This window comes from Antennarius striatus, chromosome 3 (genome assembly GCF_040054535.1).
Source record: "Antennarius striatus isolate MH-2024 chromosome 3, ASM4005453v1, whole genome shotgun sequence".
Lineage (NCBI taxonomy): Eukaryota > Metazoa > Chordata > Actinopteri > Lophiiformes > Antennariidae > Antennarius > Antennarius striatus.
The window spans coordinates 4016163-4120000 of record NC_090778.1 but is presented as its reverse complement, the minus strand read 5'-3'; the positions used below and the strand labels follow the sequence as shown (position 1 = coordinate 4120000).

General features: G+C 39.1%; 3 protein-coding genes across 3 annotated transcripts in view; 2 read left to right on the top strand and 1 right to left on the bottom strand.

Annotated features, from left to right (window-relative positions):
- noxa1 (NADPH oxidase activator 1) overlaps positions 1 to 5561 on the top strand; it is a 14702-nt gene extending 9141 nt beyond the window's left edge. The window contains exons 12-16 of the mRNA XM_068310955.1: positions 1917 to 2023; positions 2971 to 3131; positions 3537 to 3645; positions 4940 to 5063; positions 5196 to 5561. Coding sequence (XP_068167056.1) covers positions 1917 to 2023; positions 2971 to 3131; positions 3537 to 3645; positions 4940 to 5063; positions 5196 to 5302 — 608 coding nt within the window. The 3' untranslated portion in view covers positions 5303 to 5561. The remainder of the gene's footprint in view (positions 1 to 1916; positions 2024 to 2970; positions 3132 to 3536; positions 3646 to 4939; positions 5064 to 5195) is intronic.
- A 9297-nt stretch (positions 5562 to 14858) lies between these two features.
- LOC137592650 (whirlin-like) lies at positions 14859 to 78998 on the top strand. The gene is made up of 12 exons (XM_068310954.1): positions 14859 to 15663; positions 41340 to 41516; positions 43344 to 43469; positions 53469 to 53740; positions 54858 to 54894; positions 62815 to 63000; positions 64087 to 64269; positions 69793 to 69867; positions 70997 to 71669; positions 73105 to 73271; positions 74167 to 74295; positions 78628 to 78998. Exons 1-12 carry the CDS (start codon positions 14950 to 14952, stop codon positions 78802 to 78804), a joined length of 2916 nt encoding a protein of 971 aa, XP_068167055.1. The 5' UTR covers positions 14859 to 14949; the 3' UTR covers positions 78805 to 78998.
- An 8602-nt stretch (positions 78999 to 87600) lies between these two features.
- On the bottom strand, positions 87601 to 101965 carry stxbp1b (syntaxin binding protein 1b). The gene is made up of 20 exons (XM_068310354.1): positions 101861 to 101965; positions 98654 to 98703; positions 98382 to 98463; positions 97571 to 97647; positions 97247 to 97325; positions 96943 to 97046; positions 95453 to 95601; positions 94696 to 94780; positions 93888 to 94018; positions 93113 to 93220; positions 92952 to 93012; positions 92507 to 92572; positions 92304 to 92384; positions 91871 to 92009; positions 91572 to 91681; positions 90995 to 91096; positions 90376 to 90461; positions 90094 to 90248; positions 89725 to 89868; positions 87601 to 88378 (listed from the first exon to the last, which is right to left on the bottom strand). The coding sequence occupies exons 1-19, from the start codon at positions 101895 to 101897 to the stop codon at positions 89759 to 89761; spliced, it is 1812 nt and encodes a 603-aa protein (XP_068166455.1). The 5' UTR covers positions 101898 to 101965; the 3' UTR covers positions 87601 to 88378; positions 89725 to 89758.
- Between the last annotated feature and the right edge of the window lie 1873 nt (positions 101966 to 103838).

The window sequence follows — 103838 nt, the reverse complement described above, 5'->3', positions numbered from 1 at the left end:
ATGTATTTCTATACATACATTATATAAGGTATGCTGTCTGGCACTGCCTTTTCATCTTTGTACTAAATGACTCTCTCTGTTTTTGCCAGTGAAGGATTTTGTGCCAAAAGCATGACAGACTAGCAGGTCAAGAGTCTCAAAAGGTTTAATCGGACAGGCAAGGTTCAGGTACCGGGTAATCAGTCCAACAGGGCAGACGAATCAGGCAAACGACGGGCGAACAGGCAGAATCCGGAAACCAGGCAGGGTTGGGCATGAAGCAGTCGAAAACCAGGCAGACAGATCCGACGAGGGGTAGGCAACAGGCAGGGTCCAGAGAACAGGCAGGATCTGAAAAGACATGATATATTAGAATAAACAAAAACCTGCAAAATAAGGTAGGGTGCCTAATGGTCCGGAGACATGACAATCAGTAGTAGTTCTCTTTAAGAAGTGTAGTCAGAATTCAGTCCAGCAGACTGGTGGTCGGTTTAGCAGAGGACATTAGGGAATTTGCTGAAAACACTCCATAATATTGCTGCTTTTAACTGATTCCCCTGCTATGAGATTATCAGATGGCCGTGTGTGTCGGATCTCATTCCTAAGTCTTATTATTTTATTTTGAAAGAACTGAAGAATGGTAGGGTAAAAAAACCCGAACACTGTTGTGTTTCTTAATCAGCCTGGCTACAGTGCTAAAAACAAACCCAGGGTTGTCTTTATTTTCCTCTACTAGTTTTTCTACTTCCACAGAGAGCCTTCTTGTATGTTAGAAAACCATCTTTCCAGGTTACATAGGCTACGTTAGTTTTTGTTGTGCGACAACTTCTCTCCAGTCTGCGGGGAGCGTTGTTTAAGCTTGTGAGATAAGGAATGAAACCGTGGAGCTGACCTTTTCTGTTTTTTCACTTTCATTTTTGACGGAGCTATGTCATCTAAAGCTGTTTTTAGTAGGTCTGTCACACAATTTGTGAGACATTCAATATTTGACCTAGTGCTAGAGTAACGGTCAAGGGAACACACTGACTGACACCAGGGCTGAGGAGATTTTTTCTTTAAATTTAGCTATAATGCTATCAGGAAGCTTTAATTGGGTGGTCTAACGCTGGTTAGCGCAAAGTCAAAGGTAACTAGGTAACAAGGATATCGTTTTGAGGGAAAATGGTGAGATGTTCTATATCTACACCATAGGTGAGGATAAGGTCTAGGGTGTGGATGTACTTTATGGGTACCCATAAACCTGTGAGAATCCTAAAGAGTCTAGTATAACCTTAAAACCAACACAGAAACTATCATTCACGATGTCAAAGTAAACACCGAAATCTCCTATTATAACTTTATCTTTGGTCCCAGCCAAACTGAATAAAAATTCAGAAAATTCTACCAGACAAGAAGGATTTGGTCCAGGAAAATGATGTACAATTACTAATTCAATAGAATCAACTAATTTATTTGAGGAATGTAATACATTGAAAAATAAGAAAAAAAATCATTTAATTTTCCTGTCATGACTTTGTCTGGATAAACACAATGCAAATTACGTTACTGTAGTTAATAAAGGTCATTTGTCTGGATTTAGTATTTCATTTCTGTAGGTCTGAGGGACAGACACAGTCTTTATGGGGTATACATTAGTTAAACTAATGATGGGCCGCTGCTTCAGGGTGCAGCCAGGTGGGCGAACTCTGGGAGGTGAACTGACACCTCCCTCTAACAGCTCACACTGCATATTTTGGCCCACTCGGGTCTCGAGCTGGCGACTTTTGGTCCCCAGCCCAAGACTTAGTGGACTGAGCTGCTACCGGCCCAATCAAAGTTGGGATGTTGTCCAGGGAGAACTCTGGTCCTGCTATGGACCAACCTCAGAGGGAATTGTCTAACCATGACTATTAAGCTGATGGTGCTCAGACTGTACCTGTGATGTTTCTACCTTGCAGGACGTTCACCTGCACAAAGCCCACCTCCATCCTACACCTTGGCTACCCGCCTGCCACTGACAGAGCCAGAGCCTCCCAAGTACAGAGCCAACACACCCACCTATGAGGTAATACCTCATACACACCTGTGTTAGTTAGCTGAAAAAAATCACATTTCAGTTTCATCCTTGGACTGACAAACACAAACACACTGACACACACACATACAAACACACACACTCCTCTTTCAGTCTGATCTAAATATAGGATAGCGTGTGGAGGACGTGCTTTGTAAGATTGAACCTTGTAACTTAGCTGGGGGAACAATGATGTGTCCCGATTAAGTCATCGTGACACGTCAGGGATTTGAACATTTTTGTGTGTGTCGACACACCACAGCACCCTGACAAATATTCATGTTAAAAATAGATAAATCAAAAACTGAACCTTCCTCAGATTTCAACTGCTGAAGTAGTTAGTATTTATTTAGAATTTTACTCTTGGCCTGTTTAATTTCTATTTTTATACATGCCTAATACCAATATTAATACAAAATATCTTACAATGGTTTGCATATTCAGAACAGAGACAGGAAAACTAACTTTCAAATGCATTGCCCTGACCACAGACAGATTTAAAACTGCAGGAAGTCATTACACTGAGGATAATTTAAGTAAAAGATCGAGGAAATATTCCTCTTGATTAGTGTTCTTGCTTTTAAGATCAAAATTTTTCTTATCTTTTTAATTGATATTGCACATAACACTTTAAATTTATTCATTCGTAACGTGAAAGAAAGGAGAAGGAGTGAGAGACAGGGACCCACATGAGTTTGACCATAATAACAACAACAGTTATCATGATATAAAGTTTTTAGTTTGTAGTCTTTATATGTTCCACAATAACAGAATTCATATTAACAACATCAATACTATAAATAGTGATACTACTAAAAATAACAATAATGCCAATGGGTTAGGGTTAACTGGCAAACCAGAAGTAGACCCAATCAGGGCACAGTAAAACATCAGCATTTTAATCGATTATCTGTACATGCCTTGCTCCATGTTCCCAGGCTGCTGCAGTTGCACAAGGGGCAGGGGCCAACTCTGTGGTGGTGAAAGTTCACTACACTTACACTGTGGCTCTGTCCGTCCCCATGGACACGACATACAAAAAATTAAAGGAACAAATCGCTGTGAAATTGGGCCAACCAGCCACTCATCTGCGCCTCAGGTAACCAGGCCTGCCAACCCACTTCTGTCTCCTCGAATTTAAGTAATCCTTTATTTCTAAAAATATGCTTCTCTTCTTCTATTTCACACTGTGGGTCTGAGTAGCAAAGCTTGCAGCTCCACACGAGTGGAGTTTATGAAAGCAGGATAAGATTGACACATCATCATCATGAGATTACACTACATAACATGACTGGAACTCATATAGATGTCAAAATTAAAATAGTAGCTGATTATAAAAAATAATATTCTCAGCTTCGCTATAATGGTGGTATTGATCATTATGATTATCAGCTTTGAAATAAAAATCATTATTTCCAAACATCATGCTCCCCACGATGTTCTCCATTTTCCATCTGTTCCCCTGTTACACCTTCTTTTCACCTTTGCTCTTTCACTTTATCAGATATAAACAGCACGGCTCCCGGGCACTGATACCTATGGGTGGGGATGATGAACCAGGCTTCACAGTGCAAGAGGTGGCTGAGGCTGGCAGAGCCACCCTGTGGTGCAGGGTAGGCATTCAAAGTTACTCCTCACACATGTACATCAGTAAGAAGGTAGCATGGATGGTCTGGGGGTCAAACACACCCTAGAACTCTATTTTCTCGATGAAAAGCAGCAGTAATTTTTGTTTGTTTGTTAATGTAGCACTGTTTAGAGATGGGGGCATCCATCCATTAACTCTGATAAAACCCACTGTTGACTGGTGGTGCCATTCAGCTGAATAAGCAGATATGAGAGGTGGTTCCAGAATCAATTCTGGAAACCTAGGACATTTAATTTCAAACAGTCCACTCCCCCATATAAATACTAAATCCAGTGCAGCATACGGATCATTTCTATGTAGTGTTCTAGGGGGTGTTTCTATGCAGCCTGTTACATAAAAAAACACTCCCTAGACCACTTATATACCACTTCTCCTCAGAATGAAGAAAGATGAAATTTTATCAAAAACAATGCTCATTTTTTTATTTCTACATAATTAATACTGTATGGTTGGTTTTTATAATAAGTGTCAGCAACGTCATTTCCCACATCTGAAAGCAAAGGTGATCTGGTGTCAATGTTCCGCCATGCTCTGCTTGCACCTGCCCTGTGACTGTTGCCCACGTGTCAGCGATGTAGTGATGCATTGGTGTTAAAACACACTCTGCTTAACATGAAAATGCATCAAAGTAGCACAGCAGCCATTTGCAATGGTTAGAAAAAGACATGTACTCACAAACATGCAAATTGCATTTATTAAATGGATGATTCATAATGGAGTTATATGCTGATGGTAACATTAATATTACATGTTGGAGTCTCATTTATTTGTTTAACTGAAATCCTTGAAAGCTGAAATTTAAAGCAGCTGGACTTCTGTTTGGAGTTTAAAGATGTTTCATGTCTCATCTAACTGGATGATTTCATATTTAAAATCTTTTGAGGTCACTGACACAGCAGTCATTAACATCACACTTCAACTGTTGAGACAGAAGTACAATTATCAGTCAGTGGTGTGTTTGGCTAATGGGGCATCATGTGAGTCATCAGCAGTATTGTTACTTTATTTGACTCGAGGTGTGAATGTCTGTGAAACTTTCTGGAGAAGGATACTAAAACTTATCTGCATGTGGGTTGGAAGGAAGTGGCGTAGAAACTGTACTCCCATTTGACATTAGAATTTTTAAAATTCATTTACTACCTGCAGAAAATGATAATGAATGATAATGAATAATTATCATGAATCCTCCATGAATATTTTTGTTTTGCGTTGGGTGTTTTTTTTTTTTGTAACAAATTCATTTCAATTTGACACAACAGACAGAAGATTCTCTGATCGACCGCCCCATCCTCTACCAGATGGTGGCGCTGTATGACTACAACGCTGAGGGTCCAGAGGACCTGGAGTTCAATGAGGGGGACACCATTGACATCCTGGGAGAAGGTGAGGTCCATCATATTTAGCACATGCTGAATGTACTATAGACACAAACAAGTCTCCAGGCTTTCTTTTGAAAGTGACCTCTGTCCAGTCTGTCAGTGCCCCTTCATGATTTTCTCCCACATGCGTTTGTAGTTAATGAAGAGTGGCTGGAAGGACACTGTGCAGGGAATGTTGGCATTTTCCCCAGCTGCTTTGCCTACGGGGAGAACAACGACGACGGCAAGAGTTATGAGTTCTAAGTCTAAGCTTTAGAACAATCATGAGCCGACAGTGCACTCACTAATGACTATTGTCATTTTTTAAATATTTTATTCTTATATCACATCGTAATCTGTAAACCTGTTCTTTTTCTCCTTGTTTCTTACCTCAATGTACTTTTATTGTTATTATTATTATTATTATTGTTATTATTATTATTAATATTACGTTCCTGATGTGCCAAATGATCCTGGTTTGACAACTTTTAATTGTGGTGCGATGTCTGATGCATTTTTCCAATGAATAAACTGGAACTTTTCAATGGATTTCAGTTTGTTTTAATGAATGGATAATAAAAGTAGTGGATTAATCAGAGGAAGTGTGTCATTAGTTATTAGTAAATGTATTATATATGGTAATTATTGCAACATTTTAAATTTCACAGTTTGGGATAAATAAAGTATGTGTAACCATCTAAAATAATTTTCACATACTGGCTATAAAATGCATTATTTATGAAATTTGATGGTTTTTATAGAAATCCAAGTTGATTTCAATATTTGCTGTTTTACATGAAAACACTCAACTTTAACAAATTTTCACAGCTAAATATAAATGGGCTGAAGTGAATTGAACTGATTTTAGACATATGCTATAAATATGATATACCTGACTGAACTAACTGGAACGGAGAACGTCATGAGGCTAAACCAGTAGAATTAAAATAGGAATGACCCACTGTAAAACTGAGCCTGAGACCAAGTTGTGATGGAGTAAAGACGAGGGGGCAAAACCAAACCGGAAGACAAGACCGCAGCAGTGCAGAGAGGCACCACCCCCCTCAGTACACAAACACCTCAGGGTCACCTCGCAGGACGAAATCATGAATGATACTACAAGCAAACCTTGGTTTTCAAACGCTTTAGACATTGAACAAATCAGAATTCGACTAAAAAATTTTGAATTTTTTTGTCTTAGAAGTCGAACAAAATTTGGAAGTTAAACGTGAAACAAACACCTTATTCTTCCCGCCAAGAGCAAGAAAATGCGAGAAAAGTCGAGAGAACACATGACGGTAATGTACTTTTTATGTTATTTTACTGTATTCAATAATTTTTCACTTAATTTGCGTTCCATTGCCTATGGTACGAGTTACGGTACCGTAAACTTATGTCCAAAAGACGACAGTAACTCGTACCTTATGCTCACCTGATTACATCCATGTTTTTTTTTTCTTTCCTTCTTTGCTAACTTCCTGTTATAATGTACTAATTTACATATTGTATTTCCCTTTGTTTCTTGGTGTTTAATGTTTTTGAGTGTTTAGTGTTTTTTAAATTTCATCTAATGAAAAATTGTAAAATGTTCTAAATGTTCTAAATGTTAAATGTGATTGGAGTTCGTATTTTTTAAAATCTTCTTCTGAGGCACTTTAGTGCTTCATCTAATGTAAAATTGCAAAATGTTTGAATGTGATTAAAGTGTTTTTGCAAAAATAAAAAAAAATAAAAAAATCTTTCTTTCTTTCTTTCTTTCTTTCTTTCTTTCTTTCTTTCTTTCTTTCTTTCTCGTGTTTGCTTCTTTCTTTGACATTTCTTTGATACGTTTCATTGCTGTACAATTTGATATATAAATGACATTATGACATAACATGTTGAAAAAAGGTAGTTTTCTACCATGTTGGAACGGATTAAGATTATTTACATTATTTGTAATGGGAAAACTGTACTTTGAATTTGAACAAATCGCTATTCGAACAGCCTTCCGGAGCGAATTGTGGTCAGAAACCGAGGTTTGCCTGTATATCTGATAAGGTGCATACATTCCGCAGAGAAGGAGCGCAGCCTCCTAAACAGTGTGGGGGGAAAAAGGAAGTGAGCAAAGACATGATCGAACATATGACCTCATCCAGAGGAATGAAAAGGAAAAATTTACATTTTTGTGGATTAGAATGGAAACTCCTCTGGCCCTGAAATCAAACTTAAAATGAAAATACATCTGAGCCCAAAGGGGTTTTTTTTCTAAGTTGGTCCTCAACACGCAGGTGAGTCTCGTGAAGAAAAACTACATCTTCTCTCAATTGTTTGAAGTGAAAAAACACTCTGGGTCTCTTCACAGGGCTATTCATTCCTTTCACATTCCAGCTCAAGGATAAATCAACTTTAACATGATTGCCCAGTATCTACCCCTCCCTCCCCTCTCCCAGTACCTAAATCTCTCTCCACAATCGGGGGGGGAATTGCAGGAAAAATCATCTTATGATTCCGATAACAGAAACAAACAAATCTCTTCTAATCAAAGAGGAATAGAAAATACACATCATCCAGTACTTTTAACTACGATATCTTATCAAAGAAAACACACTCGTGATAAACCGATCAGAAACACTAAAGCCAAATACAAAACAGAGCCAACAGAGCCCAATCACCTCTGTAACCCTTATTCTCATTAGACATAACAAAAACTCATTGGCAGACAGCAAAATTCATCTAATGCATTCACAACAACCACAGATAATCAGAAACATGTGGAGGTTAATTAGGTCCAAGATCTATGTCTAACAAAAATGAAATGGACATGTAAGAAAACGAACTGCTGATAAGTTCTAACGTGCTAAAACCATAAGCTAAACACCATCAATGGCTAATAAAAGAAGCGGACTTCACATAAACAAGATATTTTGTCTCATTTTTAGAAAAGCCTAGCCTTACATCATCATCAGGGAAATTGAGTGTTATACCAGCTCTGTGCATCCATGGGTGATTTGAAGTGGGACTTGTCATTGTCATGTTCAATATAAAGTTGGGCAGGAAAACACAGAAAGAAGCACACAAGTATGTGTTTCCGTCTGACTGATGACAGTAGAAGAAGAAGCTCTTATTGGTCATTATACAATTGCACAATGAAAATGTAAGGTTGGTGTGAATATAATGCTTCCTTGGACATGTGATTTTCTGATAATTGGGAAAACTGGAGCACCAGGAGAAAACCCATTCAGACATGGAGAGAACATGCAAACTCTACACAGAAAGGCCATTTTGAAAATGCTTGGGTTTGAACCCATGACCTTCTTACTGTGAGGCAACAATGACAACCACCATGTTCTTGTGCCACCAGATATGTACGCACTTATAGGGGTGAATACAGACAGTAAGACAAATTTTTAAAAGTCATAATTTTCATGATGTTTGCTGAATTTGAAGACATGCAGGCAGATGTGTCAACAACTGCTGGTGCTGACTGATGTGGTGTGGGGATGCTAATAGTACAGTGTTGGTGTATAATCTCATTCATACAGGTCATGGTAGTCCTTGAAGTTTGAATCTAAAGCAACTGGAATTCTACTTAAGGTTTGTGCCCTCATTAGCTGTAACAACTCACATTAGTTCATTTGCATCCGAGTCAACCTTTAAGGAGTTGTAAAATGAAAAGACTAAGTGTTATAATGATGTAATGATATAATGTTCATATTGTATAGCGGTCCAGTGAAACACTGGTATCATGGTACAATGTTATAATGGTCAAACAGTCTAGTAGTATAATGGTACAGTGTGATAATGGTCCAGTGGTATAAATGGTGTAGTAATCCATTAGTATAGTGTTCCATTAATATAATAATACAGTGGTCCAGTTTCATAATAGTGTAGTAATCCATTAATGGAGTATAACAGTATGGTGGTCCAGTGGTGTAACTGTCGTATGTTAGAATGGTATAGTGATGTAGTGGTCCAGGGATATAAAAGTACAGTGTTATAATGGTCCAGAAATATAATGATATAGCAGTCTAGTGGTATACTTGTCCAGTGGTTAGAGCAGTCATATCACAGTGGGGTCTTCCTGTGTTAATTTTGTATTTCCTCTCTTGTCTGTCTGTTTGCCTCCTCTCACAGTCTATAAACATTTAATATAAATATTTGAAATTATTCAAAAATGGAAAAGAAGCATGACTGTTTAGAATATACTCTGCCTCTTCCACCTTCCACCACCTTCCACCTACCATCTCTCTATGGTTTTGGCTGTAGACTAAAGATAGCAGTCTCAATGGCTGCATGTTACGTATACATATGTACCCTCGGAACCGTGGGAAGTTCAATGGTTCAGGCATTAATTACCAGCGAGGGAAATGTCAGATGCTTTTAACTGTCATCATAAATGGTGGCTGTAAAAAGCTGTATGTTAGAAGCACCGAAGCCTCTGAGAGTTTTATTCTAATGGATTATGAAACAGAGGCGTCTAATTACGGCACAGCTCACCAATGTACAAAGTCCTCCGAGAACAGTGGGCGTTTTATTCACTTTACATACAGAGTGAAAGCAGTCAGTCAACAAATTGCTGTTGTCTCTACAGAATACCTGGATCCACTGCATTGTTCGTCCTCAAAAAAATATGCACTTCAAAAGGAAAGACCACATTTTGTAAACAGTATAGTACATAATATACAGTGGAAAGAAAAGGTACGTGAACCTCTTGGAATTACATGGTTAATCCATCATAAAATGTGATGTGATCTTCATCTAAGTGTACTAACAAATAGAAGGTGGCTAAAAAAACAACATTTTAAAAATCTGACTTTTAGTTCTGGTACGTAAATGTTATATTATCTTCTTAAGTAACTGCAAATAGGCTATAAATTCATAGTAATATCTAATTAATGCAGAATTTTAATGTTATTTTTATATACACTTTTATTCCACCCTGTAATTTAGGTCAGACTTGTCACTCAAAAACAAGAAACTGGGATTGGAGTTTCAATTGTCTTTAAACAAATCTTAATATAATGACGTATGACGTCACTCAAATTGTGAATTTAAAGAACAAAAAGTTGAAACTCCTTTAAACCTCAGATGCTGAGCAAAAAAAGTTGGAAAAGAATATGTCCTCCTTGGAGAAGGGTGAGTAATATTTTCACAAAATTTAGTATTTATATTTTAAAATAATTGTACTGTCTTTATTATAAGGCAATGTTCAGACCACCTGCCATCCCTCTCCCTGTAGACGATGTGTTTCCTCCTGGGGTTTCTTTTTATAATTGTTGTGTTTTTATATCGAGTCACGAATGGACGGATGAGAAGACCGGCAGGGGGATCAGTTGGGGAGGCGGTGAGAATTTAAACTCTCAGAGGGAGTGGATTAATGTGGTCTCAAGATAAAACCTCACTCACCCACTCCACTTAAATCCGAACCAAACCCTGTAATCTAACACGGCTCTGTTTGATCCCACTATCCCTTTAAGAATGAGACGTTCCACTAAATCTAGGAGGTCGGTGGGCATTTTTTTCTGGGGCTTATAAAAAGTTCAAGGTGTTTAGGGGATGAAATGTTACCCAAAATGCTCATAGAGAGAAGAAAAACCTGTTTACTGAGTACTGGGTGCACATAAACCTACTTGCCCGTCTTCTGCTTTTTTCCCCCCGATGCATTGCAATACATTTTATTATTCTGTCCATGGATTTTAATTTCTTCAGGTATTACCAACGCAGAATTACCTTCAAAGATATTTAAGAGAATGGCACTTTGAGTTTAACCTGGAGGCCTTCTTAATAAAGACAAAGCTTAAAGTTTCTTTTTATGGACAATATGTCTCATATAATATACAGAAAATTCAATATCCTTATACTGTGTAAGGTAATATGGCCAGTAGATAAAACCAAATGGAAATGTCCCCTGCTTATTGATCCCCAGCTTGTTTGCAAACAGAAAATATATTCAGATTAAAGTTTGAATATGAAACAATAAGAAAAGTCTTGGGTTGACAGTTTCTTGGTAATTGTCATGTCATACTGAGTTGAGAGTGAATACATTGAAAACAAATTTTGCACTTCTTTATCACTGGGTAAACACTGGTCACTTGGACTTACAGCACACTCCTGTCTTCAAGAGGTACCACTTCATCGGCTATTGAGTGTTGAACTTGCAGAAAAATGCAAATAAGAAATAACAAATTACACATATGATAGAAGGTGACAGAAAACATGACAAAGAGTTATCATTAAAAAAGACGAGGCAAAGACCACAGACCAATGGGTGAAAATGAGCTACTGGTGTGCTGGTATAACTTGGTTGGGTGCAGACACAACATTTAACACTCAGTCCCATTTAAAGCCATTTATATTTCAAATCCACATTCTAGTTTACATTCTTTGTTTCTAATTTAAGTTCTCTTATTTCAGATGACTAATGTTCTATTAGATCTATTTGAATTTATATCTATTGTTTTAGTTTGAAGGTTAAGTAGTCATTAAAGACACTGCAGTAATACAACATTAGCATTGCTAAATGTGTACAATCAGATTGGTATCCAATCATCAGTTGAAGGAAATACCAGTTATGTCGAGCTGAATATGTAAAAATTGATAAAAGTTGAACCTTTACAAATTAATTTAACCCTTTAATCTGCAGGCAGATTTTATGAGAAAACTGAGGTCTTTTTTCACGGAATTCCTCCGCTCTGAGATTTTTATCAAACAGTAGGCAAAACAGAAAGCAGCATTTCTTCTCGGTGAGTACTCTAGTTACTTAAACCTCTGGATCTGTTTGGGAACCAAACAGATCCAGAGAACCAAACTTTTTTGTGAACCAAACAAATCTTGTGGATACTGAGAAGCATTAAATGTTTTTGACCTTTGTCCTTCTTCTATAAATCAGAATAAGCACTGCTGAATTAAACTGAATTAAATTTGGACTCTCCTGTCATGCTTTGGGGTCCTCTCCACTAGCTTTGTGATACAGAGACTCTTCTCTCTCTCTCTTCTTCTATTAATAATACCCTATTTATTATAAAATAGTAAATAGCGTTTCATATTTGCAATGCAAAACACATACCACCCAAGGAATACAACAATGTACTCTGAATGGATTTTTGTCACCTAATCAATGATTGTTTTGCCGCTATAACAATCCTAACTTCACTACCTGTTTTTCTCAGCTGGTTCTGGCTGCAAACAAATATTTGTGACAAATATCAGGGTTTCAGGGTAATTTTTATGTCAACCAAACACCAGTGTTAACCCAGTCCAAAGATTTATCTCACTAATTTTTAACACATCTGATATGTATCTCTGGTTGTCTCTGGTTCTATTTCTGGTGGAAAGATAAAACTGGAATCGTTGACTAAGTAAATGCTAAAACATCTCCCCAGAGCAGCCTGCAGGTCAAATGCATTCTATTTTAGCCTTCTAAATAGCATTTTTTGGTAAGAAACTTTTTATACCATCAAGGTGTCGGTTGTAAGAGATGATGAAACAACTCAAATTCTTCCACTCAGCGATGCCTGTCTGTCCTCTCCCCTGTTCATGTTATCCCTCCTTGTCTCCTTCTGGTTTCCTCATTAAGTCACAGAGGTGCAGCACTTCCCTAAAAACATGCACTGACCTCATTAAAAGTTGAAAAAGAAAGTTTCTTAATGCTCGTAAAATATGCTGTACAAAAGTCATGTAAGACAGTGAAAAAGCCTTGTTAACTCTAAGTTCAATGAGTTAATTACATGGTGATGAGGTGGGTTTTTAAAATTTATGGATAAAATATCATGGAATCTTATTCTTTTAATTGCTTAGTGGTGTTTTCCTCCTGCCTGAATCATCCAGTGTTCATGGCTCAGATGGAACAATACCAGCTGGATGTTCTCAGGTGATGGCACGCATCCATCAAGTTTAACAAGTTGCTGTCACAGCGGCGAGATGAAGAGCTCCTTCCCAACACAGATAGTTCTGCAGAACGAGATTGCTTGGATATCAAAAGTTGTTCACGTAAATCAATCCACTGGACTGTGAGAAAGTTCCTTGAAAACGTTTCACCTCTCATCCAAGGGGTTTCTTCAGTTCAGACATGGATGAATGAGAACCTACATTGATTGTTCGGATGTGCAGATAGATAGATAGATAGATAGATAGATAGATAGATAGATAGATAGATAGATAGATAGATAGATAGATAGATAGATAGATAGATAGATAGATAGATAGATAGATAGATAGATAGATAGATAGATAGATAGATAGATAGATAGATAGATAGATAGATAGATAGATAGATAGATAGATAGATAGATAGATAGATATGCTTTATTTATCCCAAACTGGGAAATTCAAGTGTTACAGTAGCTTTCACACACAGTAAGTATAAGAACAAACAGAAACTGGGAAAAATATACATTGAAGAAAATTCAGACATGGGGAAGGGGAATAATGATAATAATAATATTAAAAATATTAAGAATATTAACAACAATAATAATACTAATGGTAATCCCCAGGCATGGCAGGCATCAAGTTATAAATCAGTGTGGCACTCAGACACAGGACCTAATGAAAGCCATATCTAAAACCTCAGACTGGTGGAATTCTGTCTGATATTTTAGAGCTGTTATATAGAGAGATGATATGCATTTTTTCCAATTATAATCTATGATAATTATTGTACTACTACATATCTATTGTGAAGTGATTGCGTACTCTTCCTCGTCTAACACACCACAGGTGTGGGAGGTAGGTTATTGGGTTAGTATGTTTAATATGAATTTTATTCACAGCTTTACGCTTTCCTGTTTAATATTCTCTATAATGGAAACATTTTAAAGCATACAGCAGACAATAGAGTGCAGTACTTTGTCTGCGTTGTGCCATCCCTGAAGTACCGGCCTGATGTTGTCGCAGTATTTCATGTAATTTAAATGAGAATTGTTCAGATGGAAGGAAATCTTTCCTGTCATGAGTGGGAAGGCCATTCTCGCTCCTAGACATAGAAAGTTAAAAATAGCCTCAAGGTTCCTGTTATGACGAGGCGTCTCAAGGATGCATTTGCTTTAATGCAGCTTGATCAGCTTAAAGGCTAACAGGAGAACACCTACTGGCATCTGCATCCACAATTCATCCTGCAGAAACACGTGTTCATGCGCTCCAGGCGCAGTTCAGTCGGAGTATCCAGAGAATTATTTATCCAGGAATTTCAAAGAAATGATCACGAACATGGGGATTGGCTCTTTAATTGGTTTATTTGTTGTTTGTAGTCTTTCCATTCTTTATTTTATTCTAAAATGTAGGCTATGACATCAGCGAATCGATTGCCAAAAATAGTTATTTAAATTAGTGTTAGTAGAGTTGTTTCTAAGCAACACACAAACACAAATACGCGTTCACGCGCACACACACACACACACACACACACACACACACACACACACACACACACACACACACACACACACCTGCGTCATTTCCTATAATCAGAATGTCTGAGAAACGCAGCTCCGCGCTCCCTGCCAGTTTGCGCGAAGGTTTTTGGTCGGACAACACCGACGACCCAAAGTTAATATTTTGTTGATTTGTCACAACAACAAAAAATGTAATAATTTGTCACGAAAAAAGTGGTTCTGTCAGGTTTACAGTATTACACCGGAGACTGAGTCAGCGTAAAGCTTCTGTTGCGCATCATCCAAGAGAGAGAGAGAGAGAGAGAGGGAGAGAGAGAGAGCGGGACCCAAACAACATTGGTCGGTGTGAGAGGAGTGTGTGAAACGTGTTCTTTTGGACTGACACACACACACACACACACACACACACACACACACACACACACACACCAGCGCGGGGTCACCTGTTGAAGATGGAAGACACACAGTGAGTGGATTCCGCGTCCTCCCGACAGATGCCCGATCCGTCCTCGACGCGCCGCATCCCCGCTATGTTGTAGGATGAGCGCTGACCTGCAGCGCGTTCCGCTCAATCCGTTGGTAACCCCCCCCGGATCAGGTGGCCGTGCGCTCTCGGCAAACGTCCGGCGACTCCACAACGCTCTCAATCTGCTTCTCAGCAATCTGGAGAGAGAACACTTCATCCACTGTCTCAACGTGTACCACGCCAAGCGCAATGTCTTCGATCTGGTTCAAACTCTCAAAGTGATTCTCAACACCCCCGGCAAACGACAGCTGCTGCCGATGCTGCGCCTGGTCATCCCCAGGTCCGACCAGCTGCTGTTCGACCAGTACACGTCCGAAGGACTCTACCTGAAGACCGACCTGCTGTCCAGTAACGGAAGCGCGGAGGGTTTTGGAGACGAGGGGGACTCAACTCTACGGGAATATGTCAGTTCCATCCACGATCAGACCCTGACTGCGGTCTCCACGGATGACTTCAGCGCTGCTGCAGCAGAGCTGTCGGCCGGCGTGGGTCAGCAGTTCTTAGATGGTCATTTTGGAGAAGTGCGTCAAGTCACCCTGAAGCGCACCAGGAGCCACGAGGGTCTGGGTTTCAGCATCCGAGGGGGGTCAGAGCACGGAGTGGGGATCTACGTGTCCTTAGTGGAGCCAGACTCGTCGGCCGAGAGAGAAGGACTGAGGGTGGGGGACCAGATAGTGACCGTCAACCACTCGATATTTGATAATGTCACTCACATGGAGGCAGTGAAGGTAGGACTTTAGACATGCGTGTGCCTGGATTTGTGCATTTTGTGTGCATGTCATTGAAAAATCCGAACAATTTGTGTGAGTGTGTGTGTGTGTGTGTGTGCGTGCGTGCGTGCGTGTGTGTGTGTGTGCTACTGCAATATGTGACAATGTTCCTCCAAGGGGCTCCCAGGCCTGCAGGAAGCTGCCTGTAGTCTACATGTATTTCCTTTTTAGAATTTCTTCCACACCACTTGAATGAGTGTAATGCTCTGTTCTACTGGTGCGGCGAACCACAATGAACTCAAAAGTTCCCAAACAGATGGCATACAGACCCCCTATATCTTGAAAGTTAACCAAATGTCACAGAAATTTGTGGGGTGACTTGGCTTGAACCAGGAGAAAATCCAGATGCTGTGTATTCATATGCTTCTTTCTTCTTCTTTCTTATGTCCCCAAATCCACCCTCTTGAGAAGTAATCTGTTCAGTAGTGTTGGTGTAATCCTGTCAACAAACAAACAAGTAAACAGTGAAAAGTTAATCTCCGGATTAAGTGGTTGAAGAAGGATGGATGCATGGATGGATGGATGGATGGATGGAAGTTAATCTTCACTGAAGTAATCTGATGCTTGTTGATGTTGATCTAGAATCAGGGGTCTGTAACCTGCGGCTCCGGAGCCGCATGCGGCTCTTTAGTGCCTCCCTTGCGGCTCCCTGGACCTTAATCACAAAATAAAAAAATAATACTTAACAGAAAAAAATAGATATTCTACTTATAGCTAAAAATCTTTAAAAAAAATAAAACTTGTTGTAAATTTCCTACGCTTTATTACATTATCATAGTTATCGTGTTGTTTAAAAATTTAGTCAGGCTCCTTTTAGTACAGCTCAGATGCACTGTGTGGTCCTAGGCAGTTGTTTCCCTGGCTTTAGAAAGCAGTGGTGATTGGTTGGCAGCACAGTGGGCGGGTGGTGAGTGATGTGACATGAATCCTGACCAATCGGGTGAGACTCCCGATATCTCTGGCCACCTGAGGGCAGGTCTACTCGGGTCTACTCATTGCCATCAGCAGCTGCTCTACCACTCTGTCCTGGGGGGCTGCCAGACCGCGTCAGGTTGGGAGAGAGAGTCACAAGGATTCCACATTCTATTTAATAAAGGAAGCAGCGCTGCGGCCATTCGGCATACATATATTCATACAGATTAGACGGGAATTGAAAGTCACGCTAATCGTGTTAGCCGTGCTAATTGCACTAGCCACGCTAATCGTGCTAGCTGTGCTAGTGAGGCTGGTCGTGTTAGCCTCCCTAATCATGCTAGCTGCGCTAGTGAGGCTGGTCTGGTCTGGTCACGTGAATCGCTCCAGCCATGCCGGCTGCTAATCGACTGTTAATAATAGCGATGTGAATACTGTAGTTATTATCATTAATCCAGAAAAGTGTGTTCCTGTTTGGGTTTGTTCAGCCTTATTATGTGTAATATTACGTATGTATGGACTGTTCTTCTGGTAGCGGGTGAAATCGGGACCAGAGAAGCGCCGGTGAACTACAAAACAGAGTTGTTCATGAAATTATGGTCTGTCATGCTGCAAGTTACTGATTAAATGCCAGAAATCAGCTGTTCCCTGTGTTACCCTCAGTTACCGCTGAGGATAAGGTGGTTCCAACACACACACTGTCCCCCCTATAATATCTCCAATAGGTGGTGAATACACGAAGGACTCATTAAAATAATGACAACAAAACATAACACAGAAAGTTAGACCTGCTTCTCTCTGCAAAGACAGTGAAGGAAAGAAGACACAACATCACCAGTCAGACAATCTAGGACATTAATTCAACTCCTGCATTATCAATTAAACGTGAGGAGTCATGTGATGTGATCGCTAGTGAACAGACAGGCTGTTGTGCAGGTATGTAAACATGGAAAATAATGCATGCATGGAAAATAATGAATCTCATTATGCATTAACTATGACTAGTTAATCAATTTGATAGTAGGCTAATGTAGCTAATATAGACACTTAGACCTTGTGTTGCCTTCATATAAAGCGTATAATTTTTTGCGGCTCCCGACAGGTTTAATTTTAGTTTTTTTGGTTCAATTTGGCTCTTTGAACCTTTAAGGTTGCCGACCCCTGATGTAGATCCTGTGGTGAAACAACATTCAGTCGATTTTAACACGTTTTCAGAATGAATGTATCATAAAGAAGCAGTAAACACTGATATGTGGCTGAAATGACACTGAGTCAGAATGGATCCAACAAATCTTGTATTTCTGTATTGATTGTTTTCTTTGCTTTCACTTGCTTTCACCTTCATGAATACAAATGTTATGATTTGCTCATGTGTATTAGCAGAGACTGTGTTTGCAGACACAAAGAGCTGCGTGTTAATTTTAATTGTAATTTGGGTCTCAGAACTGCTGCATCTTGGTGGAGGTATATTGTGATCCATGTCACAGACCCCCAGGGGTCTATGATGAAATGTCTTCTTTGTGAACAACATGATCTATTTATTCAAAGATTTGACACTGCATATGCAGATAATAGGGCTTAAACAAATACTAGATTACAAACAATGTCTCACATTCTGAATCAGAAAACATTTTTGTCAGAAAAAAGCGAAACGTTCTGCATTACTAGTAGATTGCTAGGTATTAGGGATGAGCGACTATATCACTATCTGCAGCTGTAACAACCATGTAAATTATCTGTATCCGTATCTGTACTCGGAATGGGCATGGCTTAAACTGGAAGTGGGTGTGGTTTGACCAGAAATGGGTGGGGCTTAAATCAGTACATTATTTGAAGTCTGAAATTGATGTGGCTTGATCAGAAGTTGCTATATTTATTGTTTATTTTAAAACTATTTACAGAATAGCCTCAAAATTGAGATTCAAATCAATATTTTTGATCACAAAAGTAAGAGAACTATTTACAGAAGAAGTTTTTTTATGAACTCAGAACATGAATATTCTTAAGTGTATGAATGAATATTTACAGAATAGCCTCAGAATTGAGATTCAGTTTTGACTGTATTGTCTATTTTCCCGGCTAAGCTGGGTATTCTGCTCCCTAACATCACTTTCTAGCTCTTTCTGGGAGGCCCAGAGGAGTTTTGTGGAGGAATTATATTTTTCAGAAAGTGCTGGGGTCTCTACATTACTAGGAAAACCTTGTCTTTTTACAGAAGCAATGTCTCTGCTAAGAACTCCTCTCCTTACTTCTGAGACTGAGCTCAGACACCCTGTGGATGAGTGTCATTTCACCTGTTTGTATTCGCCATTGCCTTCTTTCAGTAACCACCCAGAGGCCATGACCAAAGCTGAGAGTTGTAAAGCATTATTGTCTTAAAATTGACTGGCAGTGCCAATTTTGATATTAACTAAATATTTGGCCTCACCAATCAAACATGACATTTAAGATTTAGATTTACGATTTAGGGTTAGAAGAGGAAATAACTCACAATGCTGTGAGTTATTTCACTTTAGGTCACCTGCCAGTTTTCCTGTGGCCTGTTCATTATGACAGTATCACATTGCTTTATTCCTGCATGAAAATTCAAATATTGCCCTCATAACATACTTGTATAAATTATGAGTCAGTTATTAAAGCCCCACTGTTTTGGCTGTTCAATTATTGTATTACTTGTACAGTACTCCTGCATTTTGAATTTATGCAGGTATTTGTTGTGACCTTGCAAATTTAAAATACACAAAATAATATTTTTATTTGTTGACTAATGGCTCAGCACAAAAACATAAAAACAGTAATCAATGAGAAAAAGGCCTTTCATTGCCTTCAAAAGTTTCAAATTATACAAAATATTCCACTAAACATCACTGATTAACATAGTAAGTGCAGCACCATTATGGCAAAATCCTCTGATTAGAAAATCAACATTTTCTATCATAAGCCCCATTTAAAGTCTTGGGGTTTTTTTTATTTTTTGTATGCAGATTAAATTAATGAGGTAAAACACTTTGCTGGAAAAATTTTGCTGAATCTACAAAAATCTATACACAGTACTCAAACATAATTGTAATTCATCATTCATGATTCTCCTGAAAACTGTGCTGCTTCACTATTAGATAACATTAACATTCAGGCAGATGTAGGCGTAGCTGATATTTCTTATCCCTGCAACAGGCCTGGGTTCTCTTCTCATCACTGGTCCACAACCGCAATCTCATCAAGTGCTGAGTAATTCATTACAGCTTTCAAGCTGCTTAGACTTAAACTGTGAATGATGACATACCCTCCAGTAAAAAAAGCTAAAAATAGGCCTCAGACTATATTCTACTGCCATACACTTATTTTTAGGCATATCACTAATTTGTGCACTGACAACCTGGATTGTATAGTACTGAAAATAAAAAAGGTGGAAGAGCATGTTCATATCTCAAAAACCACGTAGCTCACTTTTTTGCATCTGTTGGAGCACTTGTTCTAACTAATCTTTTGTTTGTACTGTAATTTTAAAAATATAAATCCTACAATCATTTACATATGAAACCTTTTTTTTGTTCTACATGTGATAAAAATGTAAGATTTTATGATATTACTGTGTGTCTTACCAAACATGGCTGTCACCTGCGTCACTCAGAGGAATCCACTGGGTACATGATTTATAACATCAATGGCATGGAGCTTCAGCCAGGTACTAAATTCTATCAAACTGTACTATTGCAGTACTACAAAGACCAGAGTGATAAAGTGTTGTGTGCTCGCTCATAGAAGATGTATATGCTCTGATTTCACTTTGATCAAACAGTTTGTCATTTTATATAAAAGTGAAACTGCACTGATCAGAGAATTAATCAGAGAGCGCTCTAATCTCTGAAGACATACATGCAAAATCCTGCACAATAAAAATAACATCAGATCCATTACAAACTGTATCCTCTGTTCAAGTTTACAAGGCTACCAAGAAGGATTCAAACCAAGACAGGCAACAGCTATTGGAGGATGTATATTTTAATGTCCTCCTCATGTATTCCCAACTACCTGAAGTTTATAGAATTCACTTTCTACAAAAAATACAGGAAACAGATAAAGAAATGGTTTATTTGGCCCACCAGATTAGGAGGGCAAATCTGGGATTACAAATAGTGAAATGTGTATTATATGTTTTTATTTCTTGTTGTAGTGGTGATGGTGACTTAGACTGTAAAATAATTCTGACAGGTGGCGTCTCTCACTGCTCTGCCATTTTGGATAACAGGCAGGTGGACGGGGTCCTTGGGGTCATCAGTTTGTAGGGTAGGGTGTTGTTCTCCTCTAATAGTGGCAAAATTATGAAGAACAACACAATTATATATTAACCAATGCAGTCGTTGTTATGATAAGAATGCCTTTGGTGCTGCTGTTTCAAAAGGGATTACAGACACGAGAACACCTCCCCCAACTCTTCCTGTTGTGCTGCTTTTAGAAAGTTTGTATTGAGCGGACTCCAACTCTTCTTCTTCCTCTTATTCCCACAGAAATATTATGTGAAAGTGTGAAAAGCTTTAGGGAAGAAGGATGCCAAACAAACGATGAGACAAATATCTCAAGGCATCAAAATAAATGTTTTCCTGAATTGCAACATTTTAAAATATTGCATGTCTTCTCAAGCTTTTTGAATGACCTTGAAGGTGCGAGGCTCACATCCCAGTTCTTACAAAGAGCTGAGTAATTTATTACAGCTTTTAATGAGGCTACTAACATTTAAAGGCCCGTTGCACCGTGGCTTCCTCTCGTGTGAAGAGTGACTTAAAAGCTGTTTACCAGTAGGGTAGTAAAGGCCATGAGGGGAGCTGCAGACACAGCGGATCTCATCGGTGAAGACATTTAGTCCAGCATGACTGTCTAAAGCAGGGGTGTCAAACTCATTTTAACCCAGGGCCACATCAGCATAATGACTGCCCTCCAAGGGCCAGATAAACTAATAAATGTCACTAAGTGTAACTTAATGCCATGTAAAATAAATGTAACAACTCCTTAATGTTAAATCACACTGAATTTTTTACTTAGTCAAGTTATAAACAGTTACACAGAAAAAAAATGTTTGCTTGTTGCTCTGTTGTAACGTAAATTGTTATAGTCAGGTTATGAAACCCACAGAACTACATCAGTGAAGAATAAACTATCCTAGTGAATGAACATCAAACATAAGTTAGGACATTAACTTTGTTCAAAATGTTTTTGTCTGTTAAAATGGGCTTGATTACTGCATTGTGGGAAATCTGATCAAAGCACGCTACCTATTTATCTTTAGACATTCTGACCTTTTATGCTCTCGCGGGCCACATAAAATGATGTGGTGGGCCACATTTGGCCCTCGCGCCTTGAGTTAGATACATGTGCTTTAAAGTGTTTTAAAAACATAAAAACAACACGAGCTGATTTGCCCTGAACACAACAGAAACTAGACACCGAGCCTCTGTCAATTCCACTGAGTTTTCCTCCATCAGAAGTCCAAGTTTCCTCTATGTAGCCTTCTTTTTAATGCCGTCATTGAAACACCTTTCTTTTCAACATACCGGTAAAAAGCAAAAGGAGCTCACGTCCATATAAGTCTGCAGTTAAGGGACCTGTAGGTACGGATCGGGTTTAGAAGTACAGTTTTTGGGCATGTGTTAGCCATGCTCAAATTAAAAAACTAACAAACAAAAAAAGAAAAACTTCAATCAAACAATTTTTTAAATAGTTTTTAAAATTACTAATAGTTGTCTTAGTTGTTGGTTTTTGCTGCAATACATAACTTCTGTCAAAACAATAAATTATAGATTACAATCAATTTACTGTATATTAATGGCATGCGGACAGAAGGAAGGCAGCAAACCTTTTACTTTTTGGACAGCATTCTCACAATGTGTCCATTCGCAAACTAGAGCCAACGAAGTTCTGGATGAATACATTTTCAGCAGTGCTGATACTAAAAATGATACTAAACAATATTGTGATAATAAAGTTCAATAAATGCAGCTACATCACATTTTTATGACAAGCAACTATGAGTTTATAAAAACAGGTCAATCTGGGCCAGTCATTCTGTCACTTTTTCCTCTTGACAACTGGATGAGAATATAAACTTGCGGTTTATGATTTGCCTTAGTCCCACATACAAAACATGCACTGATATGTAAAACCGACCGTTACGCAAGCTTCTTTTATGAGTTTGCACACTGACATCCTCCTCAGCACAGAACTCACTCGTAAGGAGACAGACCTTCTAACTTGTTGCTATTTTAGCACCAGCATGCAAATAAGCAGACCTTCCATAAAACTACCGCAGGGAACATAATTATAAACAAGTCCCTGGACACCTCAAAGTGAATACAAGACACCAACACCTACTTTATTCCAGGGGAATTACTTGAAAATGTACCAGCATGAATCATTCTGTTGTGAATGAAGAGCGAATCACAGATCTGCCTCCTGCATCATAACGCACAGCCTCCTAAAAGGAGCTACATGTACCAACATGTCATGTTCTCTTATAATAACAATGCACAATACATCCTCTTGGGGAATCAATGTTATACATCTTAAAACCTATCATGCAGATTACTAGTGTAGTTCACCAGGAACAAAGCACAGGCAAAGGTAAAAATTCCATTACCGCGTAACACAAGGGGGTCCATAAACCCCCTCACATATACAGTAGGTGCTTGATAGCTATCATTCATCATGGATGACAGCTCCAGGATCACAACAGTATTTGACTATCTAAAGGCCTGTCTTAGTAAATCAGACGCTAAATACAAAACAGCTGTAAACAAAAACTCAATCCAATTGTGTAACATAATTTTTCTGAGTAATCCTGGCCTGAATATCTACTCTGGAGCCTCTTTCTGGAAGGGAACTGAAAACATTTTCATTACAATACAACTGAAAACATACAGAATCCATCCAGTGGAAGCCGTGCATTGCTTGTGAATCCACATTGTTAAACATCCTACAGTATTTTGACTCAGCGCTGTACCACTGATCTCAGACTAGCTTCTTGTTGGTCAATGGTGTGGTGACTTCCTGCTGCTTCAAGACTGCAACGCACCAACAGAGACTATATCTGAAACAGGCGGTTGTGTCCATGCTGTGGTGTGTATTAAACTACATGTGGTAAAAAAAAAAAGAGAATCCACATTCCACTGTCTGCTGATACCCTACTTTACCCACCTGGTCAGGGTCGCCTGATGTTCAGACCCTAAATTCTCTGTTTCCCTTTTGTCACCTGTCACCTTGACTTGACTTGTCACACTTTTCTACACTCCTTGTACACACCTGTCTAACCTCAGCCTGTTTGTCTTGTTCATGTCTTCCTTGTCTCTCTCACAGTCTTCTCTCCTTCGCTGCTGAGATTTGTGAATATTTTCAGAAACTCTGTCAGAATATTAATCACAGAAACCGACCACAGAGAAATGTGTGTCAACTAAATCTACCTTGCTGTACAGAACTTAAATTGTCCTTTATGCCCCACAGACTGAGCATTTATTTCACTCTATTTCTGCAGTACTGTGCAGTTCCAAGGCTCACAGTGGGCTGTGTATCCGGATGAACTAAAACTGAATGGGAAAGGTGCCCTGAAGACAGGCCAACAGAATATAAGCCTAGAAAGTTGTTGTTGTTTTTTTAAAAGCACATTTCTTACAGAAATGAAATTTGCAGATTCACCACACTTATGCAACCAAGTAGAAAAGATTCACAGAAAACATGAATGCAGGATATAGCCGATGTCACAACATTGATGTCACCAAGTTATTGATGATTAAAAAACAACCTCTAAAGAGAACAGTTTTGATAAAATCCACCTCCAGTTTTTCATCTTCCTTTCCAAATCCAACATTGTTCTAGTTCTCATCCACTACATTCTGGTCTCCCAGATAAAATCCATTCATTTAAACCCATTTTTTTTAATTTTAGTTTAATTTTAATCCCTCGTTACTCGCAGTTAATGTGTTCCAGGAGTACACGCGAAAAAAATTTAGTCTTGGAAGCAGAGAAAAACAGCTTCTCTGCGAGAACAGAACGGACAGTTTTCTGACACACTGTATATGAATTTAAATTCAAAATAAAACTATTCACGGCCACAGCGTCATGTAAAATCCTCCATTGGAGATCTCCAACCTACTTTGTTAATGGTGGCTTGTAGGAAGACTCCTATGAAGGGCTTACACCCGGCGCCAGACTAAGGAGAACCCTCTATGGTGTGTCAACCCAATCTTTAAGTTTATCATTGTTTAAAATCTTTACCATCAGTTTATACAATGTTTTTTCCATTACTGTCAATGAGGCTGATCGAGTCTGACACGGAGTCGTTAGAGCAAACAGACAAACTCTGTGGAGAAGGGATTGGAATCGTCTGAGTTTAAAAGTCCTGTCCAATAATAAATATAAAGAAAGAAAGAAATCCCCTCATTAGTTCAAATAATTTACATAATAATCATGTTTTTATCAATCAAAACTGTCAAAGGTTTTAAGTTAAATTAATAGAATAGTAAAAAGGTCGCTATTAACAAGCAGAAAGCAGTATGAAAAATGTCTGAGGTTTGCTCAGTGTTTCCTCTTGGCAGCTCATTATTCACAGAGCTCAATCAAACATGAGGGAAGCATTTATAAATGACATTTAAAAACAAAAGAAAAACAGAAAGTTCAGTAAGAAATGGTTTCTGGTCTTAGTCATTATGTCTGTCACCCCCCACCCATACCGTCTTCCTGTGTGTGCAGTGCTGTACGTGGATGTAGTCTCTGCACAGACATACAGACTTATTTTCTTCACACCCGGCGCCATTTTACTCTTTAAAATGTTGTGTAGTTAATATTTTGGAGACCCAATTGAAAGGACCAAAAAAATAAAATGCAGTAATATGTCACAAGTTGCCTCAAAGACATTGAAGGATATACAAGTGCAGCAGAAACAGCAAATGGTCAAATGAAGCTTCATAGAAAGTGGCTCAGGTTAGGGTGCACATTAATCAGCAGCTTAATGATGCACTCCACTCTTAAGTCATTAGACATGACTTTTCACTACACAGAACATTACCTGCTTTATAATGATGAAATACTCCCTGGAATATTGATGATAAATTTATTTTAAAGTGAAGGTTGCTCACAAGCTTCAGCTTTGGTTAATGACTTTTAGTTTATACCTTCCATACACGTTTTTACTTCTGCCATGATCAACTCAGCAAAAACTACCTACATTTATATATTAAATTAATTGAATTAAAAGAATAACTCAGTTTTTTTTTTAATCTCTGTAATGTGATTTGTTAAATTTGATGAAGAAGAAATAAGGAATTCCTGGATCGTATCCTGATCAGAATCTTCACAACTATTCATTGGGTTTAGCCCTCGGCCACGGCTCAGGTCCTACACAAAATGTTGTAGAACTTGTTTTATGATTTTGACAAACAACTAAACCAACAAACAAAGTAAACAACACTTTAAGAGCATAAAGCTCAAGTTAGTCTGCTCAGTCTTTATGTAGACCACAAAAGAATACAAAGAGATTGTTTTTGAGCCATATCCTACCTCTTTTATTTTGAAAACCGTTATAACTCTTTAAGTTTTGTTCATAAACATAAAAATAAACCAACTACCATCATGGTAGAAAAAACGTGCAAACCTATGGAGAATGTCTTTTTAAAAGGAAACTTGGCAACAAACATGCATGATTGGTGCTCTGCAGTATGCAGAGTGCTTTACTCCAATGCTCTGTTGATCACATCACTTGAATAATCATGCACTGCCTAATGAGATTTGTTGTCACTGTTTAGAAGAGGAGTTTGTCAGACTGTTGTTCTAGCACAGACACAATTAAACACAGGAGCTGGGCTAAATGGATCCCGTCTTGATAATCTAGTTGTGGCACTCAGACATTCTGGCAAACATTTCGGTATAATGGCATAAATGTTCGTCTGATTTAATCCTCATTATGTCATGTCTCCCCCCACAGCTCTGACTAACAGACAGGTGTGTCTTGGTTGATTTCCATGAGGTGTGGAGCTGTGGGGATGTTTTGTAAGAGATGCTGGGGGAGGCGGAACAAGGGGATTAGAGCATTAATGAAGTATTAGAAACCATCCAGTCAGTCACCCACATAGTGATTATGAATACAGCTCTCCATGGGAAGTACTGCACAAAAACACAAGGACAACCTGACCTTATGTTTTGAAAACAGCTTTAAAGAACTGTGTGTGTATTTGTGTGTTCTCCCTGAAGGTTACACCTCATATACTCTCTACCTGTTGTGGAGAAGACCTACAACTGAGGCCATTTCGTAATTAGGGCAGACTCTTTAAAGGACTTGATGACAGGTGGTGGGACGCCAGACGACGCAGATAGTGTTTTCTGTGGAAACAATAGTTTTCTGTTTGGCCATTATTTATTTGCACATGCTATTACAGGTTGTATTATTATGAAAACTGCTGTTTAATTGGCCAGGCTGATGGCTAGTTTCCATTCTGACATAAGTTAAGGTTACATGTCCAATCTATACACCTCTTAACCGAAATCTCACATAAAGTGTTTTAATGCAAAATAAAAGATTTGAGGTTTATGGGGTTTTTTTTACATTAAAAAAATCTAGTTTTGAGATTGCACAGGATTATAAATGATCTCAGGTACAATAAGCATATGAATAAGAAAAAACCCCACATCTGTACAATGTTTTGTGTACGATTTATGTGACGCAGTTACCCTCCTGTCAGTACCCAGACACTGATTGTACTTTGCAGATTATTATTAAATAAATCTTACCTCACCAACAAAGCAGGAAAAAAAAGATCAACTAAATGGTATAAAATTAATTCAGGGGTCTTCAAGGATCAGATTTAAAGTTTTTTAACCTGCACATTCTACAACTTGGAAAAATCACCAAGAAGGTGTGGCATGAACTTTCATGGCTGACTTTCATGGCTGGTTTCCCGCGGTGCAGGTCCCACACCTAATCACTAACTATAAAGACCCAGCTTGAACACGGACCCAGTGTCAGATCCTCTATGTAGATGCCGTGTTTGTCACCAGTTCATCCTGACTCCTGCCTTGACCCCAGATTATATTTGGACCACGTCCTGCCTGCCTGGACCCGTATCAGAACTCTGCTTTGTCCCTGACCACGAACTCTGCCTCTCGGACTTGTACCTCTGCTTGCCTGCCTGTTTCCCCCTAAGTCCTGTCTGTATCCTCCCGTGTCTGCACGCTGCCCTTCCCGCTCTGTTTCCCTGGACTCGTGCACCGGGTTTTCCCGTGCTTCCCTCGTGGGCCTTTGCTGTGAATAAAGACTTTAGTTCAGACGCACCTGGTCTCTGCTCCTGTCTCGGTCCTCACTCAACCTGGATAGAACTGAGGGCTTTCTAATCGGTGATGACCCTAGATGAGAAATGAAATATAAAAACTCAAGTCCACGGGATAAACGTCGGCGTCATCTTTGAAACAGATCGTAGACTTCACTTCACAGCAGGAAAATCTCGAACAATGAATTTTTTCATGTAATATTTTTGTCCATGCTTTAATCCCCAGGAGGATAGAGTTCTATATTGCTGTGATTTCATGTTGACCTGAGAAGAATATTGTTCAGCTTGAATTGCTACAGAGAGAAAAATAGCATACATTACAGTAAGTGTAAAACGCTGCACTGACCACCTATACCGCAAAACTGATTTGAACATCCTTTTATTGATTTATGAAGCTCTTAATGGTCTTTTTCCTATGTATTTATCAGATTTGCTTTTATTCTATGGGCAATCTGGAGCGCTCAAGTCTTCTGGTAGTCTTTTAATTATCATTAAGCAAAAACCTAAGGGGTAGCGTGCTTTTATTATTAAGGTCCCCAAAGACTTCCTGAGGACATTAAGGTACTTAAAACTGTTGATGTTTTAGAAGCGGAAACTCAAAACTAAATTTTTTAGTCTGGCTTTTAACCAAAACGTCTATTCTTAATTTATTTACTTGTACTTTAATTTTTTTATTGAGCCATTTATTCATAATACATTCTGTTTTATTACTATGCATATTTCTCATTTTGTTTTGTTTTGCTTGTATCTCTGAATTGTTTGCCTTTAATATCTTGTACGTGCGTGTGTATGTGTGTGTGGGACAAGGGCAGCTTTTTGTGTATAGGTATTAAAAACTTAATTTTACCCTGGTTTCAGTGTAATGTTTCCAGAGCGATGATTATAATCACATGCAGCACAGCGGTGCAGTGGGTAGTGCTGCTGACATAGACCAAAGCATTTGCCGGTTGGTGTCCCACTCTGTGCAGAGTTTGCACGTTCCCCCGGTGTCCGCGTGGGTTCTCTCCAGGTTCTCCGGCTTCAAATCGCCTGTAGGTGTGAGTGCGTGCATTCATGCTTGTTCACCTGTACAGTGTGTGGTTCTTCAGTGCACTAGCGTTGCGTGTGGAGTGTCCCTTGCCTCACGCCCCCAGTTGGCTGGGATAGGCTCCAGCACCCCACGACTCGTGACAACGGACACTAGTGGTTACAGAAGAGGAATTATTACAGTCACTCAGACGTTTCCAGCAGTGACACTTTATTCTTTATTGTTGAATGGTGTTTAAAGAGTATTCTAGTAACGACTTCTTGGCTGATAATGACTTTTCACAACTGTAAATTTGTTGTTTTCAGCCTGAAGAAGCACACATTCCTGAATATTCTTTGTTACAGCAGTGTGTTAACTTTAACTTTTGCCACTGTTTGAACTTTTTTTTATTTTTTTTATAATGACAGCTTCATTTGACTTGTGTGTGGAGAAACATCATTAAATTATCACAACCAAAATATACTCAGAACATCAGACCCTCAGTCACCTCCAAATAAAAGAAAAACTTTTTCTCAGATCAGGTTAAATGGAGGTGAAGAAACTACTGGTTTTGATAACATGACTTCATGTTGATAGAAAAAAAAAAACTATGGCACTGTCGAAATTCTTTTCTGGATGCTACTGTCAAAAATCCTTTGCCGCAGCTCTCAGTTTTTATATGCTAGTTAGCAGGCATCAGTGTGTGGGAGAGACCAGTGGGAATCAGCCTGATGTGTACTGTAGCACAGAGCAGCTGTCACCATATCCTGCCTGTAGGACGTATATAATCTGTATATATATTATATGTGTCCTTGTTTGTGTTGGTCCAATGATCATTTCCTTGCCTGCATGGTAACATACCATGCTAACTATAGAGGTGTTTATGGGCATTAATATGTGCATGCACATTAGTTTAAAGTGCCTCTTAGCAGCTTAGAACCATCTTCAACAGACCCAGAAATTTTAGGATTCTGTTCTGTAAAACCTTTGGAACATCCCAATTTATTAAAATGACCCAAAACTCCACAAAAGCACATTTTTCTTAGAAATTGGTCAAACCCGAAGACCACCCACTGCAGACTTGGATGTGCTTGAGGATTCTGCTGTTAAAAGGCAGTTTTTCTTCACCAATGTTATCACGTGCTGGTCTATGGTGGAACTGTTTGGTCTCTGTAGAATAGAATGTAAGCCTACTATTATTCCTTTATGCCACTTTTCTGTTGTTTGGCACTAAATGAATAAAACTGACTCGACATGTGTGAAATGAGGTTGCTGTGTTCTGTACCAGCTGAGACGTTACAATTTGTTTGTACAATTGATTTGGGATTTTGCACAACATAGATGGTCCCTCAACATTTGTCTGACAACTGGCTGCGCATAGATCAATGTTATTCATCAGGCTCAGAGGATGACTCATTTTGATGAAAACACAACTGGAGCTGGATGTGTTCCTTATTACGTATGTAAGTGTTATTCTTGACAACATGTCAGCATTTATGGATTTATGGATTAAGGAATTTAAAATTTCTGTAAACACCCTTTCATGTTTACCCGAGTTATCTTCGCTATCTGCCTCATGTATTGATTTATTAACCATGTGTTCTTTGTCTTCCACTGGTATAAACTGAGATTCATACAACTTTCAGCATTAGCTTTTTTTTTTTCTTGTCTTTTCAGCTTTTGCCTTGACATTTAGAGAAAATTCTCTTTTCTCTTGACTGATTAGCTGCCAGTGTTATACATGATGCAGAGGTAAAATGATCATAGGAACAATATCGGTCATTGATCCTGCTTAAATAAAACCGTTTCAACCTGTAATTAGTATTGTCATTTCTAATGGATACATCTGTAAAATTTGGAGAGCTAAAATAAATCCAGACAATATAATCTTGTTCCTTTATTATTATTTTATGATTAGTATTTTTCATCATTTTTACAGGCGATGAGATCTTGCTTCTATGTGCATATATGTACCCAATGTACAGTATATACTGTATATGCACAGGACACAAGTAGATAGGGAGAAAAATGACTCAGGTGTAATTACTGAAAGATGCACATGTGAATGAAAACTGCTGCACACACACACACACACACACACACACACACACACACACACACACACACACACACACACACACACACATACAGTTGGCAGAAAATGAAAGTATAACATCTAGCATGTAAATTGTATCCATTGCCTGTCTTTACAGTCAGACAGTACACATATCTGACACGGTCCACGGTCTCTGGTTCTGTGATCTTCTACAGGGGCCTTTTTTCTCACACACTCACGTCCCTGATGGTATGAAGGCAATGCACCATTGGACATCTCATTGCATGAGTCACATCTGCTTTCATGATGGTTGAGACAGAGAATGAGAGAGAAAATAGTGCTGCAAGTACAATAACTAAGAATCACTATCACCAACTTACAGCTATATAGCATTCTGTGATGTGAATTTGTGCATATCTACTTATAAAAGAAATTAGCTTGATTTTTAAGAATAACAGTGTTTTGGTTTCTGTTCATAGTTCAGTTTCCAAGATTTTAAATAGCTTTCATAAACTTCTAAATGTTTTTGATCAAGAAGGTAAACAATAACCTCATAGTGACCAGTTCACAGAGTACACCAGTGGTCTAAACGTAAGTACTATCTACAATACCCCATTTGTAAAGGAAATATGTTATGCAAACCAGAATTGGCAAGCAAAACCATTAGGATGTAATGCCCTCATTGTAATAAAAAATAACTTCTAATGATAATAATTGTAATAATTATAACTTATTTTTAAAGATAATAATCCTTGTGTAATATACTGTCAATGATAATTTGATTATTGATAGATTATTATTACTGTCAATAATAATAATTTAATTGATAGTATATTACAGCAGGATTTAGTCACTTATTTCAACATTTTGATGACTGAAAAAATTTACTAACAAATATTTTTCACCACAGTTTCCTTTAATGAAATACTTTGTACAGTTCTAAACTGTTACGACTGTCTTATGAAACATTATGAATGCCTCCCAAATACAGTGAATGTGATCATTGTGTTATCAGATGCTTTATTTTGATAACTTTAACTTTTAATATTAGTTTGTTTAACTGTGTTGCTCTGAGCTGTAGGTTTTTGATTCTTCTGCTTAGTCCAGATTAGTGAATAGCACCATTTGAAAAGCATTTGTTGTTTATTTACTTCCCGTTAGGCATATTTATTAGGCATATATTTGTTTCAAGTGCATCTAATATGACATGAATGCAGCATCAGAAGAGGCTGATTTAAAAGAAAATTCTTCTGGGTTACTTTTAAGGCTGACAGTAGTACCACAACCTTTAGAGACAAGGGACACGCAATGATTTGGACTATTTTGAACCATGTGGTCACCTCCAGTCAGTTTAGAAAATAAACTGGCAGTGCCTTTGGTGTTAGCAAATTTCAGAGGCAGTGGTAGAGAGTCAGCGACACTGAAGGGCCCTCAGAGATGGGTGACCAACACTGACGTCTGTACTGGCCTCTTGTCCTGTACACCACCTATCCTCCAGCATAAAATAATCCCATCCACAAGCTTTATCATAACAATATCCTCCCTCCCACTCTTCATCCACCCACCTATGCTGCCCAACACAAGACCTGCTGAGAGCTCTTTGTCCACCCACTCCATCTGTACTAAACTTAAGCACCGTGGGGATTCACACACAGCCTAAATCACATGAGTATCACTCATTTCTGCTGGTTATGGAACTGATCTTTGGCTCTCTCCAGCTGTAGATGGCTTTGAGCCTGCAGAAATTGTGGTACCAGAATAGAAAGCAACTACTTTCTGCATCAGCGTCTAATTCGCTGTTGTGACACAACAACAACAGAATAATGTCAATGCGGCCGCCTGCGGGACTTTCTTTGTCATTCAACATTCCCTGTCTGTCATCTGTTAGTGAAGCTCTAGTTGCAGCATTCCATTGCTCCCTCAGGTTTATGTGGGTCGCTCTTTTAATTCGAGTGTGTTGAATGATACTGTTAAGTTTTGTCAGGGTTTTAATTGGACTACATGTAGCTAATGGGAAACTATTATTTGATGGACTGAGGTTGTTGACAAATGTTGGGTTGTGATTTTTTTTTTTTAAATTGTATATACTATTGTGATCCCCGAAGAATTAAGAGCAAACTAGTATTTAGTCAAACAAATGCATGCACATATATTAGTATTTACAGGCCCCTGTAACACACACATCACTCCTGAGTCCTGACACATGTCAAGAAGCTTTTCTCTGTCACATGGTTGTCATCTTAAAGGGCCAGCTCCAGCTACTAACACAGAACGTTTTACCTAACATGTAAATTGAGACTCAAAAACTACCAAAAACAAATAAATAAATAAAAATCTTTGTAAAGTTTCTTTATGCAAGGTAAACGAGTCAGTGAAGGAGACAGAAGAACCTATGACTTCAGAAAAACAAAGCTGAAAGATACCAGATTTTATGCTGGTCATATCTTTTTATTTTGTTATATTTATCCGTCACACCTTAAGAGGCCGACCTGCGAAAATGTCTGATTTTTTTTTTTCCGGACATGTTGTTACAACAGACTTCACTATCTCTTCCCTAATAAATGTATATAATCTTACATCCAATCATAAATCTTACATCCAATTTTCTGCGACTCAAGATATTGTCCTTCCACAGATATAACCTGGAGCATAACCATGTTTACATTCTTCCTAGGGACAGCGAGGTTCTTCAGCATTATAGATGGTCAAAACAAGAAGTTGACCATGCCGATGTTCTGAGGGTGTCTTTACAAGAATATAATGATCATATTAACCTCCCTCAGCAGACAGACAGCGTTTACCTAAGAATAAATCAGCATTTTCATCTGTACTATTTGAGCCAGGTGCTCTGTAAACACAGCAGACCACTGCATTGTTTTTTGTCACAGACACTTCGACATGCTCTTTAAAGTTTCAAACTCAATGTTATCCTCCAAATAGAAATGCATGTCTTTGTTTTCATTATTCCATGTTTTTGACAGTGCGATGATGTTGAATGGTTATTCAAGTGTTCTATGTAATCCTTAATGTGTCAAAAATGGGTGAAGGTCCTTCATTTCTTTATACTGAAGAGAGATGGCTATTTCCTGCTGTGCTGTAGTTAGAGTTATTATTTCTGGTAATACCTTATTGATCGTATTTCGCCAGCTCTCCAACACCCCTCATCACCGTTGTCTTCAACTGCTCTGCTCTTTGTTTTAATGAACATCGTTTTGAGTTATCCACTGACAAACACTTGGACCCCAAAAAGCAGATTCAGATATGATGAAAAAAAAAAATCAACAGTTTCATTGCTCAGGTTGAAAACACCACTGCCACAACACCTGACCTGCCAGGAGAAGAGAGGGAAAACACAAAAAGACCAAACAAGCAAACACAACTAACTGACTCATGACAGATCCTGCATTTGTTCGTCCCATTCTTCTTCATTTAATGAGCTTTATTTTCTCCAGATCTCCGAGTTGGGAAATCATCTGTTGCTCCACTGTGTGCATGCACTACAGTGTGCATGCAAAGAAAAGGAACAAGTCACATGCAATATTCAAGGAAATAAATGATGAGAAAATTCGGACTGTTATCTTTCAAGTAAACGAAGCCAGGTCTTTTATCCGATGATTAAACTTTTTCAAAAATGGCCTTTAATAATTAAAACTCCTTCAATTTTAATGTTCCACACCTGTATTATTTCAACTAGTTTGTAATTTTCAGAGCTTTTCACTCACTTTTTCTGCTTCTGAGTCCATTTTGATTGATGACTGATCTTCTGAGGCTGCACACACACACACACACACACACACACACACACACACACACACACACACACACACACACACACACACACCTGTGAGCAGCCAGAGTTCAGCATGTGGCTCCTGGAGTTTCTTCAAGCTCTGTGATGATAAAGCTCATACTTAAACTATAATTACTTCCTCTTACAGACCAATCATCTCTCTTGGCAGCTTTCCATCATTGCTATAGTTCTTCTCTAACCAGAACCAATGGAGCTATCCAACACAATGGACATTTTCCTCTTGTCCCATCAAAAAGCTGTTTTGCAGTGGTAATGATGACGGATTTGGTAAAGCTCTGGGATGAGTACGATCCATCACACATTTAGTCAGGTCAGGGCTGAGACTCGGCTTCCAGCTATTGGCTAACAGCATCCGTTTGTGCACTGCGCTCTGAGACTCATAGAACGCAGCACACTTTTATGTATTAAAGAAACACTTTCCTTTAATACAAAAGTGCTTTAAAGGTAATACAGATATAAAGTGGTTTAATATCAGTATGGGGAGGGTTCATAAGTGTTTAAATTACTGTAAATAATGAAATAAATAGTTCTTTGTTATTTTGCGGAATTTCGTTTTTTGCCGGCCGTTCTGGAAAGCATTAACCGCGAGTAACGAGGGATCGCTGTGACACCATTAGAAATTTGTTACAAATGCCAGAATACCTATAGTATATATTTATGATACTGTTGTCATTCCACATAGAATATGATCTAGATGATATGATCTAGATCTAGAATATGATCTAGATGATATGATCTAGATCTAGAATATGATCTAGACTGCTGTCACACAGCGCCTCCACAGAGAGGCTGAGGTCCTCCTTCGTGCCCCGTGCCATCAGGGGGTACAATGACTCTCTCAGGAGGAGCGGGGGGGAGGTGGCGAGGTCAGCACGGGGTTGAAAATGGATTTAATTTAATTTAATTTAAATTTAATTTTATACTGTTGTGTGTATATATATATATATATATATATATATATATATATATATATATATATATATATAAATTATTTATTTATTTTTTATACTGTTTTATATTTTAATTCAATTTTATACTGTTTAGATTTTATTTTATACTGTTTATATTTTAATACTGTAATATTTTTAAATTTTATACTGTTTATATTTTAGTTATAGTTTAGTATATAAGTCCTGTTAGTGCTGCATGTGTCTGTCTGTTAGTGTAGTGTATGTCTTGTGGTATGTCCTGTGATGTCAGTGTTTCCTTTTCTCCTGGTGTTTATCCAGTATTATTTGTTAAGTAATGCCTGAGCAGTGGATATATGCAATTTCCTCCGGGATTAATAAAGTATCTATCTATCTATCTAGATAAAGGTAAATACATAACGTACACGTATTAAACCATGTAAGGTTCATTCAAAGGAGAAATAAATTCATAAACAATTAGTTTTGTGTTTATTGTAAATCTGGTCATCAGCCTGATGAGTATTACATACACCACTGTCACCAAAATAAGAACTTTTGTGAACCGACCAACCAACCCATCACCGAACTGATCAACTAACCAACCAAACAGCCAAACAACCAACCGCCTAACAAATCAATAAAAACTAACTAATCAACCATCTGACTGAACCAACTCACCAGCCCATCCATCTATCCATTCCTCCATTCCACCTTAAATCTAATTTGAATACAGCCACATCACAAACACATTGTTTATACTGTATTTAGCACCACAGACAGCTGCATTGAACGGAGTTTTCTACTTCTCTCATCTCTTTCTCAACAAGATACACTTCATAGTGTATTAAGAACAAATTGCCTCACATGAAATCTGTGTTCAGAGAAGTGTCCACTGCTTGTCCCTCTCAATTTAAATAATGTTTGTGGGACTGCAGTGTCATACAACTGGAAGCATGGAGCGTGCCTCCTGTCTACTTAGTGTTCTGGAACCATCTGCAGGGATTGCAGTGAGAGGTCTGGAAGTGGAACGCCAGTAGCTCCTCAGTGAAGTCAGGTGTCTTTGGAGGTCACACCTGCCGTGTTTAATGCGGGGGAATTTATTTCAAAAAGATAAATGACTGTGCACTTTATACCAGGGCTCATATCAATATACTGTATGTTCTTAACCTTGGTAGCCACCTTTTGTAGATGTTTGTAAAATATTGAAAAGGTATACAGTATGTTTGCATTGATACCCACAGCAGTGGTGGTTCTTTGTCTCATCTCTGATGCACCACTGAGACAGCCTTGTCTTGAGAACCTGTCTAATGCTTGAAAGTGAATAAGGCTTTGCAGCAATCAGTCATTATTGTAATGACTCCTCCCTTTTAATCTCTTTATGCTCTTACTTATGTAAAGACTCTTTGGGGTTTTATTTATTTAGGGCCATTTTCAGAGAACAGGTCTGACAAGGATAGCTTTATAAAGTTTGACATCTATGCTCATCTAATAAACTATGAAAAAATAGATGGTGGGCCTTTAAGGTAAGTAGGTAGAATATGTTGTAAGTATTATCTTCAGCTCTTCACTATGTTGAGAAAATATATCTTTCACAATTAAATATTTATTTTTTTGAGTCAATACATACAAAAACGTTACATTACGTATCTTGCAGTAGAAGCTGATCAACATGGGTTCTCACAGAACCAACATGATTATGATAGTCTGCTATGCAAAAACTGACTTGACATGACTTGACACTGCCAGACATAAACAGGCTGCAATTTTACTAAAAACGGGACAACTGCTAAAATGGATAACTAAATCAAAGAAGAAGAAAAAAACACAAGATAAAAATACAGTATAAAGAACTTTATCTGTTGATACTGGTTTGCTCAGCACAGATTAAATTTTTTTTAAAAAGAACTATCAGTTAGTCACTGATTGTTGATTGGATCTGGAAAACAGTGTTCATTTATTCATACTGCTCATTTTACCGAACACAACTCTTTCAAATCTAGAATTTAATGAACAGAAATGTATTCCCCTCGTTTCCCCTTCTGCTTCAGTATAACAGTTAATATCTTAATTCATAGCTATCCCAAATAACTGCAGCAATTTAGTGAACCAAAATTACTTAATACTAACCATCCTGCAAAATGGACTGTTAATTTAAATTTATCCTACTGATAAACTTTAAAAGTACATTTTGGATTATGAATTCAGATCTTTTTTTAAATTTTTATTTACAGTGTCCCAGCATGCTCTAACAAACTTAGGTTGAACCTATTTTTGGGAAGAATGCAGTCTTGCAGAGCCATTGTTACTGAAATGGCTGACAGAGTGAATCATGCCAGTTTTGGGCTAATCCAACAATGTAGGAAATATATTCATCGCTTCTATTAAAGATAAAATGCAACTTACTGCAGCTAGGATTAATGGTAATGAAAAGTGAAATCAGGATATGGCATTTTGGAAACCTGAGTATACAAACGACAACATGTTAAATCCATCCATTAACAGTATTTACAAATTTAAAACTGTTCTGCAAAATATTTAAAATGACTTCTTCTTTTTTTTCATTTACAAAAACATAGGCGTGGCACGGTGGCGCAGTAGGTAGCGTTGTTGCTTCGCAGCTAGAAGGTTCTGGGTTTCAATCATTTCTGTGCAAAGTTTGTACGTTCTCCCCGTGTCTATGTGGGTTCTCTCCGGGTTCTCCGGCTTCCAAAAACATGCAATTGAAGTGAATTGATCGATCAAAATTGCCCGTAGGTGTGGATGTGTTCACGAGTGGTTGGATGTCTTTCGTATGGCTCCGCAGTGCACTGGCGTCGCGATCAGTGTTCCCCACCTCTCATTTGTAAGTCAGCTGGGACAAGCTCCAGCAAACGCTATGACCTGCAAAAAGCAGAAGAAGCAGTAAAGAAGATGAATGAATGAATGAATAAAAATGACAGATCCCCAAATGACCAAATTTCAACCCCATGACCCAAAAATGGTACTGTTGGATTAAGGTGTTGATTAGAAAGTAGGACCCACATCATCAGGTACACCTTGTTAGTACCGGGTTGGACCCCCTTTTCCTTTCATGACTGCCTTAATTCGTCGTTGCCTTTAACAAGGTCCTGGAAACATTCTTCAGAGAGTTTGGTCCATATTGACATGATAGCATCACACAGTTAATGCAGATTCATCTGATGCAGATCCATAATGCAAGTCTCCTGTTACACCACATCAAGCGTTTGGGTGTTGACCTCCAGGTTGTCTTTTTTACAGAATTTAGGTGAATATTTCACCTCACTCAGCCGACGTTTATCATCTGTTTGACTCTGGGGGCTCTGATGCTCAGCTGCTGCACATTAAGGCACATGTGTTACACAACTCTGTCTAACAGTACACACAGATCATTAAAAATCCTCTGGTGCATCTGGATGTAACATTCTTTTTTTTTTAAGATCGCTTGTGTGGTGGAGCATATCGACCCATCCCCTCAACATGCACAGTCCTTGGGGGTGTCTGCAACTTTTGGCACTGATGAAGAAGCCCTGTAGTTTCTGATTTATGATCATGGCACCACTGGAATGACAGACCACAGACAATGCACCGAGACACACACTCAACATCCATCAATGCTACAGATCCATTAGCTTTGCATTTCCAAACCATTGGGAGGGGGCAGAACTGGTTTTAGTCATCACTCTGCCTCACCCTGTACCAACTTGCATGCTTACAGGCCCCCGGTCTGTGTTTGTGTGTTTGTTTCAGGGACCTGTACAAACGTACTGTATATACACATGTTTAACTTGTATGGTATGGAGTGTAAAGATAATTTCCCCAAGGTTGTTATTAAAGTGAATATCTGTGCCCAGTGTTTTGTTCTCTATACATAAACATTCATTTAAATATCTGGCTCCACTCCGCAATCTATGAACACATTGATTATCAGCTTATGAATGTGCGAATATGATTTTTCTTTTGACACAGTAGCAGTAGTAGTAATTCATTGTCATCATCTGTGGCTTGTCATAGTTTTTGGCTTTAGTTTGACTTCTATGTCATGTTGTGTTTCATTCCTCTTGTCTTTTATTTTTTCTTAGTTCAGCCGATGTCCTGATTGGTTTCCTCTAGTTGTTTTTCATGTTTTTGCCTCCAGTTAATACCTTCTGTGCCCAGTATTCAGCCTTTTTGGTTTTTTTATAAATAGGGTCGACTTTTTATGAGATCAATGCATGCAAATACTTGGGAATATTGTATGTTGTATTCCATTACTTTCTTGTGACAATGACAGGGACAGCTGGCAGTTGCAGCGAATTATAGAGAATATCAAATTGTCCAAAAGAGGAGGAATCAGCCAAACCAAAATGGACACTGAAAGAGACTAAATTAAAAAGATCTGGTGTGTCAGAAACTGCTAAACAGGGTTCATGCAGATATACTGAGGCCATTCAGAACTTTATTTAATGCAAAACATCAAACTTTCTTAAAATAGACCAATGAATATTCCTCCAGACTCACTGTTTTCAAGTCATATTGATCAGAAACATGTGGGAGCCAATGAAAAGTGAGTATGTCCAACTTTGCAACTAGTAGAAGACAAAGACTTCCGAACACAAGCTGTATTATTCATCCGTCTGATTTTGATACAATTTTGTGTTATGATAAAAAAGGATTTAATGTTCATGTATGTGTGTTAAATCTCCTTCAAATACACCTGACACCATCTCTCTTCCTCTCTGTCTCCTGATGTCATTGCAGCATCTCTGCTAGTGTCTGGAGTGGCCTCTTTGCCCCTGATAAATCTGTCTCCGTCTCATAAAACATCTAAATGATGTGACAGTAGATGCACAAGGCAAGGGAGCTTAGTGATTTAAAAAGCAGAGGTTAAAAGAATATGACATCACTGGAGGAGAAAGGTTCTAGTGATTAAACACAATATATCTGTGCTAACAGACAGGGGCGAAATCTTTTCTAAGAAACACTGATTGCAGGTGTTTTTATTGTGTTGGACAAGACCAGTCTAAACTGTTTTCAACCATAGTTGATATATGTTGGCTTCCGATAAAATCTAGAATAAAATTAAAGATCCTCATGATTACACATGAAGCTCTTAACAGTGAGTCTCCGTCTTACAGTGAAGATCTCTTAGAATTGTATCCTAGTCTCTTCACTTTGAGGATGCAGGACTTTTAGAAGCCCGTCAGGTCTGTAAAAGTAGAACAGGAGGCAGGAGTTTCAGCTATCTGGCTCTCTACTCTGGAATGATGTCCCGGCCTCGGTCCGGGGGGCAGACACCCTCAGCTTATTTAAGAGTTGACTTTAATCCTTCCTTTTTGATAAAGCCTATAATTAGGATCAATATATATTCTGTCTGAGCTACTCTCGACCTAGACTGCTGAGAGGATCTCTCTCCCATTAAAGGGAGTTAACTCAATAAATAAATTAATTAAAATATCCATAAACCACTACCAGAAATGTTTAATGTCATCATTTTCAAGGGCCATGGTACCGCTTCTGTTTTGTTTTTTTAAAAAGTGATTTTTTTTTTGCAGTTTTACTGCATTTATTTGAACTTTTCGCGACTGCAGCAGATAAAGCGGTTCAGAAGATGAATGAATGAATGATTGTCTGATGTCACTATTCTCTTCTCATGCAGGTGCTGAAAGGATGCAAGACGCTGGCCATGACTGTGTGTACTATGGGTCGTATCCCTGGAGGCTACATCACCAACCACATATACAGCTGGGTGAACCCTGAGGGCCGCAGTGTCTCGCCACCGCCTGACAGCCACGAGGTCAACCAGAGGCACGGGCACAGCATAGAGGAGAGGATGGTAAGAGCAATGTGTGGTTCTATCTGTCTGCCTGTCTAACTATCAGGATGTTAGAAAGATAGATGTCTATTCTTATATCTGATTCAGAACCAATATTAAACAAAACCTTTGTTATCGCTCCTGTTTTTTTTATTTACTGTGTGTCGTAATGAGTTTAATTTCCAAGGTGACAGTGAAACTACTGGATTTAAAATTCATGCAGAGCTCCATTCATGAACTAAAATCTGTTTTTTGGGACTGGTTTTATTTTACTCTGAAATTTATGACCAGTTAGACATTGTTGTTGAGTCTGTTCTTGCATGATCAATGATCTGATCAGTATTGCTGTCACTGGCAGAATGGCCTCAAGGCTGGAAGGTTTTCTGTGGAAAGGGGAGAAGGAAACCTGAAATCAATGTCTGCATTCCAAAATGCAGCTGATGCTGGCTTTAACAAGCATAGATTTAGGAGCTTTGCAGAAGTGGGTGTGTGCGTTCTGAAGAGTGGCCTGTCCAAAAGCTGCTCAGGAGGTTCTTTCTGCCTCTGTTATTGACTAGTTCAGCTCATGGAAAAGACGACACCTCAGGTTTGCCTATGTTCAGATGAACTTCAATGACTTAAAGGTGAAATAATTAACTAACTCCAACTCTGAAATACTCTTGCTATTACGGATGACAAATGATGGTGTCTGTAGAGTACCATGATTTGTTGATTCCTCATTTGTCTGTTAAGGTGGAAGATAAATACCCGTCGATAATACAGCTGCTCTTCATCTCATTAATGAGTTCTATTCAGATGTTACTTTTGTGAGAGGGAAGACGAGCCTCCCACATCTTCTGAAATCCTGTATGCCCAATAAATTATTTCCAAATAAAAAATGCATAGTTAATGTTCCTATATTATTCTCTTTTTAATAAATGTTACATAGACTTCCAACTAAACTGTATTTGAAATGTTTTGCTCCAAATGGATCCATGGTCCGAATTTCTGGCCTTCATACCAACAATCGCTGACTGAGGTCTAAATATTTCTAGAATGCCGTATTGCGTTTGCAAGTTTAGAATAGTAATGAAACTCACTTCAAGTGCCATTGAAGAGCAGACTGACATGAAGCTAACTAGTTAACCAATACAAGCTACGTTCATCATACTAATAGGCAACTGCAAATAAGATAAAAACATGGCAACGCTATCCTGTGCATTTACCAGGTTGTGTATGTTTGGTGGTGATTCTTTTATGAGGGTCAGTGTCTAAACAAAGCCACATTTGCACAGACCCCCATTGCTGAAGTTAAGCTATTCACACACAGAAACAAACTTGTAGGAAATATAGCCGACACTGCCTTAAAAATGAAACACACGCTACTTCCTTACTGCTTGACACAAAGAAATTCATCTCAGGGATGAAGTGCCCTTACTCAGACAGAAGGTGGTGCTTTCATATGCAGAAGACGTCTCTCTTCAATCCAGATTCTAGGAGATGGTAGGGTTAGGTAGGACCGCTGTATACATGGAGAGATCAGAAAAAACAAGTTTTTTGTAATATAACCCCTTTAAAAGAATCCAATTCTAACACAACACTAGCTAAAGTGTTCTTCATATCACCCTGTGTGTCCTGTTCAGTGGTCTGGTAAGGTATTTGTCTCTGCCATGCCCCAAGATTCTTAGAGTAACCTTGCAAGCAACAAACTGAAAACAACACGTTAGCAAAATTAGACGGACAGAATTCCATGGAAGGAACAATAAAGCACCAATCAGACCACACACATAAAACAGTCAAGCTTACGCCGAGAATCCGCTTGATTCCCTGAATACATGACAACTCACTGAATATCATGTCCTTTGATAGGTTAACCTAAATATGGATGATGGCCGCTCTCTGGGCCTGATGATCAGGGGTGGCGCTGAATATGGATTGGGGATCTACATCACTGGAGTGGACCCTGGATCGGCTGCAGATGCTGGTGCATTAAAGGTACCCCAACTCAATCTATCTTAACAATGGAATTCTCATGATGATCATTCTGTCAAGTTAGTCAGCCAAGACACAAATCTGTCTCCTCCTTTCATCCAAGTAGGGGAAAAATTTGTTTTGTAAATTGATCTGTCGCTTCTGTGATGAATAACATTGATTAGAATATCACTTTTGAATCTGTTTTGTAAATGGGTTTCTGGCAACAAATAGTAACTTATAGTAAACATGTATCAATTTCAGGCCTGAAAGAACAGCTCCGGGTTGAGGCATTATCTACCTGTGCACGTTTGTGTATGTGAGTGTGTGTGTGAGTGTGTCTGTGTGTGTGTACACTGAGGAACATGTACTGTACATAGACCATGCCACCTCTGAATTGAATCAAGGCTTGTGTCTGCAGATGATCCAATAAGGCATTGAACTGAATATAAGTATGTCATGATATTGAGTCCAGAACCCAAAACATTGTCCTTTTTTCTCATATGTAAAGTTTAATAAGGGGGATATAAGTCACATTCAGATAAGTCATTTAATTTATAGTATATACCACATTTAAATGCACAACAGTTGACCTAAAGTGCTTTACAAAGTATAGCCGTGAAGGCAAAACAGCATACATGCCTTGAAATACAGTTCAAGTACACAATAGGTGTGAAAAGCTATTCAATGTTGCTTTCACAGTGAGCAGCCATGTCAATGCTGTGGCTAATTGATACTGTCAGCATGCTGTCATATTGACCATTCAAATGCTTATATGCAACTCAGAAGGATTATGATTACCTGTAGGGTTTCCAATCTGAAGAATTTGCTTCAGATCAACATAGTCAGATGACTGGACCCTACTTTTAGATAATGTGACGGTTGTAGACAAAGATTGGTTGGTCCTGTGGAGACCACAGAGTTCAGTTAATGATCTCAGCCCTTGAATGATGTATACATACTGTCCTTGTCTTTAACAAACGTCAGCACCATACAGAATGGTGATGGAGGTAAAGATGAAAGTGGTAGACAGCACACCTGCTTTTGGAGCGTCAGCATGTAGTGCCCTCATTGCATCAGCATTGCTGGATTTTTGTGTTAACAGACCAGTGTGGTAAAGGAGGAGGGAGTGATCATGGAGAGGACTAGGAGATTCTGAACGTGTCATTGAAAATCCATTCTCTGACCAGGTGCAGATCTTTAATTGTGATTTCTGCCACAGGTAGAATTTTTGATGTTAGCCAAACCTAGCTTTGGAGAGTAAAGTAAAGAGTAAAGGTAGGTATTAAATATACTACAACTGATTTGATATGTCATTTTCTATCATTGAATATGGAAATGGTGGTCTTCAAGGAATTAGCAGCAATGAGTTGTTTCAGTTCATTATCAAAAGACCACAAATATCTTCAAGCCTTAAAACTGAACGATACAATTCTGCAAAAACAAGTACATTTACCTTGACTTTTATTGACAGTGTTACATTTTACTGTTATCATACTGTGTATTTAGGTACAATATCAAAGTCAAGTCAAAGTCAGCTTTATTGTCAAGTGTACCATATATGCACGACATACAGCACAGATGAAATTGCAGTCATCTCTGACCCACAGTAAACAGGCAGTACAACAGGCAGTACAACACAGGCAGTACAATACAGGCAGTACAACACAGGCAGGACAACACAGGCAGTAAATACGACTATGAAAACTGGATTTGTCGTTGAGCAGCATTAACATTAACACACTTTGTCATGGTTCTTCAAGTCTTAGTCATAGTTTTAATGATTTGTTGACATCATATTTTCAGTACTGTTACTACTATCATTGCCAACATCTGCTACCAGTTTCTTAATGAACCTGTTAACATTCCTACCACCTGCTCCCTACCAGACAGCTGAACCTGGTAGCGTTACTAACATCTGTTGTGGTACAGCCTCAGTCTGACTGTTGACTTCACAGCCATGACAGGCCTACAAAATGCTTTAAAATGTCCTTGGGAAATCTCTGATGCTGCTTTTAGGCCAGCTTTCTGCCTCAACAAGCAGGCCAATCTGTGTGCTATTTTTCTAATAGCCTGAGGCAAGAAGAACAAACGTCACAGCTTCCTACCTGTCAACAATATGAACATCATTACGACTTTCATGATGTTATCAGACTGTGTCCTACTTGGAGATGAAAAATAAAACAATTATTATTCATTTATTTGTCATTGTTTGTTTCCTTACTAGTCTGGAAGAATTAAGATGTTTTGGAAAGCGCGACTGTCACTGACAGAAGCACAACCAAGCTTCAAATGCATTCTACAAATTCAAATGTTGTTCCTTGATGGCGTGATCCGTTTCTCAGGTTTCTTTGACAGAGATGGAGTTGTGGAGTTGGAGTTGTTTTCTTTGTAAAAGTAGGTTTGATCACCACATAGAGTTGTAGTTTTTGACAGACTTAGACGGATATGTGAAAGCAGGAACAGACAGAGCAGAGATGGGGGAAGAGGGCAGACACATACATTTAAAAAATACATTTTCTCATTTTCTCTTCACCACTATGATCTCTTTTCCATGCACTGTCAGTAGTGTAAATGTGGGGTTCTGGATGTTATCTTAGTGATATAGCCCTTAGATTTAAAGCATAAGGACAGAGTCACTGCACCTTTCACAGGAAACATTCCTCTGTCCTGTTTTTTACATCCCACCCTCTGTCTCTTTTTGCTCTTGCTGGCAAACTACATGCAAAGATGGACCTGTAGCTTGTGATCGCCACAGGGCAAAACATCCCTGCTCTCTATGCCTCAGTTTGATGCTATTTCGCCTTTAAGAGTTAGATCAGTTGATCAATGCAATTAAATTCAAAGTGCAGTTTTGAAGCACAGTTCTGATACTGCTCACCACTCCTCTTCTAAGCAGTTTCCCTTTAACAATAGACCATCTGTATGTGACGCATTTTATCATGGTTTGTGCAAACATGGAAGTATCCAGCATTTCACCGTCTCTCTTAGGGTCTTTGCATTATGTATTTTACTTTTCATTTGCATGTGTGCAATACCAGGAGATTCTTGAAAAGTGTGGTGGGTTTGTCCCAGCAGTGACATGAGAATAATGTTTTTGTGCTCTAAAGAGTCAACCGCTGAGAGAACGCTTCACTCAAGACTGACATATTTCCTTCATGCACACCTTGACATGGTTGCAAAGGCAACAGCTCTTGCTGGTCCATCTCCAGCCAGCTAGCAAAAATACAGCAGAAATATTGTTGATGGAAGATGACATCATTGCATTGGCCCGTTTAAATCAGTTTTCATGAGCACCTCTCAGTGCTGTCGTACACATTGTTGATTTAAGGTTACCACTCTGAGATGGCTTTAGGCTCTCCCAAAAGCATTTCTCTAAGCACCAGACCATAAAACCCTACATCAAGGTGAGGGAAAGCAGAGCTAAGGATATAAGGTGGTGGTGGAAACACCTGACACTTATGACAGTAAATGTCTCTCTCTCTCTCTCTCTCTCTCTCTCTCTCTCTCTCTCTCTCTCTCTCTCTCTCTCTCTCTCTCTCTCTCTCTCTCTCTCTCTCTCTCTCTCTCTCTCTCTCTCTCTCTCTCTCTCTCTCTCTCTCATATATATATATATATATATATACCGACAGACAGACAGACAGAATAGACAACCAGACAGTATTCCTTTTGGAGATTTTTGTTTCAGTGTCATTGTCAGCAGAATATAAAACTAAACTGGCAGCACTCTGTCACCTTTTTCATAGATAGAATGCTGCTCAACCAGCTAAGATTTATAGTTCCTATGTTATATACAGTAGCTTGAGGAAGCAGTGTACCCTTATACACGTTTTGACACTGTGTTTGATAAATATTATTTCATTTGCATGGTTGTGAATCTAGTAGATCCATCATAAAAAAGGCCTTGCTCAAAGTGATATTAGTCATTTACATTTGTGCAACACAGTGATATTGGTGTTGCCCGTTCATTACTTTGAGAGTGAAACACTCAACCATATCCATTAGAAATTGATATATACGTGCTCTTAATCCATTCAATTAGAGCTGTTTTCTAACCTTGGAGGGAAGGCTTTGACAGCATATTAGAAACATGATGAACAAATTAATTTGAGCATTTGTGTTGTTCAGTATGATTTCACAATCTGTTTTGGATTAGAGATATTTTGTTGCTGTTGTTTGAAATCTGCTTTTGATGACACATTCTTTCATTCATGATCTAATTTTCAGCTGTGCGTGTGTGTGTGTGTGTGTGTGTGTGTGTGTGTGTGTGTGTGTGTGTGTGTGTGTGTGTGTGTGTGTGTGTGTGTGTGTGTGTGTGTGTGTGTGTGTGTGTGTGTGTGTGTGTGTTATCCCATTAAATAAAGGCATGCTTGAGTGAGAGGGACCCCGCCTCTTGGCAGGGGCCCTGCCACGTCCATTGTACTGAGAAAGGGCCAAGTGGAATCTTTTTCCAGACAGGAGCCATCAAATCCAAAGGAAATGAAACAGCTTGAGAGAAATTAAGAACTGAAATTGTCCCTTCTTCAAACTTGGATGAAAGCCCAACAGTAAACATAATGTCAAGTGACAGAGTGAATCAACATCCAGGTTTTATTAACTATGGGTGACAGTACATCTTGGATGAGATAACTATTGATGACATCACTTGTTAGTTATAGCAAGTTTTTGTACACATAATATCCATACTAGATTTAATACCACATTTGTTGCTATCATTATTTCTCCGAATAGAGTTAAATGCCTCCCACATATGTTTCATATAGACTTTGTCCCAAATCCCTGATCAAATTCAGGGCGGCAGTAGTCTTCGGCTGGGGACCTGAGGGTACCCTGCTCAAGACCCATATTGGGCAAAAAAAAATTTTGGAGTGTGAAGTGGTAGTGGAGAGGCTTTAGTTCACCTCCCGAGCACTGCGAGGTGCCCTTGAGCAAGGTGTAGGAGCCGCCCACCATTCTTCCTCGCATCTGCATACATGCAGGCCCCCCTGTGTGTGTGTGTGTTTTTGTGTCTGTGTGTGTGTGAGTGTGTGTGTATGTGTGGGTGTGTGTATGTGTCACGGACCTGTACATGTATATTATGCATGTGATCAACAAAATAGACTAACAACAAAATGGACAAATAATTTCCATATAAATAAAGTTGATTTAATCTCTCCGCTTTAATCTTTAAGAAAAAAAATCAGCTTTAAGTTTAAATTTAACTGAAAACTGCCAACATGCTATTTTAAACCTGTGTGTTTCTGATGATTACGTTTTGTGTTGTAGGTTGCAGTATCCTTGAGAATTAGTAATGGAGATTCCTCTCATTGCAGTCAGATAAGTGACAGCTGCAATCAATTATGATGCATTTAACATGAATATATTCATAACTGGTTCTGCTGCATTTCTCCACTTGTTTGCCATATGTTTCAGAATTCAATTCAAAATCCTGCTCAAATGGTTTACCTTTAAGCTGCAGACCCTGTGTGTGTGTGTGTGTGTGTGTGTGTGTGTGTGTGTGTGTGTGTGTGTGTGTGTGTGTGTGTGCGTGTGCGTGTGCGTGTGCGTGTTTTGTGTGAGCTGGGTCATACATTTCACTCAGTGTCTCCCTGTACTGACAAATTTTCCTTTTTGTTTATTTTTCCACTGACATTTTTATTTGTCTCCACTATTATAAGAATTGCAACTGTTGTTAAACATTGTTATATAAATGAAGTGTTATAAACCCACTATTAAGCATTGCAGACCAGTGGAATGAACAAACTGACTGCTGCTAAAGGAAGCATTTTGTCTTCTAGTCCCCCAGCAACCCCCACACAAACTCACTTTATCAAACACTTCATCATAAATGATCAGTGACACTTGTCGTCATCGCATTATTCATTGATCCTTTCAGTAGGTATGAGGTGAGAGTTTCTTAGAACTCAATGCTTAAAGCAACTTAATATGAATTGTTTATGGTATTTAAAGTTCCAGATAGATACTTGGAAGTTGCCTCAACCTTTACATGACCTGCATGAATGACAATCTACACAAGCAAATTGATTGCAGCACAGCTAAGCCCTGTAATCAATATCCTTGTTTATGAACATGTGTAAAATAGTTTCTCTCATCCTCACAGGGATCAGTTGTTGGATGTTCACTGAAGCTTCATTTGCCTAACTCAGCCATGCTAGGGGAGGAAGAGGAGGGGAGTAATAAGGAAGTCAATAACTAATTTCTGCCTCTTATTTCCTGCAATCCAGTGGGAAGTGCTGCCCTCAGCATTTCCCTGTGTTCCCAGGGTTTCTCATTCATCTCTGCTTGATAAACAGGCCAAATTATATATTTATCATGTTTAGCAATCGCTTTGTTGGCCAATACCTCACAATAGATACCCCTATATTGCTGAATCAGGGTTTATTTCATTTGATTATACTACCTTGGGGAGACAGGATTATTGTGTTCTCAAATATTTTTTGACTGGCCCTAAAAACAGTATCAGACGAACAGAGAGGTAAGGTCTGATCTCTAATCTTACACCAGTGGTAGATTACACCATTCTTAACCAAAACAGCTTGCGGAAATTAACTTCTCCTTCTTCCCTGAAAAAAGATTTTGTGAAAACAATTTAAAGTCTCCTGAGACTCTGGAGGACCACCATTATCAAGAAGAAGAAAATAACACCTCAGCCAAGGAGACAAAAACATTATAGGATATGTATGGTCCAGTTGTTTTGAAGCCTGATAACATCTTTGCATTTAGAGTCTGAATATCTCAGCCTCAGCAGCCATGGGCACAGATGCTGCTGAAGAGAGCACTCGTCCCTACTGACTCCAGGAAAACACAAATTACTCGCCCCCAAAATAATGATGTAATAAGTTATAAAAGATAAAAGCCATCTCCTTTGGAAATAAAGCACTACATTCACACATTTACATCTGTGTGACTAGAGTATCATGCTTTAGGTTTAGTCTTTTAAAAGGTCCCATATTGTGTTTTTTTTAAATTAATGTCATTCAGGTGCCAGATGTCCAACTACATTATATTTGAAATGCCTTGCCCCAAACTGATCTGTAGTCCTCAATCTTCAATTAACTATTGATCAAATTACTTCCAGTCCAGACGCTTCATTTAAAGAGGCTTGCCTCTTAGTTCCCTCTGTCAACACCTGACCAAAAGAAATGATCCAAAAAATGTGCTGTTCCACTGAAAACAAAAAACCTTGAACCAAAAAAACTGAATTTGAGTCTGATCCTAAACAAGATTGAGAGTTTTAGCTGGACATAGGTCTGAGCCAGACACAGTCTTTTTTGTTCTGGATTTTATAGGAAGGTCAGTGAGACTGAATCAAGCAATTTAGGTGTGAGCCCTGCCTTATTGATGCTAGAACTAAAACTGGATGGTAAAAAAAAAAAAAAACTTCCATTAAAAACATGCCTTTGGAATGAATTTTGGTTTAGCATGTCCAATCAAAAGACTTCCAGCAAAAAACTTTAATGCTAATACTTCACTTAAGTGGAGGTGATACAATAGGTGAACTCTATTTTTCACTTAATCTAGCAGTATATTGTTGACCATACCAACAAAAATAATTCATTCCTTTAGATTTCAGCTTCTGTAATGTTCATTTTTAAGACCTGTTTGACCTTTGCTTAAACTTAAATAAATAATTTCTCATAGTAAGACCCAAATGATATAGATCACAAAATGAAGAGGGAAATATAGCATCTTGACACTGCGTGCAGGTCTTTATATCCTGGGATGATAACTAGTTGTATTACTGTTTGTGTGTGCATGTGTCCGTGCATACTTGTGTGCGTGCGTGCGTGCATGTGTGCACACACGCGTGTGTCTGGCAGCCTGCAGATAACTGACTGTATCAGGAAAGTTGGGATGACCTTGGATTCCACTCTCCTTTGTGGTATTAAATCTGTGGCCTGTGGATGTCACTGTGTAAGAATATATAGTACGTATCAGGGATTGAGATTCATAGCACACACGGCAATGTGCACACTGCAGTGTGAGTAGACAGAAGAAGAAGACAAAGTATCCCTGAGAAGGGATACACACCTCTCCCGACTTTAAAAGGAGCGCTTAAGCCCCCTTTAACCTTAAGTACACTCTCAATGTCTCCATACAGGGTGTGAATCTTGGCACTAAAGTTAGAGTTGAAACCGAAACCTCCTAGCGTGTGCCACAAGTACGAGTGTTCAGCTCTATCAAAAGCCTTCTCTTGATTTATGGAGATGAGACCAAGTCCTGTGCAAAATGAACTTGAGAGTTCCAAAACGTTACTTATTGTAAATGTACATTATCTGTGATTAGCCTGCCCGGTACACAGTATGTCTGGTCCACATAAACAACGTGCTGTGCAATGTCCTCCAGCACCTTACCCTCTGTAGATTGTAGAGAGTGGATCAATTTCCTCTGCCCGTTTTTCCTCTCCAACCCAAAGAAAAAGTGAGAGGGAGCATCCATCAGAGCAAAGTTATTAACTTATTGTGTACCATGGAGCCCCTTGCGGGCACACCCAGCAGCTCAGCCAAAGCCTGCTTTTGGTCTTTGAGGGTTGTAATGTGTCTTCTTTCTCCTGTGGACTCTGCTAATGTCTGCAGTTTGGCCACTTGTCTCTGGGTCTCTGATAGATCGGACCAGGTCACCGAAGACATTTCGAGTGTACTGTAGACATAGATTCTTGATCTGACTTTTGCCTACATCCTGCCATTGCTGCACAGAACTAAAGTCACTTTTTTATTTTTGAAAACTATGTCAAAAAGCAATAAAGGCTGTTTTAAAACATCTGTCAGACATTGTGTTAAAATGCCAGAACACACTTCCAGCTTTTCTGTTATTAATGAAAATAATAACAGCACCAGAGCGTGATCTCTGAAACCAACCGGCAAGATGGAAGAAGAAGATTTTAAAATCAGGGGCTTACTCAAGTCCTGAGAAATGCAGGAAATCATTATAATAAATAAAGTTTCCGTTTTAAGTAAAACAACCATCTAGAGTCATGCAGCAGGCAAAGAGATCACAAACGCACGACTGTAGAGGTGCATCTGAAGTCAAAGTTTTAGTACCAAATAGAGTCTAAAGCCAGGTAGTCTAAAGATCAGGCAGACACATCAGACAGGGAACGGGCGAACAGGCAGAATCCAGGAAACAAGCAAAATCAGAACACAGTCACCACATGGAACAGGAATGCTGGAGTGTCACTAACAATCTGGCAAAGAACTGAATGCTGGACACGATGTTTGTAGAGTGGAGGTTGACTGGATGACGAGGAGCAGGTGACTGAGCAACACAGGTGACAGAGATGACTGCATGCCGAAGGGTTGGAGGAGTTCTGGAAAGAGAGGATATGTTAATGACAGAAAATCTATTAAAGAGAAAAATCAAATGGTTTCAGAAACAAGCCATTTATGATATTGTTTGATATAATGTGAATGATCTTTCATATACATGAGCGTTTATTTACTTGTGGTTGCTCCTGATGATGGGTTGCACCACATCCAGTTGTGGATGTGGTGCAGGTTTTATGCTCAAGAACACTTTAACACGTGAACTGCAGGGTCTGGTGATCCAGACACCAACCTCGTCAATGTGCCCAGGGTTCCCTGTGTTAAATTGTGGAATTATATCTGTAAAACTAAGAAATTATGTCAAAAGAAGTAGTCTGTGAAAACTGTTTAGTTGCAGTGCCAGATTGTTGCTAACTTCCTACCACTTTATTTTTTTGGTTTCAAGCAGATGAAATCTGCTGCCCAGCTTGTAGTACAGACAAATTCAAGCATTGTGTGGTGCAATGCATTGTGGTTGTTCTTTTTAAACCGTTTGATGTAAAAAAGAGCACTTGACAAGAAATGTTAACCTTTCTAAGCAAAGTTTTATCACAAAAAACATGTTTTCTTTTAGGACTAGCTACTTTCCAATTAGTCACATGTGGTTTTCATTTTGGACTCAACTCCCAAACAATAAACATTCGAACATTACGTGTCAACAAATTGCCTGAAGGTCAGCAGGCATGATGTACTTCTTTTTAATCAAACTGTTTTATTGCAGGTGGGTGATCAGATCCTGGAAGTGAACGGCCAGAGCTTTGTCACCATCTCACATGACGAGGCAGTTCACATTCTCAAAACTGGATGCCACCTGCTGATGAAGGTGAGGGATGTCGGTCGTCTTCCTCATGCACGCACAATGGTGGATGAGACGAAGTGGATCTGCAGTCAGACCATAGCGGAAACCAGTGCCACAGCGGTTCCAAACTCTGTCACCAACCACGTCGGTGCTGGCGTCCATGCTAGTGTCTGCACTAGCACCTGCAGGTCAAGGTCAGACCAATTGTGAGAATGACTGTAAATATGAAGAGTACTATCAATCAAACAATCAATCTTTATTTACATAGCGCCTAATCCCATCAGCAGACATTTCAAAGCGCTTTAACAGACAGAGGAACCCAACAGAACCCTACAGAGCAAGCATAAGCTACAGCAGTGGGGAGGAACTCCTTAAAGGAGGAAGAAACTCTGGGTATGACCCAGACTCTGAAGTCGGGGCGGAATTTTCAGGCCTTTTGATTTCCTGTCTCCTATACTTGGTCGTGGCCTGTCGAGCAAAAGCATATAGACAGCGGCAGTATCTTGCAAGTATTATATATTGCAATAAAAGCAAAGAAAATAAATAACAGAATCTCCTGAGGTAATTAATGTAACTGCCTTTAACAGAAGAGCCAGAGAAAATACCCTCAGTAGTCTAGGCCTGTAGCGGCTTATCTAACATACTCTACGATGTTTCTAATTTGAAGCTTTATCAAAAAGGAAGATTTTAAGTCTACTCTTAAGTAAGCTAAGGGTGTCTGCCCCCCGTACCGAGGCTAGCAGATCATTCAAGAGTAAACGTGATCATGAGGATCTTGAATTTTGTTCTAGATTTAATCGGGAGCCAATGTAATGATGCCAGGACAATGATGTATGGAAGTCTGTTTAGTAATTTTATAAAATATAAATTGTAATTGTAATTAAAGCTTAAAAAAAACTCCCAACAATGTTAAACAAGCATGCAGTCCTTGGGTCTGTCTGGATCTGGATCCAATTTTCCTGGTTCCCGCCTGTTCATAGCTGTACCCTTACTAAATCTAGTGGAAAACCAATCCTAACCCCTTGACCTGTGGAGTAAACAGTTATAACTTAAAAACCTCAAGGTAGTGGGTCATCAGCAGAGTTGGGTGTCATTAGCTTCTATTATTATTGATATAATATAATTTAACATCCCAAAACATATATAGTAGGTCATGTGCACCTCCAGCTTACATAGCTGTAATGCTACTATGTATGGTCCACAGGTACTGTGACCGGACTATTTTGATTGCATGTGTTTTGACTGCATGAAGCATGTTATTACTATCGTGCACGTCACGGGATAACTCTTACATTGTTCTCTTTGTTGTAGACCATCCTCAGCCAGAGCTACACCAGTACTGGGAAAGGTAAGAATAGCTACCCTTTAAAGCTCTTTAAATTCCATTTCACTAAATGACTGACAGATTCTTTACTTGTTTAGATCATTTCAATTTGGACTAATCTAATATCATCAAAACAAGACGAAATGAAAATGTTCAAAATGCTGTCTGGTCTAAAAATACAATATGTTTCTCATCAACTTCTCTGTGATGATAAAGTCACCTGTAAGTTTTTGTGCTGTGACTGAGGCTTGGTTGGAACAGCAGTATTGTTTGGAAAACTCTTATATAATACCAAAAGGAGACAATTTTTGCTTGTAGCAAGTGAAAACTGCTGAAAGAATAAGAGTTTGAGGAGTCCTTCATCTGTGTACAATTGTGATTGTATCCACTTATTTAGTCGGGACAAACACCTAAAATGTTGTCAATGCATTTGGTTAAACTGCGTGTAAGAGTGGATCTTGAACTAAGAAAATGTAGAAATAATTAAATCTAGACAGAAATCTTTATGCAAGAATTTTTCACTTCTTTCACTTCTATTATGAAAAAGACCTCTATATACGTACGTATACAGTATATACAGTATATACAGTATATACAGTATATATATATATATATATACACACACACACTCGTGTGTGTGTGTGTGTGTGTGTGTGCGCGCGCGCACGCGTGTGTGTATACACACATATATATTTATATACATATATATTAATATATATATATACACACACATACACACACACACACACACACACACACACACACACACACACACACACACACACACACATATATATATATATATATATACTATATAGACTGTATATAGACTGTATATAGACTGTATATATAGTTAGTTTGCAGTCTTGCCTTGTTTCATAAGTGTACAGGCCATCAGCATATTTTTCTCCTTTATTAATTCAAGGGTAGATGCCATTTAATCATTGGCAGCTGCTAAGAGTCACTCTGTTACACCAGACAGCTCTACTAGAATCCTTCAGGGTGGTGCGCAAGCACACGATGAATTGGCAGGGAATACTGTAGTATTTATTCATCTTGTCTAATAGTGAGAGCCTAGAGAGAGCGAGCGAGCATGCAGAAAATGTCATGTGTGACTGTGGTAGGCTGAGCTACATGTCAATCAAGGAGTTTAATACTTAATACACTTCCTTATAAGTGTGCTTTGTATTTTTGCACAGTTTACATGTCTTCGATGCAGCTATTTAATTAGACCTTGGAAGTAAAACAAGTCCATTTTTTTACAGTATATAGTAAATGTCATTAGAATCAACCTCAACATTGAAAAAAAAAGAAAAACCCAGTTCTCTGGACGTTGCTAGTCTCATTCCCTCAAAATTCACTAGGTAAAGTCAAGATTAGATGCTCCCTGCATCATTTCAGAGACTGAATTGGTGTAACCAGCACACAGATGTTTAACATTGTAGAGTTGATGGAAGTGATTTCTTTCCTGGGACTCAAATTAATCCACTGATCTTAAATTGAGGATCTGCACATTAGCCTTTTTTAATTAGAGATTACGCAACAATCTGCTGTAGTAAAGTTCCATCTTCAAAATGCCTTTTGTTTGTTCACAATGATCAACACAAGGGCTGAATGATCCTGTCCCAGTGTTTGATTTTGCACAATAAAGGAAGTGTGACATTTAATTAAGCAGGGCCAGGGTGTACTGTGATGATTAGCATGTGTTGAGCAACACTTTCTAAAGAATGGATTAACATCAAAATGATTTACCTTCCCATTTTCACAATGGCTGATCTCATTGATGAAACAAATGATAAGGAACTCTCAAACATGGCTATCTTCCCAAATGGAAGGAATCCATCCATTCATCCATTTTCAACCGCTTATCCGGGGCCTGTTCGCGGGAGCAACAGTCTCAGGAGGGATGCTCATACTTCCCTCTCTACAGACACCTTCTCCAGCTCCTCTGTGGGGATCCCGAGGCGTTCCCAGGCCAGCCGAGACATAGTCCCTCCAGCGTGTCCTAGGTTTTCCCTGAGGTTTTCTTCCGGTAGGACAAACCCGGAACACCTCCCCAGGGAGGCATCCAGGAGGCGTCCAAAACAGATGCCCGAGCCACCTCAACTTGCTCCGCTCGAGGCGGACAAGCAGCGGCTCTACTCTGAGCTCCTCCCTGGTGACTTAGCTCCTCACCTTATCTCTAAGGTGAGGAGCGCCCAGAGGAGCGCCCAGCCACTCCATGGAGGATACTCATTTCAACCACTTGTATCCGGGATCTTGTCCTTTCGGTCATGACCCAAAGCTCATGACTATAGGTGAGAGTAGGAACGTAGATTGACCAGTAAATCGAGAGCTTCGTCCTGTAACTCAGCTCCTTCTTCACCAGGACAGACCTATACAGCAACCGCAGCACTACAGTAGCTGCACCGATCCGTCTGTCAATCTCACGCTCCATCTTTCCCTCACTCGTGAACAAGACCCCAAGATACTTAAACTCCTCCACTTGGGGCAAACACTCTCCACCAACCCAAAGAAGGAAGACCACCCTTTTCCAGTTGAGAACCAAGGCCTGAGATTTAAAAGTGCTGATCCTCATCCCACTTCCATCACTCTCAGTTGCAAACCGTCCCAGTGCTCGCTGAAAGTCCAGGTTTGATGAGGCCAACAGGACATCATCCGCAAAAAGCAGAGATGAAATCCAGTCCCCCAAACTGGAATCCCTCTGGATCCATAGTCCATAGAGATTCCTGTCTAACCTCGTCTGTCAGCCTGTCCATCACCATAGCGAACAAGAAGGGGCTCAGAGCTGATCGCTGATGCAGTCCCGCCTCCACCTTGAACTCCTCTGTCACACCTACAGCACACCTCACCACTGTCTTACAGTCCTCATACATGTCCTGCACCGCTCTACCATACTTCTCTGCCACTCCAGACTTCCTCACACAATACCACAGTTCCTCTCTGGGAACTTTCCTAGCATACAAGTCATCATAAGCCCCTTGTTTGGCCTTTGTTACCTCTACTTTCACCTTACACTGCATCTCCCTGTACTCCTGTCTACTGTCCTCAGTCCTCTCAGTGTCCCACTTCCTCTTAGCTAACCTCTTTCTCTGCATACACTCCTGTACCTCCTCATTTCACCACCAAGTGTCCTTATCTACTTTCCTTCCAGATGACACACCAAGTACTCTCTTACCTGTCTCCCTGATCACATTAGCTGTAGTTGTCCAGTCATCTGGAAGCACCTCCTGACCACCCAGAGCCTGTCTTAACTCCTTCCTAAAAGTCATGCAACACTCTTCCTTTTTTAGCTTCCACCATTTCGTCATCTGCTCTGCCTTTGCCCTCTTCATCTTCCTCACCACCAGAGCCATCCTGCACACCACCATCCTATGTTGTTTGGCTGCACTCTCGCCTACCACTACTTTGCAGTCACTGATCTCTTTCAGGTTACACCGTCTACACAAGATGTAGTCTACCTGTGTGCTCCTACCTCCACTCTTATAGGTCACTCTATGTTCCTGCCTCTTCTGGAGGAAAGTATTCACTACAGCCATTTCCATCCTTTTTGCAAAGTCAACTACCATCTGTCCTTCTGCGTTCCTCTCCTGGATACCAAACCTGCCCATCACCTCCTCATCACCTCTGTTTCCTGCACCAACATGTCCACTGAAGTCTGCTCCAATGACAACTCTCTCACTTCTAGGCATGCTCTGCATCACTTCATCAAAGTCCGACCAGAATTTATCCTTCTCCTCCAGCTCACATCCTACCTGTGGAGCATACCCGCTAACAAAATTGAACATCACACCTTCTATTTCTAGCTTCAGACTAAATCACTCTATCCGACACTCTTTTGACCTCCAGGACATTCCTAACAAACTCCTCCTTCAAGATAACTCCTACTCCATTTCTCTTCCCATCTACACCATGATAGAACAACTTGAACCCTGCTCCTAAACTTCTAGCCTTGCTACCTTTCCACCTGGTCTCCTGGACACACAGTATGTCTACCTTCCTCCTCTGCATCATGTCAACCAACTCTCTACCTTTTCCTGTTATAGTTCCAACATTCAACGTCCCTACTCTTAGTCCTATACTCTTGGTGTTCCTCCTCTCTTTCTTCGAGCGAACGCACTTTCCACCTCTCCTTCTTCGACCAACATTAATCGAATTTTCACCGGCGCCCTGTAGGTCAACAGCGCCGATGGCAGTCAATGTTAACCTGGGCCTCGACTGATCCGGTATGGAAGTCATAGGTTTGATTCGCATCTTTGATTTGGCAAAAGTTTTACGCCGGATTCCCTTCCTGACGCAACCCTCTGTATTTATCCGGGCTTGGGACCGGCACAATAAGACACTGGCTTGTGTCCTCTTGCGGCTACATATAATAAGGCTAACTTATTCAAATTACAAATATTGCAAATCTAATATTTGTAATTTGAATAAGTAATAAATTCTGAGTTATTTAATATTAAGGAGGAGTTACGTTTATTTTACATTGCATTGACTTACAATACATTTAGATACATTTATAAGTTACATCGGGCCTTTTGAGGACAGCTAGTATGCTGATGTGGCCCTCGGTGGAAATGAGTTTGACACCCCTGGGCTATACAGTCTTTATACAGTATGTCTCTACGTGCTACGATTATTTGTCTCTACGTGCTACGATTGTGTGCTGTGCTTTTCTGTAACAACTGTATTTTAGTCCAATGCATATTATATGATTGTATTGTATTGAGCAGAGGTACATAATATCCCCGTGGGATTATTTAAGTATTCTTCATCATCTTCATCATCGTGCTTATATGTACAGACTGGCACATTGCATCAAATCTGTGCTATAATTAAAAGGCTACTTTTCAGAAATGGCTGCATTTTTGGTGCCTTAATCTGTCAAGGTCTAAAGAGATATGTCATTTGTTATCTTGATGATCTTGGCCAACTTGATCTAATTCATGTCCAACAAACATCGTAACAGCCACTAGCTCACAATTAATGACTTAAGAGGGATGTATAAAAGATGCTGCTCTGAAAACTGAATGTGCTCTGAGGAAAAACATGTGGCCTCCGGCATTTGTAGCATAGCAACTTAAAAACTTGTGGATAGTAATAATGTGTGTGTGTGTGTGTGTGTGTGTGTGTGTGTGTGTGTGTGTGTGTGTGTGTGTGTGTGTGTGTGCGCGTGTGTGTGTGTGTGTGTGTGTGTGTGTGTGTGTGTGTGTGTGCGTGTGTGTGTGTTTGTGTTTTGTTTTGGGGGTTTTTAAAGCTTGTTAGTGAAGGCAGCGTCCTGGATGTTAATTAGTTCCCCTCCCCTGGGGATGTGATTACTTTTGGCCTGAAAACTGACTCAATGTAATTCAGAAGACATCTGAGAGACTTTCTTTTAATTTACACACACACACACACACACACACACACACACACACACACACACACACACACACACACACACACACACACACACACACACACACACACACACACACACGAACTGTGTTTATGAATGTACTAATTCAGCCATGACATCTTTTTTTTTCAAACACAACTTGTTATACTATTCCCATACCATTGTATTTTGGTATGCATGTACTCACATGTATGACATACTCAAATGAAGAAAATATAATTGTATTAGTATTTACATTATTATTAACAGTAATTTATACATTTATGAACCATCCCTATACTGATATTAAACCTCCTTCTATCTGTATTACCTTTTCCCACACTCTGATAGACTGTTTAAAGCACAAGAAAAGGGTATCTTTAATACACGGTAGCGTGCTGAGTTCCATGAGTCTACGAACTTAGTGCACACACGAATGCTGTCAGCCAATAGAATGCGTGTACGGTATTCCATGACTACCTACTAAAAATCCTTGATTTAGTAAAGCCGTGTATTCTAAGTGTTAATAAGCGAGGGATTACACTACATTTTTGCGCCTTTTAATACTTGCGGTGATTTTTGTCTTCAACTTGATTAGGATGGATAGGATCAGGAATGAGTACATCAGAGGGACAGCACATTTTAGAGGTTTTGGAGATAAAGTCAGAGAGGCCAGACTGAGATGGTTTGGACATGTCCAGAGGAGAGATAGTGAATATATTGGTAGAAGGATGCTGAGTTTTGAACTGCCAGGCAGGAGGCCTAGAGGAAGACCAAAGAGGAGGTTTATGGATGTAGTGAAAGAGGACATGAAGGTAGTTGGTGTGAGAGAAGAGGATGCAGAAGACAGGGTTAGATGGAGGCAACTGAGAAACTTGATTGACCCTTTTATCTGCATACTGTATACTCCTTAAAGGTCAAAGTCCACCCAGATCCAGAAAAAATATGTATTTTTTGTGTAATCCTGCTAACCAATGATCAGTGAGAACAAACAATACAATAGCCTCATCTGCTTGGTGGTAAAAATGTGTGGGCTGCATTGCTTCAATGTTCTGCAGATGTTAGGCTGGTCTAGATTAGGTTAGATTCAGTTGTACACTCACTTTTTGCTGTATGTATCTGCTTTTAAACTAAAGACTCTCTTTTCATTCTAAAACAGCATATTATGTCCTGTGGTCTTGAACAGTGGTCCCCAAACCCCAAACCCAGTGCATATTGTCCGATGTCAAACAGGTCCATGGAGTAAAATAGATTGGAGACCACTGGCCTGGAGAACGAGCAGTCAGCATCTGTCTGTAACTCTTTTTATTGTTTGGTATCCAGATTGTATCTGAATGGAGCATCACATACCGTAGGCAAACTTTCCACATAAAGGTAACTAAGCAGACACTTCAGTTAGCAGAGTAAAGACAAGTTGGAAACATTTCAACTACATATATCAGATTTTTTCCAGAACTTCTTCCCTTTTGTGTGATCGCCATAATCAACAATGTCCTTCCGAAAAATAATCACATTCCAGTCTCTTTTTTGCCTAAAGCACGCTCCATTTCACTGACCTGACTTTTCACTGACATTTATTTGCTGCTCCTTCACACATGGGGGCGTGATTGTAGCTCAGAGATTCTGAATCATCAGTATTTATATATCATCCCTGAAGCTATAAAGGAATTTGACTCACAATGGATAGGAACATACAAATGTACCTTTTGTTCACGCAAACTGTTCAACTGAACAGAATGGATTGTGGAAATACAATGGTTTAAGGGAGAAAAGGGCTATCTAATGAGACATTCAAATTTTATCAGCATCTGATTTATTTATTTAGGCCCATTCACAGCCATATGTTCGTGAGATTAAAATTGATTCCCAAAAGGGTTTTCTGTACTTGCAAAATTTATTCCATAGAAAATACATTGAAATTCACTTGTCCTACCAACTCTAAAAAGAAGTTTCATGTCAAGCTGCTCACGCAGATGGTGAGGTCAAACAATGGTGGGGTCAAAAGACTCACCCTGCAGCTTTAAAATGTGCTTCTTCTTTTAGCAGGATAATCTCAGCTTGTACAGTACATGATTTTGTGGAGCTTGAGGTAGATAGCGCTTTCTTTTCTTCTACTGTGACACTTCCCTCTTGTCATTCATCTTTCTATATGCTCCATACCAAAGATGCATCTCAAAAAATTAGAATGTTCTTTTTTTCCCCAGCAATATAATTCAAACTGTGAAAATTTCAGAGTCTAGATTTATTGCACCTAAATTGAAAAATATTTGCAGAGTTTGATTTAATTTCAATAAATATGGGTTATACCTCAAAAAAAAATAAAAATTATTATAGATCAGGACTTATATTGTTGAAAAGACAAACATCAGAAAATTATGTTAATTCATGCATTCACTGGCTATCAGCCTGTGGCTCTGCTATGTGTTCTGAAAGCCCACGTTGCATTATTAATGGCACTCAGTTCATGTTTATTGTGGGGTCACGTGTCTCTCATTTTTCTCACCTATTGGGTTAAATTCAGGTGATTTACCTGTCATTTTTTTGAGATTTACCTCAATATGTTCATGCAGCCAGCAGGGTACAGAAATGTTGGCCCGCCAGGCGTTCTGGTGTCCCTGGAGCAGCAGGCCTACATGCTGCTGACGGAGCCAGAGAGGCAGACCATGACCTATTACCTGCGGGAGTACCAGGAGGGTCACATTGGAGTTGGGCCGCTGGCCATGGCTCTGTTTGAGCTCTTCAACACACATGCAAAGGTACGGCAGCTGCAGGTTGGGGCTGTCTGAGGAGTCAAGAAGAGTGGAAAAGATATGATTTTTCTGATTACGACTGTAGTCTAAAATTGTAGGAAGGCATTGTGATACACTTAGAATGTGGCCATTGCCATGATGAAAATATTTTATTGATTTTTTTGTTTCATTTCATTTACAGTTTAACGTAACAGAAGGGAAAATAACAGTTGCATGTAAAGTCAACGATCATCTACTGTACTTAGTGGATTGAATAACATGGGCCCAGAAGTAAAAGCTACATGTTAATATTATGGAAGAAATACCTGAGATGTGCTAGAGCTTAGAAATCCTTTCATTCACTCCATTGAACTAAAAGAACAAGCAGACTAAGGTCTAGGTAATTTCTTCCTTTCTGGAGTAGTTGCATTTACCAATGTATTTACCAGTCAGTCAGTCATCTTCAGATTACCACAGCTATATCCGCCACAGCGGGTCACAGGGAATGTATTTACCACTGTATTATTATTTCTTCACCAAGTCTTTCTTGCATTTTTTTAACCATATTTCATCCACTTCATCTTGCCTCACAAATTAACTGAAATTCCTCAGTTTGATGAATCTGATTTGAGAGGACTCATTGGTTGTTAGGATTCCTGCAACAGGACCCTTTATATCGTATGTGGTTTCATAAATAATAAGAGAACTTTAAACCTGTATAGTGGAGAAAGACAGATATGAAGTGAAAAAACACAAATATGCAAAAAAATTTCAATGCAAGATAACAAAAAAAACCCAAAACTGAACCATGGCCTTCTCTAATTGTACTGCATGAGTTCATTCACTTTAAAATTTCTGCAGGTATGAGTGTGAGCATGACTGTCTTTCTTTGTGGTCATGCAGTAACCCGTAATCTGGATTCCGATAAGAAGCTGAAACAATCATCTTGTCTAAAAGAAGATGGATGGATGAAAGAATGTAGAATTTGAAAAATGTAGAAAATTATATAAATACAATTAAAAATGCCACAGATAATAACTGTAAACTTAATTTCTGCTTTTTTTCCTTAATGCACTCATCCCAGTTTTGTTGTCTCTCCTCTTCCCACACTAGCTCTCCATGCTGTCTGAAGTGAGGAGTCTGGTGGCTTCACAGGATCTGGAGCTGTATGACAGGCTGGTGGTAAACCGTGACAGGGAGGCCTACCAAAACCTGCATGGAGGCCTTGGGTTGACGGGTCACTGCAGCTACACAGCCCCTGTGATGCAGAATACAGACCCATGTGTCCACGCTACGGTAGAGAATCTTATATGTGTGAAGTATTTTACAAGTGTCTCTTTTTCTTTTCACGATCCCTTTGTGTCTCTTCACCACTATAGAATGACCTCAGTGAAAAATGTATAAAATAATTAAACTAACATAGAGCAAGCGAGGGAGCATCATTGGTAACCTCATGCTGGAACATTATCAAGGTTATTTTTACTGCTGGCGAGGCATTGGAAAACAAATCTTCTTTTAAAGCGATTTCATACAAGTTAAATGCAACAAGTTCTCTAAAGTCCTCTAAAGCTGATGACCACCTTTTGGTACATTTCTATGTACAATCACATTTGCTGGTTACTCCACCTCCTCTCTGTATAGCATGTCTGTTTCCTATTTGTAATCATCAATTAAAATTGTATTTGAAAAGATATTAATTGTAACAAAAAACGACTAATACACAACAAGATCTGATGTAGTTGCAGAAACTCTGAAGCACCTTTTGCTGGGGTCAAAACGCATCTAAGGCCTCTGATTTTTAAAAGGATACTGACCTGAGGAGTAGCATTAATCTGAGCCCACATGAGTAATATAAGCATTCATAACATTATGTAAGAATAGCCCAAAAACACAACCCTACCACCACAGTGTTAAAAAGCCGATGTTTATTTTTCCTGTCTCTCCCTGTCTGACTCGTGTTCACCCATGAAATCAGCATTCAGCCTTGCTGCCGTCTCCGCTGGTGGTGGTGGAAGAAGTGGCACCAAAAGAATTGAGTGTATTTTTAGGATCTTTGCTTGGTCTACCTCTAGCAACATCCTCCTTTGCCTCTTTTTTATCACCATCTTTGGGCATTGCTGCATTTTTTTAATGATGAACCTTAAAGTTTAATCAGTATTGGGCTGACACCATGTTCCATTGAACTCTGATGTATTGTGTGTTATTGATTGACAGCTGCAATGAGACAAGGCAAACAGGCCGATATGAGCCGGAGTGGATTGGCTACAAAGAACATCCTCCTTCCGGGGACATTCAAGGCACTTATCGATTTTCATTGCAGGTTGTTACTGAACACTATGTGATTTAATGCTTAATGCCCAGCAGCCCACTGGATGTTTCTGACCCAAAACTCACATTTACCAGTCTAACAATGCTGACAAAGAATGAAAATAGACTGGAGAAAGCTAGGATCACAGGAGAATCCCACTCAGTGTATTTCACCTCAATTTATTCCTCCCAACAATCGAACCAAAAAATTGGTCTGGGACTTGCAATAGTGTGATCCAGTCATACAGATCAGGGCTGCTCTAGTAGTTTTCCACATCTATTTGGATGTTAAAACATAGCAGCTTAAGACCAGGTTAAGATATAATAGAAGGACATGTGTTAGATACTGTGCTAAATAAAAAGTAAACACACAATAATGAAAAGGTATCTTCTTCAGACTGATTTATTGGGTTCATTATTAACAAAGTCACCTGTTTTGCATTTGGAGCAGAGCTTGCTGGATAAAGTCTGACCTGTTTGTATTCAGGAAATATCATCAAAATTCTCATGACGATATTTTCCAAATGCCTGGAAGGGTTTTAGCTCTGCAGTTTATAGGGGATTCTTTGTGCGCTGACATTTGAGTTTGGAACAGACAGGAATCCCTGCAGACATTACACATAGAGCATTTTCATCACACTATCACAGTGTCAACAAACGTATGACACTTTTCACAGCAAGAAATTAGTCGTAGAGATTTCTAGATTTCTTTAGGAGAATGAATGAAGTGTGGTTTAGGGACACTGATGAGCAATCACAAGTTGATATTGATAAGTGAACTTCACAGAGTACATTCAGTGACAAGTGTGAATTTGTGACAGTGGCCTCATTCAGCCATAAATGTACTGATTCTTAATGCCAGTTTTATACAAAAAAGAATGATGATTTGAGTTTTGTTGATTTTATGGCATCTATACCAGCGGTCCCCAACCTTTTTTGCGCCACGGACCGGTTTCATCTAAGGCAATATTCTCACGGACCGGCCTTCATTTGCTCCATAATCGTTAATGACGTCAGGACAGCTGTAGTCTAATAATAAATCATCCGCAGTGGTTTTATGTAAAATGGAGACATCAACAGACAATAAACATTTTTTTCATAAATTGATAATCAACATTTCTGTAAATGAAGTAATTGTAAGAAATAATTATAATCAAAACTCGATTCAAGTGACTGCATTGATGAGGTTTATTTTGCGACTTACAATCAGTTCATTCAACGTAGGAGAAATATTGATCATTTCCAATAAAAGGATGACAAAGTCAATCAAATAATAATTACAATAATGAGAATTAGTGGTTGGGGTTCGCTGATCAATACCATTAAATCTGCAGCAGATGTCCAGTCTGGACAATATCACGAACTTTACCTGAGGATTGAACATGAATATAGCAACTCTTTTCTGACTGTTTAACTCACATTTACACTATTTCAGAATGTCTGCCAACATGTCTGTTTGTATGTCCTTGGGTCCAGGTTTCCCTCAGTTTGAGCCTCCTACATTAGCCTTCGACAGAGAGCAGCTCGTCTTTGTTGGCAGTCACACGTCTGTAGTATTAATGTATGACTGTGGCTTACATCAGTCAATAGAGACTTGATTCTGCTGGGTTGTAGTCTTCCTCTCATCCACTACCATCGGCAATCTGACTTTTAGAAATCCTAACAGATCAACATCATGTAATAATACTGTTTGAGCTTAAAGCATGGACTATTTTCCTCTGGACCCCTTTCTTGAACACTTCAGGATCACAGATGCTTCAGTTGCATCCGTCTTGTCACGGTTAGCTGTGTGGTGCTGCGATGGTAAAAATGTTAACGACATTTGCTGCAGCATCTATGAGTCTGGGTAATTGGCCGTGCTGACAGAGTCATTATGGTGTTTGTGTTTCCACAAGTCCTCAATAAAAAGATAATTGTATTTAATTGTCAGTCACTCAGTTACACAGCAGGAAACAGTCAGATTCCTGCTAGCAGTGCCAGGTTATGACACACAATTGTTTCATTAGATATTTCTACGCAATTTAGCTGCAGAATAGGGATTTAGAATACCCAACGGCTGTAATTAATATTATGTGAGCATCCTAAGAGAAAGAGTGGGGGGTGTCCGGATATCTGCATGAAGAGCTGGAGGCACACATTCATACAGCATTGTGAAAACATTCTTTGTCACGGCAGTAAATTGGATAGAAAAAAGGCAACATCCTGTACGTAATACTTGATGGTGTTAGATTGCAAGATACAAAAAAAACAAAACAAAAATACACGAATGGGACCGTCAGTAAAAAAGCTGTCAAGAGCTCTCAGGTGCCCGCTGTAGGTTGTCCATGATTCTACCCCATACAGTAGGGTGGGGAGAACCACAGCTTTATACACCAGGAGCTTGGTGTTGACCCTGAGGTCTCTGTCTTCAAAGACTCTTTTCCGGAGTCTGGCGTACGCTCCACTGGCACAGTTCAGGCAAAGGTTGACCTCAGAGTCAATATCTGCTTTGGAGAAGAGAAGGCTTCTGAGGTAGGGGAAGTGGTCAACATTTTCGAGTGTAGTGTTGTCCACGTTTATGATGGCCGGAGTAGATGGCTGGTTGGGAGGAGGTTGATGTAGCACCTGGGTCTTCTTGATGTTTACGGCCAGACCCAGGGCTCTGTATGCCTTAGCAAAGGCGTTCAAGATGCCCTGGAGGTCTTCTGCAGAATGTGCTGCAATGGCATTATCGTCCGCATACTGGAGCTCCATGATTGTGGTCGTTCTGGTCTTTGTTTTAGCTTTGAACCTGTTAAGGTCGAAGAGCTTGCCACCAGTTCTGTACCAGATTGGGATTCCCTGTGGTAGTTCTTTGCCAATGAGATGGAGTATGGCGGCCATGAAGACAGAGAACAAGGTGGGTGCAATAATGCATCCCTGCTTGACCCCTGTCTCTACAGTGAAAGGCTCAGACATGCAGCCACTGTTGTTGAGCACTGTGTAATAGTCATGTAATAGTCTCAGTATTCTGACGTATTTATCCAGGCAGCCATACCTCAGAAGGATACTCCACAGGGCCTGGCGATCCACCGTGTCAAAGGCCTTTGTCAGGTCAATGAAAGCCATGAACGAAGGCTGTTTATGCTCACGGCAATTCTCCTGGAGTTGGCGTGCTGTAAAAATCATGTCTGCAGTGCCTCTAGATGGGTGAAAACCACACTGCGATTCTGGGAGAGCTTCGTCAGACAGTGGCAGTAAGCAGTTGGCAAGACCACGGGCAAGTACTTTGCAAACTGTTGAACGGAGTGAGATGCCCCTATAGTTTCCGCAAACGGCTTTGTCCCCCTTCTTGAAAATGGTCACTATCAGAGCATCCTGAGCTCTGAGGGGAGTTCTTCTTTTTCACAGACCTTCAGAAGGAGGGCATGGAGGTGTCACTGGAGCTCTGGTCCACCTTTCTTTAGGACCTCAGCCTTTAGGACCTTGTTGTTCAGGCTCCTGATGGCATCTTGGACCTCTGCTAAAGTGGGAGGTTCACCCATGTCTTCCCTGATGGGACTCTAAGGGATGTGACTGAGGAAATCTGAGTGAGTTGTGCTGTTACAGTTGAGGAGTTCCTGAAAGTGCTCTCTCCGCCATTTGTTTATGGACTCGTTGTCCTTCAACAGCTCCTGCCCGTCCTTAGAGCGCAAGGGGTTTTGGCCGCGATGGCTTGGGCCGTAAACGGCCTTAGTAGCGCTGAAAAAGCCTCTGGTGTCACCAGAGTCTGCCAAACTCTGGATTTCCAGTGCCTTTTCTGTCCACCAGGTGTTTTTGATCTGCCTCACCCGGCTCTGGACGTCAGCCTTGGCTCTAGAGTGAGCCTGTCTCTTTGATTTGCAGGTTATGTCATTTTGCCAGACACAAAAGGTTTCCCTTTTCTTGGAGATGAGCTGATCTATCTCTGTGTCGTTCTCATCAAACCAGACCCGATGCTTTCTGGACTTGTAACCGAGAGTGGCACTGCGGGTATCAAGGATGGAAGACTTGAGCAGGCTCCAGTGTTCTTCAATGTCCTCAGGGTATTTCCTGATTGAGGCTTTCTCCAAGAGAGGCCTGAAGCAGCTGCTGAGTACTAGTTTCGTTCAGGCTCTCAAGGTTTAGTCTCTGCCGGCTCTGCTTCTTTTGCAGTCTCCTCTTCCTCTTGAGTCTGATGGCCATCGTGGATCGTATCAGGCGATCACATACACACACACACACACACACACACACACACACACACACACACACACACACACACACACACACACACACACACACACACACACACACACACACACACAGGGGCTCCTTGAAGCCCACTTTAAATACTACCACAGACACCCCAGCCTTAAATTGCCTCAAATGATTCAGTGGTTGTGGAACAAAAGGACTTTGTTTATTATATGTTGTCCTGTGAGGCAAATTACATTCATCTGGCACCTGCTTTAAATAAACTAAAGAAAGATATGCAATGTTTTTATTAAACATTTATCCCTGCAGTACTGTAATGCTTCATCCTGTTGGTTTCAGACCGATGGTTCTGTTGGTGGTTGGACAGATAAAGACCAGGAGGAGAACATCAATGCCTTACAAAACATTACACTGGTGAGTCATGAGTCACTGCTTCTTTTATCTGTCATAAAAAAAAGATTGTGTGTCTCAGACATCAGATTTGATTTAACTTTAGCTTTAACTTGGAAGACGTAAAGCTCCAAGCCCCATTAGCATGTCTTACTGAAACCATAATGTTTATTAAAAGAAAGTGTAAGATGCTCTCAGTGTAGGATTATTTATAATGCCCTGGGGTAAAACCTGAGTCTCGGGAGGGGAAGTAATACTAAAAAGGAGTCATAGATTCATTCTCATCTAAAAGGCAATACGACAATGAAATTGTAACAAAGTAGAAGGCAGTAGATCTTGAGATGTCCAAAAAGGGAGTGTTTATCATGTGGGGAGGATGAATATATCTTTGGTGAGTTTGATTACAGTCCTGGAGTTTGGATTTAGAGGTACATTTTTTAGAATAAGAAATGAGGGCACCTGCAGTGTCTCCTTGCTTGACAGGGAATACTACACCTCTTGCAACCACAATCATACGACACTATCAACGATAAGTTGTTATAAATTATAAGTTCGTTACTATAGTTTTTTCAAAGCTTCCATGTTCTTCCATGTTTAAAGTGAAGCATGCATTTTAAGGACAAGATTCATACCTCTGCCTCTGACTGGCTTATATTTGTTGTAGGTTAGGTTAGGTTAGGTTAAGGTAGGTTAAGTTAGGTTAGGTTAGGGTAGGTTAAATTAGGTTAGGTTAAGTTAGGTTAGGCTAGCTTAGGTTAGGTTATGTTAAGTTAGGTTATGTTAGGTACGTTAGGTTAGGGTAGGTTAAGTTAGATTAGGCTAGCTTAGTTTAGGTTAAGTTAGGTTAGGTTAGGTTAGGTTAGGGTAGGTTAAGTTAGGTCATAAAGGTCAATGATTGTTTAGTGTTGGGGTGAGAGTGTCAGGGTAGGCCAATCAGTACTATAGCAGGTTCAAAGCATCACTGCATCACTAAATCATTGGTCATAAGTTATAAGAAGAAGAAATACTCTTTATTGTCCCCATGGGTATCTTTTCACTCTATATTTTAAACATGGGTATAACCTGAAAGCTTTTTCATTCTGCTACTTAATAGGATGAGAGAGAAGCCCTGATGTCACCGTACATATATATTGTGACTTTCTTTCACTAACAGGCTGAATCAAAGGCTTTGAGTGGCTCTCCTCCACCCTTCATGGCTGATCCTCTCCAGCCTCAGAGCAAACTGATCAGAGAGAAGGAAATCAATCGGAAGCCATTGGTGCAGCCTGGTTGCAGCCTGCTGTTCACTGGCCCCAACCGTTTGCTCCAGGACGGCCTCCACAAGTCCCTCAAGTCTCTCCCCACAACCCAACAATCCTCACCGGCTTCATCCCACCATGCATCACTCAATTCTCTCAACCACACCTGTCCGAATTCCCCCCAGCTGTCTAACTCTGCACAGCACAACCTCCAGTTTGCTCATCACTTCCATCATCAGCACAGTCGGCCCAGTTCAGGACACCACACCTGTCCCGGGTTCCTGCACCTTCGGGACACGTCCAGCCCTCCTAAGCCAGAAGCCTCAGCGAAGCTCTCCTCTAGATCCAGTTCAATTGACAAATCCTCCATCTTGTCAAAATCTACATCCTCTTCCAAAGCAGCATCTCCCATGCCATCCCCTCATCCATCACCCTTTCCCTCCCCGTGTCCTTCCCCTTGTCCCTCCCTCATCACACCTGCCATTCTACCCTGCAGCCCCGACCGGCCCTGCTCACCTGCTCTCGCACAGAAAGTCATCATGACAGACATGAATCGACTGTCAGCAGAATCCAGACCACAGCAAAGAGGTACACATGTTTGTTTACGGTGCCTGACATTGTACAGAGTAAAGGCATTATGTCTGATGGAAGGAGCAGCTACAGAAGCAATAGGGGTCCATTCATCCATCCGTTTTCTTGTAGACGAGAGGATTGCCACCTATTGGCTGAGTAGAGTATACCAATGAGATTTGAGCTCATCGCTGGGCAACTACTTGGGTGCCTGAAGCAATTAAATGCTGAACTGAATTTTTATTGAAACTGAACTTTTACAATGATATCAGAATAGGAAAGGCTAATCAAATTTAGAAAATAAATAAATACTAAATAGAGTATTTTCCGCACTATAAGGCACACCTAAAAGCCTTTCATTTTCTCAAAAACAGACAACGCGCCTTATAATCCAGTGTGCCTTAAATACGAAAAAGGTTTTAAAATAGGCCACTCATTGAAGATGCAACATATAATCAGACATGCTTTTATAATCCTGTGTGCCTTATAATCTAGTGTGCTTTATATGTGATTTTTTTTTAAAAATAGGCCATTCATTGAAGTTGCGCCTTATAATCCAGTGTGTCTTATAGTGCGGAAAATTAAGGTACTTACAATATACAATACAAAATACTTTGAATGATGTAGATCCACTTCCTAACTACACCAAAGACAAACCTTGCAGTTGTAGCAAACATTAGAGAGGATAGTGGTGCCATTTTAACAACAATGTTTGATCATTTTAGATTCTTCATTAGTGGATTTGTGAAATAAAGCGTTGCTTTTTCTCTGTGCACAACTTGACTGAAACATTTCAGTGGAATTGTTAGTGAGTAACAATGGTAAAGGATTGAGACCAACATTCTACGGCAATGGTCCCCGGCCCATAATCTGATATGACTTAATTCTTTAAGGGGCAACATTAAATTGAACATTCCAACCTGACAAAACAAACAAAAAACAAATGTCTTTGGAAAGTTTCTTTGCGCAGAGTGAAAAAACAGAAAAATCTACGACTTCAAAGATGAAGAAAGTTGCCAAATATCAGTTTTTATGTCCATGAAAATATTGTCTCATGTTTAACGGGTCCATGGTGCAAAATAGGTCGGGAGCCACCGGTCTACCGGATTAAAGAACAGATGAATTTTCTGTTGAACAAATATCTACACTTGATTAAAAAAAAGTTATACATTTTGATATTATTAAGAAGAATTCTACCAGTTTATTAAGTGAAATATTATTATATTAAAGATCTCACATATTGGAATGTATGGTAGAAATTAACTAAATACTGAAACCAAGTTTAAACTTTATTTAGAAGTAGACATACTAATATATGATAAAATAACATTGTGATGAAATGTTGAATGTTTTTTAGAATGAAGCTGTGTGCTGCTTTCACAAACAAATAGGAGCCCTGCTGCAGTGTGTGCTGTCTCTATGAACACTAACTAACAATTCATGTGCCATCCAGGGGCCACATTGTCTCAGCTGTCAGATAGCGGCCAGACTCTCAGTGAAGACAGTGGGGTAGATATAGCCGAGGCGGGAGGACTCAGTAAAGATGGGAGCCCTCGTCCCTACAAGAACCATCAAGAACAACCAGGGGCCCACGCACCTCCTGCTGGGGCCCCCAGACAAGTAAGGATTTGCATGATGTCATAAACGGCATCAAGTTAAATGCTAAACAGCAAGGTTGACTATGGTCTTCATACTCATACCCAAAACATATGCATGCACACTTCCACAAACAAACACACACACACACACACACACACAAACCAGAGTGAGGGTGGGGGGTTCAAGATGTTTTGTTGTTGTTTTGTTCTGGGGGAGATTTAATAGAAAACAGTTGAGAAGCACTGCACCAATAGGTGATGCTCATGATGATGATGATGATGATGATAATCAATGAGAGCATTTGCATACACATATTTTGAAATATATCCACATATACAGTATGCCTATATTGATGGTGCACTGTTAAAATTTAAATGTCAAAACAATTATTACAGACGATGGTGATATTTATGAAAGGAAAGCTGTTATCAGCCAGAAGTCAAAAGATCATAAGGGCGGAGAACCTTGTCAACACATTTGCCCTGTATACAGACAGCCCCTACAACAATTCTGTATAATCATTCTAAGTGTGTTGTGGGACAAGTGCAAGAGTGTGATCAAAAACCAGAAAGTACTTATGGCTGATTTTTCGTCAGGCCTTAATAAATACTGTTCTGCAAAGAGAACAGAGAAAACGGTGAAGCTGCTCAAGGCCGGAAAAAATCGAAAGTCATTGCAGTTTGTGATGTAATCAGAGAGAAACCGTGGAAAACAATCACAAGTCAGTTTAGTTCAGTATTTGAAGCTTTATGATTAACTCCCATGGCCTTTCCGGATTAAAAGCTTTCTCACGACATGCATATTATTTGCGTTCTGCTAAATCAGCACACTGGGATACTGTGTAAGCGAATGCAAACACACACACCAACACACACACACACGCACATTGAAAATCATTTACATTATTTCCCTGCAGACTGGCTCACCACTGCCACTGCCCAGCACCACTCTGGTACGAGTGGTGAAAAAAACCAACACCCTTGGCATTGCTATAGAAGGAGGAGCCAAAACACGACAGCCGCTGCCTCGAATAGTTACCATTCAGGTGAGTCTGTGGTCGGCTTTTGGTTGGATCAGTTCCAGGTAAAAAGTTTTGGGCTGTTTTTCAGAGTCTTTACAAAATGCTGTACATGAATAGAATTTCAGGCAGTGAAAACCATCCCATCCATCTCTGTGGCTGTAGATGAGATTATCACAACCATCTCATCTACAGCCATTTATCTACATTTCAAGCAGGTACAACCCTGATGAGATTCAATTCATGACACACGAAAGACAAAACAACCATGCTTATTCGCACTCACAACAGTGCTACCACCCAGCAGAGAAATTATTAATTAATATTATACCCTTACCCTAAAAAAACTAAGCTGCACCTTTCCATTTCAGACATGCTATAAATGGGTTCTAGCCAAAGACGTACCCCCCCTACCCCCCTTCTATGAAAAGCCATCCTTGAGGAGCTTTCAGGGCTTCAGTGATTTCAATAATAATGACTTCTTTCATGTAACTCTCTTTGCAGAAAATACTGAATTTAGAAAATTATAAAATAAGAATAGGTTTTTCAGGGTTTTTTCGTGTTTGGTTATTTTTTTAATTTTTGTAGATTTGACATAATGACTGTTGTGCATTCTACTTGTCTAAAATTAAGCTTACTTTGTACGCTAACAGAACTTGCAATTGATTATTGAACTGGTGTGGATCCACTGCTGCTGCTCTGCATCAAGGAGTTCCTCATCAGACTTTTTATTGGCCGGATTACAATCATAGTGTTTATGTGTTCTTTTGTTAACTGCTATTGCAAAAAGCCTGTACATGTATTTACTACTTATGTGTGTGTGTGTGTGTGTGTGTGTGTGTGTGTGTGTGTGTGTGTGTGTGTGTGTGTGTGTGTGTGTGTGTGTGTGTGTGTGTGTGTGTGTGTGTGTGTGTGTGTGTGTGTGTGTGAGTGTCTGTGTGTGTGTGTGTGTGTGTGTGTGTGTGTGAGTGTGTGTGTGTGTGTTTGTGTGTGTGTGTGTGTGTGTGTGTGTGTGTGTGTGTGTGTGTGTGTGTGTGTGTGTGTGTGTGTGTGTGTGTGTGTGTCCGAGCCTGTACAATATATGCAATATACTGTATATACTGTACTTGCTTGAATATTTGGACTGAAAAAAAGTAATTTCCTTATGGGGATTATTAAAGTATGTATGTATGTATATATGTGTGTGTGTATATGTATGTATATATGTATGTATATATATGTGTATATATATGTATATATGTATGTATATATGTATATATATGTATATATATGTATATATATGTATATATGTATATGTATGTATGTGGGGTGGTATCTGTGTGTCATCCTCAAGCTCAGGTCTTCTACCAGAGGCCTGGGAGTCTGAGGGTTCTGCGCAGTATCTTAGCTGTTGCTAGGACTGTGCTCTTCTGGACTGAGGCTTCAGATGTTGTTCCAGGAATCTGCTGGAGCCACTCTTCCAGTTTGGGGGTCACTGCCCCAAGTATTCCTACTACCACGGGGACCACATTAATCTTAACCTTTCACATTTGTTCCAGCTGTTCTTTCAACCCTTGATATTTCTCAATCTTTTCGTGTTCCTTCTTCCTGATGTTGGCGTCAGCTGGAATCACCACATCTATCACCACTGCTCTCTTCTGCTCTTTGTCCATCACCACTATGTCCGGTTTGTTAGCCAGCAGCTGTTTGTCAGTCTGGAAGCTGAAGTCCCACAGGATCTTAGCTTTGTCATTCTCAACCACCTTCGGTGGTATGTCCCATTGGGATTTGGGTACTTGTAGTCCATACCGGGTACAGATGTTCCTGTACACTATCATAGCTACTTGGTTGTGCCTTTCCATGTAAGCTGAACTGGCGAGCATCTTACACCCTGCTACCACATGCTGGACTGTCTCTGGGGCTTCTTTACATAGCCTGCACCTTGGGTCAGATCTACTGTGGTAGATATTGGCCTCTATTGATCTTGTACTTAGGGCCTGTTCTTGTGCTGCCATGATCAGTGCCTCTGTGCTGTCTGTCAGTCCAGCTTTATTCAGCCATTGGTCGGTCTTCTTGATATCAGCCACTTCCTCTATCTGACGGTGGTACATGCCATGTAGGGGCTTGTCCCGCCATGCTGTCTCCTCCTCCTCCTCTTCCTCCTCAGGTTTCTGCTGTCTAAGGCATTCACTGAGCAGTTCATCTGTTGGGGCCATCTTCCTGATGTACTCTTGGATTTTTGATGTGTCATCCTGGACAGTGGCCCTGATGCTCACTAGTCCTCGGCCTCCCTCTTTCCGCTTAGTGTACAGCCTCAGGATGCTGGACTTGGGGTGAAACCCTCCATGCATGATGAGGAGCTTTCTAGTCTTGATATCTTTGGCTTCTATCTCCTCCTTTGGCCAGCTTATGATCCCAGCGGGGTATCTGATGACCGGCAGTGCATACATGTTGATGGCTCGGGCCTTGTTCTTGCCATTCAGCTGACTTCTCAGGACTTGCCTTACTCTCTGGAGGTATTTGGCTGTGGATGACTTCCTTGCGGCCTCCTCATGGTTGCCATTAGCCTGTGGGATTCCAAGGTATTTGTAGCTGTCCTTGATGTCTTCTATCCTGCCCCCTGGTAGGTTGACCCCTTCAGTTCTGATCATCTTGCCTGTTCTTGATACCATCCGGCCACATTTGTCTAATCCGAATGACATCCCTATGTCGTCGCTGTAGATCCTGGTGGTGTGGATCAGTGAGTCAATTTCTCGGTCATTCCTGGCATACAGCTTGATGTCATCCATGTAGAGGAGATGGCTGATTGTTGTCCCACTTTGGAATCGGTATCCGTAGCCACTCTTTTATGATGATTTGACTGGGGGGTTCAGGCCTATGCAGAATAGCAGTGGTGATAGTGCATCCCCTTGGTATATGCCGCACTTGATGTTAACTTGGGCAATTGGCTTGGAGTTAGTCTCCAGGGTTGTCTTCCACTTCCCCATTGAGTTCTTGATGAAGGCTCTTAGTGTCCTGTTGATCTTATACAGTTCCAGACATTCCAGTATCCACGTGTGTGGCATTGAGTCGTAGGCTTTCTGGTAGTCAATCCAGGTGGTGCACAAGTTGGTCTGCCTATTCTTACAGTCTCTGTGTACTGCTCTGTCCACCAGTAGCTGGTGCTTGGCGCCCCTGGTGTTACTCCCAACTCCTTTCTGTGCCCCGCTCATACATTGATCCATGTGCCTACTCATCTTAGCCGCCATGATGCCTGACAGGAGCTTCCATGTTGTACTGAGACGGCTTAGTGGCCGGTAGTTGGATAGGGTAGATTCCTTCTATGGGTCTTTCATGATCAGGACTATCCTGCCTTCAGTCAACCATTCTGGGTGCGTCCCATCCCTTAGCAGCTGGTTCATCTGTGCTGCTAGACGCTCGTGGAGTGCTGTCAGCTTCTTTAGCCAGTATGTATGGATCATATCGGGGCCCGGTGCTGACCAACTCTTCATCTTTGACACTCTTTCTTGGAAGTCTGCCGTTGAGATGGTTACTGGTTCTTGTTCTGGGAGGCAGCTGTGGTCAGTCCTCAGGTCCACTAGCCACTGGGCATCGGTGTTGTGTGATGCTTCTCTTTCCCATATGCCCTTCCAGTATTTCTCCACCTCAGCTCTTGGTGGGTCTGGCCAGATGCTATTTCCCTGCCACTGAGAGTACACCTTTGCTGGTTGAGTGGAGAAGGTCTTGTTTATTCTCCTGGCCTCAATCTCCTTGGTGTACCTCTTCAGTCGGGTAGCCAGAGCCGTTAGTCTCTGTTTGGCAGTTTTGAGTGCTTCAGGTATGCAGAGCTTGCTGTATTTCCTGGGTATCCCTTTATTCACCATGTTCCCCTTCTGTAGCTCGGCTAGCTGGCTGACTTCTCTCCGTGTCGCCTTTATCTTGGCCTCTAACCGTCTCTTCCATGGAGGGTATTGTTTGTTATGCCCTGTGTTGATCTTATATCCCAGCATCTCGAGGATTACTGTTGCTGTACTGTGGATCAGCTTGTTGGTCTCAGTTATGTTCCCTGTGGGGATGGCTCTTATTGCAGCATTCACATCTTCTAGCAGATCTTCTGAAGGTACTTGACAACTTAACTTCGGTATTTGTCGAAGGCTCCAGATTTCCATTACAGAAAAACTAAGTATCTTTAGTTCTGGCCTAATAAGTATAGCAAGCAGATCTTTCTACATTACTACACATACATGAAAAAATGTGATACTTATCTGAAATGTAATAAAAGGCTAAGCTTGTTCATATCAAAATAAATGAAAGTTGCATAATGTTTTTTATAACTAACTAATTGATTAACAGCATGAACAAATTTCCATTGGCTAATCCCCCTCATGTCTCTGCTGGCAGAGAGGAGGCTCGGCTCATAACTGTGGCCAGCTGAAGGTGGGTCAGGTCATCCTGGAGGTCGATGGCGTCTCTCTGAGAGGTCGGGAGCACAAAGACGCTGCATGGATCATTGCTGAGGCCTTCAAGACCAAAGAGAAGGATCACATTGACTTCTTAGTGGTTGAGCCAGGACTCTAGTATGAGGGCAATGCACTTCTGTGCTTCTTGGTTTTAAAAGACATTGTTTCAGTGCTTTGAAGAAAACATCTCAACTGAACCCCATAGCGTTGTCCTAAAATCATGCTCCTCCATTTATTTTCAGGGAATGGATTGGTGGAAAGAAGTCTTGGGTATTTATTGTTTTCACTCTACAGACATTTGCAAATAAAATTTAGAAAGAAAGTTATATCAATATTTTCCATGAACACCTGGCTAACATATTATCTTCATCTGTTTTCATGACTAAATAAGTTATCATCTTTTTATATTAGTTTTCAAACTTGCCATGGCAGTCATATCTACCAAGTTGGTGTGCATGCATCCGTCTTTTTATTCTTCAATCAGTCCCTCCAGGAAGTTGTGATAACATAGAGGCAACAATAACCACTATTTCAACCAAATATCATTCTTTCTGTGCAACTTAGCAATTTTGTTCATATAACTGCAAAGTATTTTCAAATTTCATCCAGTCATTAAAAAAATAGCCATCCCAACATGAATACCACAATTCTCTGGACAGTCTCTGTAGAGGCAGCATATTTAATGTGGTCATTACAGTAAGAATAATCTCTCTCTAGTTGTTATATCAATCTGATTACACTGCAAACTCAGCTGTCAATTTCAACTAAATTAATTATCATTGCCCCAAATCACATTTTATGTTATATCAAGGCACTTTACAAGAATAGCATGTCTAGACAGACATGTTTCAGTCAGTCTAACAGAGAGAGAGAGAGACAGAAACACAGACAGGGACAGGGAGAGACAGAGAGATTGACTGAACAAACAGTTCAGTCAGATTAGTCACATCTTAGTTTTGATATAAAAATGAACAAACTAAAACAAGAAAACGCTCAGTGTTCTTATTTATACATAACTGTCAATAAAACTAAAGCAATTGTGGATTAGTTTAAAGCCATAGCAAAAGATTCTATTAAATGTATATTAAAAAAAACCTGCATTTGTTCATGAAGTACAATAACTGACACATCTATGCAAAAAGTGTGTGTATGAGTTTAGAAAACAAATTCATATGTGTTCATATACTTCTAAGTATTTCTGTGAGGATAATGGTTCACCCATGGTTTTGTGAAATAATCAAATTCGGAAAGAAAAACTTGAATGGCACTGAGTAGAGCAATCCTCCACTATTATATCCTACAAAAATCATAAAAAATTGTACTAAACTGGATACATTTTAAAACTATAGAAGAAAGTAAATACCCCTTACGTCATTTGAATATTAAGGTTGTAGTCCGAGTTTCCATTTTATAACGAAACAATCACACCATATAAGTATACAGTGTGATCCAGCAGTATTATCTGGACTCACACCATAATTCACACACTTAAAGATAGTAATGCAATAAATTTCTTATTATATATTACATTATCAGAGAAAATCTGAAAAATGTCTCAAACACCGTAGTTTGTAGTAACATGAAAAAGAAAATATTTCTCTGCCTCCTTGTCAAGTTTTACACAGGTACTGCTATGAAGAAAAAATACAGTGGTACCTCTACTTATGAATGTCTCTGCTTACAAAATGTTCTACTTACGAAAAATCTCTCAGCAGAAAAATATTGCCTCTACTTACGAAAGAAATTTCGACTTACGTAAGGTAAAAATACAGTATCGGCTGATACTCGCAGTTCCCACAGGTTCCTGAACGCCCCATTCTCTTAGCTGCTCTGCCATTGGCTATTACCTAGTATCTTCCTGGCTTCCCATTGGCTAAGAGGGACCTCTGTGTGGAGCTAGATCGGTGTTTATGCAGTGTCCCCATCATTCGGCTCTCGACCTGTGAGGTGTTCTGATAGTTTTGCGCAAATATATTAACTTATTGAGTATTCACTATAGACCCCGAGAAAGTGACGGAGAAAAGAGGAAAAGAAAAGACGAAGAAAAGAGTTTTTTTGTCCATACAAACAAAGCAAGAGATCATAGAAAAGCATGAAATAGGGATGCGTTTGGCTGATCTCGCCAAAGAATATGGCCGTAATGCATCTACAATCACCACGTTATTAAAACAAAAGGAAGTTTAAGTAGTTTAAGGCATCGCGTGGGTGGTTGGAGAAGTTCAGAAGGAGGACTGGAATTCACTCTGTTGTTCATGGTGAGGCAAGAGGGCATGAACCAAAGAGGGCAAAAAACAATGAGAACAGCAGTTAAAAGGTAAATGACCATCATTTTTATTCTTTATTCTTTGTTTTTTATGTTATGTACAACTCTCATTTATTGTGTAATAATCTAATCCTAACATGTATTTGTTACATGTTTTGATGCATTTTTATGCTTTATAAAACATTTATGTCTGAATTTTTGTGTGCTTGGAACGGATCAGGGCATTTGCATGGAAAACGCATCTGTACTTACGAAATCTTCTACTAACGAAATTTCTTCCGGAACCAATTAATTTCGTAAGTAGAGGTACCACAGTAAAGGAAAATGACAAATCATGCAGTGTTGCTGAAAATGGGAGAAGCTCCTGAACAACCATTCAACCAACAAGCCCACCAACCAACCAATCAGCCAGTCAACCAACCCATAAGTCAACCAACTAACTAACCAAACATAAAGCTGACCAAAACCAGTCCAGTGCCAACCTGGGCCCAGTGAAATCTGTGAATAACCTTTAGAAATATCTAAACAAACAAACCATCAAGCAATCTGGTTATCAAATAACCATTAAAACAGTTAAGAACTCGTATTTTGTTGTGATAAAGTGTTCACATCTACAGTTGGTCAATGTTTGTTAATACATCCTGAAACTAGATAAACCATACAAACACAAAGCGTACAGTATAACTATGACCAAACCTGTGTTGTAAACATCCATCAGAATGAGTACTATGTCGTATAAACAATATTGTCAGAGTGAATATAAATAAATAAAACCTTTTCAAATTAAATTAGTCTACAGTCCATCAAAAACTTGTTTTAAGAAAAAAATGTAAGTTTATACAACATGTTGGGTTGTTGAGTCAATGTCTAAGTCAATCATTTAATTGATCCAGCCCTGGGAATGGCAGTCACCCAGAAAACTGATCATCTTTGTCTTACAGGATTGTCTTTGCCTGTGTCTGTGTGTTAAATTACAGCGTCTTACAATGACGGCTCATTCTTTGCAGACTTACCTCATCCTGTTCTTGAATCAGTTTCCCTCAGTCACAGAGCTTTGCTTAGAGATGACATGGTTTTTATTTAAAAAGAAAATTACAATGAAAATCTGACCATGTGATCCTCTAAACATGCTGATTAAAATTATGTTATCATATACAATATATAACATGAATTGAAATCCAAATATGTGTATTCCTACCTGCATATCATGACATCACAAACTGGCTCACATAATGTGACAAATAGGAGACTTTTTCATTAAATGATATAATTAAGGTTAGCACAAATCACAAAAGAATGCTGGTGCAGATCCGATTTGAGAGGCTGGAGAATTCTCTGTGTTCATATACTTTTCAGTATTTTTGTGAGGATAATGGTGCACCAATGATTTTGTGAAATTACCAAATTCAGAAAGAAAAAATATATAGCAAACTATAGCAAATATATCAGTCTGCTTTTATATCCTAAAGCTTATCATGACAACTTCTACGGAAATATCACAATATACACACAACTCACACAGAGGGTGTCTCATTAAGCGACATCCCAAATGTACCATCTGTTCAAAAGAGGCTTTATAAATGTATTTTCAAATAAAAACTACTCATGTGAGGGATTATTATTGTGTTACATATAGTAACAACAATTTATCAAACTAAAAATCTTGAGTGAAAACATAAAAGTAGCTTCTTACCTATTGTGACCACATGCATGAGGCATCAGAAAGACAACACAACCAATTATGGGTGACAAAGGAAGAGAGTGAGGCTTAAAGAGAAGATAGAAACATGCTGCAGATTAAATAACAATCTGGGGTTGTAGGTACTCAGCAAACACAGATTTAATAATTATTCTGCAGTTGTTTTCACATAAAGGTCAAATCAATGCAAAATTTATGAGAGCTAAAACAGATTTACATAGAACCCTAACCTGTGCTATTGTGTGCTTGGACCTGCTAACATTATGAATTAAATGTCAAAAATTATTTTTTTTTCTGCTCAACAACCCTGTGTGTATGGTAAAGGTTCGGGTTTGGAACTGTCAAAGTGATTTTAGACATGTTATGTTTAGTTTTCTTTGATTCCATTACAATATTGTGTTGTGTTAAAACAGAGGACATTTATGTAAAGAGATCTTCCTGTTTCTGACAATTCCACGTGTCCACATTTGCTGAGAGTGTGTGATGTATTGAGATGAGCAATGGTATGAGTATTCTCCAGTCAAGAAAACAGCTTTTACAGTACTAGATAGAGTTTTGTACTATATTTAGAGGAACTACAGAAAAAAATCCATGAACTTATAACATCAGAGTGGAAGATGAGAAGATTTTTGTAAAAGCACTGCTGCTTCTAAAAGATGCTCATATGAAACCATGGTTACAGCAGAGGAAATGAGGGGTGGGGGGTGTTCATCTAAAAGCTTCAGACTGACATGACTGCAGCTAGAAGAGTGCATTTTTAGACAAGGCAAGCAAATAATAATAATGATAATAATTGTAATAATAATAATAATAATAATAATAATAATAATAATAATAATAATACAGTAATAATAATAATACAGTAATAATAATAATACAGTAATAATAATAATAATAATCAGAGAGAATTCGAACCTCATCTTGCTGTCAATCCCAATACATTATTCTTAATATATGTCAAAATTAAGTCATTTGTGTTTTATCTCTATACTGATCAATAGTACTATGATAGCATGTATATACTGTATATTTATTATAGTCCCTTTGAAATGGCTCTATTTAACCTAAATAGTTTACAGTAGAAGAGTATTTATTATTGCCTAGATCTACTTATATTCTACTTTATACTTCATGTCTTCATCCAGCCTGATTAAATGGCCTTGGATGAAAGTCCATATAGAAACTGCAGAGGTCAGTGCAAATCCTCTGAGATCCTCCATGTGACGTTAACTGAAGATGCACTGATCACACTGGAATCACTGTCTACACAGGTGTCTACACACTCTGAGGAACAGGTGACAACTCCTATTCTTCTAGCTGAAATAATTCAGCTGTAAATCCTGAAGTTCAACAAAAGCTGAAATTTAGAACCATAACAATGATCTTTGGTTTGAAGCTGAAGGGAAATAAATGAGTTTTATCAGCTTTTACTGTCGACAACATTAATACTCTATCAATACTATCAATAATAAGTATCAGTAATACTATAGGATGCCGTCCTATGTGCTGAACTTGGTATGTGATGTCTGTATGAAACCAGATTGAGCATCAACATGAAAACAATGATGACATATTTCTAGTTGGAAAATAATAATTAGTTACTATCAAAGTGTCATAAATGGGACATGCCTGTTTTTTCCCACAATACATGGAGAATATGATTAGAATCAGTAAATAAATAACAATCATGAAAACACAGATTTCAAATTAAAAAAATAATCAGAAAATTCTGAGAATATTTTAAGCACGGCTACCACCTTTATTTTGAGGTAATGTCCAGCTATTTTAAACCGATGGCTTAAATTTTAAGACCACAACCAATGTTTACTCAGCTCCCATAGCTTTTCCTGTTAAAGACTCTTCCAGGTTTGAATAGAGCTTCTTTGTGTCTATTTTAAGCTGAGAGATTCAGTCTTTGGGGATGAAATAAACAATTTACAAACATTTAAATATGTATTCTCGTTTTATTGAAAAGCTGTCGCCCAGAGAACCAGCAGCTCATTTTGACTGAATTGATTTGCTGCTGCAGTAAATTGGACTGGGTAAGATTTCTTGAAATATGAAGTGTTCCAGACCTTTAAAAAAAAATAGATGGATGAGTGGATGATGACATAGAGGAAACATTTAACAAGCTATATTGTAGGAATTTCTTTTTTTGTGATTTTTTTTTGTCATGTTGATTTTACGAGGATGAATGCTTCATGCAGAGGAGCGGGATGAAGTGTCTCCATTATACTTCATTGTCTTTTAAGAGATGGAACAGAGCTTTATATTTTATATATGTGTAAAAGACAAGAAAAAAAAAGTTGATTATTTTGGAGTTTTATTATTTTCACCCCAAATCCCTCACATTATTTGTTTTGATTTCTTTTGTTGAAGTGATTCTATTTATTTATTTTGTTTTTATAGTTTGGCTACATATGTATAAATCTATAAGGAACCAATCAAATCCAATCATGCAAGAAATTAAGATGGGGTGCTTGTAAAGCATAAAATGTCTTTTTTCTAGGTTATGATGTTATCATAGATTCAAAAAATAAAAAAGAGAATAAAAAATACAAAAAGAGACGTGGAAAAAATAGAGGATAAGAAGAAAAGAACAAAAATATTTGAACTTGTGTTAAATGGAAATCAGGTTAATAATTTATTCATTGAAAGGAAAGAAAGAATCCTGGATTTCATTATTCAGATCCACGCATAATTTTAATATTTTCCACAATTTTGGCTAGTTTTCTTTGGTGTAAATCTCTCCATCAGCTTGTGTATAATCCTGAGAAAGAAAGAAATCAACTCACCAACACTGACTACAGAACAAAAACTGAAACCAAATATAGTATATTGTTATTAGATGTGGCCTTTATCAATAGCCCCATCTCCCCTACTCATCCTTTGACAGAAAATCAATACAAAATGTTTCAGGGATAGATCACCATGTCCTTGAAGTGTATTCAGCTTGGTGGCATCACCAAATCTGACACTTGCTTAAAATCCTAATTCTTCCACACAAAGGTAGAAAGTTGATCTCATAAAGACAAGGTCATTAGCTCATAACCCAAAGGTGGTTCAGGCCCAATTCCACTTCTTATTTCTAACCCTAGGCTCTTCTTTCCAGGACATTTTTAATTTTTGACGAGCGTCTTTAAAAACAACAGAGGGGTCAGAATGGGTAGAATTAAAAACAATCTAAAAAGGCTTTCTCTGTTGTTTAATACAGATTACTGGGCCACATATTTAGAGCCACAGGAACTTGAGAGAGTGTAAATCATGAATCAGCCTTTGAGTTCCATAAACCCTATCTTATTCTTGCCTCTGTAACCATAACCAACAGTGGTCAGTTCACAGCACTTTCTGTATTCTAGAGGCTGAGAAGATGAAAAGAGCTGCTTCAGGCTGACTTTGTAGAGTCCTGTCTGCCTGCAGAGGAGCTGCACATCATCCTGTTCAAACAGAGAATCTACAGCACAGAACAAAACACCCACTGCAGTCTGGAGCTGAATTACTAGGGCCTTGGCATTGACACGGCCAAAATATATTGACATATTCAACAATGTCGACTGGAACCATCAGTCCATGCATACAAAACCGGTCCTCCCCCTCCTACGGTAAAGCTGTGTGTGTGCCAATCAATCTGACAACATCCTGTGACATTGCAGGAGTTACTCAAACCAGTGACTCTATAATAAAATTTTAAGGTACACTTTTGGATTTAGAAACTTGAACAAGTAATGAAGGAGGTTTTTTTTTTGTGGTCCTATGAATAATGAAATGGAACACTGCACCTCTGCAGACAAACTCCAGCATCGTAATGGAATTCAAACTTCCACACAGCTAGGCTGTAAGAGACCATAAAGCAATGTGCAAGAGAAAACACCTGCATACTGGAAGGAATCTGAGTGATATCCTTTGTGTGCACTTGAGGAGATGTTTTTGTTTCAGCTCTATAATTTTGTCTTTTTTTTTTTTTTGGAAAGTACAATTTGGTTTCCATAGCATTAAAATGACTCACATCCACCCATCTGTCTCTCTGCCGGAGGCCTTGAGAGAACTACAGGATCCCATAAGCAGAGCTTGGACCAGGTAGAGAGTGGAGCATTATTCCTTGAAAAGAAATACTGTATTATGGCTAGTGCTGCTTCGCCCTCAGAAATAACATTATTCAGCTGAATTCAGTGGAGTACAGTTCAGTGAAGTTTTCTGTTGATGAACTCTGACCTCTCCTAACTCACTGCTTTTTGGCTCTTACTCTATTTTTGTCATAAGAAAAACATACTAATCAATAAGAGGTCGTACTGTATACCTCACATCTTTTGTGATTAAAGAACTCTCAAACTAGAGCCGCTCAAACGGCCTCAGACTCCCTCCAGTGGATCGATGAATAATGACATTTGAACATACTGTAGGTTGATTCCATTTAAACTCCTAAGAGGTCTGGTCATAGTGTTGGAAGGAAAACAAAACTGTTGCACTGAACAGTTAGAAAACTTATCAGCATTAATGATCAAATATAGAATCAAGACAGTGTTAACTACTAGACTTTTAAAGTATACTGTGGCACATGGAATTGAGCTGCACCATTTTTAATGGTCATTTAAAACCAACTACTGCATATTTTTAGTTTGTTGATCACACTACATTTCTCAGGGAAATACTTTATATAACCCTAGGTATAGTTACGAACTGGTGTTAGGCTTTACTCCTCCTTTACAACCATGGACATGTCCCTGGTTTAGGGTTTGGTTTAGGATCAGTTCCTTTGTCCTTTTAAACTTCTAGAATAAAGCAATAAATTGATAGTTAACCTCATATAGATTTGGACTGAAGACAATAGATCATTTGAGTGGAGCATTTGAACACTTGTCCCACAATAACAAGTTATTACCATATACTGTTTAATCAGTTCGGTTCTAAATTAATTCAAAAACAAGTTCAACACCTAAACAAAAAGAGTTTGATGGAAGCCACTTTATTAACTTAGCACACATCCTGCAGCAAGTCGTTTATGGATGTGGTCATAAAGCACAAACATAACACAGTCATGACATATCTCTCTTCATGCACAGTGGATTACAAGTTACAAACAATAACCAATGACATCATGATCCAACACAGGAAACCAAGGGAGATATCTACATGAAGAAGTACGATGCTAAATCATCTACTGAGATAACAAAAATCCAGCTTTACTGTTCATTTTATTGTCAAAATGCATTTCCAACATTTAAACCATTAGTGGCTTTATGTTGGCATTTCCAAGGGCAGACATGTGCAGTGTAAATCTCTTGATTCATACAATGAATGACTATTACTGAATGGAAAGAAAAGCACTACATGTACACATGCTGTCTACGCCAAGAAAATAAAAGTATGTTGAGGGAGGGAATAGAGGTAATATGTCAAATCCATTCAATAAAAAAGAAGGTTTTGTGCCGTCGTGATGATAAAAGAAATGCTTACTTTTGATTAACATCCCTGACTTTCCTCCGGCCATCTACTCCACTAAAAATAGATTTTCCAAACAAACAGACATTAGAACACAAAGGAATCTCTGCAAATAATCTTTGATCAGCACACTCGTGACATCTAACCCATGACAATGTGATTTCTTAAGTAGGAGAGGAGAGGAGAGAGGATTCGTCTGGTGTTTGAGGACGGAGGATGAAGCATTACCGAAGCGTCTGGTCGGTTCTTTCTCAGACGGCTTTTAGAAGGTGAGGAAGAGCTCAGCTGATCCTGAAAGACCACACAAGTTCAGAGCAGAAACATGTTCTGACAAATATGTAGAAATGCTGCAAGGAGAATGTCATGTTTTACCAAAAGAGTTCTAGTTCTAAAAAATAATTTTATGATATTTTGGTTCTTTTCATTGTAGGCTTATTATTACTGTCAACTTGGATGTCAGGAAATGTCTGTAAAGCTCTCCTGTTTCATGTCCCACCCCTATTTGAAGTATAATGGAAATCAGTTCAAGAGTTTCTACATAATGTTTACATAAATGTTTTACTGTGTAATGCTCAATAAATTGAGGGGGGGCGCAGATTTTAATGGCAATGTTAAACACCTCTCGACTATTGTTTATATCCCCACTAGAAGCCTTTAGTGGCGTCTGCAGAGTCTCAGGGTATATTTACTTTTTTAAATTATTACAGTATTTTATTCTAGTGATGACAGTACCGAATATTACTGTGGGTTAGTTTTGGACTAGTTTAGTTAAAGGTTGACCAAACATAAAATATTTCAAGACAATTTACTGTACATCAACACTTTATTCTATTGAGACACAAATAAATGATGATAAATGATTTTTAAAAATCGTGTTTTCTTAACTGAAGTAAAAACAAAAAATAAATGATTGAAAGTTACACTTTTTTGAAGGATAACATTCAGAAAATAGAGCAAAAAAAAAATTAACTGGACTGCTTTAGGTTGTTTGAAGACGTTTCACCTCTCATCCAAGAGGCTTCTTCAGTTCTGAACTGAGAATTATGTTTAACTTCTTTTATTAATATCCACACACTTGGAAATAATTCTGATACAAATGGGGTGTAGCACATCTCATTTATCATCCTTAGAATTTACACTACTGTATATTCTGGATATGGTTTATATAAAAGTCCTTCAGTACAACATCTGATGCTGGATTAAAAAGGACTGTTTAACCTGTGAAATCACAAAAAATATGTCAATGTAAATTCAGCTTCAGGTGATGTTTCCCATCCATGTAACTGATTTAAAGAAGCTGCCCAGTGAAGATAAATTATGTCATCATTTCCAAAGTGAATTTCTCAGTTTGGGATCAATAAACCACATCTATCTATCTGTCCATCTATCACACATTTTTTGCACTATTTGTAACCAAACTGATCAAATCTGCACATTTACTCCACTCATCCCACTGCCACTCCTGCACCACCTTAATTATCATGTCCTGATCAATACCATCACAACTATGCAATGCAATCGCCTCTGCGCACAGGTGTATATGTTCACGTCTTCTGTCGGTGTGTTTTCAACCTAGTGACGCATGATGGTTCTGCAGGATTTGATGGTTTAAATGTAAGGCACTTGCTCAGATTTACCTCTACGTCCGTTTTTTACTTGCAATACATCTTTTCACTTTGCCGGTGGTTCCTCTGTACCCTCTGGTGCAGCATTGGGGTCCAGGAAGTCTGGGTGCTGTAGTTCCTTTAGGTACTTAGGTGGAGTGAGGACATGAGTAGAACCTATATGAGGCAAAAAGAACACAAAATGGTTAATAATAACTGAAGTAAGTCAACTTTCTAGCATGCTGTGCGACCCACACAACACTTGCATATTGAGGACATGGTCACATGTCACATTTACCACAGAAGCATCCACGTTTTGAAAGGTTTTCAAACAGAAGGACATGAAGAAGATCTCGACTAATTTATAATCCAGTAAACATTTAGGGAACTTGCTAAACTCACCAATCAGTGCTTCCCACTTGCCATTGGCCTGGGTGACCTCATACACACAACGCATCTCACTGTATGTCACCCCACCAATGATAAAAACAATGACCCTGGGCCCCGTCTTTATCTCTGTGGGGCCCCTGTTCTTGTGCCAGTTACCATAGCGAGCACTGAAACATAGAAAAGAAGAAGAAAGATGAACAGCAGCCTCCAACACCCCCTTTTATTTTACAATTACTGAATCAATTATCAATGTAATGTGTTACCGTAAATGTAAGTACATTGAGAAAACCTCACCTGGATGGAGCGCTGGCTTTGGCAGACACTTGTCGCTGTGAAATGTACGGGTACAGCTTGGAGTCTAGTTTGTCCTCAATAGCATCCTGTGGGAATGTGTCACAACAGATGGCTTCATAAACAGACAGCTCTCTAAAGTCACATTCAGATGGGATTCCTATTACAGGGGGGGGGGGGTGGAATAAATATCAGATTTCAGAATACATTCTGGGTAGTGCTGCATAAGAAGATTATGATTGGTTTAAAGAAATACAAGCAAGATTATGTTTAGGTTTTTGGTACTAGGTACTTTGACCATATTGATTAAAGTGACCCAGTACTGAATGTCTTCAGTCTATCAAAAGCAATAATCTGGATTTTATTTTTTTAATTTTTTTTTACAAAGAACTAGAATAGAATCATCCTGTCTGAGTGTTTTCTCCTGCTATGTTTCCATCAATATGTTCTTGGTTTTTTACCTTTGAAAACAAAAGAAAAGGACACAATGGCGGTTCAGGATTTTTTCTTTCTATTTGGTCCCATATTGTAAGAAAAATAAATTTCAGATCTTTTTGTCTAAAAGTCATTCAAATGAGCTCTACTGAGACACTTGAATGGTAATAGTGCAGTAATGGAGTACCTCAATGAGATCCTTTATGAGGGGGGTCCATCTGGAGAGCTGGTAGGTCTGTTCACTGATTCTCTCCTTTCGATCAGGCTTCTTGGTTTTCTTTGTGGTTCCCTGTGAAACACATGATGCTGGTCGCATTGGTCATAAAAAAAACATTCACTCCCACAGTTCACACATCAGCATCAAGGCAGGTTTGCACACGTCACTACCTACCGCAACGTGTTTGCATTTCTATGCATCCATCAGTTAGCAGAATTACATAGAGTCCCATTACACTTGGTGAGCAGATAAAAATATTGTTAGATGGTCAGAAAGTGTGTTTAGAAATACACATCCTGACACAAACTTTGTTCTTAGAATGACATATTTAGGTCAATGTCACATTTTTATCTTGGATAAATTTTGAAAAATTAAAAAAAAAACTTAAATTAAACTTCTTCTTTTGTTTCATTTTGGTGTACACTTCGTCAGGTGTGTTATATGTAGGTGAAAAGAAATTAAGAAAGGTATACCATGACACCTTTAGAATTGTTACATGCACCAACAAGCCCGACTCATTAATTCATCATGAATCACGACAGCTCACCTCAGAAATGATGGGGACACCCATATGAGCCATGTTGGAGATGATGTCACTGTCCTCTGGTGGGATGTTGGCATGTTGAAGTAGTTTACACAGGTTCTCCTCAGTCACGCCTGAAACACACACACAGACACACACGAATTGAACTATAGGTTTTCAGCTCTTGCGGCATACATGAATGAGATTATCCACCATACGGTGAAGTAACACATAAATATAATTAAAAGGATGAATTCCTTTAAAATGTTTAGCGTCTCACTTTTTAGCATCTATGGAAAAAGAAATATGAGTGAATATCTGACCGTTCTTCAGAAAGATGTAGAGCAGGATGATGCGGATCTTGTCAGACACGGTGACATTAGCATCCAGCAGAATGGGTACGATGAGCCTCATGGGATCCTTAATCTTCTCTCCTTCTGCATCTATGCCCATCGCCAAATCCTTAGAAATGGTAAAAGACAAAAGACGCCAAAGTTTAACATCAGTTTCAGGATAACACTCCCAGTAGAGAAATCTAGCTTAGATGTTAGAGGGCTTCTATGTCCTTACAATCACCTACAGAAAAGTCAAAGGAATTTTTTTTCACACCTCATCCACAAACCGTCCTACGGAAACTCATTCTCAGTCTGAATTTCATTTCTACGTCCAGTAACCAGTTTATATGCTGATTAATAAATAGTCATTTCTGCTTATGCATTTCTAATAATATAATACAGGAGTGTGTAATTTATTCACCTGCTCTACACGACAGAGTTTATCCACGGTGCCCTGGTAGCGGTTCATACAGTCCTCAGCCAGGTGGAGGTGAGTCGAATACTGAGGTCAGGGGTACAGGTGAGATAAGAGACAGGTCACATTCAGCAATACTAAAATATCTATAAAATAAACCTCTGTACTCTTTTGCTTTTAGCAGAGTGATCTGAAGGGATGCACCCTACCTTGCTGAGTTCCTTCTGATACTGAGGCATCTTCTTCAGCATCTGAGACAGTTCCTTCATGGTGGTCTGAAACAAACAGTCGTCATGATTATTCAATTATAATTACTCAACATTTTCCACATGAAGTGACTAAAGAATTTGGTGATTCCATAACACCAATGTCTGAAGTGTTTTCATGCAATGTGTGTCTGGCACCTCCAGCAGACTGCTAGGGTGGATGTTTGGATGAGACTTCTCTTCTAATACTTGTCTTTTATCACAAAGACATTAATGAACCACTGAAAAAACATACAAGCATGTTCAAAAATGGGTAAAAAAGAAAAGAAAAAGGGTAGCGCTACTGCTCTCCAGCTCCCTCTCATCACTATAATCAAGCTATATGAGTGAATTGGTGACTCAATCTTGTGAATGGTGTAATGAAGGTGTAATGCAGTGTGATCTCTACCTTCTCTCCAGTGTTCATCTTTTTGCTGGCAGAGAATTCCTTCAGAGAACGAGTCACGGCCCTGTGTGGAGGGATGAGACAGAAAAGGACAAGGACAGTCAGGAACGTGAGTTTTGCAACAGCGGGAAGTTTCTTATCAGTGCAATCGTGAAGTCACTCACGTTGACACCTCTGCAATGTGTTTGTGTCTTAGGCTCAGCCACAGATCGTCATCCTCATCCAGCACCACCTCTTTTGTTCTGGTCTCTCCCATCCCACTGGTCTCAAAGCTGACAGAGAGCATATAGACAGTAACCAATGCATTATAAATAATTTTATGTTCCTCCAGTGCAGATACACTAAATAAATGTAATGCTTAAGAGGCTGAAGACATTTGGGTTATGTTTAAACCACATGGTCACCATTGAATTTTAAAATTCCACATTATCTGCAGTCCCAGTAATCAGCTAAATATGAAAACACAATTTAAACTAAAATGGGCCTGGAGACACTTTTTACCCCAACGACAAGCCATACAAACCTGTCTGACAGCTATAATAATAGATGGTTGAATAAAATTATTCAAACACCTATTATTTATTTATTTTTAAAAAAAACCAATTTATTTCAGGCAAGAAAATAATTAAATAAGCAAATAAATAAGCAAAGAACATAACTCAACAATACAATTCTGCCTGAAAAGGATTTGGAAGAAGAAAATGTATTATTCAAAATGTATTCAATAAAATTATTGAATAAAATTATTCAGTCACCCTCTCTAGCAGTCAAACACACTTATAAAAATAAATAGATAGAATTTCAGTATTTTGTTTTTTCTGACAAGACGAATCAGGGGAAAACAGAGGTAAGGTAAGGGAAAGACAATGAATTAAGAAATGTAATGAGCTCACTGACTCTCCTTGGTTGTTAGACAGCTTTGTCCTGGAGCACCTTTACCTGTAGACGTCATTCTCAATGCCCAGAAGGTCATAGGACATAGCCTGCAGCGTGAGCTCATGCAGGAGAGGTGACACTGGATCAAATCCACGATCAATGATGAGCAGCTGAGTACGACACTTGTCTGGACCCTGAACACAACAGACACCAGAAAACACAGAGATCACAGCCGTGACATGTTTCACACATATCCCACAGCTCATCATTCAATATCAAGTCAAAAAGCGATTCCGCAAATACATTGTGGCAATTATATACTGTAGTTGTCAGGTAAAATTCAGGTGTCCACACTGCTCTACATCACAGTTGCTGAGCGAATATATCATCACATTAATCATTAGGAGCAATGCAACTGCATTCAAATGCAATAAAAACAGGAAAACTCACAAAATACGAACAGATTTATTTATTGTCTAACCACCAGCCATTCAAAGCTCTGTCTACATAGAGTCTGTGAGCAACAGAGTGATGAAGCCTCCTGTTCAGCCACAGGACTCAGCATGTTCATGCTGTATATGAACATATAAACTAAATGTGAGGATTTTCAAATGCCAAGTGTCAAAACACAGACGCGTGTATATTTTCATGCATACATGCAAAAAAAAAAAAAAAGCCTTTCAGTTCTTTTTCCAATGCAGAAGCTTGATTCTGTCTGAGACAGGCCCATTGTTTCTGCTACATGCTGCTGTGACTGCAATAACATTATCGCATTTTATTTTTCACATTCATAATTTAGTCAAGCAACCAAGTAGCAGATACCTGTTGTTCAGAGAAGAACAGGGTCAAGTCACTAGTATTAATGGCCTACCTCTCCCATAGCAGGGTCATCTGCCTTGTAACCATCCAACTTCTCCTGAAGCATCTGAGCAAGAATTGCACAGTCTTTGTACTCTCTGAAATCACACACACACCCACACACACACACACACACAACAAACAGGGAGAGAGGAATAGCTTATTGTAAACATACTGAGTATAGATACGTATCAATATTTCAATAAAAAAAATTCTGAGCGGGTGCACAACTGCACTTAAATTTAATCACAAATTCTGTTGCACACATAAAATTGAGAGCTTTTTTCCTTAAGAGAAAAAAATGTGAATGTTGAAAAACAGCTACACCCCGTCTGCAGAGGCGATACTGAACGGGTTCTTCTGTGGTTCTGCATGAAACTGTAATGACTTATGGATTGTTTGCCTCTTCTGAATGTTATTAGCTCATATTAAACTGCTCATCCTGTTTTATCCGTCTCTCCCTCATCACCCTTCTTAACTTTTTGTTTGATGAATGTAATTTGATTATTGAATCAATGAACTGCAAGCTCTTCCTTCAGTGTTTGCATCTACATCCTGGTTTGGTCTAAAATCACTCACTGGGCCAGAGTTAAACAGCTGTTGGTGTGTTCTGTATAAATAAAAAAGGGTGGAGTTTTCACATCTCTCACTCTTGCATGTCAATACAACTGGAGATCCAGTTATCCAAATATACCATTAAATAGAGAATTAAACCGTATGCAAACATTTTAATGAAACAAATTGGAATGTGTTTTCCTTGCTGGTCTCACCCTCTGTATCGGACTCCAGGATACTCTTTGAGCGTGGCACAGAGGGTAGCGAGCTGCTCAGCGCAACGCTCCAGCATGTTATTCTTCACATCAACCTTGAAGGGGCTGTAGAAGTCCTGAAAAGCATCCACTTTATCCAGGGAGAACACCTGACCACACAGGACACGACAGGGAGACACGACATTTCAAAGATCAGACCCACACTAGTGGTCCACCACAAACAGTTGACCCAAAGATGAAAAGTCAGTTGTTAAATGTGGAATATTCTTAGTCCATTAAATATTTTTGGAGATTACAGTTTGGTTGCAGCATTTTTTAAAAAAATTTTATGAATAACCAAAGATGGAGAATTTAAATTGTTAAAGGTAGAATCTTAATTATAGTCTCTTTTTGGTTATTTTTAAAGATTTTAAATGACTCCATCCTATTCATTCGTTCAGGGGGACGACCTAAGTGTGTTTTTCATTGAAACTCCAAAAATACTTTTAGAGATGTCATCTAAATTTCCTGTAACACTGTTGGTGGGAACATAATGACTTCATTCTCATTTTCATCTGACCTAAAGCGAGGGTGACTGTTTCATGTCGTGTAATGATTAACAGATTCACTTTCACTTCATGTGGTCCAACTGGTTTATGATTTGATGACGAAATGATAATTATGTGGTCGATTACAAACACTCTGAGTATTCTGCGTGGACCTGATCCTCCTCAGCTCTCACCAGTTACTGTAAACCCGTCCCATGCAGGCTGTCACGCCTCCGACTACCCATCTGTTACTGACACACATGATGTCACAAATCTTATCTGCGACCCCATTGGTTGCAGGAGATGAACATCGACTCCCTCAGCCAATGAGATAAAGGGATGAGTAGAGGGCAGTGGGGTGGGGTGGGGGGGAAGAGGATTGAAGACTAATGCTGATCCGGCACAAAACAGTGCGAGTGAAGTCGTCTGTACCACTGCCCCTCCCTCTGTTTGGGATGAGAGCATCAGGATTATAGAATTTTGCTTTGTTATTATTCTGATATGCAAGAGCTTAAGTTCTCTGAAGTTGTATTTTATCTTTGTATTTTAAGGTTTTCTCTTTAAAAGTTTGCTAAAACTTCCTTTAAAATCCAAGCTGAGCTGTGGGCTATGAGCTGAGCCTAGATCGGCTAGCTATGAAAGGCAAGGTATACCCTGATTGAGACGCCAGCTCATCGTGGGGCCACACACGAAAAACAAACCAAAAAAAAAACATGGTCGTACACACAACTACAGACTGTCAGCCAATAGCATGCGCATTACGGTATCACGTGACTACCTGCTAAAAATCCGCGATGTAGTGAAGCCGTGCATCTTTAAGCGCGAACATGTTGAAGCGCGAACAAGCGAGGGATTACTGCATGCCCGTACTTCATGAAAACCAAAAATCAAGGCATCTGCATCTCCAGGTTTCAAATCTCATTCACCGGCAGCGGTCTAATCCTCATCCAGACGGGACCTTACCTGGGACTCATACGGCAGAAAGGCGATGTGGATCTCAGTCAAGGCCTTCATGGCTTTGGAAGCTCGGGATTTGGTCAGTAGTCCAAACAATGAGTCTGGGATCGCTGCCCGGATTTACAGAAAAACATGGTGACAATTAGATCCAATAATGTCAACATTATGTTACACGAACACAAAAGCTCTCTTGATCAAACCGCAGTAGACAGCTTCTGGCATACCTTTAGAAGAATCCATGCTACTTTGATGTACTTTGATTATTTTGTATTATATTACAGTTTTGGTGATTTGGAACAGATTTACTCACTGTCAGTAAAGAAGACGTGCGCTGCTCTGTACCTCGGATTCTGTGGGTCTCTGAAGTCGTCAATCAGACCTTCGACAGACTGACAGCAGAGATCAGGGATTACCAAAGGGGGGAGTGAACTTAAATGAAAGTGTGTTTACAATTCCAAAATGCTGTGTGTCCAATTTCCATCTGTATTCAAAGTTATATTCATACATTCATCCATCCATTGAATTTTGTTGTTGATGAGACAATCACAAATGCCCACAACCATCTTAGAGGTCGGGGTCTGTCAGTGCCTACCCCAGCTGTCTTAGATGTGTCTTAACTGTGAGTATGGTTTACCTCATCTGAAGGTGTGATCAGGTAGATAGCCTCCATGGTGGGTAATGGCTCACGCCGTTTGGTTATGTCTTCTACAACTGGAGAGCAGACAGTAATAATTAATAATCATCTATGAGCTCAATTGGAGCAGTTCCATCTAGTTGACTTTCAATTTGTAGATGCACAAGTTTGTCTTTGTCAACTCTTTGATGGTTTTCAGCAGCCTTAATTCGTCTGTATGTCAGTGCCATGGCATTAAACCCCCAGTATGTGGAGTAAACACTGATCGTCCTGTGAGGATGGTACATTCCATCTTCGCGGTCGCATGTTAATGACATCAAATCCTAATCCAAATACCATTTCTACTCTTTTGAGTTATCATAACAAAATGAGAATCATCAGGGGTTTTGTACTTTATAGAAAATGACAAAAATCAAAAATGGTTCCTTCTTAGTCAAGTCAAGGGAAGAAAATACAACAGTGTGACCCAAAAGTCTAATCACAAAACACACCATAAAAAAAACATCTTAATACTAATTTAAAAGAAAAAAACATTAAATTAAAAATTCAAAAATTCAAAATAAAAATTCAAAAATAACCATTTAAAACAAAAATGTAATATGAGAGTGTACAGAGTTTCATAAATACTGTAGAAAAGATGGACCTCAAAATTGGGTCTAAACTGACCTTAAACCTCATTGAGATCAGGTATGACACATAAATAAGCCTGATGTCGACCCCCACCCCCCCCCCTTCATCGACCTACACTAAATGTGATTAAAGTGACTCCATGGACAGTTGTGGGCAGAGGTGAGCTGGTGGTCACACTTACTTGTGATTCCCTCTGACATGATGTCTGTCATCTTACAACAGGAGGAAACCATCCTCATGCTCAGTTTGTCCACCACCAGCACCTGCAACGCATTACACACACACACACACACACACACACACACACACACACACACACACACACACACACACACACACACACACACACACACACACACACACACACACACACACACACACACAGAGTTTACTTTATGTCTACCGGAACTGTAATCACATGGAAATGAGGTCAGAGAGTAACAGAAGCTTTACCTTCCATTGCCCTTTCTCTCTTGCTTTCTTGATGACATTATTCATTATTTCTGTCAGGAAAGAAAAATAAATAAATATTTTATTTTTTATAAATAAATATTTTATCGTGGGTGAGAAGAGATGATGCTAACTTGCTTTGTGATTGCAGGGTAAATATAAAATAAGATTAAAAACATCTTTTATTCTCACCAATCAAAATAAAATGTTGATACCTTAGGATTACTTTAGGATTCATACTCCAAACTATTTCACTGCGTGAACCTGGACTATTTTTATCATCATGATGGAGATTCAGACTCAATAATTAATGGAGTTAATTTGCTGTACCTTGTGTATAAGTGGCACAGACTGTGGTCATTCATTTATTGTTTTTACTGAACGAAATGTAATATTAGTCCCATTTATAGTGTATTCTATCACGCTCCTGTATACCATGCATTTATCAAAAGCATAACTTCATCAAGAGGACCACCCACCCTAGAGACACTAATTTGCTCACATGCCTGGGACAGAGGACTGAGACATGGTGGATGCAGAGGATCATTGTTCAAGGATCACAAACCAGTCCCTCTGTGATACTAAGGACAGGTTTTAATTTAATTTAATTTAATTTAATTTAATTTAATTTAATTTAATTTAATTTAATTTAATTTAATTTAATTTAATTTAATTTAATTTAGTTTAGTTTAGTTTATTTGAAGGGGACAATGCAATTTCATAAAACACATAATTATACATGGTTAAAATAGCCAGAATTAGCCAGAAGGCTAGTTTTCATCTGTAGTCCCCTGGTCATATAAAATGTATAAAAAACAATAAAATGATCAAATCAGTAAAATACATCTACAATACAGTAAAAATATACATATTCAAACACTGTACTATTAAAAGAGAATCACAACATAACCTTTGGTTCAGGTGCACCTGACTTTTATTACAGGTGACTGGTGATGACGTTCTCAGTTTCATTCAAATACAACAAAAGCAGTGATTATTATTTAAAGAAGAAAATAAACACGGATGGGATGATAACTGACAAGTAAAGGAGGTTTGAGTTTGAGCTCTCACACAACATCTTATTAATCAAATAATAATTACATAGTTAGGATTCATCGTTTTCTAGACACACACACACACGGAAACAACAATGGGCGGTTGGGCTTCTTAGAGACACTAACATTGATGAATGATCCGCTCCTAAAACGTCAATCAAACTGATGATTTTGACACCAAAGCCATGGTTCTGAAATCTCCCGTCGCCACAGCTGATGAGCGGTGTCCCAGTTTCCCTCAGAGTGGGCTGGGAGGAACAGGCCCACTGCAATCACTGCCTCTAATCTGTTCCCAATCCTCTTACCCCATCCACCACCCACATCACTATAGCTAGGCCATTTCTGTGCCAGCGGATATGACAACACAGGGAAGCAGCAAACACACACAGCCCTGTCAGTACAGGCATTTTTTTAATGCATATTTGAAGAACTGAAATTTATAATCATGTATGAATTGCTGTTTCAGATTTGATTGTTACTTTTTGTTATTTGTTAGAAACTCCCCATAATAATGCTTTTTAGCCCACTGTATTGTATCTAGCTCAGTGATAAGTTTTCTGGTTACCGGTCAATCGATGTTATTTCCTCTCACCTCTAGTCAGGACATTTAGTAATGGTTGATATGAGCTTCATCTTAAGGTGTAGAGGTAGGAAGAAGAGGACCTCAGTCAAACATGTATTGTCTGCATACATTATGTACTACCTGTGTACTACACTGCAAACAATATTTAAGCTCCACTGTGTATTACATCTATACTGTCTGTATGCTACATTGTGCACTACCAGTACACTGCAGAGGAGACTCAGAGTCAGTGACTTAAAATGGTTTGGAGGGTTTCTTTCTTTTTCTTTCTTTTTTTCTTTGGAGGGTTCACCTTGGTCTGGCGCCGGGTGTGAACTCTTCATGGGTGTCCTTCTACAAGACATTGTTAACGAAGGTTGGAGATCTCCAATGGAGAATTTTTGCATGGCCCTGTGGCCGTTAAAAGTTTTATTTTGAATTTTAATGCAAATACAGTATGTCATAAAACTGTCTGTTTTGTTCTCGCAGAACTTTTTTTTTTTTTCACTGCTTCCTAGACTGTCAGAGATTCGACAATCTGTTCCTGTTTTTAGAGAGAATCTCTCTCATTCGGTCGTGTTTTTGACAAACAGGTAAAAAATTATTGATTTGAAAGGTAGGAAGAATTATAAAAAAGGATTGGCAGATTCTAAACTTTATTCTGACCCAAGCAAAGATGGTGATTTATCTAAGCAGGCGGAAATGTGAATTTTTGAAATGTGAATTCCTTTTTGCGTGAATCTGTTACTTTTTTGCATGAGTGTGATTAATGTGTGTGTAATATGTTTTCTGTGAATAAATGTGATTTTTAAAAATCAAAATCTTTCTTTCTAACTGTCTGTCTTTATTTATTTTTTTCTTGTTTGTACAGTAAATACCTTGCTGTTATATCCAGCAGTAGAGTTTATAATCTGAAGTGCTGATGAGTTACTAAAGGCGTTATTAATGGTTACCAAACAGGGAGAGCTTCATGTCATTGACAAATGTACATCGTAGTAATGACACAATCTACATTGATAGGTGAGGCAGAGATCGTGGAAGCGTCTGTTGTTTATTTCGTCTGTGGGGCCGTCCTTCCTCCTCCTCTGGGGATGATGTCAAAGAACTTAATCCGCGCAAAGATTAGTAAAACGGGATTTACAACAAACCAGGACTGCGTGCTCCTCCACGTACAAATGCCGATAATGGCTCGATTTTTGTTTGAAACTTTTATCATAGTCTAACACTTTACAAACATACATATGAATATGGATAAATCTCAATGACAATCTGGAAAAGTAGCACGTCTTATGCTTGGATGAGCGTGTGCGCCTTTTACGCATCGATTCTTCCAAAAATGACAAAATTTTCAACTGGAGCTGGACGGTCTTCTGACAGTGTCAATGATTTGAAAAAATAAAAATGTTCACCCTACAACATCTTTCTCAAATCTCTCATGCACATCCTTCTCTCTGTGACACAGTTGGCTCCTCATACCTTCACTTCAGATGGATTAGGAATGATAATAACCATCAGATCAGATGCGGATCTCATGTCCACATGTCATCATAAACAAGTTACAATACAATTATAAATAAAATTAACAGTTCTTACTCTCTCCAACGATGGCTTTTAGTCCAAGTGGTGCCATGGTGAGCCCTCAGCTGCGCGTCCACTTCACACAAATTGACCGGTGCCACTCACGTCAATTCACATTGACACACGTATTTCCGCTCCAACAGATTACAAAATAAAAGTCTCCACCTCGAAAGCAGATCCGTTCTATTATTAAGATCATAAGGTGCACACTTCCGCCGAGTCCCAAATGCAAATTTAAATTTTCCGTGTCAAAGCTGACTGATTGCAGAGACAGTGTATAAACGGGGGGGGGGGGGTCGGCCAGTTGATTTCCGTGATGAGGTTAAAATTAAATAAATTCACGAAATGTCATTACTTTTGTGAAAAATGAATCATATTAATAACAACGACTCCAAAAAATTTGAAATCCTTCCATCCTTGTAAGGATTTGTTTGTGTTTGTTTTGACCCTGCCTGTTTTGAGTCCTAATAGATGACTTTTTCCTCCCTTCGGAATTTTTTTTCCTGCTCCTTTTTGGCGCTGAAAGGGAGTTCACCCTGTTGTCCACGAGGGGGCAGCAGAGGACAAGTAAATCAACTCCAATGAAAAGAGAATGAGATATTATCTCATTCTCTTTTACTCTCTTTTACTATCTCATGATTTTGTAGCTCTCTTAGTGTGACGCCTGGACTATAAAAACCTGCCCTTAGAATCTGGACCACATTCGCATCATTATTGGTTTGATAGACAATATTTCAATACTGGTGGGTTGTTATTTTTTCAGTCTGTGTCATTATTATTATTATTGTTGTTGTTGTTGTTGTTGTTGTTGTTGTTGTTTTAATATTGTTGTTGTTGTTATTATTTTCACAGCAATGAGCTGCACTCATTTAAACATCGAGCAACAGATACATAATATAAATTGGATCTGAATCAGAATCTAATGTGTATTGGTCTCTATAAAGATGTAATTGTGTCTTTTTTGTTCAGTCATTGTAGACATTACCCGTTCAAGGCTGTATATTATTTGCAATACCTAAATAAAAACAACAACAACAGCACCTTTGACCACTCCAGGCTTCTTTTTAGCTGCTTCATGTGTTTGTTCTCAAGACATTGACTAGAGACCCGCAAAAAATGACTTCCAGTTCATTGTCATTTTGTTTTATTTTTAGTGCTTGCACTTTATTCATTGTTTACATTGGCCTAAGGCATTTCAATTTGTCAAAAAGATGGAGATGTTGCTTTTTTTTTTCCACATTTCATTCGTCAAAAAAGAAATAACTCTGATAGAACTACACTGTATTTGATGCAATCTGAAGTTATTGAATAGCAAAATTAAACTATCTTGACTTATTTGATTAGTACCTATGATCAAGGATCAGATAACATGATGATCAATCAGTCAACCAATTAATCAGTTAATCAACCTTTATTTGCATATCCCTTAATCACATCAGCAGACATATCAAAGTCCTTTAACAGACAGCGATATCCAACAGGACTTAGATGATCAGATTGGTACAGTATTCAAGCAAAGAGAATTCTGAGGGAGGAGGGAGAATACTTTGTTTTAAAATGCAGTGGTTTGTCTTCATTCTGATCTTTGGTTCAGTCAAGCAACATAAAAACTCTTTTTTTTTTCTCAAACATTCATTTCAATACAAACGCTCCTTGAAAACTATGGATTGTGGTGCATTTGAGACCTAAGGGAATTACATGGTCTATTTTCCAAGACATCTGAAAAATCAATGAGAAAGATTGTTGGAAAGACAATCTGGTTAATGTTTCAAGAAAAATAAAGCTGGGTATCAATTTTACACCGTAAGGAATGTACCATCTAAGGAGTACACCAATCATGTCTAACAGCTTGTCTTTCCTTCCGTTTCTTAGACAACTATAGCCAACTCAAAATATCTATTGAAGCCTACATAATGTGTGTGATTACAATTATATTACTAAATTTTTATAATTTGCATTATTGTTATTTTCTTCTTTGTATCATTATTATTAT

Bases quoted from the DNA above. Each gene is read 5' to 3' on its own strand.
- LOC137592650 (XM_068310954.1), top strand. From the start codon at position 14,950: ATGAGCGCTGACCTGCAGCGCGTTCCGCTCAATCCGTTGGTAACCCCC. The intron at 53,741-54,857 runs GTCAGACCAATT...TCTTTGTTGTAG, and splicing joins ACTAGCACCTGCAGGTCAAG to ACCATCCTCAGCCAGAGCTA. The intron at 63,001-64,086 runs GTACGGCAGCTG...TTCCCACACTAG, and splicing joins TCTTCAACACACATGCAAAG to CTCTCCATGCTGTCTGAAGT.
- stxbp1b (XM_068310354.1), bottom strand. From the start codon at position 101,897: ATGGCACCACTTGGACTAAAAGCCATCGTTGGAGAGA. The intron at 97,047-97,246 runs GTGAGTAAATCT...AAATCCGGGCAG, and splicing joins GCACGTCTTCTTTACTGACA to CGATCCCAGACTCATTGTTT. The intron at 93,013-93,112 runs GTGAGTGACTTC...CCCTCCACACAG, and splicing joins CACATTGCAGAGGTGTCAAC to GGCCGTGACTCGTTCTCTGA.